The 121,896-nt window shown below is 39.4% G+C and overlaps 1 protein-coding gene across 3 annotated transcripts; it reads left to right on the forward strand.

The window, feature by feature from the left end:
- Positions 1-45,666: 45,666 nt before the first annotated feature.
- mcc (MCC regulator of WNT signaling pathway) lies at positions 45,667-119,432 on the forward strand. Of its 3 annotated transcripts, XM_080441145.1 has the most exons (19): positions 45,667-46,002; positions 47,890-48,137; positions 51,239-51,471; positions 77,660-77,773; positions 80,553-80,695; positions 82,875-83,017; positions 85,099-85,262; positions 85,673-85,879; positions 91,056-91,196; positions 91,443-91,532; positions 96,434-96,582; positions 99,591-99,731; positions 101,362-101,462; positions 104,301-104,487; positions 110,479-110,713; positions 111,848-112,060; positions 115,455-115,546; positions 115,701-115,823; positions 116,250-119,432. In XM_080441145.1, exons 1-19 carry the CDS (start codon positions 45,875-45,877, stop codon positions 116,428-116,430), a joined length of 3,033 nt encoding a protein of 1,010 aa, XP_080297271.1. In that variant the 5' UTR covers positions 45,667-45,874; the 3' UTR covers positions 116,431-119,432. The 3 variants fall into 3 exon arrangements, with proteins under 3 accessions (XP_080297271.1, XP_080297272.1, XP_080297273.1); XM_080441146.1 differs by lacking the exons at positions 45,667-46,002; positions 47,890-48,137; positions 51,239-51,471 and adding an exon at positions 60,464-61,101; XM_080441147.1 differs by lacking the exons at positions 45,667-46,002; positions 47,890-48,137; positions 51,239-51,471 and adding an exon at positions 74,227-74,482.
- The last annotated feature ends 2,464 nt before the right edge of the window (positions 119,433-121,896 follow it).

Raw genomic sequence — 121,896 nt, forward strand, 5'->3', positions numbered from 1 at the left:
GTGAACACATTAGAAAGAAAAATATTCGTCTGAAATTATCGCTGGCCTTGGGAAAATGTCAGTCCATCAGCTTTGATCTTACCTTCTCTGATGGAGTGAAATAACCTCAATGCCTTCAGATCAAACAAATACCTCATCTTCATGTTCTCTTCAACACTTCACTTCCTCCTCTCTTCTACCATGTCTCTTCCCTTTTTCTCCATCAGCTTCTAGCTGTAAAATGACACTCAAAATACAATGATTATATGACTAAGCATTAAAAACAGCAAGCACAAAACACAATCAAATATGCTCCTAAAAACAATACAGTTAAGTGGACACATTAGAAAGAAAAATATTCGTCTGAAATTATCGCTGGCCTTGGGAAAATGTCAGTCCATCAGCTTTGATCTTACCTTCTCTGATGGAGTGATATAATCTCAATGCCTTCAGATCGAACAAATACCTCATCTTCATGTTCTCTTCAACACTTCACTTCCTCCTCTCTTCTACCATGTCTCTTCCCTTCTTCTCCATCAGCTTCTAGCTGTAAAATGACACTCATAATCCAATGATTACATGAATAAGCATTAAAAACAGCAAGTACAAAACACAATCAAATATGCTCCTAAAAACAATAAAGTTAAGTGGACATTTCATACCGTACCTAGTTCGTACTTGCATAGAAAATCAAACATGTGTAGTACTGTAATGAAAGGAAACATTTTCATAATTACCAGTTAACAAGCTGGGAAGCATTATCAAAATGTTAGTTTATATATTGTTGTCCTTGGTAAAACATTAGGAAGAAAAATATTGGTCTGAAATTATCGTTGGCCTTGGGAAAATGTCAGTCCATCAGCTTTGATCTTACCTTCTCTGATGGAGTGAAATAACCTCAATGCCTTCAGATCGAACAAATACCTCATCTTCATGTTCTCTTCAACACTTCACTTCCTCCTCTCTTCTACCATGTCTCTTCCCTTCTTCTCCATCAGCTTCTAGCTGTAAAATGACACTCAAAATGCAATGATTACATGAATAAGCATTAAAAACAGCAAGCCCAAAACACAATCAAATATGCTCCTAAAACAATACAGTTAAGTGGACACATTAGAAAGAAAAATATTCGTCTGAAATTATCGCTGGCCTTGGGAAAATGTCAGTCCATCAGCTTTGATCTTACCTTCTCTGATGGAGTGAAATAATCTCAATGCCTTCAGATCGAACAAATACCTCATCTTCTCTTCATCTTCATGTTCTCTTCAACACTTCACTTCCTCCTCTCTTCTACCATGTCTCTTCCCTTCTTCTCCATCAGCTTCTAGCTGTAAAATGACACTCAAAACTCAATGATTATATGAATAAGCATTAAAAACAGCAAGCACAAAACACAATCAAATATGCTCCTAAAAACAATACAGTTAAGTGGACATTTCATACCGTACCTAGTTCGTACTTGCATAGAAAATCAAACATGTGTAGTACTGTAATGAAAGGAAACATTTTCATAATTACCAGTTAACAAGCTGGGAAGCATTATCAAAATGCTAGTTTCATAAATTGTTGTCCTTGGTAAAACATTAGGAAGAAAAATATTCGTCTGAAATTATCGTTGGCCTTGGGAAAATGTCAGTCCATCAGCTTTGATCTTACCTTCTCTGATGGAGTGAAATAACCTCAATGCCTTCAGATCAAACAAATACCTCATCTTCTCTTCATCTTCATGTTCTCTTCAACACTTCACTTCCTCCTCTCTTCTACCATGTATCTTCCCTTCTTCTCCATCAGCTTCTAGCTGTAAAATGACACTCAAAATGCAATGATTATATGAATAAGCATTAAAAACAGCAAGCACAAAACACAATCAAATATGCTCCTAAAAACAATACAGTTAAGTGGACACATTAGAAGAAAAATATTCGTCTGAAATTATCGCTGGCCTTGGGAAAATGTCAGTCCATCAGCTTTGATCTTACCTTCTCTGATGGAGTGATATAATCTCAATGCCTTCAGATCGAACAAATACCTAATCTTCATGTTCTCTTCAACACTTCACTTCCTCCTCTCTTCTACCATGTCTCTTCCCTTCTTCTCCATCAGCTTCTAGCTGTAAAATGACACTCATAATCCAATGATTATATGAATAAGCATTAAAAACAGCAAGCACAAAACACAATCAAATATGCTCCTAAAAACAATACAGTTAAGTGGACATTTCATACCGTACCTAGTTCGTACTTGCATAGAAAATCAAACATGTGTAGTACTGTATTGAAAGGAAACATTTTCATAATTACCAGTTAACAAGCTGGGAAGCATTATCAAAATGTTAGTTTCATAAATTGTTGTCCTTGGGAAAACATTAGGAAGAAAAATATTCGTCTGAAATTATCGCTGGCCTTGGGAAAATGTCAGTCCATCAGCTTTGATCTTACCTTCTCTGATGGAGTGAAATAACCTCAATGCCTTCAGATCGAACAAATACCTCATCTTCTCTTCATCTTCATGTTCTCTTCAACACTTCACTTCCTCCTCTCTTCTACCATGTATCTTCCCTTCTTCTCCATCAGCTTCTAGCTGTAAAATGACACTCAAAATGCAATGATTATATGAATAAGCATTAAAAACAGCAAGCACAAAACACAATCAAATATGCTCCTAAAAACAATACAGTTAAGTGGACACATTAGAAAGAAAAATATTCGTCTGAAATTATCGTTGGCCTTGGGAAAATGTCAGTCCATCAGCTTTGATCTTACCTTCTCTGATGGAGTGAAATAACCTCAATGCCTTCAGATCGAACAAATACCTCATCTTCATGTTCTCTTCAACACTTCACTTCCTCCTCTCTTCTACCATGTCTCTTACCTTCTTCTCCATCAGCTTCTAGCTGTAAAATGACACTCAAAATGCAATGATTATATGAATAAGCATTAAAAACAGCAAGCACAAAACACAATCAAATATGCTCCTAAAAACAATACAGTTAAGTGGACATTTCATACCGTACCTAGGTCGTACTTACATAGAAAATCAAACATGTGTAGTACTGTAATGAAGGGAAACATTTTCATAATTACCAGTTAACAAGCTGGGAAGCATTATCAAAATGTTAGTTTAATAAATTGTTGTCCTTGGTAAAACATTAGAAAGAAAAATATTCGTCTGAAATTATCGTTGGCCTTGGGGAAATGTCAGTCCATCAGCTTTGATCTTACCTTCTCTGATGGAGTGAAATAACCTCAATGCCTTCAGATCGAATAAATACCTCATCTTCTCTTCATCTTCATGTTCTCTTCAACAATTCACTTCCTCCTCTCTTCTACCATGTATCTTCCCTTCTTCTCCATCAGCTTCTAGCTGTAAAATGACACTCAAAATGACATGATTATATGAATAAGCATTAAAAACAGCAAGCACACAACACAATCAAAATGCTCCTAAAAACAATACAGTTAAGTGGACATTTCATACCGTACCTAGTTCGTACTTACCTAGAAAATCAAACATGTGTAGTACTGTAATGAAAAGAAATATTTTCATAATTACCAGTTAACAAGCTGAGAAGCGTTATCAAAATGTTAGTTTCATAAATTGTTGTCCTTGGTAAAACATTAGGAAGAAAAATATTCGTCTGAAATTATCGTTGGCCTTGAGAAAATGTCAGTCCATCAGCTTTGATCTTACCTTCTCTGATGGAGTGAAATAACCTCAATGCCTTCAGATCGAACAAATACCTCATCTTCTAGTTCTCTTCAACACTTCACTTCCTCCTCTCTTCTACCATGTATCTTCCCTTCTTCTCCATCAGCTTCTAGCTGTAAAATGACACTCAAAATGCAATGATTACATGAATAAGCATTAAAAACAGCAAGCACAAAACACAATCAAATATGCTCCTAAAAACAATACAGTTAAGTGAACACATTAGAAAGAAAAATATTCGTCTGAAATTATCGCTGGCCTTGGGAAAATGTCAGTCCATCAGCTTTGATCTTACCTTCTCTGATGGAGTGAAATAACCTCAATGCCTTCAGATCAAACAAATACCTCATCTTCATGTTCTCTTCAACACTTCACTTCCTCCTCTCTTCTACCATGTCTCTTACCTTCTTCTCCATCAGCTTCTAGCTGTAAAATGACACTCATAATCCAATGATAACATGAATAAGCATTAAAAACAGCAAGCACAAAACACAATCAAATATGCTCCTAAAAACAATACAGTTAAGTGGACACATTAGAAAGAAAAATATTCGTCTGAAATTATCGCTGGCCTTGGGAAAATGTCAGTCCATCAGCTTTGATCTTACCTTCTCTGATGGAGTGATATAATCTCAATGCCTTCAGATCGAACAAATACCTAATCTTCATGTTCTCTTCAACACTTCACTTCCTCCTCTCTTCTACCATGTCTCTTCCCTTCTTCTCCATCAGCTTCTAGCTGTAAAATGACACTCATAATCCAATGATTATATGAATAAGCATTAAAAACAGCAAGCACAAAACACAATCAAATATGCTCCTAAAAACAATACAGTTAAGTGGACATTTCATACCGTACCTAGTTCGTACTTGCATAGAAAATCAAACATGTGTAGTACTGTATTGAAAGGAAACATTTTCATAATTACCAGTTAACAAGCTGGGAAGCATTATCAAAATGTTAGTTTCATAAATTGTTGTCCTTGGGAAAACATTAGGAAGAAAAATATTCGTCTGAAATTATCGCTGGCCTTGGGAAAATGTCAGTCCATCAGCTTTGATCTTACCTTCTCTGATGGAGTGAAATAACCTCAATGCCTTCAGATCGAACAAATACCTCATCTTCATGTTCTCTTCAACACTTCACTTCCTCCTCTCTTCTACCATGTCTCTTCCCTTCTTCTCCATCAGCTTCTAGCTGTAAAATGACACTCAAAACTCAATGATTATATGAATAAGCATTAAAAACAGCAAGCACAAAACACAATCAAATATGCTCCTAAAAACAATACAGTTAAGTGGACATTTCATACCGTACCTAGTTCGTACTTGCATAGAAAATCAAACATGTGTAGTACTGTAATGAAAGGAAACATTTTCATAATTACCAGTTAACAAGCTGGGAAGCATTATCAAAATGCTAGTTTCATAAATTGTTGTCCTTGGTAAAACATTAGGAAGAAAAATATTCGTCTGAAATTATCGTTGGCCTTGGGAAAATGTCAGTCCATCAGCTTTGATCTTACCTTCTCTGATGGAGTGAAATAACCTCAATGCCTTCAGATCGAACAAATACCTCATCTTCTCTTCATCTTCATGTTCTCTTCAACACTTCACTTCCTCCTCTCTTCTACCATGTATCTTCCCTTCTTCTCCAACAGCTTCTAGCTGTAAAATGACACTCAAAATGCAATGATTATATGAATAAGCATTAAAAACAGCAAACACAATCAAATATGCTCCTAAAAACAATACAGTTAAGTGGACACATTAGAAAGAAAAATATTCGTCTGAAATTATCGTTGGCCTTGGGAAAATGTCAGTCCATCAGCTTTGATCTTACCTTCTCTGATGGAGTGAAATAACCTCAATGCCTTCAGATCGAACAAATACCTCATCTTCATGTTCTCTTCAACACTTCACTTCCTCCTCTCTTCTACCATGTCTCTTACCTTCTTCTCCATCAGCTTCTAGCTGTAAAATGACACTCATAATCCAATGATTACATGAATAAGCATTAAAAACAGCAAGCACAAAACACAATCAAATATGCTCCTAAAAACAATACAGTTAAGTGGACACATTAGAAAGAAAAATATTCGTCTGAAATTATCGCTGGCCTTGGGAAAATGTCAGTCCATCAGCTTTGATCTTACCTTCTCTGATGGAGTGATATAATCTCAATGCCTTCAGATCGAACAAATACCTAATCTTCATGTTCTCTTCAACACTTCACTTCCTCCTCTCTTCTACCATGTCTCTTCCCTTCTTCTCCATCAGCTTCTAGCTGTAAAATGACACTCATAATCCAATGATTATATGAATAAGCATTAAAAACAGCAAGCACAAAACACAATCAAATATGCTCCTAAAAACAATACAGTTAAGTGGACATTTCATACCGTACCTAGTTCGTACTTGCATAGAAAATCAAACATGTGTAGTACTGTATTGAAAGGAAACATTTTCATAATTACCAGTTAACAAGCTGGGAAGCATTATCAAAATGTTAGTTTCATAAATTGTTGTCCTTGGGAAAACATTAGGAAGAAAAATATTCGTCTGAAATTATCGCTGGCCTTGGGAAAATGTCAGTCCATCAGCTTTGATCTTACCTTCTCTGATGGAGTGAAATAACCTCAATGCCTTCAGATCGAACAAATACCTCATCTTCATGTTCTCTTCAACACTTCACTTCCTCCTCTCTTCTACCATGTCTCTTCCCTTCTTCTCCATCAGCTTCTAGCTGTAAAATGACACTCAAAACTCAATGATTATATGAATAAGCATTAAAAACAGCAAGCACAAAACACAATCAAATATGCTCCTAAAAACAATACAGTTAAGTGGACATTTCATACCGTACCTAGTTCGTACTTGCATAGAAAATCAAACATGTGTAGTACTGTAATGAAAGGAAACATTTTCATAATTACCAGTTAACAAGCTGGGAAGCATTATCAAAATGTTAGTTTCATAAATTGTTGTCCTTGGTAAAACATTAGGAAGAAAAATATTCGTCTGAAATTATCGTTGGCCTTGGGAAAATGTCAGTCCATCAGCTTTGATCTTACCTTCTCTGATGGAGTGAAATAACCTCAATGCCTTCAGATCGAACAAATACCTCATCTTCATGTTCTCTTCAACACTTCACTTCCTCCTCTCTTCTACCATGTCTCTTCCCTTCTTCTCCATAAGCTTCTAGCTGTAAAATGACACTCAAAATGCAATGATTATATGAATAAGCATTAAAAACAGCAAGCACAAAACACAATCAAATATGCTCCTAAAAACAATACAGTTAAGTGAACACATTAGAAAGAAAAATATTCGTCTGAAATTATCGTTGGCCTTGGGAAAATGTCAGTCCATCAGCTTTGATCTTACCTTCTCTGATGGAGTGAAATAACCTCAATGCCTTCAGATCGAACAAATACCTCATCTTCTCTTCATCTTCATGTTCTCTTCAACACTTCACTTCCTCCTCTCTTCTACCATGTATCTTCCCTTCTTCTCCAACAGCTTCTAGCTGTAAAATGACACTCAAAATGCAATGATTATATGAATAAGCATTAAAAACAGCAAACACAATCAAATATGCTCCTAAAAACAATACAGTTAAGTGGACACATTAGAAAGAAAAATATTCGTCTGAAATTATCGTTGGCCTTGGGAAAATGTCAGTCCATCAGCTTTGATCTTACCTTCTCTGATGGAGTGACATAACCTCAATGCCTTCAGATCGAACAAATACCTCATCTTCATGTTCTCTTCAACACTTCACTTCCTCCTCTCTTCTACCATGTCTCTTACCTTCTTCTCCATCAGCTTCTAGCTGTAAAATGACACTCATAATCCAATGATTACATGAATAAGCATTAAAAACAGCAAGCACAAAACACAATCAAATATGCTCCTAAAAACAATACAGTTAAGTGGACACATTAGAAAGAAAAATATTCGTCTGAAATTATCGCTGGCCTTGGGAAAATGTCAGTCCATCAGCTTTGATCTTACCTTCTCTGATGGAGTGATATAATCTCAATGCCTTCAGATCGAACAAATACCTAATCTTCATGTTCTCTTCAACACTTCACTTCCTCCTCTCTTCTACCATGTCTCTTCCCTTCTTCTCCATCAGCTTCTAGCTGTAAAATGACACTCATAATCCAATGATTATATGAATAAGCATTAAAAACAGCAAGCACAAAACACAATCAAATATGCTCCTAAAAACAATACAGTTAAGTGGACATTTCATACCGTACCTAGTTCGTACTTGCATAGAAAATCAAACATGTGTAGTACTGTATTGAAAGGAAACATTTTCATAATTACCAGTTAACAAGCTGGGAAGCATTATCAAAATGTTAGTTTCATAAATTGTTGTCCTTGGGAAAACATTAGGAAGAAAAATATTCGTCTGAAATTATCGCTGGCCTTGGGAAAATGTCAGTCCATCAGCTTTGATCTTACCTTCTCTGATGGAGTGAAATAACCTCAATGCCTTCAGATCGAACAAATACCTCATCTTCATGTTCTCTTCAACACTTCACTTCCTCCTCTCTTCTACCATGTCTCTTCCCTTCTTCTCCATCAGCTTCTAGCTGTAAAATGACACTCAAAACTCAATGATTATATGAATAAGCATTAAAAACAGCAAGCACAAAACACAATCAAATATGCTCCTAAAAACAATACAGTTAAGTGGACATTTCATACCGTACCTAGTTCGTACTTGCATAGAAAATCAAACATGTGTAGTACTGTAATGAAAGGAAACATTTTCATAATTACCAGTTAACAAGCTGGGAAGCATTATCAAAATGTTAGTTTCATAAATTGTTGTCCTTGGTAAAACATTAGGAAGAAAAATATTCGTCTGAAATTATCGTTGGCCTTGGGAAAATGTCAGTCCATCAGCTTTGATCTTACCTTCTCTGATGGAGTGAAATAACCTCAATGCCTTCAGATCGAACAAATACCTCATCTTCATGTTCTCTTCAACACTTCACTTCCTCCTCTCTTCTACCATGTCTCTTCCCTTCTTCTCCATAAGCTTCTAGCTGTAAAATGACACTCAAAATGCAATGATTATATGAATAAGCATTAAAAACAGCAAGCACAAAACACAATCAAATATGCTCCTAAAAACAATACAGTTAAGTGAACACATTAGAAAGAAAAATATTCGTCTGAAATTATCGTTGGCCTTGGGAAAATGTCAGTCCATCAGCTTTGATCTTACCTTCTCTGATGGAGTGAAATAACCTCAATGCCTTCAGATCGAACAAATACCTCATCTTCTCTTCATCTTCATGTTCTCTTCAACACTTCACTTCCTCCTCTCTTCTACCATGTATCTTCCCTTCTTCTCCATCAGCTTCTAGCTGTAAAATGACACTCAAAATGCAATGATTATATGAATAAGCATTAAAAACAGCAAGCACAAAACACAATCAAATATGCTCCTAAAAACAATACAGTTAAGTGGACACATTAGAAAGAAAAATATTCGTCTGAAATTATCGTTGGCCTTGGGAAAATGTCAGTCCATCAGCTTTGATCTTACCTTCTCTGATGGAGTGAAATAACCTCAATGCCTTCAGATCGAACAAATACCTCATCTTCATGTTCTCTTCAACACTTCACTTCCTCCTCTCTTCTACCATGTCTCTTACCTTCTTCTCCATCAGCTTCTAGCTGTAAAATGACACTCATAATCCAATGATTACATGAATAAGCATTAAAAACAGCAAGCACAAAACACAATCAAATATGCTCCTAAAAACAATACAGTTAAGTGGACACATTAGAAAGAAAAATATTCGTCTGAAATTATCGCTGGCCTTGGGAAAATGTCAGTCCATCAGCTTTGATCTTACCTTCTCTGATGGAGTGATATAATCTCAATGCCTTCAGATCGAACAAATACCTAATCTTCATGTTCTCTTCAACACTTCACTTCCTCCTCTCTTCTACCATGTCTCTTCCCTTCTTCTCCATCAGCTTCTAGCTGTAAAATGACACTCATAATCCAATGATTATATGAATAAGCATTAAAAACAGCAAGCACAAAACACAATCAAATATGCTCCTAAAAACAATACAGTTAAGTGGACATTTCATACCGTACCTAGTTCGTACTTGCATAGAAAATCAAACATGTGTAGTACTGTATTGAAAGGAAACATTTTCATAATTACCAGTTAACAAGCTGGGAAGCATTATCAAAATGTTAGTTTCATAAATTGTTGTCCTTGGGAAAACATTAGGAAGAAAAATATTCGTCTGAAATTATCGCTGGCCTTGGGAAAATGTCAGTCCATCAGCTTTGATCTTACCTTCTCTGATGGAGTGAAATAACCTCAATGCCTTCAGATCGAACAAATACCTCATCTTCATGTTCTCTTCAACACTTCACTTCCTCCTCTCTTCTACCATGTCTCTTCCCTTCTTCTCCATCAGCTTCTAGCTGTAAAATGACACTCAAAACTCAATGATTATATGAATAAGCATTAAAAACAGCAAGCACAAAACACAATCAAATATGCTCCTAAAAACAATACAGTTAAGTGGACATTTCATACCGTACCTAGTTCGTACTTGCATAGAAAATCAAACATGTGTAGTACTGTAATGAAAGGAAACATTTTCATAATTACCAGTTAACAAGCTGGGAAGCATTATCAAAATGTTAGTTTCATAAATTGTTGTCCTTGGTAAAACATTAGGAAGAAAAATATTCGTCTGAAATTATCGTTGGCCTTGGGAAAATGTCAGTCCATCAGCTTTGATCTTACCTTCTCTGATGGAGTGAAATAACCTCAATGCCTTCAGATCGAACAAATACCTCATCTTCATGTTCTCTTCAACACTTCACTTCCTCCTCTCTTCTACCATGTCTCTTCCCTTCTTCTCCATCAGCTTCTAGCTGTAAAATGACACTCAAAATGCAATGATTACATGAATAAGCATTAAAAACAGCAAGCCCAAAACACAATCAAATATGCTCCTAAAAACAATACAGTTAAGTGGACACATTAGAAAGAAAAATATTCGTCTGAAATTATCGCTGGCCTTGGGAAAATGTCAGTCCATCAGCTTTGATCTTACCTTCTCTGATGGAGTGAAATAATCTCAATGCCTTCAGATCGAACAAATACCTCATCTTCTCTTCATCTTCATGTTCTCTTCAACACTTCACTTCCTCCTCTCTTCTACCATGTCTCTTCCCTTCTTCTCCATCAGCTTCTAGCTGTAAAATGACACTCAAAACTCAATGATTATATGAATAAGCATTAAAAACAGCAAGCACAAAACACAATCAAATATGCTCCTAAAAACAATACAGTTAAGTGGACATTTCATACCGTACCTAGTTCGTACTTGCATAGAAAATCAAACATGTGTAGTACTGTAATGAAAGGAAACATTTTCATAATTACCAGTTAACAAGCTGGGAAGCATTATCAAAATGCTAGTTTCATAAATTGTTGTCCTTGGTAAAACATTAGGAAGAAAAATATTCGTCTGAAATTATCGTTGGCCTTGGGAAAATGTCAGTCCATCAGCTTTGATCTTACCTTCTCTGATGGAGTGAAATAACCTCAATGCCTTCAGATCGAACAAATACCTCATCTTCATGTTCTCTTCAACACTTCACTTCCTCCTCTCTTCTACCATGTCTCTTCCCTTCTTCTCCATCAGCTTCTAGCTGTAAAATGACACTCATAATCCAATGATTACATGAATAAGCATTAAAAACAGCAAGCACAAAACACAATCAAATATGCTCCTAAAAACAATACAGTTAAGTGGACACATTAGAAAGAAAAATATTCGTCTGAAATTATCGCTGGCCTTGGGAAAATGTCAGTCCATCAGCTTTGATCTTACCTTCTCTGATGGAGTGATATAATCTCAATGCCTTCAGATCGAACAAATACCTAATCTTCATGTTCTCTTCAACACTTCACTTCCTCCTCTCTTCTACCATGTCTCTTCCCTTCTTCTCCATCAGCTTCTAGCTGTAAAATGACACTCATAATCCAATGATTATATGAATAAGCATTAAAAACAGCAAGCACAAAACACAATCAAATATGCTCCTAAAAACAATACAGTTAAGTGGACATTTCATACCGTACCTAGTTCGTACTTGCATAGAAAATCAAACATGTGTAGTACTGTATTGAAAGGAAACATTTTCATAATTACCAGTTAACAAGCTGGGAAGCATTATCAAAATGTTAGTTTCATAAATTGTTGTCCTTGGGAAAACATTAGGAAGAAAAATATTCGTCTGAAATTATCGCTGGCCTTGGGAAAATGTCAGTCCATCAGCTTTGATCTTACCTTCTCTGATGGAGTGAAATAACCTCAATGCCTTCAGATCGAACAAATACCTCATCTTCATGTTCTCTTCAACACTTCACTTCCTCCTCTCTTCTACCATGTCTCTTCCCTTCTTCTCCATCAGCTTCTAGCTGTAAAATGACACTCAAAACTCAATGATTATATGAATAAGCATTAAAAACAGCAAGCACAAAACACAATCAAATATGCTCCTAAAAACAATACAGTTAAGTGGACATTTCATACCGTACCTAGTTCGTACTTGCATAGAAAATCAAACATGTGTAGTACTGTAATGAAAGGAAACATTTTCATAATTACCAGTTAACAAGCTGGGAAGCATTATCAAAATGTTAGTTTCATAAATTGTTGTCCTTGGTAAAACATTAGGAAGAAAAATATTCGTCTGAAATTATCGTTGGCCTTGGGAAAATGTCAGTCCATCAGCTTTGATCTTACCTTCTCTGATGGAGTGAAATAACCTCAATGCCTTCAGATCGAACAAATACCTCATCTTCATGTTCTCTTCAACACTTCACTTCCTCCTCTCTTCTACCATGTCTCTTCCCTTCTTCTCCATAAGCTTCTAGCTGTAAAATGACACTCAAAATGCAATGATTATATGAATAAGCATTAAAAACAGCAAGCACAAAACACAATCAAATATGCTCCTAAAAACAATACAGTTAAGTGAACACATTAGAAAGAAAAATATTCGTCTGAAATTATCGTTGGCCTTGGGAAAATGTCAGTCCATCAGCTTTGATCTTACCTTCTCTGATGGAGTGAAATAACCTCAATGCCTTCAGATCGAACAAATACCTCATCTTCTCTTCATCTTCATGTTCTCTTCAACACTTCACTTCCTCCTCTCTTCTACCATGTATCTTCCCTTCTTCTCCATCAGCTTCTAGCTGTAAAATGACACTCAAAATGCAATGATTATATGAATAAGCATTAAAAACAGCAAGCACAAAACACAATCAAATATGCTCCTAAAAACAATACAGTTAAGTGGACACATTAGAAAGAAAAATATTCGTCTGAAATTATCGTTGGCCTTGGGAAAATGTCAGTCCATCAGCTTTGATCTTACCTTCTCTGATGGAGTGAAATAACCTCAATGCCTTCAGATCGAACAAATACCTCATCTTCATGTTCTCTTCAACACTTCACTTCCTCCTCTCTTCTACCATGTCTCTTACCTTCTTCTCCATCAGCTTCTAGCTGTAAAATGACACTCATAATCCAATGATTACATGAATAAGCATTAAAAACAGCAAGCACAAAACACAATCAAATATGCTCCTAAAAACAATACAGTTAAGTGGACACATTAGAAAGAAAAATATTCGTCTGAAATTATCGCTGGCCTTGGGAAAATGTCAGTCCATCAGCTTTGATCTTACCTTCTCTGATGGAGTGATATAATCTCAATGCCTTCAGATCGAACAAATACCTAATCTTCATGTTCTCTTCAACACTTCACTTCCTCCTCTCTTCTACCATGTCTCTTCCCTTCTTCTCCATCAGCTTCTAGCTGTAAAATGACACTCATAATCCAATGATTATATGAATAAGCATTAAAAACAGCAAGCACAAAACACAATCAAATATGCTCCTAAAAACAATACAGTTAAGTGGACATTTCATACCGTACCTAGTTCGTACTTGCATAGAAAATCAAACATGTGTAGTACTGTATTGAAAGGAAACATTTTCATAATTACCAGTTAACAAGCTGGGAAGCATTATCAAAATGTTAGTTTCATAAATTGTTGTCCTTGGGAAAACATTAGGAAGAAAAATATTCGTCTGAAATTATCGCTGGCCTTGGGAAAATGTCAGTCCATCAGCTTTGATCTTACCTTCTCTGATGGAGTGAAATAACCTCAATGCCTTCAGATCGAACAAATACCTCATCTTCATGTTCTCTTCAACACTTCACTTCCTCCTCTCTTCTACCATGTCTCTTCCCTTCTTCTCCATCAGCTTCTAGCTGTAAAATGACACTCAAAACTCAATGATTATATGAATAAGCATTAAAAACAGCAAGCACAAAACACAATCAAATATGCTCCTAAAAACAATACAGTTAAGTGGACATTTCATACCGTACCTAGTTCGTACTTGCATAGAAAATCAAACATGTGTAGTACTGTAATGAAAGGAAACATTTTCATAATTACCAGTTAACAAGCTGGGAAGCATTATCAAAATGTTAGTTTCATAAATTGTTGTCCTTGGTAAAACATTAGGAAGAAAAATATTCGTCTGAAATTATCGTTGGCCTTGGGAAAATGTCAGTCCATCAGCTTTGATCTTACCTTCTCTGATGGAGTGAAATAACCTCAATGCCTTCAGATCGAACAAATACCTCATCTTCATGTTCTCTTCAACACTTCACTTCCTCCTCTCTTCTACCATGTCTCTTCCCTTCTTCTCCATCAGCTTCTAGCTGTAAAATGACACTCAAAATGCAATGATTACATGAATAAGCATTAAAAACAGCAAGCCCAAAACACAATCAAATATGCTCCTAAAAACAATACAGTTAAGTGGACATTTCATACCGTACCTAGTTCGTACTTGCATAGAAAATCAAACATGTGTAGTACTGTAATGAAAGGAAACATTTTCATAATTACCAGTTAACAAGCTGGGAAGCATTATCAAAATGCTAGTTTCATAAATTGTTGTCCTTGGTAAAACATTAGGAAGAAAAATATTCGTCTGAAATTATCGTTGGCCTTGGGAAAATGTCAGTCCATCAGCTTTGATCTTACCTTCTCTGATGGAGTGAAATAACCTCAATGCCTTCAGATCGAACAAATACCTCATCTTCTCTTCATCTTCATGTTCTCTTCAACACTTCACTTCCTCCTCTCTTCTACCATGTATCTTCCCTTCTTCTCCAACAGCTTCTAGCTGTAAAATGACACTCAAAATGCAATGATTATATGAATAAGCATTAAAAACAGCAAACACAATCAAATATGCTCCTAAAAACAATACAGTTAAGTGGACACATTAGAAAGAAAAATATTCGTCTGAAATTATCGTTGGCCTTGGGAAAATGTCAGTCCATCAGCTTTGATCTTACCTTCTCTGATGGAGTGAAATAACCTCAATGCCTTCAGATCGAACAAATACCTCATCTTCATGTTCTCTTCAACACTTCACTTCCTCCTCTCTTCTACCATGTCTCTTACCTTCTTCTCCATCAGCTTCTAGCTGTAAAATGACACTCATAATCCAATGATTACATGAATAAGCATTAAAAACAGCAAGCACAAAACACAATCAAATATGCTCCTAAAAACAATACAGTTAAGTGGACACATTAGAAAGAAAAATATTCGTCTGAAATTATCGCTGGCCTTGGGAAAATGTCAGTCCATCAGCTTTGATCTTACCTTCTCTGATGGAGTGATATAATCTCAATGCCTTCAGATCGAACAAATACCTAATCTTCATGTTCTCTTCAACACTTCACTTCCTCCTCTCTTCTACCATGTCTCTTCCCTTCTTCTCCATCAGCTTCTAGCTGTAAAATGACACTCATAATCCAATGATTATATGAATAAGCATTAAAAACAGCAAGCACAAAACACAATCAAATATGCTCCTAAAAACAATACAGTTAAGTGGACATTTCATACCGTACCTAGTTCGTACTTGCATAGAAAATCAAACATGTGTAGTACTGTATTGAAAGGAAACATTTTCATAATTACCAGTTAACAAGCTGGGAAGCATTATCAAAATGTTAGTTTCATAAATTGTTGTCCTTGGGAAAACATTAGGAAGAAAAATATTCGTCTGAAATTATCGCTGGCCTTGGGAAAATGTCAGTCCATCAGCTTTGATCTTACCTTCTCTGATGGAGTGAAATAACCTCAATGCCTTCAGATCGAACAAATACCTCATCTTCATGTTCTCTTCAACACTTCACTTCCTCCTCTCTTCTACCATGTCTCTTCCCTTCTTCTCCATCAGCTTCTAGCTGTAAAATGACACTCAAAACTCAATGATTATATGAATAAGCATTAAAAACAGCAAGCACAAAACACAATCAAATATGCTCCTAAAAACAATACAGTTAAGTGGACATTTCATACCGTACCTAGTTCGTACTTGCATAGAAAATCAAACATGTGTAGTACTGTAATGAAAGGAAACATTTTCATAATTACCAGTTAACAAGCTGGGAAGCATTATCAAAATGTTAGTTTCATAAATTGTTGTCCTTGGTAAAACATTAGGAAGAAAAATATTCGTCTGAAATTATCGTTGGCCTTGGGAAAATGTCAGTCCATCAGCTTTGATCTTACCTTCTCTGATGGAGTGAAATAACCTCAATGCCTTCAGATCGAACAAATACCTCATCTTCATGTTCTCTTCAACACTTCACTTCCTCCTCTCTTCTACCATGTCTCTTCCCTTCTTCTCCATAAGCTTCTAGCTGTAAAATGACACTCAAAATGCAATGATTATATGAATAAGCATTAAAAACAGCAAGCACAAAACACAATCAAATATGCTCCTAAAAACAATACAGTTAAGTGAACACATTAGAAAGAAAAATATTCGTCTGAAATTATCGTTGGCCTTGGGAAAATGTCAGTCCATCAGCTTTGATCTTACCTTCTCTGATGGAGTGAAATAACCTCAATGCCTTCAGATCGAACAAATACCTCATCTTCTCTTCATCTTCATGTTCTCTTCAACACTTCACTTCCTCCTCTCTTCTACCATGTATCTTCCCTTCTTCTCCAACAGCTTCTAGCTGTAAAATGACACTCAAAATGCAATGATTATATGAATAAGCATTAAAAACAGCAAACACAATCAAATATGCTCCTAAAAACAATACAGTTAAGTGGACACATTAGAAAGAAAAATATTCGTCTGAAATTATCGTTGGCCTTGGGAAAATGTCAGTCCATCAGCTTTGATCTTACCTTCTCTGATGGAGTGACATAACCTCAATGCCTTCAGATCGAACAAATACCTCATCTTCATGTTCTCTTCAACACTTCACTTCCTCCTCTCTTCTACCATGTCTCTTACCTTCTTCTCCATCAGCTTCTAGCTGTAAAATGACACTCATAATCCAATGATTACATGAATAAGCATTAAAAACAGCAAGCACAAAACACAATCAAATATGCTCCTAAAAACAATACAGTTAAGTGGACACATTAGAAAGAAAAATATTCGTCTGAAATTATCGCTGGCCTTGGGAAAATGTCAGTCCATCAGCTTTGATCTTACCTTCTCTGATGGAGTGATATAATCTCAATGCCTTCAGATCGAACAAATACCTAATCTTCATGTTCTCTTCAACACTTCACTTCCTCCTCTCTTCTACCATGTCTCTTCCCTTCTTCTCCATCAGCTTCTAGCTGTAAAATGACACTCATAATCCAATGATTATATGAATAAGCATTAAAAACAGCAAGCACAAAACACAATCAAATATGCTCCTAAAAACAATACAGTTAAGTGGACATTTCATACCGTACCTAGTTCGTACTTGCATAGAAAATCAAACATGTGTAGTACTGTATTGAAAGGAAACATTTTCATAATTACCAGTTAACAAGCTGGGAAGCATTATCAAAATGTTAGTTTCATAAATTGTTGTCCTTGGGAAAACATTAGGAAGAAAAATATTCGTCTGAAATTATCGCTGGCCTTGGGAAAATGTCAGTCCATCAGCTTTGATCTTACCTTCTCTGATGGAGTGAAATAACCTCAATGCCTTCAGATCGAACAAATACCTCATCTTCATGTTCTCTTCAACACTTCACTTCCTCCTCTCTTCTACCATGTCTCTTCCCTTCTTCTCCATCAGCTTCTAGCTGTAAAATGACACTCAAAACTCAATGATTATATGAATAAGCATTAAAAACAGCAAGCACAAAACACAATCAAATATGCTCCTAAAAACAATACAGTTAAGTGGACATTTCATACCGTACCTAGTTCGTACTTGCATAGAAAATCAAACATGTGTAGTACTGTAATGAAAGGAAACATTTTCATAATTACCAGTTAACAAGCTGGGAAGCATTATCAAAATGTTAGTTTCATAAATTGTTGTCCTTGGTAAAACATTAGGAAGAAAAATATTCGTCTGAAATTATCGTTGGCCTTGGGAAAATGTCAGTCCATCAGCTTTGATCTTACCTTCTCTGATGGAGTGAAATAACCTCAATGCCTTCAGATCGAACAAATACCTCATCTTCATGTTCTCTTCAACACTTCACTTCCTCCTCTCTTCTACCATGTCTCTTCCCTTCTTCTCCATAAGCTTCTAGCTGTAAAATGACACTCAAAATGCAATGATTATATGAATAAGCATTAAAAACAGCAAGCACAAAACACAATCAAATATGCTCCTAAAAACAATACAGTTAAGTGAACACATTAGAAAGAAAAATATTCGTCTGAAATTATCGTTGGCCTTGGGAAAATGTCAGTCCATCAGCTTTGATCTTACCTTCTCTGATGGAGTGAAATAACCTCAATGCCTTCAGATCGAACAAATACCTCATCTTCTCTTCATCTTCATGTTCTCTTCAACACTTCACTTCCTCCTCTCTTCTACCATGTATCTTCCCTTCTTCTCCATCAGCTTCTAGCTGTAAAATGACACTCAAAATGCAATGATTATATGAATAAGCATTAAAAACAGCAAGCACAAAACACAATCAAATATGCTCCTAAAAACAATACAGTTAAGTGGACACATTAGAAAGAAAAATATTCGTCTGAAATTATCGTTGGCCTTGGGAAAATGTCAGTCCATCAGCTTTGATCTTACCTTCTCTGATGGAGTGAAATAACCTCAATGCCTTCAGATCGAACAAATACCTCATCTTCATGTTCTCTTCAACACTTCACTTCCTCCTCTCTTCTACCATGTCTCTTACCTTCTTCTCCATCAGCTTCTAGCTGTAAAATGACACTCATAATCCAATGATTACATGAATAAGCATTAAAAACAGCAAGCACAAAACACAATCAAATATGCTCCTAAAAACAATACAGTTAAGTGGACACATTAGAAAGAAAAATATTCGTCTGAAATTATCGCTGGCCTTGGGAAAATGTCAGTCCATCAGCTTTGATCTTACCTTCTCTGATGGAGTGATATAATCTCAATGCCTTCAGATCGAACAAATACCTAATCTTCATGTTCTCTTCAACACTTCACTTCCTCCTCTCTTCTACCATGTCTCTTCCCTTCTTCTCCATCAGCTTCTAGCTGTAAAATGACACTCATAATCCAATGATTATATGAATAAGCATTAAAAACAGCAAGCACAAAACACAATCAAATATGCTCCTAAAAACAATACAGTTAAGTGGACATTTCATACCGTACCTAGTTCGTACTTGCATAGAAAATCAAACATGTGTAGTACTGTATTGAAAGGAAACATTTTCATAATTACCAGTTAACAAGCTGGGAAGCATTATCAAAATGTTAGTTTCATAAATTGTTGTCCTTGGGAAAACATTAGGAAGAAAAATATTCGTCTGAAATTATCGCTGGCCTTGGGAAAATGTCAGTCCATCAGCTTTGATCTTACCTTCTCTGATGGAGTGAAATAACCTCAATGCCTTCAGATCGAACAAATACCTCATCTTCATGTTCTCTTCAACACTTCACTTCCTCCTCTCTTCTACCATGTCTCTTCCCTTCTTCTCCATCAGCTTCTAGCTGTAAAATGACACTCAAAACTCAATGATTATATGAATAAGCATTAAAAACAGCAAGCACAAAACACAATCAAATATGCTCCTAAAAACAATACAGTTAAGTGGACATTTCATACCGTACCTAGTTCGTACTTGCATAGAAAATCAAACATGTGTAGTACTGTAATGAAAGGAAACATTTTCATAATTACCAGTTAACAAGCTGGGAAGCATTATCAAAATGTTAGTTTCATAAATTGTTGTCCTTGGTAAAACATTAGGAAGAAAAATATTCGTCTGAAATTATCGTTGGCCTTGGGAAAATGTCAGTCCATCAGCTTTGATCTTACCTTCTCTGATGGAGTGAAATAACCTCAATGCCTTCAGATCGAACAAATACCTCATCTTCATGTTCTCTTCAACACTTCACTTCCTCCTCTCTTCTACCATGTCTCTTCCCTTCTTCTCCATCAGCTTCTAGCTGTAAAATGACACTCAAAATGCAATGATTACATGAATAAGCATTAAAAACAGCAAGCCCAAAACACAATCAAATATGCTCCTAAAAACAATACAGTTAAGTGGACACATTAGAAAGAAAAATATTCGTCTGAAATTATCGCTGGCCTTGGGAAAATGTCAGTCCATCAGCTTTGATCTTACCTTCTCTGATGGAGTGAAATAATCTCAATGCCTTCAGATCGAACAAATACCTCATCTTCTCTTCATCTTCATGTTCTCTTCAACACTTCACTTCCTCCTCTCTTCTACCATGTCTCTTCCCTTCTTCTCCATCAGCTTCTAGCTGTAAAATGACACTCAAAACTCAATGATTATATGAATAAGCATTAAAAACAGCAAGCACAAAACACAATCAAATATGCTCCTAAAAACAATACAGTTAAGTGGACATTTCATACCGTACCTAGTTCGTACTTGCATAGAAAATCAAACATGTGTAGTACTGTAATGAAAGGAAACATTTTCATAATTACCAGTTAACAAGCTGGGAAGCATTATCAAAATGCTAGTTTCATAAATTGTTGTCCTTGGTAAAACATTAGGAAGAAAAATATTCGTCTGAAATTATCGTTGGCCTTGGGAAAATGTCAGTCCATCAGCTTTGATCTTACCTTCTCTGATGGAGTGAAATAACCTCAATGCCTTCAGATCGAACAAATACCTCATCTTCATGTTCTCTTCAACACTTCACTTCCTCCTCTCTTCTACCATGTCTCTTCCCTTCTTCTCCATCAGCTTCTAGCTGTAAAATGACACTCAAAATGCAATGATTACATGAATAAGCATTAAAAACAGCAAGCCCAAAACACAATCAAATATGCTCCTAAAAACAATACAGTTAAGTGGACACATTAGAAAGAAAAATATTCGTCTGAAATTATCGCTGGCCTTGGGAAAATGTCAGTCCATCAGCTTTGATCTTACCTTCTCTGATGGAGTGAAATAATCTCAATGCCTTCAGATCGAACAAATACCTCATCTTCTCTTCATCTTCATGTTCTCTTCAACACTTCACTTCCTCCTCTCTTCTACCATGTCTCTTCCCTTCTTCTCCATCAGCTTCTAGCTGTAAAATGACACTCAAAACTCAATGATTATATGAATAAGCATTAAAAACAGCAAGCACAAAACACAATCAAATATGCTCCTAAAAACAATACAGTTAAGTGGACATTTCATACCGTACCTAGTTCGTACTTGCATAGAAAATCAAACATGTGTAGTACTGTAATGAAAGGAAACATTTTCATAATTACCAGTTAACAAGCTGGGAAGCATTATCAAAATGCTAGTTTCATAAATTGTTGTCCTTGGTAAAACATTAGGAAGAAAAATATTCGTCTGAAATTATCGTTGGCCTTGGGAAAATGTCAGTCCATCAGCTTTGATCTTACCTTCTCTGATGGAGTGAAATAACCTCAATGCCTTCAGATCGAACAAATACCTCATCTTCTCTTCATCTTCATGTTCTCTTCAACACTTCACTTCCTCCTCTCTTCTACCATGTATCTTCCCTTCTTCTCCAACAGCTTCTAGCTGTAAAATGACACTCAAAATGCAATGATTATATGAATAAGCATTAAAAACAGCAAACACAATCAAATATGCTCCTAAAAACAATACAGTTAAGTGGACACATTAGAAAGAAAAATATTCGTCTGAAATTATCGTTGGCCTTGGGAAAATGTCAGTCCATCAGCTTTGATCTTACCTTCTCTGATGGAGTGAAATAACCTCAATGCCTTCAGATCGAACAAATACCTCATCTTCATGTTCTCTTCAACACTTCACTTCCTCCTCTCTTCTACCATGTCTCTTACCTTCTTCTCCATCAGCTTCTAGCTGTAAAATGACACTCATAATCCAATGATTACATGAATAAGCATTAAAAACAGCAAGCACAAAACACAATCAAATATGCTCCTAAAAACAATACAGTTAAGTGGACACATTAGAAAGAAAAATATTCGTCTGAAATTATCGCTGGCCTTGGGAAAATGTCAGTCCATCAGCTTTGATCTTACCTTCTCTGATGGAGTGAAATAACCTCAATGCCTTCAGATCGAACAAATACCTCATCTTCATGTTCTCTTCAACACTTCACTTCCTCCTCTCTTCTACCATGTCTCTTCCCTTCTTCTCCATCAGCTTCTAGCTGTAAAATGACACTCAAAACTCAATGATTATATGAATAAGCATTAAAAACAGCAAGCACAAAACACAATCAAATATGCTCCTAAAAACAATACAGTTAAGTGGACATTTCATACCGTACCTAGTTCGTACTTGCATAGAAAATCAAACATGTGTAGTACTGTAATGAAAGGAAACATTTTCATAATTACCAGTTAACAAGCTGGGAAGCATTATCAAAATGTTAGTTTCATAAATTGTTGTCCTTGGTAAAACATTAGGAAGAAAAATATTCGTCTGAAATTATCGTTGGCCTTGGGAAAATGTCAGTCCATCAGCTTTGATCTTACCTTCTCTGATGGAGTGAAATAACCTCAATGCCTTCAGATCGAACAAATACCTCATCTTCATGTTCTCTTCAACACTTCACTTCCTCCTCTCTTCTACCATGTCTCTTCCCTTCTTCTCCATCAGCTTCTAGCTGTAAAATGACACTCAAAATGCAATGATTACATGAATAAGCATTAAAAACAGCAAGCCCAAAACACAATCAAATATGCTCCTAAAAACAATACAGTTAAGTGGACACATTAGAAAGAAAAATATTCGTCTGAAATTATCGCTGGCCTTGGGAAAATGTCAGTCCATCAGCTTTGATCTTACCTTCTCTGATGGAGTGAAATAATCTCAATGCCTTCAGATCGAACAAATACCTCATCTTCTCTTCATCTTCATGTTCTCTTCAACACTTCACTTCCTCCTCTCTTCTACCATGTCTCTTCCCTTCTTCTCCATCAGCTTCTAGCTGTAAAATGACACTCAAAACTCAATGATTATATGAATAAGCATTAAAAACAGCAAGCACAAAACACAATCAAATATGCTCCTAAAAACAATACAGTTAAGTGGACATTTCATACCGTACCTAGTTCGTACTTGCATAGAAAATCAAACATGTGTAGTACTGTAATGAAAGGAAACATTTTCATAATTACCAGTTAACAAGCTGGGAAGCATTATCAAAATGCTAGTTTCATAAATTGTTGTCCTTGGTAAAACATTAGGAAGAAAAATATTCGTCTGAAATTATCGTTGGCCTTGGGAAAATGTCAGTCCATCAGCTTTGATCTTACCTTCTCTGATGGAGTGAAATAACCTCAATGCCTTCAGATCGAACAAATACCTCATCTTCTCTTCATCTTCATGTTCTCTTCAACACTTCACTTCCTCCTCTCTTCTACCATGTATCTTCCCTTCTTCTCCAACAGCTTCTAGCTGTAAAATGACACTCAAAATGCAATGATTATATGAATAAGCATTAAAAACAGCAAACACAATCAAATATGCTCCTAAAAACAATACAGTTAAGTGGACACATTAGAAAGAAAAATATTCGTCTGAAATTATCGTTGGCCTTGGGAAAATGTCAGTCCATCAGCTTTGATCTTACCTTCTCTGATGGAGTGAAATAACCTCAATGCCTTCAGATCGAACAAATACCTCATCTTCATGTTCTCTTCAACACTTCACTTCCTCCTCTCTTCTACCATGTCTCTTACCTTCTTCTCCATCAGCTTCTAGCTGTAAAATGACACTCATAATCCAATGATTACATGAATAAGCATTAAAAACAGCAAGCACAAAACACAATCAAATATGCTCCTAAAAACAATACAGTTAAGTGGACACATTAGAAAGAAAAATATTCGTCTGAAATTATCGCTGGCCTTGGGAAAATGTCAGTCCATCAGCTTTGATCTTACCTTCTCTGATGGAGTGATATAATCTCAATGCCTTCAGATCGAACAAATACCTAATCTTCATGTTCTCTTCAACACTTCACTTCCTCCTCTCTTCTACCATGTCTCTTCCCTTCTTCTCCATCAGCTTCTAGCTGTAAAATGACACTCATAATCCAATGATTATATGAATAAGCATTAAAAACAGCAAGCACAAAACACAATCAAATATGCTCCTAAAAACAATACAGTTAAGTGGACATTTCATACCGTACCTAGTTCGTACTTGCATAGAAAATCAAACATGTGTAGTACTGTAATGAAAGGAAACATTTTCATAATTACCAGTTAACAAGCTGGGAAGCATTATCAAAATGTTAGTTTCATAAATTGTTGTCCTTGGTAAAACATTAGGAAGAAAAATATTCGTCTGAAATTATCGTTGGCCTTGGGAAAATGTCAGTCCATCAGCTTTGATCTTACCTTCTCTGATGGAGTGAAATAACCTCAATGCCTTCAGATCGAACAAATACCTCATCTTCATGTTCTCTTCAACACTTCACTTCCTCCTCTCTTCTACCATGTCTCTTCCCTTCTTCTCCATCAGCTTCTAGCTGTAAAATGACACTCAAAATGCAATGATTACATGAATAAGCATTAAAAACAGCAAGCCCAAAACACAATCAAATATGCTCCTAAAAACAATACAGTTAAGTGGACACATTAGAAAGAAAAATATTCGTCTGAAATTATCGCTGGCCTTGGGAAAATGTCAGTCCATCAGCTTTGATCTTACCTTCTCTGATGGAGTGAAATAATCTCAATGCCTTCAGATCGAACAAATACCTCATCTTCTCTTCATCTTCATGTTCTCTTCAACACTTCACTTCCTCCTCTCTTCTACCATGTCTCTTCCCTTCTTCTCCATCAGCTTCTAGCTGTAAAATGACACTCAAAACTCAATGATTATATGAATAAGCATTAAAAACAGCAAGCACAAAACACAATCAAATATGCTCCTAAAAACAATACAGTTAAGTGGACATTTCATACCGTACCTAGTTCGTACTTGCATAGAAAATCAAACATGTGTAGTACTGTAATGAAAGGAAACATTTTCATAATTACCAGTTAACAAGCTGGGAAGCATTATCAAAATGCTAGTTTCATAAATTGTTGTCCTTGGTAAAACATTAGGAAGAAAAATATTCGTCTGAAATTATCGTTGGCCTTGGGAAAATGTCAGTCCATCAGCTTTGATCTTACCTTCTCTGATGGAGTGAAATAACCTCAATGCCTTCAGATCGAACAAATACCTCATCTTCTCTTCATCTTCATGTTCTCTTCAACACTTCACTTCCTCCTCTCTTCTACCATGTATCTTCCCTTCTTCTCCAACAGCTTCTAGCTGTAAAATGACACTCAAAATGCAATGATTATATGAATAAGCATTAAAAACAGCAAACACAATCAAATATGCTCCTAAAAACAATACAGTTAAGTGGACACATTAGAAAGAAAAATATTCGTCTGAAATTATCGTTGGCCTTGGGAAAATGTCAGTCCATCAGCTTTGATCTTACCTTCTCTGATGGAGTGAAATAACCTCAATGCCTTCAGATCGAACAAATACCTCATCTTCATGTTCTCTTCAACACTTCACTTCCTCCTCTCTTCTACCATGTCTCTTACCTTCTTCTCCATCAGCTTCTAGCTGTAAAATGACACTCATAATCCAATGATTACATGAATAAGCATTAAAAACAGCAAGCACAAAACACAATCAAATATGCTCCTAAAAACAATACAGTTAAGTGGACACATTAGAAAGAAAAATATTCGTCTGAAATTATCGCTGGCCTTGGGAAAATGTCAGTCCATCAGCTTTGATCTTACCTTCTCTGATGGAGTGATATAATCTCAATGCCTTCAGATCGAACAAATACCTAATCTTCATGTTCTCTTCAACACTTCACTTCCTCCTCTCTTCTACCATGTCTCTTCCCTTCTTCTCCATCAGCTTCTAGCTGTAAAATGACACTCATAATCCAATGATTATATGAATAAGCATTAAAAACAGCAAGCACAAAACACAATCAAATATGCTCCTAAAAACAATACAGTTAAGTGGACATTTCATACCGTACCTAGTTCGTACTTGCATAGAAAATCAAACATGTGTAGTACTGTATTGAAAGGAAACATTTTCATAATTACCAGTTAACAAGCTGGGAAGCATTATCAAAATGTTAGTTTCATAAATTGTTGTCCTTGGGAAAACATTAGGAAGAAAAATATTCGTCTGAAATTATCGCTGGCCTTGGGAAAATGTCAGTCCATCAGCTTTGATCTTACCTTCTCTGATGGAGTGAAATAACCTCAATGCCTTCAGATCGAACAAATACCTCATCTTCATGTTCTCTTCAACACTTCACTTCCTCCTCTCTTCTACCATGTCTCTTCCCTTCTTCTCCATCAGCTTCTAGCTGTAAAATGACACTCAAAACTCAATGATTATATGAATAAGCATTAAAAACAGCAAGCACAAAACACAATCAAATATGCTCCTAAAAACAATACAGTTAAGTGGACATTTCATACCGTACCTAGTTCGTACTTGCATAGAAAATCAAACATGTGTAGTACTGTAATGAAAGGAAACATTTTCATAATTACCAGTTAACAAGCTGGGAAGCATTATCAAAATGTTAGTTTCATAAATTGTTGTCCTTGGTAAAACATTAGGAAGAAAAATATTCGTCTGAAATTATCGTTGGCCTTGGGAAAATGTCAGTCCATCAGCTTTGATCTTACCTTCTCTGATGGAGTGAAATAACCTCAATGCCTTCAGATCAAACAAATACCTCATCTTCTCTTCAACACTTCACTTCCTCCTCTCTTCTACCATGTCTCTTCCCTTCTTCTCCATCAGCTTCTAGCTGTAAAATGACACTCAAAATGCAATGATTACATGAATAAGCATTAAAAACAGCAAGCACAAAACACAATCAAATATGCTCCTAAAAACAATACAGTTAAGTGGACACATTAGAAAGAAAAATATTCGTCTGAAATTATCGCTGGCCTTGGGAAAATGTCAGTCCATCAGCTTTGATATTACCTTCTCTGATGGAGTGAAATAATCTCAATGCCTTCAGATCGAACAAATACCTCATCTTCTCTTCATCTTCATGTTCTCTTCAACACTTCACTTCCTCCTCTCTTCTACCATGTATCTTCCCTTCTTCTCCATCAGCTTCTAGCTGTAAAATGACACTCAAAATGCAATGATTATATGAATAAGCATTAAAAACAGCAAGCACAAAACACAATCAAATATGCTCCTAAAAACAATACAGTTAAGTGGACACATTAGAAAGAAAAATATTCGTCTGAAATTATCGTTGGCCTTGGGAAAATGTCAGTCCATCAGCTTTGATCTTACCTTCTCTGATGGAGTGAAATAACCTCAATGCCTTCAGATCGAACAAATACCTCATCTTCATGTTCTCTTCAACACTTCACTTCCTCCTCTCTTCTACCATGTCTCTTCCCTTCTTCTCCATCAGCTTCTAGCTGTAAAATGACACTCAAAATGCAATGATTACATGAATAAGCATTAAAAACAGCAAGCACAAAACACAATCAAATATGCTCCTAAAAACAATACAGTTAAGTGAACACATTAGAAAGAAAAATATTCGTCTGAAATTATCGCTGGCCTTGGGAAAATGTCAGTCCATCAGCTTTGATCTTACCTTCTCTGATGGAGTGAAATAACCTCAATGCCTTCAGATCGAACAAATACCTCATCTTCATGTTCTCTTCAACACTTCACTTCCTCCTCTCTTCTACCATGTCTCTTCCCTTCTTCTCCATAAGCTTCTAGCTGTAAAATGACCCTCAAAATGCAATGATTATATGAATAAGCATTAAAAACAGCAAGCACAAAACACAATCAAATATGCTCCTAAAAACAATACAGTTAAGTGGACATTTCATACTGTAACTAGTTCGTACTTGCATAGAAAATCAAACATGTGTAGTACTGTAATGAAAGGAAACATTTTAATAATTACCGGTTAACAAGCTGGGAAGCATTATCAAAATGTTAGTTTCATAAATTGTTGTCCTTGGTAAAACATTAGGAAGAAAAATATTCGTCTGAAATTATCGTTGGCCTTGGGAAAATGTCAGTCCATCAGCTTTGATCTTACCTTCTCTGATGGAGTGAAATAACCTCAATGCCTTCAGATCGAACAAATACCTCATCTTCATGTTCTCTTCAACACTTCACTTCCGCCTCTCTTCTACCATGTCTCTTCCCTTCTTCTCCATCAGCTTCTAGTTGTAAAATGACACTCATAATCCAATGATTACATGAATAAGCATTAAAAACAGCAAGCACAAAACACAATCAAATATGCTCCTAAAAACAATACAGTTAAGTGGACACATTAGAAAGAAAAATATTCGTCTGAAATTATCGCTGGCCTTGGGAAAATGTCAGTCCATCAGCTTTGATCTTACCTTCTCTGATGGAGTGAAATAACCTCAATGCCTTCAGATCAAACAAATACCTCATCTTCTCTTCAACACTTCACTTCCTCCTCTCTTCTACCATGTCTCTTCCCTTCTTCTCCATCAGCTTCTAGCTGTAAAATGACACTCAAAATGCAATGATTACATGAATAAGCATTAAAAACAGCAAGCACAAAACACAATCAAATATGCTCCTAAAAACAATACAGTTAAGTGGACACATTAGAAAGAAAAATATTCGTCTGAAATTATCGCTGGCCTTGGGAAAATGTCAGTCCATCAGCTTTGATCTTACCTTCTCTGATGGAGTGAAATAATCTCAATGCCTTCAGATCGAACAAATACCTCATCTTCTCTTCATCTTCATGTTCTCTTCAACACTTCACTTCCTCCTCTCTTCTACCATGTATCTTCCCTTCTTCTCCATCAGCTTCTAGCTGTAAAATGACACTCAAAATGCAATGATTATATGAATAGGCATTAAAAACAGCAAGCACAAAACACAATCAAATATGCTCCTAAAAACAATACAGTTAAGTGAACACATTAGAAAGAAAAATATTCGTCTGAAATTATCGCTGGCCTTGGGAAAATGTCAGTCCATCAGCTTTGATCTTACCTTCTCTGATGGAGTGAAATAACCTCAATGCCTTCAGATCGAACAAATACCTCATCTTCATGTTCTCTTCAACACTTCACTTCCTCCTCTCTTCTACCATGTCTCTTCCCTTCTTCTCCATCAGCTTCTAGCTGTAAAATGACACTCAAAATGCAATGATTACATGAATAAGCATTAAAAACAGCAAGCACAAAACACAATCAAATATGCTCCTAAAAACAATACAGTTAAGTGAACACATTAGAAAGAAAAATATTCGTCTGAAATTATCGCTGGCCTTGGGAAAATGTCAGTCCATCAGCTTTGATCTTACCTTCTCTGATGGAGTGAAATAACCTCAATGCCTTCAGATCGAACAAATACCTCATCTTCATGTTCTCTTCAACACTTCACTTCCTCCTCTCTTCTACCATGTCTCTTCCCTTCTTCTCCATAAGCTTCTAGCTGTAAAATGACCCTCAAAATGCAATGATTATATGAATAAGCATTAAAAACAGCAAGCACAAAACACAATCAAATATGCTCCTAAAAACAATACAGTTAAGTGGACATTTCATACTGTAACTAGTTCGTACTTGCATAGAAAATCAAACATGTGTAGTACTGTAATGAAAGGAAACATTTTAATAATTACCGGTTAACAAGCTGGGAAGCATTATCAAAATGTTAGTTTCATAAATTGTTGTCCTTGGTAAAACATTAGGAAGAAAAATATTCGTCTGAAATTATCGTTGGCCTTGGGAAAATGTCAGTCCATCAGCTTTGATCTTACCTTCTCTGATGGAGTGAAATAACCTCAATGCCTTCAGATCGAACAAATACCTCATCTTCATGTTCTCTTCAACACTTCACTTCCGCCTCTCTTCTACCATGTCTCTTCCCTTCTTCTCCATCAGCTTCTAGTTGTAAAATGACACTCATAATCCAATGATTACATGAATAAGCATTAAAAACAGCAAGCACAAAACACAATCAAATATGCTCCTAAAAACAATACAGTTAAGTGGACACATTAGAAAGAAAAATATTCGTCTGAAATTATCGCTGGCCTTGGGAAAATGTCAGTCCATCAGCTTTGATCTTACCTTCTCTGATGGAGTGAAATAACCTCAATGCCTTCAGATCAAACAAATACCTCATCTTCTCTTCAACACTTCACTTCCTCCTCTCTTCTACCATGTCTCTTCCCTTCTTCTCCATCAGCTTCTAGCTGTAAAATGACACTCAAAATGCAATGATTACATGAATAAGCATTAAAAACAGCAAGCACAAAACACAATCAAATATGCTCCTAAAAACAATACAGTTAAGTGGACACATTAGAAAGAAAAATATTCGTCTGAAATTATCGCTGGCCTTGGGAAAATGTCAGTCCATCAGCTTTGATCTTACCTTCTCTGATGGAGTGAAATAATCTCAATGCCTTCAGATCGAACAAATACCTCATCTTCTCTTCATCTTCATGTTCTCTTCAACACTTCACTTCCTCCTCTCTTCTACCATGTATCTTCCCTTCTTCTCCATCAGCTTCTAGCTGTAAAATGACACTCAAAATGCAATGATTATATGAATAGGCATTAAAAACAGCAAGCACAAAACACAATCAAATATGCTCCTAAAAACAATACAGTTAAGTGAACACATTAGAAAGAAAAATATTCGTCTGAAATTATCGCTGGCCTTGGGAAAATGTCAGTCCATCAGCTTTGATCTTACCTTCTCTGATGGAGTGAAATAACCTCAATGCCTTCAGATCGAACAAATACCTCATCTTCAACACTTCATTTCCTCCTCTCTTCTACCATGTCTCTTCCCTTTTTCTCCATCAGCTTCTAGCTGTAAAATGACACTCAAAATGCAATGATTATATGAATAAGCATTAAAAACAGCAAGCACAAAACACAATCAAATATGCTCCTAAAAACAATACAGTTAAGTGGACACATTAGAAAGAAAAATATTCGTCTGAAATTATCGCTGGCCTTGGGAAAATGTCAGTCCATCAGCTTTGATCTCAACTTCTCTGATGGAGTGAAATAATCTCAATGCCTTCAGATCGAACAAATACCTCATCTTCTCTTCATCTTCATGTTCTCTTCAACACTTCACTTCCGCCTCTCTTCTACCATGTCTCTTCCCTTCTTCTCCATCAGCTTCTAGCTGTAAAATGACACTCAAAATGCAATGATTACATGAATAAGCATTAAAAACAGCAAGCACAAAACACAATCAAATATGCTCCTAAAAACAATACAGTTAAGTGGACACATTAGAAAGAAAAATATTCGTCTGAAATTATCGCTGGCCTTGGGAAAATGTCAGTCCATCAGCTTTGATCTTACCTTCTCTGATGGAGTGAAATAACCTCAATGCCTTCAGATCAAACAAATACCTCATCTTCTCTTCAACACTTCACTTCCTCCTCTCTTCTACCATGTCTCTTCCCTTCTTCTCCATCAGCTTCTAGCTGTAAAATGACACTCAAAATGCAATGATTACATGAATAAGCATTAAAAACAGCAAGCACAAAACACAATCAAATATGCTCCTAAAAACAATACAGTTAAGTGGACACATTAGAAAGAAAAATATTCGTCTGAAATTATCGCTGGCCTTGGGAAAATGTCAGTCCATCAGCTTTGATATTACCTTCTCTGATGGAGTGAAATAATCTCAATGCCTTCAGATCGAACAAATACCTCATCTTCTCTTCATCTTCATGTTCTCTTCAACACTTCACTTCCTCCTCTCTTCTACCATGTATCTTCCCTTCTTCTCCATCAGCTTCTAGCTGTAAAATGACACTCAAAATGCAATGATTATATGAATAAGCATTAAAAACAGCAAGCACAAAACACAATCAAATATGCTCCTAAAAACAATACAGTTAAGTGGACACATTAGAAAGAAAAATATTCGTCTGAAATTATCGTTGGCCTTGGGAAAATGTCAGTCCATCAGCTTTGATCTTACCTTCTCTGATGGAGTGAAATAACCTCAATGCCTTCAGATCGAACAAATACCTCATCTTCATGTTCTCTTCAACACTTCACTTCCTCCTCTCTTCTACCATGTCTCTTCCCTTCTTCTCCATCAGCTTCTAGCTGTAAAATGACACTCAAAATGCAATGATTACATGAATAAGCATTAAAAACAGCAAGCACAAAACACAATCAAATATGCTCCTAAAAACAATACAGTTAAGTGGACACATTAGAAAGAAAAATATTCGTCTGAAATTATCGCTGGCCTTGGGAAAATGTCAGTCCATCAGCTTTGATCTTACCTTCTCTGATGGAGTGAAATAATCTCAATGCCTTCAGATCGAACAAATACCTCATCTTCTCTTCATCTTCATGTTCTCTTCAACACTTCACTTCCTCCTCTCTTCTACCATGTATCTTCCCTTCTTCTCCATCAGCTTCTAGCTGTAAAATGACACTCAAAATGCAATGATTATATGAATAGGCATTAAAAACAGCAAGCACAAAACACAATCAAATATGCTCCTAAAAACAATACAGTTAAGTGAACACATTAGAAAGAAAAATATTCGTCTGAAATTATCGCTGGCCTTGGGAAAATGTCAGTCCATCAGCTTTGATCTTACCTTCTCTGATGGAGTGAAATAACCTCAATGCCTTCAGATCGAACAAATACCTCATCTTCATGTTCTCTTCAACACTTCACTTCCTCCTCTCTTCTACCATGTCTCTTCCCTTCTTCTCCATAAGCTTCTAGCTGTAAAATGACACTCAAAATGCAATGATTATATGAATAAGCATTAAAAACAGCAAGCACAAAACACAATCAAATATGCTCCTAAAAACAATACAGTTAAGTGGACATTTCATACTGTAACTAGTTCGTACTTGCATAGAAAATCAAACATGTGTAGTACTGTAATGAAAGGAAACATTTTCATAATTACCAGTTAACAAGCTGGGAAGCATTATCAAAATGTTAGTTTCATAAATTGTTGTCCTTGGTAAAACATTAGGAAGAAAAATATTCGTCTGAAATTATCGTTGGCCTTGGGAAAATGTCAGTCCATCAGCTTTGATCTTACCTTCTCTGATGGAGTGAAATAACCTCAATGCCTTCAGATCGAACAAATACCTCATCTTCATGTTCTCTTCAACACTTCACTTCCTCCTCTCTTCTACCATGTCTCTTACCTTCTTCTCCATCAGCTTCTAGCTGTAAAATGACACTCATAATCCAATGATTACATGAATAAGCATTAAAAACAGCAAGCACAAAACACAATCAAATATGCTCCTAAAAACAATACAGTTAAGTGGACACATTAGAAAGAAAAATATTCGTCTGAAATTATCGCTGGCCTTGGGAAAATGTCAGTCCATCAGCTTTGATCTTACCTTCTCTGATGGAGTGATATAATCTCAATGCCTTCAGATCGAACAAATACCTCATCTTCATGTTCTCTTCAACACTTCACTTCCTCCTCTCTTCTACCATGTCTCTTCCCTTCTTCTCCATCAGCTTCTAGCTGTAAAATGACACTCATAATCCAATGATTACATGAATAAGCATTAAAAACAGCAAGCACAAAACACAATCAAATATGCTCCTAAAAACAATACAGTTAAGTGGACATTTCATACCGTACCTAGTTCGTACTTGCATAGAAAATCAAACATGTGTAGTACTGTAATGAAAGGAAACATTTTCATAATTACCAGTTAACAAGCTGGGAAGCATTATCAAAATGTTAGTTTATATATTGTTGTCCTTGGTAAAACATTAGGAAGACAAATATTCGTCTGAAATTATCGTTGGCCTTGGGAAAATGTCAGTCCATCAGCTTTGATCTTACCTTCTCTGATGGAGTGAAATAACCTCAATGCCTTCAGATCGAACAAATACCTCATCTTCAACACTTCATTTCCTCCTCTCTTCTACAATGTCTCTTCCCTTTTTCTCCATCAGCTTCTAGCTGTAAAATGACACTCAAAATGCAATGATTATATGAATAAGCATTAAAAACAGCAAGCACAAAACACAATCAAATATGCTCCTAAAAACAATACAGTTAAGTGGACACATTAGAAAGAAAAATATTCGTCTGAAATTATCGCTGGCCTTGGGAAAATGTCAGTCCATCAGCTTTGATCTCACCTTCTCTGATGGAGTGAAATAATCTCAATGCCTTCAGATCGAACAAATACCTCATCTTCTCTTCATCTTCATGTTCTCTTCAACACTTCACTTCCTCCTCTCTTCTACCATGTCTCTTCCCTTCTTCTCCATCAGCTTCTAGCTGTAAAATGACACTCAAAATGCAATGATTACATGAATAAGCATTAAAAACAGCAAGCACAAAACACAATCAAATATGCTCCTAAAAACAATACATATAAGTGGATACATTAGAAAGAAAAATATTCGTCTGAAATTATCGCTGGCCTTGGGAAAATGTCAGTCCATCAGCTTTGATCTTACCTTCTCTGATGGAGTGAAATAATCTCAATGCCTTCAGATCAAACAAATACCTCATCTTCATGTTCTCTTCAACACTTCACTTCCTCCTCTCTTCTACCATGTCTCTTCCCTTCTTCTCCATCAGCTTCTAGCTGTAAAATGACACTCAAAACTCAATGATTATATGAATAAGCATTAAAAACAGCAAGCACAAAACACAATCAAATATGCTCCTAAAAACAATACAGTTAAGTGGACACATTAGAAAGAAAAATATTCGTCTGAAATTATCGCTGGCCTTGGGAAAATGTCAGTCCATCAGCTTTGATCTCACCTTCTCTGATGGAGTGAAATAATCTCAATGCCTTCAGATCGAACAAATACCTCATCTTCTCTTCATCTTCATGTTCTCTTCAACACTTCACTTCCTCCTCTCTTCTACCATGTCTCTTCCCTTCTTCTCCATCAGCTTCTAGCTGTAAAATGACACTCAAAATGCAATGATTACATGAATAATCATTAAAAACAGCAAGCACAAAACACAATCAAATATGCTCCTAAAAACAATACATATAAGTGGATACATTAGAAAGAAAAATATTCGTCTGAAATTATCGCTGGCCTTGGGAAAATGTCAGTCCATCAGCTTTGATCTTACCTTCTCTGATGGAGTGAAATAATCTCAATGCCTTCAGATCAAACAAATACCTCATCTTCATGTTCTCTTCAACACTTCACTTCCTCCTCTCTTCTACCATGTCTCTTCCCTTCTTCTCCATCAGCTTCTAGCTGTAAAATGACACTCAAAACTCAATGATTATATGAATAAGCATTAAAAACAGCAAGCACAAAACACAATCAAATATGCTCCTAAAAACAATACAGTTAAGTGGACATTTCATACCGTACCTAGTTCGTACTTGCATAGAAAATCAAACATGTGTAGTACTGTAATGAAAGGAAACATTTTCATAATTACCAGTTAACAAGCTGGGAAGCATTATCAAAATGTTAGTTTCATAAATTGTTGTCCTTGGTAAAACATTAGGAAGAAAAATATTCGTCTGAAATTATCGTTGGCCGTGGGAAAATGTCAGTCCATCAGCTTTGATCTTACCTTCTCTGATGGAGTGAAATAACCTCAATGCCTTCATATCGAACAAATACCTCATCTTAATGTTCTCTTCACTTCCTCCTCTCTTCTACCATTCTCTTCCCTTCTTCTCCATCAGCTTCTAGCTGTAAAATGACACTCAAAATGCAATGATTACATGAATAAGCATTAAAAACAGCAAGCACAAAACACAATCAAATATGCTCCTAAAAACAATACAGTTAAGTGGACACATTAGAAAGAAAAATATTCGTCTGAAATTATCGCTGGCCTTGGGAAAATGTCAGTCCATCAGCTTTGATCTTACCTTCTCTGATGGAGTGAAATAACCTCAATGCCTTCAGATCGAACAAATACCTCATCTTCATGTTCTCTTCAACACTTCACTTCCTCCTCTCTTCTACCATGTCTCTTCCCTTCTTCTCCATCAGCTTCTAGCTGTAAAATGACACTCATAATGCAATGATTACATGAATAAGCATTAAAAACAGCAAGCACAAAACACAATCAAATATGCTCCTAAAAATAATACAGTTAAGTGGACATTTCATACCGTACCTAGTTCGTACTTGCATAGAAAATCAAACATTTGTAGTACTGTAATGAAAGGAAACATTTTCATAATTACCAGTTAACAAGCTGGGAAGCATTATCAAAATGTTAGTTTCATAAATTGTTGTCCTTGGTAAAACATTAGGAAGAAAAATATTCGTCTGAAATTAGCGTTGGCCTTGGGAAAATGTCAGTCCATCAGCTTTGATCTTACCTTCTCTGATGGAGTGAAATAACCTCAATGCCTTCAGATCGAACAAATACCTCATCTTCATGTTCTCTTCAACACTTCACTTCCTCCTCTCTTCTACCATGTCTCTTCCCTTCTTCTCCATCAGCTTCTAGCTGTAAAATGACACTCAAAATGCAATGATTACATGAATAAGCATTAAAAACAGCAAGCACAAAACACAATCAAATATGCTCCTAAAAACAATACAGTTAAGTGGACACATTAGAAAGAAAAATATTCGTCTGAAATTATCGCTGGCCTTGAGAAAATGTCACTCCATCAGCTTTGATCTTACCTTCTCTGATGGAGTGAAATAATGTCAATGCCTTCAGATCGAACAAATACCTCATCTTCATGTTCTCTTCAACACTTCACTTCCTCCTCTCTTCTACCATGTCTCTTCCCTTTTTCTCCATCAGCTTCTAGCTGTAAAATGACACTCAAAATGAAATGATTACATGAATAAGCATTAAAAACAGCAAGCACAAAACACAATCAAATATGCTCCTAAAAACAATACAGTTAAGTGGACACATTAGAAAGAAAAATATTCGTCTGAAATTATCGCTGGCCTTGGGAAAATGTCAGTCCATCAGCTTTGATCTTACCTTCTCTGATGGAGTGAAATAACCTCAATGCCTTCAGATCAAACAAATACCTCATCTTCATGTTCTCTTCAACACTTCACTTCCTCCTCTCTTCTACCATGTCTCTTACCTTCTTCTCCATCAGCTTCTAGCTGTAAAATGACACTCAAAATGCAATGTTTATATGAATAAGCATTAAAAACAGCAAGCGCAAAACACAATCAAATATGCTCCTAAAAACAATACAGTTAAGTGGACACATTAGAAAGAAAAATATTTGTCTGAAATTATCGCTGGCCTTGGGAAAATGTCAGTCCATCAGCTTTGATCTTACCTTCTCTGATGGAGTGAAATAATCTCAATGCCTTCAGATCGAACAAATACCTCATCTTCTCTTCATCTTCATGTTCTCTTCAACACTTCACTTCCTCCTCTCTTCTACCATGTATCTTCCCTTCTTCTCCATCAGCTTCTAGCTGTAAAATGACACTCAAAATGCAATGATTATATGAATAAGCATTAAAAACAGCAAGCACAAAACACAATCAAATATGCTCCTAAAAACAATACAGTTAAGTGGACACATTAGAAAGAAAAATATTCGTCTGAAATTATCGTTGGCCTTGGGAAAATGTCAGTCCATCAGCTTTGATCTTACCTTCTCTGATGGAGTGAAATAACCTCAATGCCTTCAGATCGAACAAATACCTCATCTTCATGTTCTCTTCAACACTTCACTTCCTCCTCTCTTCTACCATGTCTCTTCCCTTCTTCTCCATCAGCTTCTAGCTGTAAAATGACACTCAAAATGCAATGATTACATGAATAAGCATTAAAAACAGCAAGCACAAAACACAATCAAATATGCTCCTAAAAACAATACATATAAGTGGATACATTAGAAAGAAAAATATTCGTCTGAAATTATCGCTGGCCTTGGGAAAATGTCAGTCCATCAGCTTTGATCTTACCTTCTCTGATGGAGTGAAATAACCTCAATGCCTTCAGATCAAACAAATACCTCATCTTCATGTTCTCTTCAACACTTCACTTCCTCCTCTCTTCTACCATGTCTCTTCCCTTCTTCTCCATCAGCTTCTAGCTGTAAAATGACACTCAAAACTCAATGATTATATGAATAAGCATTAAAAACAGCAAGCACAAAACACAATCAAATATGCTCCTAAAAACAATACAGTTAAGTGGACATTTCATACCGTACCTAGTTCGTACTTGCATAGAAAATCAAACATGTGTAGTACTGTAATGAAAGGAAACATTTTCATAATTACCAGTTAACAAGCTGGGAAGCATTATCAAAATGTTAGTTTCATAAATTGTTGTCCTTGGTAAAACATTAGGAAGAAAAATATTCGTCTGAAATTATCGTTGGCCTTGGGAAAATGTCAGTCCATCAGCTTTGATCTTACCTTCTCTGATGGAGTGAAATAACCTCAATGCCTTCAGATCGAACAAATACCTCATCTTCATGTTCTCTTCAACACTTCACTTCCTCCTCTCTTCTACCATGTCTCTTACCTTCTTCTCCATCAGCTTCTAGCTGTAAAATGACACTCATAATCCAATGATTACATGAATAAGCATTAAAAACAGCAAGCACAAAACACAATCAAATATGCTCCTAAAAATAATACAGTTAAGTGGACATTTCATACCGTACCTAGTTCGTACTTGCATAGAAAATCAAACATGTGTAGTACTGTAATGAAAGGAAACATTTTCATAATTACCAGTTAACAAGCTGGGAAGCATTATCAAAATGTTAGTTTCATAAATTGTTGTCCTTGGTAAAACATTAGGAAGAAAAATATTCGTCTGAAATTAGCGTTGGCCTTGGGAAAATGTCAGTCCATCAGCTTTGATCTTACCTTCTCTGATGGAGTGAAATAACCTCAATGCCTTCAGATCGAACAAATACCTCATCTTCATGTTCTCTTCAACACTTCACTTCCTCCTCTCTTCTACCATGTCTCTTCCCTTCTTCTCCATCAGCTTCTAGCTGTAAAATGACACTCAAAATGCAATGATTACATGAATAAGCATTAAAAACAGCAAGCACAAAACACAATCAAATATGCTCCTAAAAACAATACAGTTAAGTGGACACATTAGAAAGAAAAATATTCGTCTGAAATTATCGCTGGCCTTGAGAAAATGTCACTCCATCAGCTTTGATCTTACCTTCTCTGATGGAGTGAAATAATGTCAATGCCTTCAGATCGAACAAATACCTCATCTTCATGTTCTCTTCAACACTTCACTTCCTCCTCTCTTCTACCATGTCTCTTCCCTTTTTCTCCATCAGCTTCTAGCTGTAAAATGACACTCAAAATGAAATGATTACATGAATAAGCATTAAAAACAGCAAGCACAAAACACAATCAAATATGCTCCTAAAAACAATACAGTTAAGTGGACACATTAGAAAGAAAAATATTCGTCTGAAATTATCGCTGGCCTTGGGAAAATGTCAGTCCATCAGCTTTGATCTTACCTTCTCTGATGGAGTGAAATAACCTCAATGCCTTCAGATCAAACAAATACCTCATCTTCATGTTCTCTTCAACACTTCACTTCCTCCTCTCTTCTACCATGTCTCTTCCCTTCTTCTCCATCAGCTTCTAGCTGTAAAATGACACTCAAAATGCAATGATTATATGAATAAGCATTAAAAACAGCAAGCGCAAAACACAATCAAATATGCTCCTAAAAACAATACAGTTAAGTGGACACATTAGAAAGAAAGATATTCGTCTGAAATTATCGCTGGCCTTGGGAAAATGTCAGTCCATCAGCTTTGATCTTACCTTCTCTGATGGAGTGAAATAATCTCAATGCCTTCAGATCGAACAAATACCTCATCTTCTCTTCATCTTCATGTTCTCTTCAACACTTCACTTCCTCCTCTCTTGTACCATGTATCTTCCCTTCTTCTCCATCAGCTTCTAGCTGTAAAATGACACTCAAAATGCAATGATTATATGAATAAGCATTAAAAACAGCAAGCACAAAACACAATCAAATATGCTCCTAAAAACAATACAGTTAAGTGGACACATTAGAAAGAAAAATATTCGTCTGAAATTATCGTTGGCCTTGGGAAAATGTCAGTCCATCAGCTTTGATCTTACCTTCTCTGATGGAGTGAAATAACCTCAATGCCTTCAGATCGAACAAATACCTCATCTTCATGTTCTCTTCAACACTTCACTTCCTCTTCTCTTCTACCATGTATCTTCCCTTCTTCTCCATCAGTTTCTAGCTGTAAAATGACACTCAAAATGGATATTTTCACCAAAGAGGGGTTTTCTTTGGGGGGGGGGGGGGGTTAAGTGTTTAACTGTCTGAAAATACACATTAACGTGAATCCAACACAACACTACACAATGATAGTGTTGTCAAGCTAGTCTATAAAATCTATGAAAAAGTTTTATCTGCAACACAATGTTATACAATATGTACTTCTTCAGCTCCCTCTCAGCTAAGGGGTCCTTTGGCTAAAACGTTGAAGACCCCTGATCTACAGATAAAACCAGTAACAACCCTAATATAATACAAATACAATCTATAAATGATAGTATCACACTAGTACAATATAGATAAAAGTGAAACATTAATTAGGTACAGATTAAAAGACATACATAAAAAATTAACAAAAACAAAAATGTTAAATAATGCAGTAATAAAGATGAAATTATGACCCATCAATCTAGCCTCAACAACACATTAACCATGTCAAACAACCAACCGTTAATAAGATTAACCAACCAAAATATATTTAACCATGTCAACAGACAACCAAAACGTATTTTAATGATGTCAAACAACTAACTGTTACTAAGATATTAACCTACCAAAACAAACGTCTATGTAACCCTCTTCGCAGATGAGTGAGGCTGGGACCGAGGTAGCTGTAGTATACAACCCTCGTAGACGTATTTATGATTCTGACGTTTTCAATCTACGAGAGTTGTAGGGTGCACTTCCCATAGTGACCTGGACTTTCTGCACTATGCCCCGTAGACACTCCAAACATTGTACAAAATGAAAATAAAGGTGCTTACCGCCGAGCCCCAAATGTTAACTGGGTCTACGGGGTAGTAGTGTAATGTAATAATCCATATATTTCAATAAAGAAGTGTTTTAATGCCGTCTGTGGCCGATTCTGTCGGAAGTTCCCAATGGGCGGTAGTGACGGGTAGTGACGGGGCGCATCCGGTGGAACCCGGAATTACACTAAATGTAAACAGGAAGTAAACGAGGGTGAAAAAATGGCGTTCGGCCACAGACGGCATTAAAACACTTCTTCATTGAAAGATATGGATTATTACATTACACTACTACCCCGTAGACCCAGTTAACATTTGGGGCTCGGCGGTAAGCACCTTTATTTTCATTTTGTACAATGTTTGGAGTGTCTACGGGGCATAGTGCAGAAAGTCCAGGTCACTATGGGAAGTGCACCCTACAACTCTCGTAGATTGAAAACGTCAGAATCATAAATACGTCTACGAGGGTTGTATACTACAGCTAGGACCGAGGCTACTAAGTAACAGGCAACCGTTATTAGCGTTTTTCTAACGTGACAAACTAAAAAAGAATGAACTGAAAGTGATTCATTTTACATTACTTAAAGAACGTTAGCGCTCTCCACTGGTGAAAACGAGTTATTTTCCCTTCATGCCTTGGCTAGCGATGCCCTCAGTACAATAATTAGGCTAGTGTTGCCAGATTTTGCGAGAGAAATAAGCAACCAGGTCTATGAAAACAAGCCCAAAAGAAGCGACTGTAGGCCACATAAGCACTTTAAACTTATGTTTATCGGTTATTTGAAAATAGCCAATCTACAATATCACAACGCGTCGCATCGCGACTTGTTGTGAGCTTAAACAATCCCCAAAAGCAACTTTACATAAAAAACAAGCCCAAAATCGCTTATAATAAGCGGACATGGCAACCCTGGGGGCCTAATGCGCTGTGCTTTAAACCTGAACGTCAACCACTGCGTGCGTCGGGCACGCTGTGCTTAAACCTGAACGGCAGAACGTCAACCGATGTGACGTCACCACGGCGTGCGTCACTCTCATTGGTCCAAACTGACACAACTGCCAAGTTCAAAAACAAACTAACACACAGGTGCTCTTTAACGTGCCAATCTCCGCTCCGTTTAGCTACGTGCTAAGCTAACCATATTAACAACCGAGCAACGGCCGCTGTAACGTTTTGAAAGTATTACGTTTTTTATGTGAGGTATTACTAATATCCAAATAAACGTAATACTTTCAAAACGTTACAGGGGCCGTTGCTCGGTTTAACTTCCGGGTTTCAGGAAAGTCCGTTGTCTTGGTTTTAAGTAGTCCGGTCCGGATGTATAAATTAACACCAGCATCAGTTGACAACGTGATTATTTACAGTAGCTAGCCTGTCCTGAACGGACGCTAGCAACAAAACAAGGCAGCAAGCTGCCAAAAATGACACGATCAAAACCGTCTCCCAGATTGATTCAAATGATGAACTGATAGATATGGTGCTGTGTGGCCTCAGACTCACTCGGAGGCTAAATTTGCTTGTATAAAATGTAACCACTAACCCTAAAACACAAAAACACACAGAAACCACGTATAAACGAAACCTAATTAAAAAAATAACTAAAATATATTTTTACCTGCATGATGTAACCAAAAAGTTCCCAGGCCTAGTGAACGTGGATTGATTCCCAAGCTTGGAGCACCCTCTGCTGGCAAAACAAAGCCGTTGTATCGACCAGTTGAAGTGGACGGTGCGTGTCGCTGGTCTGTGCTCTGTGGCTCCTGCTGCAGGCGCGTCTGCTCCACTGCACCTCAGGCTTGGACCCGCCTTTCATACCCCCCCACACCCTAGCTCGTCATTGGTTGAGAGGCTGGCACGCGCGTCACGCTCATTGGTCCAAAACGCGCAAACTGAAAAACACACAGGTGCACTGCGCGTGTCTATGACGCGTGCCGATCCCAACTAGCGCACTGTCCATAGTAACCACCATAGCAACCAGCAACGGCTGCTGAAACACTTTGAAAGTATTACTTTTATAACAGAATATGGATATTAAACTGACATTAACATGTAGATGTAGTCTACTAATCTGTGTTGTTTAAGAGGACATTTTTTTTTTTTTTACATGGTTACGTTTGTAAGCTGAAGTAAAACAGACCTGTAGGCCTATGTTTTGATTTAATGATAGGGTAAGAATTATGAAATTAAGAAAATAATGTATGATAAATCAAACTCTCTCAGTATGTGAATAACCAGAATATATAGGCCATTGTAAAAAAAAAAAGAAGAAAAAAAAAGATCAGTCTTTTAAGTTGAAGCATTTGTTTTGAAAGATTTGTTTCATGGTTTAACCTTTTTCACATGTGAGTAGCCCTAATGCACCAATACTTTTAAGAGAGATTGTGTCATTTATGGCTCATGACAAAAAAAATGCAGGATATTTTGATAATAACTTCTAACCCAAAGTCCAAAAGGTTATTTTTTGTGGTTCACCTACATTCAGCAAAGAATGTTGTCTGAGTGGCTACTGCAAATCCACCTTTATCCACTAGATGTAGCTGTTTATTTAAGTTTATGATGGTGGGTGAAGATTAGAGAAGATTCTTTTAAATAAACACTGTCTGACAACACTTTATCATTTTCAACTGTCATAGTTGTTTTCAGAAAACCCCAGCAGCAAAATGAAGGAGAAGAGAAGAAGAAGAAGAAGAAGAAGAAGAAGAAGAAGAAGAAGAAGAAGAAGAAGAAGAAGAAGATGATGATGATGATTATACAGGAAATGTGCTTCTGACTTGACATGCTAAGTGTTTTTATAAAACTCCATGGTGTTAGCCAAGACAAAGCATCTTTGGTGTTAGTCAAGCAACTTCTTTTTGGTTGGTAACTTTTACAGGTATAATCTACAGGTTGAGCAAAAGTCCAAGGCCAGCCTGGTGACAGGTGGTGGTTAGGCTATGCATTGTTCAACAGTCTAGTAGCTGGGTGGAAGCTGTTCATAAACCTGCTGTTCTTGCCCTATAAGGCCTTAACATATTAATGTAGCTTTTTCACCTTCTCAAATAATGATTTACTTTCTCAAAATATTGAGAAGCGTTCTGAAAATAGTGATAGAACGAGTGATAGAACCTCTAAATAATGAAGCTTTCTCATAATGACTTTATCTCAAAGTAATGACTTCTCAAAATGAGCAACTTTATCAATTTTATTTTTGAACTACTGTAATTTTCATGAAGTTTCACACTATGTCTATTATGTAATTATTTTGAGATAGGCTACTAATAGTAGATAGTAAGTCATTTTGAGATTTAACAGTGGTTCTCAAAGTGGGATCCGGGACTCCCAGGGGTCCTTGAGGGGGTTCCAGGGGGTCCCCAGCTAAATGATTGATAGTAAGTAGGAACCAAATGGACATTTACAAGTCTAACTCTGAGAGTGTACAAATGGAACCTTACGGGTCTATTTGGTTCCATATCTACACTCTGACAGTTATGCGGGTACGTGGCCTTAATGCTGGGGCAAATTGAGGGTTCTTATTCTTAACACTGAAAAGGTTTAAGAACCACTGCTGTAGTAAGTCATTATTTTGAGACTGTCATTACTTTTACTGTCAGTGGTGTAAAGTAACTAAGAATATTTACTCAAGTACTGTACTTAAGTACAATTTTGAGGTATTTTTTACTTTACTGGAGTATTTTCAAATTTCAGTACTTCTACTCCACTACAGCTCAGAGGCAAATATTATACTTTTACTCCACTACATCTTTGAGGCAAATATTATACTTTTACTCCACTACAATTAGCCTATTTGAAAACTTTAGTTACTAGTATACTTTGTAGATTTTGATTATTATTACAAAACATACATTACCCACTTCAGCCCTACATATTTTGGCCATTTGAAAATAGCCGATCTACAAGCTCACAATGCGGCATTGTGAGCTTGTAGATCTGCTATTTTCAAAAGATTTGTATACATTTTATACTTGTGAAATGGGACATTATGCATAATGAGTACTTTCTACTTTTGGTACTATAAGTAAATTGTTATACCAAATAATTAATTTTGTACTTTTACTCAAATTTGGAGTATTTCTACATTGCAGTATTGATACTTTTACTTAAGTAAAAACAATGTGAGTACTTTTCCCACAACTGAATAGCCTACTGTACCATAGTAAAGTCATTAAGTAATTATTTGGAGATACTGTAATAGAAGTCATTATTTTTAGATCCATAGTCTATTTGAAGCCTGTGGTTTGTTCTAATCAAGGAGACTGTCTGGCTGTGGAACAGCCAGGGAGTCACTCCGCCCTCTGAGCCTCATCACAGGCCACCCACCCACCCACCCAGCACAGCCTCTCTGGGATCTGTAGCTTTTTCACCGTCTTGGTTCTTTTAGCTACTCAAATGTACGATACAGCCACGTTACACTCAAGTTCGTAACGAAGCTAAAGCGTTGCGATGGGGAGTAGTGGACACAGGCATGATAACAACCATTGTATTTAACCACCGAGAGGGGGAACTTTAGTGAAGTTCTTGCAGTGACTCCGGTGGGATCCATGGTGGAGTGGGAGGAGGATCATGGCGACCACAGCGGCCGATGTTAGTGTGAGCAGCGGCAGCAGCGATGCCTCCAGCACCGGCGAGGAGGAGAGGATGAGGCGGCTGTTCCAGACCTGCGACGGAGACGGAGACGGCTTCATCAACAGGTAAACACGGTGCCATAATGTGTGGGTAAACATACTCGATATGGAGAGAAAGTCGTTGGGGAAACTTTTGTAGCTGATACAAAACGTGTAGGATCCGAGAGGCAGCCCACACTACACTGTAGGTAGACTTTATGATCACGCTCTCGGCTCTTTAGACATTCCAATGTCAGCTGATCTGGACAACAATGAACAACCCGAACCCAAGTTGCCAAATATCTGCATCTGCATGAGAACACTGCATTATTCCCCCCTTCGTTTTGGGGAGTTAGTTACACCTTTGACTTGCAGCACTGCAGCAGCCAAACACCTTAAACAACAGTAACCTTGCAGCAAATGTTTGACAACATAACTGGTTTACATAGTCGTCGTATTGTGATCATAATTGGCTTTTTTGTGTGCATTATTTGTATAGCCGCCCGTTATTTGTATAGCCTTATATTTATAACTAAATACTTAAAAGGCAAAGTATGTAACTTTGCCCTGTCTTTACATAACACGATAATAATATTATTTTGTATATATATATATAATAATATATTATATTCATTGTTTTACCCATCAATTCCCTCTATACCAGTAGTTACCAGCCACTGGAGTAGTGTGGGGGTGTTTACCTGCTGAAACACATTGCCCTCTCACTGTGTTTTGGTGTTTTCACGGTTTGTTTTGGTAGCCCCAAAACATGAACATCCCTGTCTACCTAAACAAACTGTGCAAACACCAGAAAATACATATCCAAAACTGGAATTCTATTCTCTTATCTCTGCCAGGCTGCCGTCTATGATGATCTGACCTCACTCTGTCATCGTTTGGTCTCATAGATCCATAGTTAAAGTCTTACGTTTTTTCACCCATGTCCATGTCTGTTGCTCAAGTCTCACTGCATAAAATGTATGCGGTAAGGCTTTATGCCATACATGAAAAGGGTAGGTTAAATAGCATAGGGAACTGGTTAATGGCAAGAATTTGTTTTTCTTCAATTTAGGGAACGAAACAGGAATTTTGGGGAGAGAGAGAATAGGATTGGAAATGGCTAAACAAAAACATGATTGTTTGATGCTTCACTGTGTCATTGGAGTGCTGAAAAAGGTTGAAACCAGTTCAACTTTCTTTTTCATTATTGTTGCGTAACAACTGTCGTTGTTGGGCATCAGTTAAAAGATTCATGTTTCTGGCTTCCAATGAAAATGGCTTGTAATACACTGCTGTGTGTGTTTGGGTGTGTGTGTGTGTGTGTGTGTGTGTGTGTGTGTGTGTGTGTTTCTTTGTGTGTGCCTTTGTGTGTGCTGCTAATCTCGCAAACCTCTGGACCAATTGGTGCCACATGTTTTGTGCATACTGCCAGCAGAGCAAGGAAGACACTGCCCAAATATTTATCACCATGCAATGCAATTTCTAGGCTACACTGAAGGCCATTGTCTACTTTTCCCCTCAAAAACGCCCACTGATGATCAGTCAACCCAGAAATTAAAAAGTACATTATTGCAACAGAATTACATGCATGTGAACATAGGGAAAGTTAGGCTAATTATTTTCATAACCCTTTACATCCAGTTAAGATTATCTTATTGCTTTTTTATGATCATTAGATTTTGTTTCTCAATTCCTCTTCAAAGATAAACACTCCCCATCTGACAAAGGCATATGCAGATTCATTAATTTAGCCACTACTCAATGTGGAGTATCCTCTCCTCATGCAATGCTGATTTCCCTGTGGCATGTATATCATTGCCCCAAGCATAAACACATGAGTACACATGTCAATCCAAAGTCATATCCTACTACAAAGTTGTTGTTATGGATGAAAACATGATCCTTACAGTATATGTTGTGAACTTGGGTGTACTGTACACTCAACCTTTTTTTCCCCATTTGTCTTGGTATCAGGAATGACCTCCTTATGGTGTGTCGTCAGCTAAACATGGAGGAATCGGTGGCAGATATCATGAGCCAGCTAGGAGGCGATGAGCGTGGGAAGATATCCTATGAAGACTTCAGTCGCTGCCGCATGCGGCTGGTACAGGAGATCCACAAGGAGGAGGGCAAGCTCTACCGACATACCCAAGATCCGAACAGTAACCAGAAGCTCCTAGAACATATCATCTCCCTGCCAACCAGCGGTGACAACAGCCTGGGTCAGTATCAGGCTGTAAACAATGGAAATAACAATGGGGTTTTCACACCAGATGTGCAAACGCACATACAGTATAGTAGTGCAGAGCAAGGTAGAGTGTATTATACCATGGAGAAGAAAGTATATGGAAGAATTGTGAAGTTTATGGGCGGTGTAGGAGGAGAGGGACAGCAGGAAAGCTGAGAGGGGGACAATGTAGGAGGAGACGGGCAGTAGGAAAACTGAGAGGTTTGGGGCAGACAGGAGGAAAGCTAAGAGGGAGACAGCGAAGTGGAGACAGTAGAAAGTAGAAATCTGAGAAGACAGAGAGACTGGAAAGTGACCGTAGAAGAGGGAATGACATGACATGCAACACAGGTCTCTGGCCGGAGTTGAACCAGGGACATTGCAGTTATGTGGTTGACACTGTCAGGTCAGCTACTGGTGTAGTGTTTTAAAAAAAAAAAAGATTTTGAGGTGTAATACCTACTTTGCTGACTTCTTGTGGCTAACTGTACCACTAACGATTAGAGCACGTTGTTAAGTCAATGAATGCTTGCTGATGGATAATTGTCACATTGGTGTCACTGTGATCTTGGCAAACAGCATGCCTAACAACCAGGTTCTAAATGCATGTAGGTAAAGTGTTAACATGTATACGTGACATTAAAATGACAGAACACTCTTAACAGCTTTTGACCTAATGAACATTTATTACCCGTCAGCTGTGGTCCAAGTCCGACTACAGCTGCAACTACACACCTAGCAGACAACCCCCACACTCTGGACCCCTGATACTGAACTACCGTCGGCCTAATGTATTTCATCATCATAACTCCTCAATACATCTCCAGTAGTCCGCAGCTACAGCAGTGGTTCTCAAACCTTTTCATGTCAAGGAACCCCAAAATGATATGTAGTTTGGCCGGGGACCCCCATCTCAAATATCTTGTTCCAGGGACCCCCCAGAAGCAAAGATTTGAGTTACAAATGTTCGCTTAAAAATATATATATTGAAAGGTTTGCACAAATGTTCCAGATTTTTTCAAAAATAGCAGATCTACAAGCTCATAGCACGGCACTCGGTGCTCAAGCGCTATGAGCTTGTAGATCTCATATTTTTGAAAAGCCAAAGTATAAAAGTTATGCTTGTGATGCTATATTAACACATTTGGCTGGGGATCCCCTGGAACCCCCCCAAGTACTACAGTACATGACTTAAGGGACGTGACTAAAGGCATATTTAGGTCTGTGTAAATGTGGTAGACTCGGGCATTGGGCGTCATTCACCAAACCTGGGAAGAGGCCTCAGGAAAACCAACAAGGTACTCATGAAATCGAGTCCCGGCCCAAATGTTGTGTGTGTGCACCAAGTGTACCAGCTGATGCATTCCTTTTTCATGTTGATTTGCATCAGTAGACGCCCTGTCAACATGAAAAGACACGGAGATAAGCCATAACTTCTAATAGTGTAAATAGTTGAGTGACAGGAACAGATTAAACAAAAAAAAAGCATGGAAAGAAATGACTAATGCTGTCAACGCTGTGAAGGACACATGATTGATGAAGTCAAAATGAAGTGGTTTGACTTGAAATAAGAAAGTTATAAATGTTGCTTAGAACCCACACATTTATTGGTGACAGCTCAGTTTGGTTGTTTACACCCATTACAGTGACGCAAGTGACTAAGTGAGTGAGGAAAAGTGATTTGGTTAGACAGCAACAGCAGTGAACTGAGCAGCGATGTCTTTCACCCCTCGTATATCATTTTGCTGTCGGGCAAAAACCTCTTATCTCCATATTTTAAAAAAAGAAATTGGTGTAAATTTAAGCCCTACTTGATCATACTACAGCGTCTCACACAAGCTTGAGGTTTCAAAAGTATTTGAAGCTTGAGCGTTCTAGAAGCGTTTTGAGCTTGTAGATCTGCTACTTTTGCGGCAAAAGTAGAATCCTGAAAAGTAACAGTTTTGGACATACTGTATGAGGTTTCCACCCGACAGAGACAATATCATTTTGCTGTGTCTCTAGTTGGTCGAGTTGTGGTCGTGTCCCAAATCCAAACCTAAACACATTTGAGATCAGATCCACATGCTACGCTGAGTACAGCAATTATGATCATTCCAACATGGACGAGGAGAGATAAACTAATGTGGAAATGGGTCACCCTGTTCTTATGCTTTCTCCATTCCTTCTGCCATTTCAATTGCACAGTAATTCACAGTTCAACATTGCAATTCACGACTTTGCAATAGACAAAACAACTTCACTACAGCATTTTGTCTTGACGATACATATCATGTCATGTTTTATATCATGATATTTGTGGACCGATATATTTTGACACCCCTAGAAATAATACAATGTCTGGAAAGGCGTCCAAATGAACATGGGCATAGAATGCAGCCATTAACTCCTGTTTAAGAAGACCTCCTTCCATACCCAACAGTCTTTTTTTCCCCCAAGGTTTAGTCTCAAGGTCTGTGAGTGTGAGAGTTCAGTGAGGACAAAGATCCTATTCAGAAATAATTCTATTCTGCTTGTCCTCATCTGGGACTCTATCACTGTCACGAACATTTTCCATTTATAGAAGCTAACTCAATCATCCTAACTCAACTGCATTGTAGGGATTGGTCATTGGTGTCAGTGTACTAAAGCAGGGGTCTTCAACAGGGGGTCTGGGACCCCTAGGGGCCCTCGGACTTACTACAGGGGCGCCAAATCTTTGTGTGACATGATTTTAGTTTTTTTTGTTTTACATTAACCACTTGAACCCTAGCATCCCTTTTCTGAGGAGAACTTTAGCCAAAAATAGCAGATCTACAAGCTCACAACGCCGCGTAGCCAGTCTACACCTATACCTAAGAGGTATAGGTGTAGACTGTAGAGAGAAAAGAAGGGCAGACCGAGTAAAAAAAGTACAATTTTATACAATATGTAGTGGTTCAATATGTACTGCTTCATCTCTCTCTCAGCAAGGGGGTCCTTGGCCTGAAAGACCCCTGTACTAAATGCTATTTTAATAAATGAATATAATGTACAATAGTAAACAATGTTGGTGGTAATACAGCAGATTCCATTATTTTATCTTCTATTCATTATTTTACCGCCCTGTGTTTTCAGGCACCTTGTCAGGAGCCAGAGAGAGTTGGGAGTTTGACTCGGGAGCACGAGACCTCCGGAGTCCTGGGCTCCGGATTCATAGCCAGCAGCCTCAGAAGTCTATACTGCTCCACAAGTTTCTAGATCAGCCCGACTCTGTCCTGGAGCAGAAGGCTGCTCTCCACAAACTCCTGGCCCAGACCAGCGCTTGTGTCACGCCCAATGATAAGAACTACATGGAGCTGTCCAACACGGTGAGTAGGTCTCACGCCGACTGTCCAATGTGTCTTTTCACCTAATGCAATTTAACCCATTAAAGGATCTACACCATGAATTTAAAAAAAAAATTTGATATTTAATATCATATGGTGTATGTCCCTCAAACCTTTTTCAAAAGGTTTGAGCCTAAATCATCACTCAGATATACTCATCCCAAGTCAATTGTCTCTGGCTTATACAGCACTTTCAGCTGCAATACCAAAACGTCCTCTTGGGCAGGGGGGGGGCTACTAAGCAATTCTGTCTGTTAATAAAAAAAAATATTTAAAAAAAAAAAAGGAAAAATTCTGCATAGAAAGAAGCATCTAAGAAAAATACAAAATCGAAAAAAAAACACTTTGAACATTTTTTAACAATTCCACCAAGTGTTTGAGGTGCCTGTTTCACCCACTTCCGGGGGGCGGAGCCAAAATCCGAGCCCGAAGTATTTGTTCGTAGACCCCCACTTAGGGGGGGTAGAAAAAGTTTCGGAGCGAATTCGGGCACTTTTCATTTAACATTGGGTTTGCCATCATTAATGTTTGTGACATCAGAAACATTTCCATTCTGAGATCGCCTGTTCAGACACGCCCATTCTGGAAATCCATGAAATGAGAAGGAATGAGAAGGGTACAAGAGACACTGGGGACCCCAAAAAATACAAAAAAACCAAGAAAAAAGTGATTTTCATGGTGTAGACCCTTTAAGACCTGAGGCCGATTCTACAAATGCCGTCTAAATCAGTACTTTTGGAGATGTTTCAAAAATGTAAAGAAATAGCGGATGTACAAGGCGCGCTGTGAGCTTGTATATCTGCTATTTTGGAATAGCCAACGCTAAAATCTAAAATAACACAGATGCTTTCTCGGTTTTAACGGGACAAAGGGAAGGGGAGGCGACTTTAATATTAGTATTGAGCCCTGGAGACTAAATGACTCTAGGAAATAAATAACTTGTTTCAGTTCAGTTATCACATTGAGAACAAAAGATGCAGTAAAAAAGAGTTGGTTAACATACACAATCTAATAAAGTGTACATTTGTTAAAAATATTTTTTTTATTAAAAGAACACTCAGGAGAGAGACACCAAGGCCTGAATTTCAGCACAGGGTTGCAGGGATTGCAAATAATTTAATTGAATCCCCCGCACATTTACAGCAATGTTAATAACATAATCAGCCTACGGGAATGTGGGAGGATTGGCCTGGAAGCGCTTTAGACAGACCCTCTGTCTTCCGTACGCTCTCTTATCCTCTTTGCTTTCTCTGCAAGGATACAGGCACCAGCCCCCCTCCCCGTCCACTGTCTATGCTTATTTATAATCCGTTGTACGATGGTGTTGTTGCACCGAAAAAGTAATAAGCTTGGGACACATTGTGAGCATGTAGATCTGCTATTTTGGCACGCGACACAAATACTGGCACAAACCTCTCTCCCTCTTAAGACTCCATCTCTCCCTGTTCCGTCTCAAATGTTCTTCCCCCGTGCGTATGTCTGTCTGGTTCTTTAGTTCCTCTCCATCTCTGTTTCTTTGAAGTGTAAATTCACTTTTTCATATTATCATCAGTAGTGCATAGGATGTACAGTAGGAGACATGCACTGTCGGAACATACAGTAAAATGCATTGCATAGACCTCCTACCTACTGAACCTATATTCGTACATAAATTCTGCTGATCTTTCAGGAAATTCATAATAAACTGTCCGTAATGAACAGTTTCTGTCCGTCTCTCGTCCCCTGCTCTACGCATGAGCGCACAAACGCCCGTACACACCTGTGTGCTAAAAAGTCATGTGTTTTCCTTAATACTGAATGAGTCCACAGACACAAGAAACAGGAAACGACTCATTATTTAAGTTGGAAAGACATGAAGTGGAGGAGACAGAGTACAAAAATAGAGCATGGAGACAAGAGGGAGCTAGAAGAAAGACAGTGAGTGGTAGGACAATGTGTAAGACCTTTAGATAAGCTCACAAATAGTACCCCCCCCCCCCCCCCCCCTTAAGCTGTTAAGGGGGATCCCCTCAATTCAGGCCCTGGATATTGTGATTTATTGTCAATGGATAAAATGGTTTCTGAGAAATTATTATGATTGTGAAATATTCTACGGTTCTTGTATGAGCCATAGTATAATATTAGAAATAAAATGAAGACTGATGAGACAGTTGGATGCTTACTAAACTAATACTATGTTTATGTTGTCTGCAGCTACTGTTTGTTGCATCATAGTGAATAGAATAAACTTTTTGTGTTTTGGTACGCAATCTAAAGTTTTGCTTTTCATGTAGAATAAATGTTACAAGTTGTTGATCATTGATTGTTCACTCTACATGCTTATCTGCAATACCTCCCCAGTCTTACTTTTAAATCATTTTGTTCTTAGTAATGATAGTGATCAGTCGGTCCAAAACCTTGGTCCCAAACAATACATTTGACAACTAGTGACTAATATATTGTCATGGAATTTGCTGTGAACCTTCATAGTCCCCAAAGGAGGACCCCATACTTACTGGTTTTGGTAGCCAAATGGCCTTTAGTTAGTGCCACCATTAAGTCAAACTGTCTAATTGCTTACAAGTTAACACAAATCAAGTAGGCAGATTTCTACAAAAGTTGCTGAGTGCATCCCTTGAAGATGAATATTGTAATGACCCTATGGCCTTTACATCATGATCTCTAGGGGCTGCTAGCTGGACTTGTAGATTCTTAGGGCCCTATTTTACACCTGGCACTAAATGTCACTAAGGGCAGAGCAATTATCATTGCTAATTTACAAACTACAAAGTTGTCGTTTTCACAACAGTGCCCACGTTGTATAATGACCAAATGTACGTGGCTCATCTGTGTGCTGAAGGCTGTTGTTGGTCTTAGAATGAAGTGAGGTTTGGCACATTGCTATCTTATGTACAGTGAGGAAAGTCAAAAAGCGATTGCACTTAGACCAGGCCCGAGCTGGTCTTTCCAGCGGAGTGACAGCACAGATATTTCCTCACTATTTAAACTGGTTTCACATTTGATACGATTGCTTTGAACCGTGCACGAGTGCAATTGCCCCTCCCCCACCTGTCAGCTTTCACATTAGTAATGTGAGTACACTTAAAGGGGAGAGGGGGAGAGAGAGGGAGGGAGAGAGGGAGAGAGAGAGAGTTGTCAAATAGCTGTGAGCTTCTGTGTTTTGTATACGCTTGTTTTTCACACCTGATGCGTACCGTACACATGAAGACCAGTGGTTTTCCTTTTTAGGGAAACCTTTTTAGGCTGTGACCCCCCAAAATAATAATAATTATTTGAACTGGAAAGGGAATGTTAGACTACACCCTGATTGGTCCAATTTATGTTTATGTTTGGTCCAAAACACACCCAGGACTAAGAAATTAAATAGAACTTGGCTTTGAGTCAAGGAATTGTGCTGTTTAACTAACAAAATTGGTACTGGAACCCACCCCAACGCAACTGATGCTTAGTCCTGTTTATTTGGGCATTTTGATGACTCACAGTGTATTATACTGTACTTACTGCATCATTTATACTGTACGTTTATAGATGAATGACCTTTTTCATGGGGTAAAATGGATGGAGAATTGTGATAGATGTTTTACCTCCTTTTGAGGATGATTTACTCAAGACTATAATGACAATGCTAAGTAGTACTTTATTATGTATCATTAGTAAGAAGCTGTTTGACCTTACTATGGGATGAGGAGAGTGTGGAAATCTAACATGGTTGGCAGATGACCTCAAGAGGCGGCTGTTCGTGGCTACAGTTGAGTCAGTACTGCTGTACGGGCCGAGACATGAATGCTCACAGTACAGCAGGAAAAGGCCCTGGATGGCGTCTGCACAAGAATGCTACAAATAGCACTTGACTACATCAGAAACGTGAACCTATACAGAGGCCTCCCACGGGTCACAGGCAAGGTCAGGAAGAGAAGGATGAGGCTGGCAGGGCATTGTGTCAGGCACCTGGAACTGGTAGCAAGGAAACTGACTCTGTGGGAGCCAATCCAAGGTGCAACTATTAGGAGAAAGAGGCACAGAGGTGCATATCAATTAATTTGGATTACATATGAATTCATATTACATGTTAATAGTCAGGGGATATTAAAAAAATCTTGGAATAAATTCCTTACCAAAAAAAATCTTCACCAATGTGTTTGTAAAGGTGTCTAGTAACACATCTCACAAAGACTGAAATGCAGTTTCCCTAGGGGAATTTGTGACAGCTCCTGAAAGTTGGGGTACCCACCATAACCTTATGCAGGGGGAAAAAATCTAATTTTAATTCTGTTTTAAGTAGCATGTGAGGGGTCAAACGAGGGTGTTTTTATGATTCTGAATCCATTGCAAGCATTTGTTTTGCACCAAAACCACTCCTTGGGCAAAAAACGGCCATAGCCATCCTTTTCCAGGTATACTTTTTGTGTAAAAAGCCCATTGAGATTGGGCTGTTTTTAGCCCAAGGAGTGGTTTTGGTGCAAAACAAATGCTTGCAATGGATTCAGAATCATAAAAACACCCTAGTTTGACCCCTCACATGCTACTTAAAACGGAATTAAAAAAATATTTTTTTCCCCTGCATAAGGTTATGGTGGGTACCCCAACTTTCAGCAGCTGTCAAAAATTCCCCTAGGGAAACTGCATTTCAGTCTTTGTGAGATGTGTTACTAGACACCTTTACAAACACATTGGTGAAGATTTTTTTTGGTAAGGAATTTATTCCAAGATTGGACATGTTTCTGCTAATATCCCCTGACTATAAGTTGATTTGTCAGTGAAAACCATCTAGTTTGGGCGTTGACAAAGTGTTTTCCACAGCACATTTCAGTGTTGACAGGTTTCACTGGCTCTTGTTATTTTGTGCAAACATTAGCATTTCATGCACATGTTTTTCCATTTTTTTATATACAGGTGTATATATTTTGGGGCTTGTCTGCCTTTATTTCGATAGTACAGTGGAGAGAGACAGGAAACGGGGAGAGTGTCAGGGAATGACATGCAGCAAAGCCGCGGCCGGGCTCGGGAATCTAACCCGGGACACTCTGTCAGGGCATCAAAGCCCCATGCACTCGTTATATTATAAACAATTTAATTTTGTTTTCTAAGTTTAGTTTTATGCAGTTATTATTATATATATTTTTTACCGTAGTAGGTGGTACCTCACATAAGGAACTGGCTGTCATGGTAGATTTCTTAAAGTGGAGTAGACTAATGGACAGTGAATGACAACTGACAATGGTTGTCTGTATGACTGGCACAAGCTGTAAGCTGAAGCCTGATTTATGCTTCGGTGACAAAGTGTCATGCAGCTTGTGCGGCTCAACTAAAATAATGTATTTTCAGTTGAAAAACAAGTGTTGATACCAAAACATAACAGCTGTTCGAAGCCAAAAAACATCTTACTTGGTGTTAAGATCCACCTCCTTAATTATGTTCTGGAGGTCCAGGTAGATCTCGTTAAGCATGTTAAGCATTCCTCTGTATACTTTTTATTTATTTAAATTTTACCGGCTGGATTCATACCGTTTTTAAAGAGAATTTATAAAGCGCGCGTTGTCGCATCTCCACTGAACTGTCACTCTCATTAACGCGTGTCTATTTATTATTCATCAGTGGGCATCTCCCAGGCTCCCGCGAACTTCATTGGAGCTGTCATACGCACCCATATCAGGTTTCATGGGTACATACTCTATAGATTTATATAAATCATTAAGTGGTTTTGCTGTTGTCCTACTCTGTCATGACAGAGTTCCTCTGTGGAGCAGTGCACGCCCCTGGGAGTAGAGAGGTTAAGTGCTATTGGGTGTGAGTAACAGAGAGTGGTGCCAGTAGGGATAAGCTCCATTTCTCCTGACACTGGCCATTAACAGTGCAGTATGTTTCAGTGAGATATGTACGCAGTACTACGCACACATGCACAACAACCAGTGGTGGAAAGTAACATTTACTTGAGTTTTGAGGTATTTGTACTTTACTTGAGTATTTCCAATTTCCAATACTTTTACTTCTACTCCACTACATCTTAAAGGCAAATATTGTACTTTTACTCCACTACAATTATTTGAAAACTTGAGTTACTTTGTAGATTTTGATTATTATTACAAAATTGCCCACTTCTTGAAATGGGACATTCTGTATAATGAGTACTTTTATTTTGGTACTTTAAGTATATTTTGATGCCAATACTTTTGTCCCTTTTACTCAAGTAAATTTAGAATTCCGGACTTTTACTTGTAACAGAGTATTTCTACATTGCAGTATTGATACTTTTACTTAAAACATTTGAGTACTTTTACCACCACCACAGCACCAATTAAGAGCTGCTTCCCCTTAGCTGCTAATTCTGATTTCAGCGTCCAAGCTGTAGGTTACAGCCCCCTGATAGAACATGTGCTAACAGCCTCTAGAGATTATGAGCAGCTGCAACAGGGTTCCATTTGCATCCATCTCCCACTATACTGTCAGCCACCTTCCATTGGTTCAAAGTTTCTTTGTTTGCAAATACTGTATAGTGGATGTCACATGCCTGCCTGGCTCCTTGCCAGCCTCCCATAATTGCTATTTGAGTTAATAGATGCATGTAATTCATCCAGCTCGTAATATGATGTGTTTTGCCTGTCTGTCTGTCACCAGAATAAATGTAGAGTCAAACGGTGTAAGATCATATTACTTGTTGGTCATTGTTCTCAATATTAAACCCGTGGCTTTATAGAAAAGTGTTTGTTTGCTATTTTTAGTGCTTCCCGAACAGAGCAGCAATGTTTAACAATCGGCATTGGCGTTTGCAATTTGGAAAACATTCGGTTCAGTATTATCTAGTCAGCTCCTGTGTTCATGATATAAAGACCTCTTTCACTGTTGTTATCAGTAGTACTACATCATAATGTGAATATATATATATATATATACACACACATCTGAGATAACAAGCAATACATTTGTAGGAGACTGTTGTGTGTTTTCTATAGCGGCAAATAGAGTATAAAACACCAACTATTGCTCCTGGTTAGTATATCCTATGGAAACGGATGTGACGGTGTGCATGGTCAGAATGTGCTGGTGACCCTTGCAGCCGGGAATGTTCAGGGTGATGAGCAAGGTTGTGTACAGCCGTTACAGCCTTACGGTACCACAGTAACGTCCCTCTGTCAGTGATTGGCTAAAACAAAGTGATGTCAGCATTGGTGGTGTTATTTTAGTTTGGCTAGGGTGTGTGTGATTGTCATAATGCCAGCGGTTCTCAACCTTTTCTGGATAAGAACGAAAGCATTTGCGGCGCATTTTCAGAGCATGTTATTATGATCAATCAATCTATTGTGTTCCGGCTTGGATCAATGGATTCTTTAAGTTCCTATTTATCGGTATCACAATGAAAACTAATTTATTTCAAATCTGCATTTTTGGGGCATTTATTTGAGGACCACTTGCAGTATCCAGAGATTCCTCACGGCTCACCAGTGGGCCCCGGCTCATAGGTTGAGAACCACTGTGTCATAATGTAAGGCCATGGGTGTTGTTCAAATACATGGAGGTCAGGTCACATCTGCTGAGCTGTGCACAGAGCCAAAGAGAGCATGAACCAGCCTTTGCTTTCAAGTTTATTTACTGAATATAATGTCCTCTTTTCTAAGAAAAGACCACATGCAGTTATAATTAATTAGTAACAGCAGGGAGCTCTCTGTTTCTTCAGAGTTTGAGAATTGACAAATTTAGCCTTGTATGAGCTTAGCTACTATATTTAAAAAAGAATATTCTAATTTGCTGAATTATATTAATATATATCATATTATTTATAGACGTTTATTATATTTATTCGATGCTAGTGGCCAATTATTGGCTGTTGTGCAGAATGCAGCCAGAAGGAGGCAGTCTTGACTCAGTTCAACTTACAGTACTTTAATTATGTGAAATTGAAAGCTGCACCATTTTAATGTTGGTTATTGATTGATTGCCATTTATGCATCTAGTGAGGGAGATGATGGCACTTGATTTAGTGCCACTCTACTAGATGTACCGGGAGTTTTCTTTTTACTGTTTTTTTTTTTTTTTTTTTACATTCAACCTTATTCAGAGGGAAGGGATTTAATTAAATTAAGTGCAATCATTGAATCAACGTCAGTTCCTAGTTCACCAACATTTAAAAATATAACTAGTTTAAAGGGTCAGAGCCATAGCGAAAACACTATATTCCAATGTTCCTTTGATGTTTGAAAGATCACAATAATGGAAGTGTGGATTAAGTTAACAGTTAAGAATTAGTTTAAGTTAAGAACAAGGTTAAGTAGTTTGTGTTAGACCACTAAAGCCCTATTAAAAAGTAGAATAATTCATATAATGGAGCATAATACAGAAAAGTGGCTCAAAATACAGTAAGTCTGGGATTACTGTAAACAAGTTCCTTGTTTACCCAGGGATAAAGGGACCATGTTAAATAAAAGACGTGTCAAATAGAAGTGATCAAAGTGTAAAATCCTTAGAGAGCCAGAATGAACTCATCTGAATATTGCTGTCCTTCATTTGCATTTTCATGGAAGATGGTGTCCAAACTCGTACAAAGTAAAACGTTGCTGGGAACCTTGACGGCATATTGCCTCTCTGGATAACAATTGCTTGTGACATGATGCCTTTCTCATTGAGTTATATTATGCAAAACATATTCTCTCAGAAGTTTTGGTGTCAAAATCAATCACCCTAGTCTCTTGTGAAAGTGGGTACACTCTGATTTTCTGTTTCATTGAAGAGGAAGGTTGTCCTGAAGACAGAAGTGGAAAGAAATATTGTTGAAACTCAACATCTGCATTCAAGAGAGAGAGAGAGAGAGAGAGGGGGGGGGTGGTGGTGGTGGAGAAGGGACAGAGGAGAGAGAGAGAGAGGGATTGAGGGAGGGACAGAAATGAACTGTGGCAGGCTGGAATCCGACAGGCAAAAAGGCAGCAGAACGGCCGAGACACAGAGACACAAGGGACCACCTTTTCTCTCTCTCTCTCTCTCTCTCTCTCTCTCTCTGCTACACACACACACACACGCGCACACACACACACACACACACACACACACACACACACACACACACACACACACACAGTCACACACACACACACGGTTCGTGCGCACACACACACTTTGAGCCTTGTCCAAACACTCCAGCATGTGAACATGACAAGGGGAACGGCAGGCAGGCGTCGGAGCCAGCAGGGAGAGCAAAGCCTCAGACCGACTCGGGAATGTGTTGCCTGAGGGGCAGCAGGCAGCAGGATCGCTGATGCCTTTCCACACGCCGTGGAGCCCGTACCAGCATGCGTGTCTGCTTCAGGGAGACGGAACTGTGTGAACATGTGTGTGGTGTGTTCTCACCGTACGTAGCACTATAAGGGGGGATTTCTCTGAATGGAAATGGCTGGCCAGCGCAGTCGGAGGACACTGGAGGTATCAGGCAGCTGAAGAGGAGGGAGGCTTTTTTTTTAATACTTCGTTTCATCTTGTCCTTTTCCATTCCTCCTTTGTCGTCTTCCGCTTCGCTGCCCGGTGAGGGCTCTGGAATCTTAATCTATTTTGAGAGTTTGAGGAATTATGAACTCTTCTGGGGCGCCTGTGAAATTGGGGAGTGACGCACAGAACGGGGCGGGTGAGGTAAGATGGCAACATATTATACACATACTGTATGACCACAGAAGTGTCATTCACCTTTTGAAGGATTTCTGGGAAAGGCTGTTAGTTCTTGGGTTTCTGAGTGTTGCCTTCTGATTTCAGTTTGTTTGACTTCTACGGTTTCAGAATCCCATTCATTAAAAATGGGTCAATCTTGCATCTTGCTTGGAAAGCCATTTGCTTAAGGCTGCTCTAAATAACTGCTGTTGTCATTCTTGCTTGTAACAGTCAGGTAAATTGTCTTTTTGTTGTAGACACCACTGCGGTATGTTTGTGTGTGTGTGTGTGCGTGCGTGTGTCAAAGCTCATGTAACACACAAGTTTGAAGGCAGCCTGTTGTCAGAATATCTTAGTCATCTGGGCAAGTTGTCTCTCCAGCCCCCCCCTTCCATTCCCCCGGACTGCTGCATATTAAAACCAGGTGGAGGGGAAGTTAGGTTGAAGCCAGATATCTCCCACTCAACAGGGAAACACAGAGGGAAGGGGGAGGTGAGGTTAAGGTAAAATGCTTGGGGGTGTAGTCCTGCTGCTGCACACACAGAGAGAGAGGCAAAAAAAAGATTGCTGTCGATTAACAAAGAAGGAACTTTTCTTCCTAACCCTCGTGACCAGCAGCATGTCAAACTACTCAGTTGGACAGAAACGTCTTTATTCAGACAGAGAATGCAAATGCTAATGCGTATTCTTTTTCAGACATTTATGCTTTATGGCCATGTTGATTAGTGGAGCGAAACGGCACCCCGGGTCTTGGTCCAGATTTCAGTTCAGTACAACATAGTTCTGTAGACTGGCCAGCAGGCACTGATATTGATGTATTCCAGTGAGCATATTATAGATGCTATGCTGGAATAATACTAGCCTCAAAACCAGGCGAATCTTGCTCATTTTCATGTGAAAACCTGTGAGATTTGTCTAGCTTGCGATGCTAGAATCAGTGGAATGATAATATGTTTGTCGATGATATTTGTTGCATGGTAATTATTCAGGAAACCATTGATGGCTGAATGCCAAAATGGTTGATAACTTAACCTCTGTCAGATCTGAGACACACCAAATATAATGGATGTCGTTGCTGTCAGGCAGAAACCTCATATCTCCATATTTCAACTGTTTGTTTTTTGGGGTAAATGAATGCCCTACTTCATCATACAAGGGTGTCGCACAAAAGTAGTGAACATAGCCGATCTACAAGCTCACAACGCATCATAACGTTACGCTCTATGAGCTTGTAGATCGGCTATCTTCACTGTTTTAAACAATACAAATAAAATGTAAAAGGAAGGCTTTTGGACTTGACAGCGACGATATACAGTGTCCCTATGGGTTACAGATAAACTTTGACTTGTGTTGGCCTTACCTGCTTTAAAGTGGTAAAGAGGGATGTAAAAAGCAGCTGGTACCACCCTTGATTCCCACTGACAACTGAGTGGATAAAGTGACCGCCCTGGTACTGGAAAGTCACAGCTTTCATCCCTTGCCAACAGCCAATTTATTCAGTTCAAATAACCTTGAGTAAGACACTGAACCCCACCTAATCACTCATTGGGGTTTGCTCTAGTAAAATTGAAATGACATTTAGCTGTGCTCTGCAGCTGAAATCCCCAGCAGAGATGGTTCAGGCAGGACAGGGAAGAAGAGAATTATAAGAAAATTTACTGATACCTGAGGGGAAAATGGGACATTTCATCACCCTGGCATACAGTATAGATAATGCTACAACACATGGGAAGAAAGATTTTGCCACAGGAGCTAGAACTACAACCCATAGCAAAATGAAATGGAACCAGCATTTATATATACAATACACGTAAATCGTTCTAAATCATCCTGCTTTAATTAAAGAAATAAACCTGGGGGTGCAAACCCTACATACATCACATTGCAAGGCATTGCGAGTTATTTTAGCTATTTCCCCTATTTGTTGTAGATGACATATATAGCACTTAACTTACGTGGTTAAGAGATGTAGAGCATTCTAGTTAGTTGAGGACAGACACAACATCTGCATAAATAAAACAATAAAGTGTGCATGCTGCTATTTTCTCCCGCTGTTTATTACAAGATGGATCCACATTTCGATCACGTCCGGATACATGTACATGATTATCCGGACGTGATCGAAATGTTGTTTTGTTTTGTTTATTCGCACAATAAAAAAATTGTACAAAGGTAACATTATTAAAAGACAATAAAAGACACAAATATTAAGGATACAAGGTTCTCACCCCAAATAATGAACAAGTAGTAAGTTAAACATTGTAATCAAACATAAGACATGACAGACAACAAGTACCTTGTGTTGAATGTGTGGGTGACAATATTGGATACATTAAACTGTATTAAAGGGTTAAGAGGCAAGCCTGATGAACCAAGCCCCTGATTCTTCTGATGATACCAAGTGATCTTGAAACTTTCTTTCATCGAATAGGATACCAAGAAATTTGGTGGATGAAACTTGACTAATTTTGATCCCACCAATAGAAATCTTAGCTCTATGATGACAGTATTTTTAGTTTTTACTTGCAAACACAATAAAGTTGGATTTTTTAAAGTTAAAATCAAATTAGTATCATCAACATAAAGGATGAGGATACAGCAGCCAGGTCATTGATATAAATAAGAAATAATAGGGGTCCAAGTATAGACTCCTGAGGAGCTCCACATGACATCTTAACTTTGGATGAAAAACAACCATTAGCAGACACATATTGGTCACGGTTATAAACATAACTGGACAGGCATTTAAATGTTATATCTTGAAAACCATAATTATGTAAGTTATCAAGTTACTTGCATGTTGAGCCATTACTTGCAATAAACGGTGGGAGGAAATAACAGTGTAAGAGCAGCACATTTTATTGGTGTCTTAATCCACTGATCATTCCTTCCAGGTTTCCTGAACATCTGTTAAGTATCTTTCGAACAAGCAAACAAACAAGCAAACAAACTGGAAGATTACAATACCCTGCCACGCACATCTGGCAGAAGGTAATACATCTAAAATACAAAGAAAGATGGAAAGAAAGTAATATAAGCATGCAAGAAGGTAAAGGGAGTGTTAGTTAACCTGCTACTAAATTTGTCTGTCTGTTCGGTCTTCATCCAAATTTCTCCTCAGTGGGTTGTCCAATCGATCTGAAATTGCGTAATGTGTATTGACCGTTGGCAGGGAGACCCAATTTTCATCTGTTTCTGGGTCGCAGTCCCATAGCCCGTTCGGATGGTGGGTGGAAATGCCGGTATGGACTAGTATATGTTAAAGCACTTATGGGAGACTTGCGAGTAAAGAGGAAAACCATGCATAAGAGTGTTGACACGTTTATGCTTTGTATCGTTAGCCTGCAGCTCTGTTTAAGCGATGTGCCGCACTGGGTGCTTAGCAGCTTCCTCCCACAACCCCCAAACACCTCAAACACAACTCTTGGCATCTTCCAGACCAGTGATTCTCAACCTTTTCAAGGACCCCCAGTTTGAAATGTATTGGGCCATGGACCCCCATTTGACAAGATTTTTTATTTATTTCTGGGGCCCCAATCTACAATAAAGTAAAGTACAGTAAAATTGTCTGTATTCATTTAATTGTGTTAATTTAACTCCATCTGAGTTACATAACCTTTGGGACCATTTGTTTCCTAACTATCAATCATTTAGCTGGGGACCCACTGGAACTCCCCCTGGGGGTCCCTAGGCCCCACAGTGTTCCTCAGTGGGTCGGGACTGGGAGCCCCAAAAGTGGTTCCTGTGATGTTCTGACTGGCTTTTTCAGAGTAATATTTTGTTTACAGGGTTTAAACTACATTCAATCAATGCAGAAGTCTGTTGAGAACCACTGGTCTAAGAGGTGACCTCAAGCAAACTATATTCCTGTTTGCTTCATTGCTCTGTGTAAGACTCATACCCCACAAGGACGAGGAGTAGTTTTCTTGCTAATGTTTTTATGTCTGAGAAAATGTTCTGGTGGCTTTTACCTCAGATTTATGGAGAGAGAAAGTAGGTTAGGTCATAGAGACAGTTTTAAACGTGTGGGCCATATAACGTAGCGCTCACTCATCATTTACGCTGGTGATATACAACCCCCAGAGCCCCTAGAAATGTAAAGGACATTGGCTGCTCAATCAATGCTACACACACACGCACACGCACACGCACACGCACACGCACACACACACACACACACGTATTGCTATACTCATTGGGACCTTCCATTGACTTCCATTTCCAAACCCCATATGTTATATTTTATACTACATGCCTAACCTTAACATGTCTTAACTCTTTGACTGCCAGAGTATTTTCATAAAGTACTCCCCCAGTGCCAGCAATTTTCGTGTTTTTTTATTTTTATATTTTGAATTTTTCTCATGAAAATAATTTAAGGACACATAATGTAAAGACCCAGCACAAATCCGCCACCAGAGAGCAGCACATGACAGCGTGATCATGTCGTTGGGTCTCTCTCACCCTTCTTCATAGATTAGACAAGGAAAAACATGAAAACGGATGTGACGTCACCCAGATTGTTTTGATCAGCGAAAATTACGTTGTGATGCACGACGGCGATGACTGATCGTCACCCAGACCATAGATTATAGAAGAGAAGCTGTCCGTTTGTCCGTTATACCGTGTGAAAACCCGTTTATTTACCTATTTTGGACGAAAATGACTGGGGAAAAAAATCAAAAACCGGAAACGGAATCCAGGCCATGAAACCGGATGCAGATGTCCGTGAAGTAAGTGGAACTCGAGAATAACATTGAATATTAAGCAGCATAGCGCAATCAGAGATTAAACAATGAACGCGCGTCCAGCGCGTCGAGCGCGTCGACGGCCAACTGGACAAAGTAGCACTTGACGCGTTATCGCGTCGTCCGCAGTCAAAGAGTTAATTGTAACTGCCCTTAATGCAAATTAGAAAACTTAAAAAAAGCTCCTCGTAAAAGCGAGGACCAGTTAAGTGTAAAATTTTGCTCAATTGTCCACATCCTTCCATTTTTATTTTGTATTTGACCCCATCCACACACACACACACACACACGCACACACACACACACACACACACACACACACACACACACACACACACACACACACACACATACACACCCACACACTGATCTGGGACTGCCATACTCCAACTAACATGCGTCAGCAATCAGGATTAATGACCACTAAAGAGGCTGTGTAATTCATTCAACTGTAAATGGCAAAGACGTGCTTAAGAAGTATGACCTCCTCTGGAAGTGTGCCGCACAAATGTAGTCTTTCTGACACACACGCACGCACGCGCAGGAACACGCACACACAATAACAAAAGGAATTGTGACCAGCATTTAAATTTCATCCCTTCCTGTTGCTGTTTTTCTCTCATGTGTTCTCTTGACAATGATTGTGGGAGAAGGCGTGCAGGTACAGAGTGTAAGCAGTGGATGTTTAGTGTTTAGCCTTTCAGAATGAGGTTGGATGGAGAGGAGGACATAATTAATCTTTCACAGTCCATTAAGCTGGAGAAGTGAGAGTTCAGCTTTCATTTAACCCTTGCCTCTTGACAATCCCCTTTATTCTCCTCCCCAAAATGGCTATTTATTTATACCACCGTTTATAAAAAGCCACTGGATCCCAACCAGATTTTCCACATTGGACTTGGATTTAGCTTTGAACATAAAGTCAGGACACACATTCTTCTATTAGAGTTCTTTATTCATGACCCTGTCAGGACATGTTTTGACACACATTTAGTTCCTGACCCTCCGTTTGACAAACACCATATTAACCACTTAAACCCTATATACGTGGTTGACCAGGGTCCCCCAGGGCTCTATACTTGGTCCGCTCATTTTTCCCATATTCCATCAATAAGTATGGAATAATATGTGTACAGTGTGCCGAATGGATACAGAATATTTCTCAGCGCTCAGTTTTTAATATGTAAACAAGTATTACATGTGAGTCTTATGTACGATTTCACTATGGATGTCAATGAGAACTGTAAAAGAAAGAAAAGGTATTCTCTTCTCTGTCTTTGCATATAGTTAAAGGAAATGATTTACTCAAACCTAATGGATTGTTCTGTGTGTGCCAACCATACAGTACAGCTTGAGTATTCTGAGGATATTCCACCCTAAAGCCTACATTTCCATTAAGTGTAAGAAAGTAGCTTTGGGAACCAATGGTTCCCGAGGCATTTGGCCCACAGGGCAGAAGCCTATCTCCTGTTTATGTAGCGTGAGGTGGCTTGATGTACATGAACATCCCACAGCCATGATGTACAAGTACACTGAGAGTGATGCTACTAGTACAGTATGTCTCAGGGACTTGCCCCCAATCCAACCTTTGATGCTGAGTGCCAGGCAGGGAGGCATTAGCTCCCATTTTTATAGTCCCAATCTCAGGGCGGACACTCTAACCACAAGGCCACGAAGCTGGTAACTCCTATACTGAACTCAGCCAGGCAGCCATGACCACCAGTGTAGACGATACCCTAGAATATTGTTTGTAAAATAATAAATACTACTTATGATTAATAATTATCTTATGAATATTTTCCACATTTGCGCTTTTACAACCTTTGCCTCTCACCGCGTTGCTAATGCATTTACCATACAGTGCTCATAGAGTAACTGCTACTGTAGGTTATCTATGAAAATACTGGCTTCTGTGGAGATAGTGTTGCGTAGCAGACGAAGGTCTGCCTATGCGAGATTGCTAAGGAGATAACAATCTCACTGTCAACATTGCAAACGCTGCATGAATTAATTTACTTAACGTACCTGTTACATGTGCTCAACTGACATGCTCAACAGAAATGCCACGATGATGAATACTTTTTTGGACCAGGGCCTAATTGAAAATCTTGAAAGTGTTCGCAGCCTGCCCATCTGTCCACTTAACACGGCTTCCGTGTTTAGTGGTCAGATGGGTGGGGCGCCTGCATTTTCTGAGCATGTCTATTCTTGTTTATAAATATTTTGACCTTTAGACCTTTTTAATGCCAAAAAAAAGACCAAGATTACGGCATCAAAAGTAATCAACAAACTATACTATAAAAACTGGACAAACATTGACCAAATTGTAATATAAGAAAGAGGCAAACATTTTGAAAATAGCCGATCTACAAGCTCTCAACGCCTCGCTTTGTATGCTTGTAGATCTGCTATTTTCACAATATTTATCTGTGGAACCGAGTCAAACAAAAATGTAATGCCTCAACTCCTACATTCCAAGTGCTTATCAGAGTGGGGGGTCCCCCAGTTCAAATATGATTATTTTGGGGGCTCACGGCCTGAAAAGGTTGAGAACCACGGTTCTAGAGCTCTGGTACTCAACCCTTATGGGTCTGTAACTCTCAATTTTCTCAGTTTTCAATACTGTTTGCCAGTGGTGAGCAGAGTGAAGAGTTTTTCTCTGGGGTTTTACCCGTGTCCCTGATGTCGTCAGACATCACCTGGAGACATTGGTGAGAGTCTGGGGGGGGGGCAGGCCAAATTCCTGGCATGCTTGTCCTGATCGCGGTTTCCGTGTGGCGTGAGTAACCATGTTAGGTCCTCTATGATGTGTGGATACAGAGGAACTTGATACTGCTGACCCGCTCATATGGATTTTACATTTACATTACCTGCAAAATGGATTGCTATCAATCACCCACTTAAAGGCTAACGCAGTTTGCTTCTTTTTTTACAGCGAGGCTGAAGGCCAACCCATCTAGAGCAGGGTCTGTCTGTATGTATTTACTGTATACGTGTGCGTATATCTACAAAGTTGATATATGCAGACAAGGTTTCTGCCGGAGATCCACTACTGAACACTGCATTGTGACTGACAGACAGACAGACAGACAGACAGATCGACATGTATTGATCCCATGGGGGAAATGCAGGTGTCATAGCAGCACTGCAGTAAGCATGAAACACAGGACAGACGAAGAGTAGAGCGATACAGCTAAGATTCAATCGTTTGTGTGGCTTCGTTTACAAACCGCACACATGACTTACTATCGATAGCTGAAGACTGGGAGGCCATTAAAAGACAACTGCTACTGATCATTTGTATTTAACTAACTTTTTTTATGTAATGTTGTGTATGTAATCGAGAGCGGGTCACTCACAGCTTATCACACATTACTGTTATTAGCTTACACTACAGTATTGCCAGTATTGGAACCTTCTTGTGTTGCTAAATGGCTAATACTATAGTAATATTAATATTAGACTATATATATATATACAGTATAGTATAGACACCTGGGGGACCCTGGTCAACCAAGTATAGGGTTTAAGTGGTTAAGGATCCAGTTGATCCATCTGTCTATTCAGTCCACATCCATGGTGTTCTTGTCCTAATCTGAGAGAGAGGACCAGCCAGCAGCTACCTATTTGTGATGCATTTTTGTCCCACCCAGGGGCTGAGTAAGGGGTCACCTTCCCACAGTCCCAGTGGAAAAAAACTAGTGCTGTCATCTCCTTCCAAGTGTTTACTTCCTGTGCAAACGCTTCCGGCAGGGCTGGCAGCAGGATCTTATCACATAGTATGCATTAAGAACAGTCCCATGACCACCCACTCTTCATCCTGACCTAGGGCTGGGCAATTAACCCAAAATATATCAAAACCCATATTTAGAACCAGTAACCAACTTAAGTAACAAACTTAACTTGCCCATGTAGGTTAATCGAATAATCATGAGGCAGTTTTTTCCTTATATCTTATATATAAGGATATGTATATATATATATTATATATCAACACGAAAACATTCAAATATATTTTTTTATAATCGACTAAATTGATTAATCTGTATCATACTTTTTGTACAATAGCGAAAATGGCTGATCTACTAAAAGGGGAAAATATCAAATGTCCAACACTCTTGTAGATCTGTGTTTTTCACTTTTGTTTTTTACAACCGTGCTTTAATCATGATCGAGGCAAAAGTTTGAAATAATCGTGATGTATTGATTTTAAGTCATATTGCCCAGCCCTACCCTAACCTACACACACGCACGCACGCACGCACGCACGCATGCATGCACGCACGCGCGCACATGACATGTACACACACATGCACGCACACACAGAAAAGACATTAGGGCATGGACAGATTGACAGATGCATATTATCATCCCAACTAAAGCATGAATGCAACATTTACAAGCATGCTGTACTGTATTTGCAATTCAATTTGCAATACTGTTCCGTTCACAAGAAAGACATTTATTTTCTACATCTCCATCTCTATTCACCATCTCAACCACATTATCATATACAGTAGGGGCATTTAGGCATAAAGACAGCAACACAGTGAAACAGCAAGGACAATATAAGTTCTAAATAAAATAGGGTTCCTTAATACCTCTTTGAAGTTTATTCATCCGTTTATTCATCTCCCAGTATAGTGTCAAACCCTTTCAGAACAGCCTGCGAATCAATTTTTAAATCATGACGAATGTTTGTTTCTGAGAGATGTCTTCAAATAGGAAGTGACCTAAACCATCAATGCAAACCAATCAATGGCCTTCAAGATATTTCTCCATCAAACTCAATTGCATAATATAGCTATCATAATATACAGTATATTCACATTCACAGAGTCTACAGATCTAGGGTTGTTATGCCCATGTGGGAAGGTTAGGTTATACTTTAGCTGTGGGACATGTGATGGTATTATCTAAAATGTTCAAGTTTTCTTGTTGAGGAAAGGTGTCATACCTGTGTATCAGTGGTAACATAATCGCTTTGTTTTACTGATGTAATGTGTGATTGTGGGAGTAATGTGTTCTTAGGAGTATGGCCTGCCTAGACTGTTTTCAAAATGGGGTCCGCAGCACCCAGGGGGGTTATTGCCAAGATGGGCCAGGGGGCCTATATGTAATTGTCAAATAACAATCTACAAGCTATGAGCCTGTAGACCTGCTGTTTTTGAATGTTTTTTCTGTCTTTGAATAGATGTTTTTTAAAACAAACATTTGTAACTTCTGGAGGTCCCTGGAACAAAATATTTTACAAATGTTTGCTTTAAGAAATATATATTCAAAGATTTGCGCACATTTTCACGATTTTTCTAAAATAGCGGATCTACAAGCTCATAGCGCAGCACTCTGTGCTATTTTTGAATAGCCAAAGACATCTAAAATGACAGATGCGGAATCAGATGACCTCCAATTGTCAAATAAAAAACAAAATAAATATAAAACAAGTACATATCGAATTAATACATATCAAATTAATGAATTGAATTAATTAAATTAAATTCATATTCAATTCATAAAACGTAAGTTTAACTACTTCAGACCTGGCATCCCCATTTTGTGCATGTCATTATTGTCAATTTCCAGAAAATGGCAGAAACGTCTTTCTTTTTTTAAATCATTTTTTTTGTCTTTACCCATTTCCTAATCGAGGAGCCGTAACTAGAGGCTATGGCCAGTAGGGGGTCCTTGGCACGGAAACATTTGGGAACCCCTGGTCTAGCAGACGGTCTGTGTCAAGGGCCATCCTTTCACCTTGAACTGCTTGACCTGCACCGCTGAGCTAATGTATCTCTGCTGCTACAACTGACAGACACACACACACACACACACACACACACACACACACACACACACACACACACACACACACACACACACACACACACACACACACACACACACACACACACACACACACACACACACACATGCCCCCCACCGCCACCACCACCAGTTCCACATTCCAGACCCCGGCACTGGACGAGTCAAGTTTCAGTGTTAGTTGTCTTTTCCTCAGTGGGGGAGAAACGGGCTTTTCCTTTCTTACACAATTCATGCTTATTTTATTAGTTTAGTTTATTGTTACCATGGTAGTATGCACAAAGGTCTCAAAGTGACTTGAATAATGACAAATGACCCAATTACGGGGCAAAACAAATCCTTGAGAGGCTTTTCACCATAAAACAAAAGGATCCATTCACATAATCACTGTGAATGGATAGATTGTACATGTTTTATGCCAATTCTTATCAAGGTAATCTTTGAAAGGAGTGAAAGGCATATCAATGCAACTGTTCTTTAACCACTTAAACCCTCTATTCTTAGTGTGCTTTTTCCCCATCTACACCAAATGTCTTTGCCAAAAAATTGCTGATCTATAAGCTCACAACGCTTCACGTTGCGTTGTGAGCTTGTAGATCTGCTATTTTTTGGCAAAGGTTCCGCCCAGAATAGGCATGCAGGGGTTCAATGGGTTAAAGGAGAGTTCCGGACTACCTTTTTCTTACCTTTATATGATGTTATTATATCCTAGGACGAGTGGTACAGTAGAACATTTTCATACATTTTTTTCACATTTTTCATCCATTCAACTTTAGACTTGATTTTCTTACCTTAATAAACATTGTCATAAATACTATATGCGTCCAGTCGCTAGTTTAAAGTCTTCTTTCAATCACCATGATATGCGTTTTGTTAATTTATGGTCCCATTTATTTTAAAATTGATGATAAAGTAGGGTATGCTCTAGGAGGGGCGGGACAACCAATAGCATTCATTCCCCGCCCCCGCTCTTGATTGACAAGCTATACCCAACCAATAGCATTCATTTCATGACGCGATATAGACAGGTTTCCGCGCGACGTCATCACAGAGTAGAATGCGCAATCTGCGCATGCCCGGGGTAGAACGAACCCGGAAGTGCCCTTATAGCAGCATTATAGGCATAATGCTGCTATTATAGGCATAATAGGCATAATGCTGCTATTGTATACAAATAAAAGACGAACAGATCCAACTTCCGACAAATCAAATTTTTATTGAGTAAACAAGATATTACAAACTGCATAATTTAATCTTTCATTAAACCCGGTGAAGACCATTTATTTTATGAATGTAGATTTGACCAGAGCTGCTGCAGGTAATAGCGCCCTCTATAGGCTCACCCCTCCACTGCGCGCGCATATCCTCTCATGTTTACAAACAGGAAACCCGTCTATGACGTGATATAGAAAAATGGCGGATTTAAAATCGTTGACAAATAGGCTTCATTTACGGTCTGTAGAAACCAATGGCGTCACTCTGTCCATTTTTTTTTTACAGTCTATGGCTAAATCGCGTATCTATAGAGCACCGAAGTCCTGACGTCACTCGTTCATCCCCAGGTTTGCGGAAGTAATTTCTCTATGGAGAATAACATTGGGTCATCTTAGAATCGTCTCATATAAGAATTGTGGTCCAAAAAATAAACACCGCGTGTCGGCGTTATTGTCAGGGAGGAGGTTCTGTATAGTTTATGATAGTCAGTCACTTATATTTGATACAGTCTGTTTCTGGCGAAAATGTAACTAATTTGGCGGAAGTAACATTAGCGTTTTCTCACCGTCAGTTGATGCTTCATATCCATAAGAGTCAACCCGCCGTGGTCATTTGTTTATTTTTGGAACACAGTTCTTATTTGACGCGATATTAAATACGTCTATGGGATTCAGAACGGGGGTGGAAAACTGCGAACCAGGTAGACAAACAAAGGATGTGTAAATGACGTCAGACTTCGGCGGTCTATATCGCTCGGGGTTTTTTTTTTATTATACCTGACGTTCATATTGACAGAAAACTGTCCACAGTGTTTGTGTTACATGCGCCTCTCCGGAAGTATTTGTGCAAATCCATATATTTTTAAAGCAACATTTTTTAACTCAAATCTTTGCTTCTGGGGGGTCCCTGGAACTAAATATTTTGAGATTAGGGTCCTCGACCAAATACATATAATTTTGGGGGTCCTCGACATGAAAAAGTTTGAGCACCACTGATGTAGCAACATACTTTTTTCAGAAAACTGTTAGGATTTAGAAGACATTTGTAGACGCGTTCCCGAATTTGAATGGGTTAAATATAGTAACCCTTACTGAACAATAAGTAGATTATTGATTATTATTAGTCCCACACACTACTCTTAGTGGTTCAGGGGGACCGTTATCTCACTCTGACCAGGCCCAGCCCACATAGCTGAGCCGGAGTCCTGACACAAACAGGGAAAAAACCTCCAGTCAACAACCCCCACTGTTGCGACAGGAAGGAAAAGGGCGATGCTCCCAACAAAAGAAAAGGCTAACACAGAGCCACACTCAAACAGTCACGCCATCACAACTCACAGAGGATATGGGCTAAAAAAGTCTACAAACAAAAAAAGAGTCGGGTTTTCTTTTTGTTCAACAATTTAGCTGTATTATTTAGTGTATAACAGTTGTGGCCCTTTGTGGAGAAGGCATTTGGCTCCATTTGTACAAACATAATGGCCAGCTGGTTGGAGCATGTGCACAGTCTGTGAGGCTTTGAATGAAGACACATGGAGAGGAATGGACACAGGTTAGCCCTGACCTGACAGGACTGAGGGAGCCAAGGTAAGAAGGCAGGTTAGGTCAACTGCTACAGGAGGGGAGAGAAACCCCTCAATCCGGGAACGCATCTCTGTCATTTTAGATTTCTTTGGCTATTCAAAAATAGCAGATCTACACGCTCATAGCGCGGCACCGAGTGCCTACGCTATGAGCTTGTAGATCTGCTATTTTTGAAAAATCACATTTGTAAAATATTTTGTTCCAGGGATCCCAGAAGCAAAGATTTGAGTTAGAAATGTTCGCTTTAATTCAAAGATTTGCACAAATGTTCCCGAAAAAAAGAAAATAAATAGTAGATCTACAAGCTCGTTGCGTGGCACTCGGTGCCGCGCCACAAGCTTGTAGATCTGCTATTTTTGAATAGCCATAGAAATCTAAAATGTGTTCCCGGATTGAATGGACAGGACAGGAATAATAGAGACGATGTGAAGTATCAGAAAAAGTGAGGGAGTGAACAAATGTGCCAGAGTCAGCGTCGCAGAGGCCAGGATAGGGGGATAAGAGACGAGAGAACTGATTTTGAAAACACGAGTGAAATGACGGTTGGGGAGTCTCTCACTCTGTGTGTGTGTGTGTGTGTGTGTGTGCGCGTGTGTTGCCTCCTGATGAAAGGGGAGTTTGTTCATGCTGGCAGCTACACATGAGGGTAATCATGGTTAAGGAGTCTGCAGACATATGACCATCATTGTGAGTTGCTTTGCAGATACGCCATTGAAGTCCATTCCAAGTCTAATCCAAATATCAATTATATGTGCTTTAAACGTGCTTTCATTTATTTTTATTTTTATGTGCAAACATTTAAGTAACTAGGAACATGGACTCAGATTTAACATAGGGAGATTAAGACATACAATCAAATTGCTTTTTTTAAAATCATAGTTTAAATGGAGAGTTTTTTTGCCTGTAAATGTAGTGGTTGAGTTCAGTTACGAATGCAAAAGACAGGACTGTCGGCCTTGACTTTGACATTTCTTTGTGTGTGCTTTCTAAGATGATGTTGACAACAAAACCAAACTCGAGTCAATATTTACCTGAATTCCTGAATCTCACGCAAAGCACTGGAATGTGACACCCCCGCTCCATTTTATCAATTATGAAACAAACTCCATGCTATAAGAGCTACTGGCAGCTCGGAAGGGAAGGCAAGGGAAGTGGAGCACTCGTTTTGGTTCACTCAATGTCCAGTTTTGGTCGCACCAAAGCAATTATTTGCACTCACACAAATGCTCCCAATTATATTTTGAGGTTGCATACTATGCATAGATACAATTTCAGGCGCATATGCGACCAAAACGGTCGTAATTTTGAGCCCTGCACTGTGGAAATTGCCAGTCCGCCAGTTGGCAGTGGAAAACACCACCTTCAACACGGCCACTGACATTTTCAGCCTCACTACACCCATGGGTACTACCAGTACCAAAGGTCCATTCCCACACCATGCCCTTGACTGCACTTCACACTGTTGCACCTCTTTCCCCTAAATCCCCAAATAGGGCCCTAAAGAGTTCCCAGGTTGAAGTGCAGTGCGTTGTTGAAGTGTCCTTGAGCAAGCACTGACTCCCTAACAAGCCCCAATGGGACTGACTTGTACGAATGACCCTGCATAGTAAAATCCTCAGTGTTCATTTATCCATTCGTAACTTTGTGTACAAATGTAACAAAAATTGGTTACATTCATTGTACTGTGTGCTTGGACAACACTGGGACCAGTGCCAATAAAGAAAAAAACTAAACAAAGGAATGGTTAACAGCGGCAGCGGTACGTCACTGAAGGAGAGTCCAAGTTTTTTTACAGGATGTGTCAGGAATGTCTGTTGAGACATTGTGTGTGCCAGGCCCCCCCACCCCCCCCCATCCAGCCCAGTGCACTTTCCTAAAATAGATAATGTAGACATGCTGCATCATGCACGCGTCATATCAGCTTTCATTTTGAGATAAATCCTCTCACTGGGTCGGAGAGTGTAAGTGAAAACTGAGTGATGTCATTTTGCGTGTCCTCACTTTTCATGGGATCATGTTGTGTCCTGATGAAGACCTTTGGTTGAAATGTGTTGGCTCATGTTTGTCATTCATTATTACTTTTCAATGAAATGAAGTATTTTAACACAATGTTTGACCTCCTCCTTTGTCTTGGTCATTGTGCATAACTCAGGGTCCCCACGGTCATGAAATTCCTGGAAATATTTTGAAATAAAAATTTAAAAAATCCAGTACTGGAAAAGGTTTGGAATTGATCAAAGGTCCTGGAATGTATCAAGGGTCCTGGAAAGATATTTGGCTATGCATTGTTTTTGGCTATTGACTTTTTTTAATACAAAACATTTTCATAAACATATGTAACATAAGTAGTTTTTCGCCGAACGGGCTGTGTAACACCCCATCCGCACTGCCAGCGATGCGACGTGATGCGACGTGACGCGAAGCGAGCGGGCGATGAAATCTCATTAAAATACATGTTTTTGAATGAGACCGTCCTGACCTACCGCGAGCGACAACGAACCGTGCAACGACGTCGTCCACCCCTCCTATTTTCGCTCGCAGGGTCACTATGCCCTAATTTTTCACGAAATTGTACTATTTTATATTCTATGCTTTATTTTTGCTACACTGCCTATCTTTGGGCATTGTACATAGGAGTAAGAGACACATTATTGCGCTGAATGATTGTTTTATAGGCCTGGAAATTGGGCTAAATATTCTGGAAAAGTTTTGGAAAAGTTTTGGAAATTCATTGCTAAAAATGTGTGGGGACCCTGATAACTCCAGAATTCCAGTTGTACCCTCACTGGATGTTTTTGTCTTAGAGCATCTCCTCATAAGCACTAATTACAGTAGGTTCTACAGGAATTTATTATTTCCTGTTATCCACAAGAGCACCAGATTTTGTCATTCTTTGTTAGGCTTAGGTTTTTTGCTTTACAATTAGGGAAATTCTTAAATGATAGCATTTAAGATACCTTCTCCTTGGAATAATTGAATTGTAACTTATTTATTGTACTGTACATAAAGAAAGTTATGTTTGTTTCTATTTTTTCTGTATTGAAATGAAAACTTTATACAAGTGATAAAAAAGGAAGTATATAAGGAAGGTCTGTCCATGGGTATTTGTGTGCATGTGCATGAAGGAAATAAAATGCATACTCACCAAAGATCAATTCCTCTTCTCTCCTCTCCACGTAGCTTCACCTAGCCAACCTGGTCTCATTAAATGGGGATGCGGTGGAGCTCAACAAGCGGCTGGTGCAAACAGAGAAAGACAGAGAACAGCTGGAAAAGAGATTGGCCAAATCACAGGTAGGCATACCTTACTGCCAAGTATGCAGTGCAATCCAAATGTTTACTTCACTGTGTCCACTTGCAACAAAATTAGACACCATACACAGTCAAATCTGGAGAATTGTCACCTGTAAAGCTGTGATAACAAATTAATCTCATTCGGATTCTGGAGCGTTCATTTAACTCTGAAAGTATGACATACAAAAGGGACTTATTCGTAAAAGGAACTAAACACATAAGGAAGGCTATATTGTATATTACTGTGTTGTACTGTCACACAACAGTCATTGCACTAAATACTGCAAAACATTTATATTACATCAGATGATAGATGTCTGGTTGGACACTACTTATTGTACATTGTGTCCAGAAGCAGAGTAGAAGACTGCTGTGAGAACAGTTTGTTGTTTGATGCTTCACATTTTCATACATTCAGTAAATCACTGTCAGGTGGCAGAGCAGGTTTGATAATGATGTTTTGTAGTACTGTTGTGACTATAGTGACAAACTATCAAATACAACAGTATACATTATTTTGAAAGATCATTTATGTGTACTTGCACCGAAATGCCTCTTGAGAATGCCTTTAAGCAATGTCGGATAAACAAACAATTGTTGTGTGTTCTCAAAAGTGTAGCGAGTCATTTGTGACTGATAAACCTACCGTTAAATTACTTTACGGTGAATTGAGCTTCCTTAGATGGAATTCTTCCAAGGACGTTACCAGAATGGCTGACGCAGGCACAGAATTTCACAGATCAGCTAACGGGATATATCCAGACCACCCATATGCTCCCCTCCATATGTTCCGAATACAGCAACATCGCTGGAAGTCAATATTGAAATCACCTTATAAAGCATTTACACTGCATCTATTCTACAATCTTGAGTACAGTTGAACCAATGTATTATAAACTATGGCCCAGGTAACCGCTCTAAGAGGTAACCTGAACTCTAGAACATATCCAGTATAGCATTTGGCATTCTATTTAAAACCTAAGCCTAGCCCAGCCACAAAAAGATAATACGTGTGTATGTGTGTGCGAGTGTGTGTGTATGTGCGCGCACATGTGCATGTGCAAGTGGGCGTGCGTGTTTGTATGCACCATTGCACCATGCAACTGGTTATTATACAAAAAAATGCATTATACTGTTATCTATCATGTACACACACATCAAGCAAGTAATTATGAAACTTCTGGTGTTCAATGTGGCTAGAGTGCACACACGTACACACACACACACACACACACACACACGCACACGCACACACACATAGAGGGACAATAGAGGTTAATTACTAAATTCACCAGCAGGGTTGATGTCCTATAGTGATATGTGTTTATTGCCAAGGACATTCATCAAAAGCATGGTACAGAATATGTTCCACTTCTTCCAGTTAACATTGGATGGAATATATATATATCGGTAGTAATATCAAAATAATGCCATATCATAACGTTAGAATATTTATGTTTTTCTTTTAAATATAATATTAAATATTTCAGCAAATTATGTTGTATGATGTGTCATCATACTGTAATTACTTCCCCCCCCCCCCCCCCCACATCACTCAAATGAAAAGTAAAAAAGAAGGTACCGGAACATAGAAATGTAACAATGAATGTTAAACAATGTAATATACAATGAAACGTTCTATAATTTCATGCATTTGAAATTGAAAAGAATAACATATCAATATGAGTACGTACAATGAAATACGTACTGTGTGTGTATATAGCTTTGGTCAATGGAACCTTTCAGAGGTGGCATAACCTAACAGGATAAGCTGTAGCTAATAAAGTAAAATAGGTGTACCAGTTAGCAAGCATTGTCAGCACTATTGACTCTAGATTAATTTAATTAGCTGAAGCTGTCTTTACCCTGACACATCTGTGAAAAGGGCTCCATCAGTGTTTCTAATTAGTGCCCTTTGTTCCAGTGAATAGAAATCTTAATGCTACAGCTACAATGACATTCTAGACAATTGTGTGCTTCCAATTATGTGGCAACAGCGTGGGGAAGGCAGTTTCAGAATTACAATCCTCACCATGATCCCCCATACAGAAATGGATTGTTGAGATGAGGGAGGAATAACTTGACTAGAGCCTGACCGATATATCGGTATGATCGATATCAACCATTTTTAGATTTTTGGGCGGTGAAACCGCCCCTATAAGTGAGATTTGGAAAAATGTACAAATATCTTGCGCTGTGATCTGGGCCCAGGAAATTTGTACAATTATCCTGCGCTGTGATTGGCCAATCACAGTCTATTCAGGACTGTGATTGGCCAGTGTCACATGACACATGTGCGTAGCCCTATATAAGAAACCATAACTTGAAAAAAAACATACATTTTTTATTAGTTATGGTTCCGTCCATCATAAAGAGTGTTTCAATAAATGTATTTATTTTTTGTACATGATTGGTTGACTCCATTCAGTATTGTGATTAGCTAGCAAGACACCGCCCACTTCACACAGGGTGTGATTTTTTTAAATGATATCAGTATTGGCAGTTTTGCAGGAAAACATTTTTGTGAATAAACAAGTAGCAGCAGGTACAATCAAAATTCCTTTATTTATTTAAATACTGTCTATGTAAACTAGGTATAGAGATAACAGTCAAACTGATCAATATAGCCTTTCCTGTGCATTCTTTAGTTGTATTAACTTCTACATGTAATAATGGTGAAGGGGGGGGGGGACCACGGCTCATTGCTCAACATCCACAATCAAGCAATACTTGTGTGTTCTTCACGGATGTGTGTTTGTGCTTTTGCTTGTACACGCAGTGTGAGCAGTCCCACCTCATGCGCGAGCACGAGGATGTACAGGAGCGGACCACTCTACGCTATGAGGAACGCATCACTGAGCTCCACGGAGTCATCGCCGAGCTCAACAAGAAGATAGAGCTGCTGCAGAACCACTCCATCAGGTATAGACACACTTACTCGCATTAGTCATGTTATTAACCACCACTAAATCCATAATGAATACATGTTGATACACAAACTATGTGCAGTTCTACTCAACGATGTCACGGCTTCAATGTGTTGAGATTAGGGCTGGCACGCGCATACCATAAATTCTTATGGGCTTCCAATACTCTGTTTCTGAACCAGTTTCTGAATACTCCTGCTCAAAAACACTGTTAACCACTTGAATCCTGCCGTTCCTATTCTGGGCATGTCATAATAGGTGAACATTTGACAAAAACCATTGCAGATAGACATGCTTGTAGATGGGCTGTTTTCGGCGAAGAGATTTGGTGTAGACTGAGGGAAAAAAATGTATTAGATATATAGTGTTTAAGTTGTTAAAAACAACAGCAATAACATGATACTACTAGTAAACGTTTCATAATTAACCATAATGTTAAGACAGTGAGGCAAACATTTTCAAAGCAGATGATGTTGGTTGGTTATGGTGGAATCACTGTGTGTGTGATGATGTGCTGTGTTGGTGTACTAGGCATGCGATAGGCTACTCGGGCTACTCATTTATCATTCTATTATATTACATGCACTGGCTGGATCAGATGCTGAAAAGGCATGCATGTTACTGCCCTTGACCAAGACACTGGCCTTAGCTGGAGCTGTATGGTCCCCCACTCCCCACTGTTCAGCGGCTGCTGTTCAGAGGACACATTTACCCACGAGGATCAAAAAAAGTGACACGACTCGACATAAAGCAGCTAGTTATGTATTTGTTTTGGTGAAATCTATTGTATTGTATACTATGAATACTGCTGTCAACCGTTAAGCCTACCGGTAATTCATAGTCCATTTTAACGATGGTGTCGCTCACCGAAAAGAACTGATTTTCAAGTTTTGAGCTCCACAGCTGCAGTTAAGCTAATCAAATTATTAATGGGTGTGCTAGATTTAGATGTGCCCAGAGCCATGGGTGTGTCACCGTACAAGCATAGACAGTATTCGACAGTATTGTCCATGCATAATGGCACACCTCAATCTAATACACCCATTATTAATTTGATTAGCTGCAGGTGCGTTGCTTACATCACAGTGCACTATAAGGTGTACTGCTGCTGCCAAGAGTCAACTCCACTTTTCCAGGGGAGGTATTGCGCTTATGAGCTTCAGCCAGTGCTAATTGTCGGCAGAAGTAGGTGCCCTACCTGACACGAAGATCTAAAGTTCTCAATTTAAGGAGTAGTTCACCCAAAACATGACTTATTTCCCATCCAGTACACACCCCATGAAGCATTGAATTAATGGAGATGTTTTTGTCGCATTCCTAATTTGATTACCGGCGGTCTCTCCGGTAGGATTAAAGATTCTCCTTTGTGTCTCCTACCGGATACATTAGCATCTTTATTATTATCATCAAATGATTGGCTTAGGAATGCGACAAAAAACAAAAAATCTCCATGAATTCAAGGCTTCAGGGGGTGTGTAATTGATAGAAAATATCTGGGAAGACTGAGAATGCATCTGTGTCATTTTTAGATTTCTTTGGCTATTAAAAAATAGCAGATATACAAGCTCATAGCGCCGCGCTATAAACTTGTAGATCTGCTATCTTTTGTAAAATAGTGATTTTTTTTTAAAAAACGAACATTTTCGGTCCCTGGAACAAAATATTTTGAAATGGGGGTCCGCAGCCAAATACATATAATTTTGGGGGTCCTTCACATGAAAAGGTTTTGAACACACCACTGTACCAACATATGTTTTTTCAAGAAAACTGTTAGGATTTTAAAGATATTTTTTTATCACTGCCACAATTATTGCTGGCCGCGTTTGCCCACTGCCAGAGATTTTTAATCGGGAAAAAAAAGTACTCAGGAGCCGAGATACAGAATTTTTAAGTTTTAAGTTAACAAGGAAGTTGATGGGAGTCTAGATCTTCGAAAAATCATATCTCCTTGGTCTTTGGGTCAAATTTGAAAAAAATAATAAAAATAAATAAATACGTTTTTTACGTCAGTGGCAGTATTGGTAAACGGGAATAATTACGTTATTTACGTCAGTGGCAGTGAATAAGTTTGGGTTAAGAGTAGGGAGACCGTTGCACTAACATTTGTCAAAATGAGTCCCAGATTACAGCTTTAATGTATGATCCTTTCCCCCTTCTTGGCTGTAACACATCAGGGAGGAGGATGAGTTTTCAGAGCTGCACTCAGAGCTCAGCCAAAGCCAGCAGGAGGCCACTGAAGACGGACGGAGCCTGGACCAAGACAGGGCATCACTCTCTCTGCCTGAAAACACCTCCATAGTGGTCACTGCCGACATGGGTACATTCTCATTTTTCTGTACAATGTTCTATACAAATCGACAAGTAAGATAATGCATAATGCACAAAGAAAGGGGGAAGCAGTGTGCAAAAAAAGCACATAAATGGCATCAAATTTGAAATAAATACAGAACACATCACACACACACACTGTAGTGTGTGTAAGTGTCGATGTGGTGTGTTGTAAGACTTGTCTACTACAGATCCGTAAGGGTCCAACAATGGACTGCACTGTGCAGTGTTATTGTGCAAAAGGACATCATAAAACATGTTATTTGATTGCCGATGAATGATTGCACATTAAAATGTCTTTAGCCATAGCTGAATTCAGTTTGCAGGCTTTTCCTGGGCATTACATGTTATGTAACGGTTGCTGTAAATGACACAGGGCCATTGAACACAGACAATGAACACTGAGTTTATGGGTACCCTGCTCTGTTCTGAAGGCAGCCACAGACAGCCTGCAGCACGGAGGAGGGTTATCTTGCTCTGCAGGATGATAATCATAAAATAAAATAAAAAACAATGGCTGCACATAAGTCATTCTAAATGGCCAGAGTACTGAAGGAATATGGAGTTCAGTTATTGCACAGCGAAATGACTTCTGCAAAGTAATGACTTCAAGCACTCCTCAAGTTGGCTCTCTCTTTTCTTTTGCTCATGACTCAGCTGAAGTGGCAGTGTGAGACTAGCACTCCCACTGCAGTCATACCAGTGTGCGTGTGCACAGTGAGTGTGCACAGTGCACACATGGTTATGCTTACACTGGACAACACTGATTCAGAGCAGTATGCCAGCTGCTTGTTCCCCCACTTCCAGCATGGTTTATAAACCCTCTTATTACCCTGCAGGGCTGCCTGCCACCCCTGTGAGCTAGCCCTACGGTCACTATGTGTCACTCCAAACACTGCTCACAAATGCACACACACACACACACACACACACACACACACACACACACACACACACATACACGCATGAGCGCGCACGCACACAGGCATATACACAGCCGCACGCACACATTCACAACCACAGCCTTTCAAAAGGAGAGATTGATCTTCCGTCAGTTGTCACACTGTACTTCCTCTGCAGTAATTATGTACTTCTGCATTGTTGGCAAAAGCTGCCACTTTTCCCCCCAGCTCCGTTGTGGCAAAGAGGGAGACTCGTGGGAGACTTGTTTTGCACCAATTTCGATTTTTGCTGAAACTATGACATGTAGCACAAAATGTAGCTGCATGACAAGTGGCGACACAGGTTAATTTAGTTAATTTATTTCAATGTTTGGATACTTTTTTCTTGATAGGCTTGAGCAGTTTAATACTGACTAGCAGCTTGTTTAGCTACAGTACTAGTAAACTGATTTATATCTACACATCACAAATGAAATATTCCAGTCTGTTTCATTCTCTGTGCTATGCATTTTTGGGTTAGAATAAACCTCTTTGTGAATAATAAGGTGGGTACTGGTATATTAATAAGTGCCATATCATTGGATGACTACGACTAAAACCCACTCCACACCAATGATACGCCATGCAACTCCTTGCAACATGCAACTACTTGCAACCATGTTCCGCAATGGCAGTTGCAAGCAGTTGCATTGGTGTGACATGGCCTTAAAACTGTTTTGTTGCATGGCGAATCATTGGTGTGGAGTGGGCTTAATAATCACTCATCCCTGTCCTAAAATATAGGTCAGAGAGAGGTGATAAAGAAAACAACCTTTTGTAGACTGTCCCTCATGTATTCATTGTGGAGACTGTACATACTGATAGACATTACATACTGTATATTCATTTATATATTCACTGTTGCTACATTGTACTTGGTTAGGGTTAGTAATGACGTAAGGACGGTTTATCTGATCTATCTTGTTTTCCCAGATTCCATCTCCTGCTAATGTCTATTAAGTTACACCATTAACAGTATCTTCCTCTTTTGACCTAACTAATCTGCTTACTATATTCACATTGCAATCATATGCAGGCTCATCCTTGGTATGAGTTGGAAGATTCAGTTGGGACAACAGTCCTAGAAGGTTCTCACTCATCCCCTGATCTTCCCACACATACTGTACAGACACCTGCAGTGATCTGAACTCGGAGCTCCAGCGGGTGCTGACGGGCCTGGAGAGCGTGTTATGTGGAAGGAAGAAGAGCGCGTGCAGTCTGTCTGTGGCCGAGGTGGACCGCCACATCGAGCAGTTGACCACGGCCAGCGAGCACTGTGACCTGGCCATCAAGGTAGGCCCATGCCTCTCGGACAACACATCACTACTACAGTATGTCACGATTTTGGTTCATATTGGTGGCCCAAATCAGATTTTTGGCCTATCCAGACTGGAATCAGACTGTTTTTTATCAAGTCACACACAAACACAAAAAATAAAAAGACATGGAAAATGAATTTTTGCAATCAGATTTTAATCACATTCCTTAGCCTTGCTCCGAGTGCATAAAACCAATCCGACTCCAATCTGGATATGAAACCAGATTTGTGCTGCCACAGTCTGAACAAGGCCTTTGTGGCCCAAGATAAGGCATTATTAGTGGGGTGTATAGTGATGGCCATTCAATAAGTGACACAAGTTCACTTTAGCTCTGGACTGGAAACCCTTAGTGCTTGTTCCCTTATTTCCATCTTGTTGGTCCAGACCGTGGAGGAGATCGAGGGGGCTCTGGGTCGGGACTTCTACCCCAGCCTGTCGGAGGAAAGGTTCCGATGGGAGAAGGAGTTGGCCAGCCTCAAGGAGGAGAACGAGAGTCTGACGGCCATGCTGTGCAACAAGGAGGAGGACCTGAACCGCACCAAAGCCTCGATGAACGGCGTCAGGGAGGAACGGGATCGACTACGACGACGGGTGCGTGAACTCAAGGGTGTGTTTGTGCCATATGCCCATTAATGTCCCGTGATTGGATTGGAATCGATGTTGCCACAGCTTTAACTGAATCATGAGTTTCACTAGACAGATTCTAGACAGAGTCTAGATTTTGTACCTTGTGGTAAATTACCTTCTCAGGCGATCAAAAATGTGTTACTTTCTGATCAAGGGAGGGGCTCAGAAGGCACTGTGCTTCGCCTACATATATGGCATATAGTATGGCATACTTCGGGGAAACACAGATCATGTTTCCACCCTATAATGGAGTGATATACCGGTTGCACAGCTTGAATATTGTGTTGCAATCCCAGTTTTCAGGGACCCTGACCTCATTTGACAGGATTAACCCATTAAGACCTGAGGCGATTCTTAAAAAAAATCTAAATCCTAACCGATTTAAAAAATATATATAAAAAATATTTTTTCACGATTTTTCAAAAATAGCAGATCTACAAGCTCGTTGCGCGGCACTCGGTGCCGCGCTATGAGCTTGTAGATCTGCTATTTTTGAATAGCCAAAGAAATCTAAAGTGACACAGATGCGTTCCAGGCTGAGAGGTTCCACCTGTGTCACTCTGTTCCAACTCTGATCCCAATTTCGTCAGGAGCGAGGCTCTGCACTGCTAGCATTCTGACGGACAAACACAGAATTTCTGATTCTATTCACGTACTCTTCCACAGTTTGCAACAGACAAATCCATATATCTACACGGCTAAGAATGAAGCCATTGAATTGAACATTGGTAATCAGTTTCTATTGTTGGAACCCAGACAAGTGGGCCCGGCTAAATCAATACGTTGAGAGCGCTGTTAGGCACATAATCAAATCTTCCCATCTCCCAGGGTCCACGGAAGCCTGTTAGGGCTCTAATGTGATTAGGTCCCTAGATGCATTGGGTCAAATAGTTGGGAGTGTCCCTGAAGCCAGCCCAGCTCTGAATGAGAGGTTAACATGAAATGTGGGTTTTATGAGACAATTTAATTTGGGGTATTTTAGAGTTTCATATGATTTCATTAAAAACTAGTCTTGGCTTTTCACTCTGGAACTCTGACAGTATAGAAATGGACCCTTGCAACTCTGTACATTCAGAGTTAAATTACACGATTTTACTGTAGACTTATTAACTTAAATAGATTTTTAGTCAACAGTGTAAATGTTGAGGCTTCCTAGAACACTTTGGGGACAGTCAAAATCCTTTAATGAAACCATTCTCTTAATTGAGACAACACATACAATCCCATCTCGAGGCTCCTCAATGGGAGGATTTGCTTTGATCTGTGACTCGACACCTCGTTAATCTTCTTAATCCCTAGAAATGCAGAGATTCTCTGTTAACAATAAAGATTTGGTCTATTTTACCGTAGTTGCACAGTTGGTGGTTTCTCCTGCACAATCAGCAGTTTGTTAACAGCACAAACGGGACCAACCGTAGGGTGATTAAAGGCTACAATTCTTATGTCCTGACACAAACTGCCTTCATATTGTCCAATCATCCTCAGGGCTACCGATACATGTACAGTATAGTGCATGTGTTAACAACACCTACAGTAGGCTGGCGTAGCGGTCCTGACACCTAGGCTCAATGTAGCCTGACAGCATGTCGCGGGTTAGAGTCCCGATCCCGACGGACTTTGCTGCATGTCACTCCCCATCTCTCTCCCCATTTCCTGCCAGCCTACTGTCCTATTCATAAAGGCATAAAAGCACCCCCCCAAAAAAAGTCTGAGACTGGGTCATCATTTTTTTCCCCTTCACATTGACATATTGGCATAAAAGAATCCCACATTTGGCTCTATTTTTTCTATTTCTATCTATTTTTGTCTCCGGCATGGCGAGAGAGTATGTTTTACCCCTTGTCCGTCCGTCCGTGTGTGTGTCCGTGTGTCCGTCTGTCACCAGCTAATCTCCGGCACCGTTGGCCCGGTCGCTCCGAAACTGTGCACACACACTCCCTGGATGCCAATTCAGAACCTCTGCCCAAAATCTTTCACATGGGCCTGTTATAGCGCCACCAGGAGGCCAATTTGTGCAAAACCCATTTATTTATATTACTCCTACAAATTTTATCCAAACGTCATGCAAATCGGTACACAGTATTACTATAGTCATGTGATCAACACGGATCTGTCTGATTTCCCATATTCCATCCTCATTGCCTAAGGTTGGCTTCCAAAGTTTGCAGGATTGGTCCGGTTTGAACAAAAAGCCTCAAAGTATACACACAGCTTGGGATTTCCGTGAAATTTCACACGCACATTCCCACTAGGCCGAGGAAGAAATGCCACCCTTCTCACATTGGCCTATTATAGCGCCACCAGGAGGCCAGAATAACGTACCTGACCTGGCGGAGACCTGTGCTCCTAGGAGCACTTTTTCTAGTTTGTCTATGATATTGTATGGGCTTTATATCTTATATGGCACCAGAGGCAGTCACACCACAACCCTTTGTGTTGGTGAATGTCCAGGACTGTCAACATAAACGCCACGCTAAGAGCGAAGACGGTGTCATGAAAAGCGAGAGTGGATCTATGCGCTTGGCAAAGAGTGTTAATCTCCCTCCATAAAGCAGGTGCACAAGCAAGTCAAAACACACCTCATCCATATTTTCAGTAACACTGGCACAGTCCCAGTTTTTGTCTTTGAAATCGGGGGAAATTACAAGGAAGTCCCAGGTTACATAATTACTGAGCCTATATATCCCACGCCTAAGCACAAACCTATCATTTTCATTTCTCCGGCTGTTTTTCCGAAGGCGTTTGGTGAGCTTTGGGCACAGGACAGGCCAGTACACAGGCCAGCAGCAGTTTTTTTTTCAGAGGTTGGGCTCTGCATACATTTGGCAGGAGAGCACAGGGAAATCAGTGCCTCCTTCAAAGGACCTCTTCATGGCCGCATTCGCTCCCTCTCTTTTACACAGTGGTGGAAAGTAACTAAGTACATGTACTCAAGTACTGTGCACAAGTACAATTTTGAGGTATTTGTACTTTACTGGAGTATTTCCAATTTCCAATACTTTTACTTCTACTCCACTACATCAGTTACTAGTTACTGTAGATTTTCATTATTATTATAAAACATACATTAACCACTTCAGCCCTATATACATTTCGGCCATTTGAAAATGGCCGATCTACAATCTCACAATGCGTCGCGATGCGACACATTGTGAGCTTGTAGATCTGCTATTTTCAAAAGATTTTAATACATTTGAAAACTTGAAATGGGACATTCTGCATAATGAGTACTTCAAGTACATTTTGATGCCAGTACTTTTACTCAAGTACATTTTGAATTCCTGACTTTTACTTATATTATAATACTTAGTATTTTTATATTGCAGTATTGATATTTTTACTTAAGTAAAAAATGTGAGTACTTTTTCCACCACTGCTTTATTTTTTTTTGGATCAGTGTCCATCAGACTAAATCGTTTCCCCCTGTGCCCATGTCCTCTCATCGCCGTTACCTCTCATCTCCTCTCCTTCTTTTTCCCAATAACACGCTCCTTCTCTTCTTTCCACTCTTGAAACTAAATGCAGTTGGTAGGAGTAGGGAGGTGCATGCACAGACTGTCCTCTGTCAGGCTGCCAATGGTAGACACAGTCTTGGCTCCATCTAAGGACAGGATTTAACACACAGTAAAACAGGACCACAGGATCTAAATGTCTCAATAGAAGTGCAGGGAGAGACCACCTCCAAACACTGAATTGTTTTAGTTATATTGTATTAACATACGCTACCATACAGATTGGTTAAAATGAGAATTATGGATTACTGCTTAAACTCTGAAAATGTACCAAAGTAACCAAAAGGAACCGCTAGTTACAAATGGATAAATTAACACTGAGGATTTTACTGTGTATGAGTCCGTATGAGTTATGTTGAAATGTATTGGCATTATGCAGTCCCCCCCATACATCTATGGAGGAGCTCTTAGTTTGAACCACTCATGTGTACCCAGTCTATGCATATGTTTTATTTTTTCCCCCACTGAGAAGGTATGTGGTCTTCACTCGGTGATGCCCAGACTGGCTTTGCTAAAGTTAAGAAAAACATGTATATTTACAAGAGCATTAGCACATGCTGCCTACAGCGCTGCTGGAAAATGTTCTCCTCCTTCTCTAGCAAATCATTAGCATATATAGCATTCACATTCAGAAGTTATGGATGATTAGTTTAAGACGCGATCACTATGTTAATACTCCTCCCTTTATCTCATCTTCCTCCTCCAGGCCTCCTCTCACTCCAGTGTACTCTTTTCTCTTCAGTTTACCCCTGAAGTAAACCAACTACTTTATATCCCTATATAGCTGGAGAGAAAACACAGACAATCTATTTACTTGTGGGCACATAGAAATGAAGATATTGGAAAGTGGGTTATTTAGGTGCATATATAAATAGAAGCATATACAGAAAGCACAGACCTCTACGAAGGCAAATAGCTTTGCTGTTTGCACTCCTACTACAGTAGCTAGAGATGTATTTAGTTAGTTTACTTATTTTTATTCTTCAAGAAAAGTAGTTTCTTGCAGTATCACTTGAAGAGAGTTTTGAAAGTGAATTATTAACCCATTAATCCTTCTACGTTAACCAGGCTTGTGAGCTTATAGATTGTCTATTTTCCGGGAATGTTCACCTATTATGACATGCCCAGAATAGGGATGCTAGGGTTCACGTGGTTGAAAGGTTAATATCAGTGGAGAACAGACCTATGCCAAGGAAGCACACATGTTTACTGACTGCAATCAGTTCAATTATGGTCCTGTAGGTTTCATTTTACAGAGACAGTCATACAAAATGACAGTTAAATGATTACACGTAGGTTTTTGTCTGCCTTTGCAGCTGGGGTCTTTTGTTTTGAATAAGCCACCACAGTCCTGTGCTTCAACAAAACGAACAAAATCCTACACGTAATGATTCATGAGTATCTGAGTAGTCTGACAGGTGGGTCGTATAGAACTGTCTCAGCCCATGTACATTCTGTACATACAGCCCCGTCTCAGGCTGTATGTACGCCGGACGCATAGCCGAAGTTCTGCCAGTCACAGCGGAACTTTTTACACCAGAAGACTTAAGAGTCAGTATTCCTAGTACTGTCTGCATGTAAACGTCAAACCAGAAATTCAGTGTGTGTGTGTGTCTTGTTGGCTATAGGTGCGGGAGCTGCAGACTCGCCTCCAGACGTCTGGAGGACCGTCCAGCCCAGGTCGTTTGACAGGTGTCTCCCGCCCCATCAACCCAAGCACTGGAGAGCTAAGTACCAGCAGTAGCAGCAATGACGTCCCTGTAGCCAAGGTAAAGACTAGCACATTAGCTTAATGTGCAACATTGTTTACTCACTCAACAGTAAAACCGGTGACTGCATTGGGATAAAAATGTCAGGATGAAATTCTTAGTCGTGTTCTCACTGCTTGCTGTCTTCACCCTGCTCTTTCTTTCTCTCTCTCTCTCTCCCCTTTCTATGTCCCTCGCTATATTTGTCACAGTGTTGTTTTGGAGAGATGTGTTACAGTATGTGATTGGTTGTGTTGTGCTCACCAGGTGGCAGAGAGGGTTAAGCTGTCTAAGACGCGTAGCGAGTCTTCATCCACAGAGAGGCCTGTGCTGGGCTCGGAGATCAGCAGTATAGGGGTAAGACGTCAGTTTGTGTGTGTGTGTTTGTTTGTGTTTGCATGTGTCCTTGCATGACATAATCCGGAAAGATCATTTGAACAATTAAGTTTCGTGATCAATCAGTGTATGTAGGCAAATAACCTGCACTGAGCATGTGTGCAAAAAGGATCTTACTCTCATTAAGTTAATGTCTCTCGGTGACGTTGGGGTGGCGTAGTGGTTCCTGGCTGCCCACCACCACAGAGACTAGGGGTTTAAAAATCCTCCATGGTGCATCCAGCTTGGCTGGGCTTCCATACACATTTAGCCATGTTCACAGGCGGGATGCTGGGCAGGGAGGCCGATCTCTGTCGCTGCACTAGTGACTCCTACAGGCTGTTCAGGGCGCCAGCGAGGTGTGGTATAGTGGAATAGTGTGTACCCCCGCATGCGTTATGTCCTCCCGGTGAAACTCCTCACTGTCAGGTGAAAAAGAAGTGGCTCTGATGACTTGTGTATTGGAGGAGACACCGTATTTTTTGTGCTCTCCCCAGGACCAACTGTAGGAGTTAGCAGTGAGAAGAGCTGGGAATGCACAGAATCGGGAATTGGCATAACGACTTAATAGGGAGAAAAAAGATCCGCCTATGGTGCTTTCATGGCGAGCGCTATTATCAATGCACTGCCTTAACCCATTAAAACCCGGAAAGCATCTGTGTCATTTTAGATTTTGGCGTTGGCTATTCAAAAACAGCAGATCATATACTATGCTGCTATTTTTTTTATTTATTTTTTAATAACTCTAAAGTGTGAGAACTACTGATACAGAAAGCATTTGTAGAATCGGCCTCGGATCTTAATGGGTTAATTGGGATAAGACTGGAGAATTAACGTGCAGGTAAATGGCACATGTTTGCATTAGTCGTGGAAGCCAGAGTGATTGACACACTTCCTGTGACAGTTGGTGGTGCTGACAGTTGCTGCAGCACTCCTGCAGAGAATCACTCATCCAGTCACACATACTGTACTGAGAGGGCTCCCTTAACCCGTGAACGCATTTCTGTCATTTTAGATGTCTTTGGCTATTCAAAAATAGCAGATATACAAGCTCATTGCGCGGCACCGAGTGCCGCGCTATGAGCTTGTCGATCTGCCATTTTTGAAAATTTTTTGTGCAAATCATTGAATATACATATTTTTTTAAAGCTAACATTTGTAAAATATTTTGTTCCAGGGACCTCCCAGAAGCAAAGATTTGAGTTACAAATGTTCGCTTTAAAAAATATGTATTCAAAGATTTGCTAGATTCAAAGATCTACAAGCTCATAGTGCGGCACTCGGTGCCGTGCTATGAGCTTGTATATCTGCTATTTTTTAATAGCCAAAGAAATCTTAAATCGACACGTTGGTCTTATTGGGTTAACATGTGGAACAATGCAGGTGGGAGTAGAACTCTCACAGAGTGCAGGGTCTACAGTAAATGCAATCGCACTGAAGGAAAGCAGCATTCGCAGATACCATAGGTAAGCCACTCTTATTGCATCAGGCAGCCAAACGCTAGCACAGTCTACACAGGCGCGTAGTGTAAGCACACAGACAACAGCCACATCATCAGTGTTTGGTTGCCTCCTTCCTGTATATGGTTGCCCTTCACGTGTCCCCTGTAAGGCGAGGAGCTACATGAGCGTCAAAGTTGTAATATCACTGTTCACAAGCCATTCCTCGAAACTCTCGGTGACTCAGCTGACAAACACTGTGTGTACGTTGTCTAAGTGTGTGTGTGTGTGTGTGTGTGTGTGTGTGTGCCACATTGAACACTTGGAAGTCTCAGAGTGACACAATTGTGAAAGAATATGACAACACAAATCGTATTTGTATTTTCAAACAGGGGTCCGTGGCCACACACATGACATGAAAATGTTTGAGAGCCACCGATAGACAGCATATTCTGTTGAAATACCCTGAAATAGCTTTTCTTTGAAGAACTTTTTGATGTGTGTGTATGTGTGCGTGCATGCATGCATGCATGCATGCGTGCGTGCGCGACCGTCCGTTTGCACATGTGTGTTTGTGATGGAAAATCAATCCTAATGTTTTCCGGAGGCTCTTATTTCTTGCCTGTTCCGGGAAGCTCCATCCAACAAAACTATGTGTCAGTCCTTCAGTAGAAACCACGGTTCCTAAAATAGATTACAGAAACGAGAGGGGAGAGAGAGAGAGAGAGAGAGCGCAGAGGAGACGAGAGGAGAAGAAGGAAGACAAGAGGAGGAAAGGTAAAGAGGAGAGCTATGTGAGGAGGCCAGGGGACAGTGACAGAGGAGGTGCCAGAGAAGGAAAGAGGAGCGATTGAAGGAGAAAGGAGGATTCCTGTGAGAGGACAGGGGAGGCTTAAGCCTAACTTATGAGCCGTCGCTCGACGCCAAGAACGTCAGAGAATAACAGACCTACAAGCTCACACGGCATCGCCTTGTGTGAGCTTGTAGGTCGGCTGTTCTTGCCGTGCGACACCGTCGCTCGACGAAGTATGAATGGCGCTTCAGGCGTGTTATCTGATGGAATGCAGCAGCAGCAGATAAGCTTCTCGTCTCGCCGTGCACCGTTCCACTTCCCTCTCTAGATGAAGTCCTTGCTAAGTCACTGCGTTGTGAAGCAGTGGTGTAAAGTAACTAAGTACATTTACTCAAGTACTGTACTTAAGTACAATTTTGAGGTATTTTTACTTTACTGGAGTGTTTCCAATTTTCAGTACTTTTACTTCTACTCCACTACATCTCGGAGGCAAATATTGTACTTTTTACTCCACTACCATTATTTGAAAACCTAAGTTACTAGTTACTGCAATTATTATATTATAAAACATACATTAACCACTTTAGCCCTATTTTATACATAGGCTATTTGAAAATAGCCGATCTACAAGCTCGCAACGCGTCGCATCGAAATGCATTGTGTGCTTGTAGATCTGCTATTTTCAAACATTTTTGTACTTTTACTTTTGGTACTTTAAGTACATTTTGATACCAATAGTTTTGTACCACCACTGTGTTGTAAGGCAGTGCACTGCTGCTTTATGGCACAGCACAATGAAGACAGACAGGACAGAGCCCCAGCCAATGACATGCCACACACACACGATAAGACCCAACTTGATTTATTATCCCAGAGGGAAATTTCAGACAGCATCAGAATAATTGTACATTATGATAATATTACGTAGATATAAGAGGCACAACACAAGGATTAACACGAAGTAAAACTCGATATGAAATAACTTTAACCACTTTAAAAAGGCATCCCTATTTTGGGGCGTGTTATTATAGGCGATAATTAAGACACTGAGAGCTTGTAGATCGGCTATTTTCGCACAACTCTGTTGTATGTCTATTTAATAAGTATTAAATTGGGCTTAAGTGGTTAAAAAAATACATAAACACACACACACACACACACACACACACCCCCACACACACACACACACACACACACACACACACACACACACACACACAATGTTTGGACGGGTGACCACTGTTGCATGCATAGCAGCCTTCTCTCTCTCTCTCTCTCTCTCTCTCTCTCTCTCAACCCTCTCTTTTCTGTCTCTGCGCTGTACCGTATCCCACCCTATCCCTTCCCCCACTTACATACTCACTCACATAACTACATACACACATGCTCACCCATTGCCCCCCCCTTACCCCAACCAGGATAATCCGCTTGCATACATCCACACAATTGTCCAGTTAATGCTGTTCAACACGAAGCATGTAGGCTACTGTAAAACTGAAAAGCAGCTGCTCGTACTAATGTACAGTATTTGTTAGCCTGCTGCATCAGTATGTGTTATAAAAAAACTCCTGCATACTGTCTTCAAATGTAAATACAACGTTTATTGGAAATTACAACATTTTGGTCCACCGAGAGAGGCCATCTTAAATATGCTGTCCAACCTATGTGGAACAATCAGGCCACATTACAAAATAACCTCACTCATTAAGTAAAATATCAAGTATAATCTCATAATGGCAGTCATATATAAATAGGCAGCACATTTCAAATACAGATGTGCACAGTATACATAGCTCATAATAGTAATAATAATAATCAGGACAAACTGCCATACCAAAATAACTATTTCACCCATTCAATCCTGGAAAAAATCTGTGTCATTTTAGATGTTGCTATATACTGTACATTATATATAGCAACATAAGTGTTTCTAAAAATTGTTAGGTTTTTAGAATTGGCCTCAGGTCTAAATGGGTTAACATATCTGGTTCACAGCTGGCTCCTAGAATAGTAGAAAAAAATACTTTTTTGTTTGCTTATACATTGCTTAGGTTTTCTGGTGGTTTTGCCAACGTACGAGCTAAGTAAAGTCTAACTTGTAAGCTAAACCTCATGGGAAACGTAACATGTACACGAGTAATGACACTTTCTATGGGGAATACTTTGGGTGAGGATAGCAAAAGGTAGTAGTAGTGTTGCATTGTGCGCAGCTGCCACTATGGTAGTTACCATTAGGTTGGTGTTGGCATATGACATGTATGATCAGCATGGACCAGTTGGTCTCTTATGGGTTTTTTTCCGTGTTTATTAACGAAAAGAGGATTGTATTTTAAAACATGGGGCTAGTTCAAGGTACAATGTTAACCCATTAAGACCTGAGGCCGATTCTACGAATGCCTTCTAAATCAGTTGTTCTCACACTTTCAAGATTTTTGAAAAAAAAGCAGATGATTTGCTCTCAGCGTGGCACAAAGTGAAGCGATGTGAGCTTGTATCTCTGCTATTTTTGAATAGCCAACGCAAAAATCTAAAATGACACAGATGCTCTCCCGGTTTTAATGTTTTTTTTTTAAATGGATTAAAATGTTTTCCTATGAAAATCAATAAATAAGTGAAACTAGGTGTAATTATTGTGCTGTGGCTGTGTGCAGGTGTCCAGTAACGTAGCGGAGCACCTGGCCCATTCACTGCAGGACTGCTCCAACATCCAGGAGATCTTCCAGACCCTGTACTCCCACGGCTCGGCCATCTCCGAGAGCAAAATCCGCGAGTTTGAGGTGGAGACGGAGAGGCTCAACAGGTGACCAACTATACCAAGTTTTTGCTCACACACTAACTTTTGTAACATTTCTATTTATTTGACATGACCCACGTGATGAAAAAGTTGGCCATGTTTACAGGCACTTCCAAACAAAACAAAGGCACAAAATCCTGTTATTCACGCGCCACGATAAAAGTGCATGTTAACACCATATCATGTTTAAAATGCATACTCGTTTGCCATTTTACTGGCTACGAAAGATTTATTGTAAATTTTCTAAATGATCAATAGGGGGGGGCAGTATTTTTCTGGTCTCCAGGGGAGGGGAAATGTTTTTTACAGCTTGATCCAGATGATGGCTACTCAGGTGGCTTTGATTAGTGGTTAGTCTTGCCTTCAGGGAAGGCAGCCGGTGATCGAACCGGCTGCCTTCCGATTCCCAGATGGCCTCTATCCACTCAGCTATGGCCGCCCAATAAAATCACTACTTACCACTGGAACCAACATTTTGTTGTTGATGCAACTACCTTAGTGCTCTAGCAAGCCTTACAAAGTTCGCTAGAAAAAATGTCAATTCATAGAGGCTCATAGGAACGGGGATATCGGAAGGAAAGCAGGTTATTATAGGTAACTCAGTTCAGAGCAAGACCATAGCTGGGATAAGAGTCTGTATTCTGGGTATACTGTGTGCATGTGAACATGGCCATTGTCATTGATCTTGGACAACTTACCGTATCTAGGATTTGGGGGTGAAGAAGGTGAAATTTGGGTTCTGTGGATCATGATTGGCTATGAATTACTGTAAGCTTCAATACAGTTTTAAAGTGTGTTAGTGGGTAGCTACAATGACAAATGCAGCTGGCAAGCAGCAGCTGATATACTGGCATTAGTTTGTTTAACACATTGACTGCCAATCACGTAGATCTACGCGAACCGCTTAAAAGCCGCCACGTGCCAATCGCGTAGATCTACGTGAAGTGAAAAAAGTTTTTTTTTTTCCAATTTCACCCAAAGACCAAGGAGATATGATTAGTTGAAGATCTAGACTCCTATCCACTTCCTTGTTAACTTAAAACTTAAAAATACTGTATTTCGGCTCCTGAGTATTTTTTTTTTTCCAATGAAAAACTCTGGCACTGGCTAAAAAAATATGAAATAATTCTGGCAGTCAATGTGTTAAAGTCCCAATCAGTGATGTAAATAAAAGGGCATTGAAGCCATGTTTTTATCATCTGGGACCTAGATGATAAACAAATCCCTTAGATTCTAGGTGATTGCCTCTGATCTAGATGTTCTGTCTTTTATTTAAGGAGGTTTATTTCTGTTGGTAATGTACTGTAAACATTGGAATAAAACAGACCTATATTTTGCAGTACAAAAGTTCTAAATATCAAATATCATATTTTCCATCTACGATTAAAACCCTTTAAGAATGTGAATATATCCCTATTTATATGTTCAAAACAAACGATCAACTTAAACCCTATATATATATATATACACAGTACTTAGTTAACCAGTTTCCCCAGGGCTCTGTACCTTTTTCCCTCTGCACTAAATAGCTGATCTACTCAAGTAGATCTGCTATTTTATTTCCGCCAAGCGTTCATGTGGTTCAAGTGTTGGCATCAAAATATACTTAAAATACCAAAAGTAAAAGTACTCGTTACGCAGAATGTCCCGTTTCACAACGTACTGTATCCTATGTAAATAGCAGATCTACAAGCTCACAGCGTTGTGAGCTTGTAGATCGGCTATTTTCAAATAGCCAAAGTTTAAATAGCATAGGGCTGAAGAGGTTAATGTATGTTTTGTAATAATAATTCAACAAAGTAACTACAAAGTAACTATGTAGTAACTAAAGTTTTCAAATAATTGTAGTGGAGTGAAAGTACAATATTTCCCCTCGGAGATGTAGTGGAGTAGAAGTAAAAGTATTGGAAATACGCCAGTAAAGTACCTCAAAAGTGTACTCAGGTACAAGTACAGTACTTGAGTACATGTACTTAGTTACTTTCCACCACTGGTGGTTACCACCACTGACAACAAGTGCCAGCTTTCCACCACTCAACTCCATGAATGGGTCTTTTTTTTTGAGGGTGCAGTCTCTGCCGAGCACCATGAATACCTTCATTCAGTCAGGGCAGTGTTTGCGTTAGTAATGCACAGGTTTAAGGTTATCAGCGCTATCATCAGTGCTAAAACAGAAAACCCGATGAGTCTACACAAAATGCTTCACACTTTTTTTTTTATCAGTGCAAAGAAACTGAATTAGGTTCTTATATTCATGGAGAGGAGAAGAGTTATTCTGTCTGACTGCAGCAAGCATGGGGAGGTCTGAAGTCTCTAAATGATAACGGTGAGAGGCATTAAAACCCTGGAACGCATCTCTTGTCATTTTAGATCTCTTTGGCTATTCAAAAATAGCCAAAGATTCGTGAACATTTGAATGGGTGAATATATTGTTTTAAAGCGAACATTTGTAAAATATTTTGTTCCAGGGATCCCCAGAAGCAAAGATTTGAGTTACAAATGCTCGCTTTAAAAAATATGTATTCAAAGATTTGCAGAAATGTTCACTATTTTAAAAGAAAATTGCAGATCTACAAGCTCATAGCGTGGCACTGCGCTATGAGCTTGTAGATCTGCTATTTTTGAATAGCCAAAGTATAAAATAATGGTTTAACTGGTTACACAGATGTGTTCCCGGTCTTAATGGGTTAAATGAACTATACATCATTGCTGTTGAGTGGAAACCTCGAATGTCCAAAAACGGTACTTCATTGGTTCAATATTTATAAAACCCACCACAGACACACCTGACCACTTTCACTATAATTTATTTATATATTAAATAAGTTAGAGGATCTACAAGCTCACCACGTAGTGCGATGCAGCGCGTTGTGAGCTTGTAGATTTGCTATTTTCGCTACTTTTGTGGGACGCTGTTAGTATGACGAAGTAGAGCATTAATTTACAAGGTTTCTGCCCGACAACAACGATATGTAATATTTTGTGAAATGTGTGTGTGTTTGTGTGTCCTCTAGCCGAATTGAACACCTGAAGTCTCAGAATGACCTGCTGACCATCACTCTGGAGGAGTGTAAGGGCAACGCTGAGAGGATGAGCATGCTGGTGGGAAAATATGAGTCTAACGCTACTGCTCTCAGACTGGCACTGCAGTACAGGTACACACACACACACACACACACACACACACACACACACACACACACACACACACACACACACACACACGAAGGATGTCAGGGAAGAAGTTACATGAATTGCATAACGTCGCTGTCAGGCAGAAACCTTGTACTATATGTCCATATCTTTTTCTTTTTTTTAATGTCATATATCAGTGCTATTGGTCGCCCTTTATTTCAGTCTGCAGGTTTAAATGTTAAATGTTTAACCAATGAACCAATGAAAAGTATTACGAGCTTGTGACTAAATCTCATAATTCCATTGGATCAATTGGAACCCGGTTTCTTTGGGACATACAGGGTTTCTCCCTGACAGCAGCAGGGGGATACATTCTGCAAGGAGCAGCAAGAAAGGGAAAAAAGATGCAGTGCAGTTGAAGGAGGCGACCGCTAGAGATTGGGACAGGGAATTTGTTTTTGTGTTTTCAGTCTTGTCATGCTTTTTTCAGTCTTGTCATGTTTAGCTGATTACAAATACAACATCTGGTCATATGAAAATTATACTCTACAGTGTGTCCTTTCAATTTGCAAGCATGGACATGATGTTTTTGACAGAATATTAATGAGGTTATTTATGTTGGAGTTAATTACATCAAAGTTAGGCATACACCTACAGTATAACATTCAATATATCACAACATGATATATTGTTATACTGTAGGTTTAAGCCAACGTGGTTAAGTGAGGTGCTTTGTCCAATTATAATGATGGAAATGTCTGGCCAGAACCATTGAGTGTTTGAACAATGAAAAGATAAATGATAGGTTCACTTGCCAACATTCCCACAACAATACAGGATTCTGACTCGATTTAAAATACTCTACGTTCCAACCCATAAATCATGGATGTGTCACCTACTATATATTTTTTCAACTGAGTTGGCTAATGGGCAGAAATATCTTTAAAGCCCATATACAGTTAAACCCATATCCCCTATTCAAATTCTTTCTCTTAGCTTGTATAGATGAACCCTTATTAGCATATCATTAGCATTTTATCTAAGCAGTGTGCTTGCCACGGGCCTCTGCTTTTTTATGTGATGGTGGTACCTGATGAGGTATGTCCCTAACCAAGCCTACAGTCAGGAATTTAATTAGATGAACAGATCCAGTCTGCATAAAGTATAGGACTCTGCCTGTCTGTCTAACATTTAGGTGCATTTAAAATACATGTTTGTGTGGGTTATTATTTTATCCTTACTGTGTGTGTGTGTGTGTGTGTGTGTGTGTGTGTGTGTGTGTGTGTGTGTGTGTGTGTGTGTGTGTGTGTGTGTGTGTGTGTGTGTGTGTGTGTGTGTGTGTGTGTGTGTGTGTGTGTGTGTGTGTGTGTGTGTGTGTGTGTGTGTGTGTACATGGTATGCATATATATGTAAATGTATATACGCGTATGTATATAAATACATTTATTATCCCTTTCAGGAATTGGTATGGATGAGTTTAGTGCTGCCATGGGAGAGTGCATGCAGCTTTACTTGTAGGCATGAGAATCTGCAAAGCACTGCAAATACTGTCTGAAGGATGCTGTCTGAACCATTTCTGTTCTGCAACCCTATTTCCTGTGTATATGTGTTTTTTTATCTGACGTGTGTGTGTGTATGTGTGTCTTCCAGTGAGCAGTGCATCGAGGCTTATGAACTGCTGTTGGCTTTGGCAGAGAGTGAGCAGAATCTGGTCCTGGGACAGTTCAGAGCAGCTGGAGTAGGCTCCGTAGGTAAAGAAACACTTTGTTCTTACGTATCCTATATTAACATTGCCTAGAGGGAGGGTTGGTGGACCGATGCTGGACGTCACAAACGTAACATCTGGACTTGCGAGGCGCCCCGTTGCTCCGATCTGTACCAAACTTGGCACAAACGATGTCCAGGGGTCTGCCATGCGCATAGGCACACCGGCTCTGCCAGGGCCCCACAGGGGGCCATAGCAGGCACACTGTTGCCCCGATCCGCACCAAACTTGGCACCAAACTGTTCAGGGGTCTGACATGAGAATAGTCACACCAAAAAACACTAAACAAATTGCAAACATCCAGTATGGGGCACTGCAGCAGCGTTACAGCAGTGTTTAACACTTCAAATGGCCATAACTCGGTGACCATTGCTCTGATCAGCACAATATAGGACTAGATTTGAAGGCCGCCTGAAAATGTAGGCGGCCTTCAAACTAGGGATGGGTATTGGCAACAATCTCACGATACGATACGTATCACGATACTTGGGTCACGATACGATTATATTGCGATACGCATCACGATACTTGGGTCGTATCACGATATTGGGATATATTGCGATATATTGCGATATATTGCGATATATTGTGATATATTGCGATATATTGCGATATATACATATATCACAACTACATATTGTTTATATATACACTACATATTGAGTAGCTGCAGATCTGTGATAGGTTCTTTGAATGTTTTTCATAAAGCCTGTATCTGAAAAAGCAAAAAAATAAAATAAAAAAAATAATCTTTTTTTTTTTTAAATCGCTATACAGTATCGCGATACAGTATCGCGAAATAAAATATCGCGATATATCGATAATATTGCCCATCCCTACTTCAAACGGTTTTAGTTAAGTTATACTTCATTGATTCCAGTGGAAATGTTTGTCCTCTACATTTGCCCCATTCTAACTAGTGCACTAGGTGCAGTGGGCAGCCATGGAGCAGTGCCCGGGGACCACGCAGCTCTAGCCCTGAGGCAGGAGTATGTCCTTAATTTATCTTTGTGTGGTAGGAAACCCACATTAACAGGGAACATGTAAAGACCACACAGAAATACCCTAATTGGGTGCAATCCCAGTAGCCTGGAAACCAGACGAATCTGCCAGTGCAAAAACAAAAAAGCCCATGGCAGATTAGTCTAGACTCGGTTGTGATTGGATTTGGGGGGCCCAATCAGGGCTCAGTATGCAAATATGGGGCAGGTTTATCACCAGAGGCATTTTTTTTATCCGCCCCTTGGAAATGCAGGTTCTACACAGAGATTCCAGACTAATATCTACGCATTGATATTAGTCTGGCCATGCCAGGCTACAAACCCAGGGCCTTCTTCTGTGGGCAACAGTGCTAACTAGGGCTGAGATATATGGACAAAATCTAATATCCCAATATCTTTGGTTATATACCTCAGTATCGATATTTATTGGGACAATAACATTGCGTTGTGACGATAATACATTATAATAAAAGCGAAAAGTTTAATTCATATTATATATTATTACCAGCGTTATGTTGGCTGTGTGGAGACTAAGGTGGATAAATATAGTTCTATACAGTGGCACAGACGAGGTGGATAAGCACATCAACAGAGACACAAAAATGCTATGAAACATACAGTAGGAGAGCCGGTGGAAAAGTGATTCAAATATGCAGTAAGGTGGCTTTCCTTGTCTCGGGGACAAGGTCACAGCTACCACTGATCCAGAGGATCATCTTTGATGATCTATCTCTCTTCAGAGACACTCACTTGGCCATGCGTTTATCATGGGATCTCTCTAAATTGGCTGTTCACTGTTTGTTAGCTAACCACAATATCTTTTTTGTCGTTAATTGAATCAATGAAATGAGTCTCTGTGAGATGTTTCAATAATGGAAAAAAAGGACAGACATTTTACAAATGGTGCTATAGACCTCCTTGTAAGTGAATGGAGTGTGTTCACAACAACATTCTTGCTTGAGCTAGGCATGAATGGATAAGCTCAATACTACAGCTAATGAGAACAATTCTGAACACAGCTGTCAGCTAGGTGATTGTGTGGCAGGGGAAGCAGCTATTCTTTAGACTACTACAGGCTGTGGGGGTTATTCATAAAACACAATGGCAACTGCATTCCACTGAGCAAAAATCTTTTCTGGTAATGAGAACTGACTGAGTCTCGTTGTCACTGCCCTGTGCTCTGCAGATAGGTGCAAATAATGATATCGTTGCTGTCAGGCACAATCCTCGTATCTCCATATTTCTGCTATTTATATTTTCAGAAATCAATGCCCTACAGTACTTCATCATCCTGCAGCGTCACAAAAGTTGCCGGAAATAGCCGATCTACAAGCACACAATGCATTGCGATGCGACGCGTTGAGAGCTTACAGGTCTGCTATTTTTGGAAGAAAAAATGTATAAGTGAAAGCGAAAGTGTGCCTGTGGGTTCGAGGATTAAAGTTCTCGGTCGGTATGACTTTTTTCAGTCATTTGGCTTCCTTAGAGGCCAGCATGTCTTTCTCATGGCTTGTAACCATACACCGTAAAAAAAAATATGGACAGCGTCACGCCATTGGTTTCTACAGACCGTGAATGAAGCCTATTTTGCAGCGATTTCAAATCCACCGTCTTTCTATATCCGGTTGATATCCGGTCCGAACTGTCACACTTCCTATATAGCCTAATTTACAAGCCAATGCTAGCCCCTTGCTTGTAACTTTAACGCTGCTCTGCACCATTGAAAATGACGAGCCCAAAATTAGGGACACCAGATTGAAAGTAGTTAAATGTGTGTGTGTGTGTGTGTGTGTGTGTGTGTGTGTGTGTGTGTGCGCGCACAGGAGATCAGTGCGGTGAGGAGAGCACCAGCCAGATACTCAAGAGGGCCCAGGACAGCAGGAAGACGGCAGAGAACGCAGCCAAGGACCTGCTGACACGTCTGGACGGGAGCTGCGGAGGAGCGGCCTTCACTGTCAGCGGCTGCACTGTCCAGCCCTGGGAGAGTCTGTCCTCCAACAGCCACACCAGGTGAGAGAGAGAGAGAAGGGGATTCACAGATGGAATAGACCTCTGTAGGGTTACATTCTGGGCTTTCGGAGCACAGTCTGACAGCCCTTCGTTTTCTATCGTTAATGCCAATAATGAATGGGATTTTCGGGTTCTGTCTGTCAATCTTTTGGTCCTCTAAATACACAGTGGTGGAAAGTAACTAAGTACATTAACTCAAGTACTGTACTTTACTGTAAGGTATTTTTTACTTGAGTATTTACAATTTTCGAAACCTTTACTTCTACTCCATTACATCTCAGAGGCAACTATTGTACTTTTACTCCACTACAATTATTTGAAAACTTTAGTTACTAGTTACTTTTTAGATTTAGATTTTTATTACTTAACATACATTAACCACTTATCTATATTTTATAGATAAGTGTATATATTTGAAAAATATATATAGCAACAAATAGCAGATCTACAAGCTCACAAGCTTGTAGATCTGCTATTTTCAAAAGATTTGAATACATTTTATGCATATGATACCTTGTGAAATGGGACATTCTGCATAATGAGTACTTTTACTTTTGGTACTTTAAGTATATTTTGATGCCAATACTTTTGTACTTTTACTCAAGTAAATTTTGAATTCCGGACTTTCACTTGTAATGGAGTATTTCTACATTGTGGTATTGATACTTTTAGTTAAGTACTTTTTACACCACTGAAAATATGTGATATTATGATGTTGGAGAAATTGTTACCACAGTGCTTTTGGAAAACAGTTCTCTGAGGTTTCACTATCTCCCATATGGTTGGAAATGTACATAGTGCAAAACTGGCCCTTTTTATTGAATTTTTTATCACACAGACGTGCATAACAGCCCAAGGCATACTGTGCCTCAGTGTAAATGGATCGATATCGGCATCTCTTCTTTCATGTGCTCAGCAACACCTCCTGATGAGCTCAGTTTGACTCACTGTATGATGGGCAAAATACCAGGAAAAAGAAATGTAGAATAATCCAAATAATTCATCACTAAAATTCAGTGGTGGAAAAAGTACTCAAATGTTTTACTTAAGTAAAAGTATCAATACTGCAATGTAGACGTACTCTATTACAGGTAAAAGTCCGTAATTAAAAATGTACTTGTACAGAAGTATTGGTATCAAAATGTACTTAAAGTACCAAAAGTAAAAGTACAAAAATGTTTGAAAATAGCAGATCTACAAGCTCACAACGCGTCGAATCGCGACGCGTTGTGAGCTTGTAGATCGGCTATTTACAAATAGCCTACTGTAGGTATAGAATAGGGCTAAAGTGGTTCATGTATGTTTTATAATGTAATAATTTATACTTTAACTAGTAACTAAAGTTTTCAAATAATTGTAGTGGAGTAAAAGTACAATATTTGCCTCTGAGATGTAGTGGAGTAGAAGTAAAAGTATTGAAAATTGGAAATACTCCAGTAACGTAAAAGTACCTCAAAATTGTACTGAAGTACAGTACTTGAGTAAATGTACTTCGTGACTTTACACCAATGCTAAAATTAAACTTTTTATGTATTTTTTATTTATTTATTTTTACTCGTTACTTTATTATTACTTTCCACCATGAACATCTTTTTGGACTTTTTCTATTTCCCTTATGCAGCTCATTGTGCAGGTTGTATTTTTCATGTTGGTATCCTCGCCGAAGAGCGAGGATACCAACATGAAAAATACAACCTGCACAATGAGCTGCATCTTCGCTGAACATTATGTAGTTGATTTTCGGCAATGCAAACACAGCACATCCTTCCTCAATTATTTGATCAGATATAACCCTAAGTGGTGCAGCAATGGTCCCCACGACGATACATGTCAGATATTGAGTTTGAGATCCAATATTTGATGTTTCATGGCCTTGTGTTGTGATTTGATAATAAGTACAGTGTATTGAGTCATTGAGGACAGAGTGGCATACACACACACACACACACATTTCAATTTCTTTATTTGAGTCCACATTTATAAAATACATTACAGGAGCACAAATATTTTTCAGTTGCTTTTGATGTCCCGCACACTCAAAACAACATGTGTCCCAGTGCTTAAGTCCAAACAAGTTCAGAATATAAACAACAAATGCACATGAACTTATTCACAGTTAACATTGGTGATACACTTCAGTCTGCCATATTACCAACGCCGGAGAAAATATTATGGGTACAGGAAGCACCTTCTCCTCCAAATAGATCGACTGCCTATAATGGAGGAGATTGAGCAATATGTTGCAAGCTGCTTTGCCTTACACTTGGACAACCCCATAATCCTCAAGCCCCTGACCACCAGCCTGTGGACATGGCCCAAGCTGCCAAATATAAAAACAATGAGCTGGCACTTGTAGCCTAGATGTATAATGGCTTGTACTAATGGCTGGTATTTTACTTGCTTAGTAAGGAAAGCTTCCTCTAAACTTGAATCAAAAGTACAGCCAACTTCCAATAGGAAAACCTCTCTGCTGTTCTCATCAATCACAATGACATCCGGTGTGTCTGCAGTTATATTTGCAAATACATGGGGGTCATTGCATTGAAACATTTCTGGTTTCACACAAGAATGTTTGTAAAACACAACAGAGGAATCAAACGTGGGTGACACATCTTTTGTAATAATGTCAACAATTCTGTCATGCCTGGCTATGTACAGTCCTTTGTAAACATTACAACCGTTTAATATATGGGACATGGACTCTATGGTCTGATACTGTCCATGATGTAGGCAGTAAGAGTCATGTTTATTGGGATACCAGATGGACAGATTCAGTTTGGTTGGCAGCACTTGGAGGCGTGCCTTTACCGTGAATCGCTGCGTTTTTAAGAATTGAGTGGGACACGGAGTGATCAGCTGACTGCAGGCAAGCGAGCTTCCCTTGCAGCCGTAGTCCTGTCCATCGCTGTTTCCTCTGTTGCGCTCTCAGCGCTAGAAGGTGCGTGCGCGCCGATGGTAGGGAGCGTGCTTGATGTTCCGTCGCAGCTCACTGTTGCGCGCGCGTTGATTGACAGGTCAGTGATCACAGACTGAGAGACGCTCACCGTCTCGTCGTCCGCTCCTTTCCACTCCAGAGTGACATCAGTCCAGTTACACAGATCGTTCAGATCGGGCCAGTCAGAGTTTACGCCAAAACCAGCTGCGTTGGTGTCCAATTTCCCACTGGGCTTCTTTAAAAACCCAAGGAAGCTGGGGGGGTCGCTAGTTTTTGGGACCTTGCGTCGCTCCAGATCGAGAATAAGCGAGGCTCTGGCAAGCTCTCTGACTGTCTGATCGTCACTGTTAAGCATGTTTAATAGATGGGAAAGGCGCGTGGATATATATGTCCATTCGATATCTGCTACCCCCAGCCCTCCTTCTCGCTTACTGTGGAATATGAGGTCACGGGTTGTGTGTGTGCTCAGGCCAAACCATTCTCTCACTCGCTGTACAGTTTTGTTGTAAATGTCATACAGTACTTTTTTTGGTAAATGAATGTTAGAGAAGAGATGGTGTATTTTGGATAGGGCGACCTGCCCAATCGCCTCTAGCTTCATAACCAGTGGGAGAGGAGAGGAGTTTATTAGGTCTAGCCTGGCCGTGTAATCTTTGACAATCTCGTCCACTTGCGCTGTCCACTCCCCAGCAATATTAAATTTATGGCCGAGGTAGCTGTATGTTTCGTGGCGTGCAAGGACTCTGATTGGTACATTGTTTATTGTAAATGTTGGGATTTTGTCTGATTTGGCGTGATACCATCGATTGCCCCCGCTCCTCCTCTCATAAAAGACAGCACATTTAGATGGTTTTACCTGTAGTCCAGACCACTCCAAAAAAGAGTCAGTCCTGGAAAGCATGTCTTTTATGACTCCTTCGTGTCGGGAACATACGACCACGTCGTCTGCGTACCCCTGCACAGGGTTGGGGGAGTAGATGTTGAGAGGCGCACACTGGCACATCCACTGTATCCACCCGTTGATTGCCAGCACAAAGTTCACTGCGCTCCAGGGGCAGCCTGTTTTTATTCCCAGTTGTAAGGGGATTGGGTCCGTGAGCTGTTTGCCACATATCACCTGGATGAAAGAGTCCTTATAGACGTCCTTGACAATGTCTATGTACACCTGGGGCAGATGGATTTCCTCCAGGGATCTAAACATGATGTCATGCGCCAGGGTTCCAAATGCGTCACGAAAATCTAAAAACACTGCGTAGAAGCGGGATGACTCGTGCTTAAAATCATCGATGCCGGTCTTGAGGCAAAAGGCATGTTCATTCATTCCTTGCCTCTCTATATAGGCTTTTTGTTTTGTGGATAGAATGTTATTTTCCACTAGCCACGGCAGGATGCGAGAGAGGAGGCATTTCATGAACACCTTATACACAGTTGGGAGGAGGGATATGTCTCTCCATGTAGTTGGGTCGTCTCGGATATTATCTTTTTTAGGTATTCTGTGAACGAGGGCTCCTTTCCATGAGTCGGGTACTCTCTTGTTCTCCAGACATACATTAAAGATATAAGTTAAAGTCCTATATGAGTTTGTGCTTTTGATCGTTTCATACGTTACCCCATCTACACCACTTGCTTTATAATTTGGTAACTTGTCAATTACCTTTTTCACCTCTTCCTCTGTGAAATGCGCAGTGTTTGGTAGATGCTCTGGTTCCGATGATGGTATCAGATCAGACCAGGGTGGGGGCGACAGGGGGGCTGCTGATGACGTATGGCCGTTCCCTTGGCATTTCTCCTCATAGTAGGACTGTACGTGCGTAATGTTACTGGAGCAGGGGGGCGGGGCGGGATACTCGCTATTATTCAGGATGATTTCGATTGCTTTTGTCCTTCTGTTTTGCCACAGGTATGAAAGTTTATTGCGTGTTACTTTCCTGGAGTGTTGGCTTTGTGTGGACCCAAGAGAGGGCTGGATTATATCCCTAACAAAGCGGAGTTGTTTCTCAATCCAGGAAGCGAGTGAAGTTGATGTTAGATCCGCAGGGAAAGATTGGCCCACTGGAAGTTTTTTCAGGATACGTGCTGTGTATTTCAAAAAGGGCAATCCATATGATTGTCCACTGAATATGCCATTTCTGTAGTACACCCCGTTGAGAAGTGATACTAATCCCATCCACTTTCCCGGGTCTGCAGACGAAAAGAAATGCTGTTTTTGTTGCAATTTCTTTGTGTCCAATGTTTCCCTAAATGCTCTCTCTGCCGTTTGGAAATCATTCCACTGGAGTTCATTCATAGGCCCAGAGAGTGTTGAGAAGTCTGTGTAGGGAGTTGGTCTACCCATAGCGTCCAAGGTGGGGTCGTAGACAGTCCATGTTTGTTGGTAGATCCTGCCACTTCTCAGTGCTTGTTTGTAGGCGCATCTTATCGCCGACACAGCACACATGATTAAAGCAAGTTTGCAGAACATCTCTGCAACTGACTACCGTACATTAACGGCGGCAGTTACGACGGGTGTGATTGTTTAAGATGTTATAAAAACACACACACACACACACACACACACACACACACACACACACACACACACACACACACACACACACACACACACACACACACACACACACACACACACACACACACACACACAGCTCTGCTAAACACCACAATGACTTTGTAAACCAACTTGTCTTCTCTTCTCGTAGGGTTGTCTTTATATTTAATGCTGCGTGAAGCACTTTGTAACTCTGTTTTAATAAGTGCTGTACGAATATTATTGTTTTTCAGCATCACTGCCATCATCTGTGTAAATAAAATAAGAAAGAGGCAAAACATTTTAAAATAGCCGATCTACAAGCTCACACGAGGCGCTGTGAGCTTGTAGATCGGCTATTTTCACAATATTTATCTGTGGAACCGAGTCAAACAAAATTGAATGCCTACAATTCCAAGTGCTTGTCAGGGTGGGGGGCTCCCCATTTCAAATATGATAATTTGGGGGGGGTGAAGGTTGAGAAGCACTGATCTATATTTGACAACATGGTTCTTCTCTTCCTCTCCAGCACCACCAGCTCCACGGCCAGCTCGTGCGACACAGACTTCTCCAAGGAGGACGAGCAGCGGCTGAAGGACTACGTCCAGCAGCTGAAGAACGACCGCGCGGCCGTGAAGCTCACCATGCTGGATCTGGAGAGCGTGCACGTGGACCCGCTCAGCCTGGAGGTCAAGCCCCGCGGAGAGACACACCGCCTGGACCTGGAGAATGCCGTCCTCATGCAGGAGCTGATGGCCATGAAGGTACTGTTGGAGGAATATAGGGGGAAAAAGGTACTAATTGATGCAGCAGTTCTCAACCTTTTCTGGATCAGGGCCATCTTGGAAATCTCGAAAATGCTCCACGGCCCAACCATCGGACCACTTAACACGGCAGCCGGTCAGATGGGTGGGCCGCGTGCATTTTTATTTTAATGATCAACCAATCGACTGGGTTCCGGCTTGGATCAATGGAACTAACGTAGTATACTTTGAGTTCCTATTTATCGGCATCACAACGAAAACAATATTATACTTATTATATTTTTATTCATGTTTTTTTACCATTAAACTATTTTTGCCACTTATATGTTCCATCAGTGGGCCCCGGCCCACAGGTTGAGAACCACTGCCCTAAATACTTAATTAATCGCAATGTCCTTCTGACGACCTTGAACGGTCAAAACGTTGTACTACTCCCATTAATAAAGTATTTAGGGAGCTCTTAAGACTGTGTGCGGATTTTGTTCTTTTATGAAGGTAGGAGGAACATAGGAATAAAACAAATTGGTACTAATTAATATACTGTACATACAGAAACATGGGTACTGTACTTATTCCTATCATGATAGATATGATGATCACCATTGGTTGTTGTGTGAGGTTATCCAACTGAGGGCCAGCAGTGTGTCAGGGGCCTGATACTGAGGACCAGTGGTGGAAGAAGTACTGACCACAACACCACAATGTAGAAATACTCTGTTAAAAGTAAAAGTCCGGTTTTCAAAATGTACTTGAGTAAGAGTACAAAAGTATTGGCATAAAAATATATTAAAGTACCAAAAGTTAAAGTACCGTAGTCATTATGCAGTATGTCCCATTTCACAAGTTCGTCGTGTATAAAAAACCTTTTGAAAATAGCAGATCTACAAGCTCACAACGCGTCGCAAAGTGAATGTATGTTTTGTAAAAATCTTCAAAGTAACTAGTAACTAAACTTTTCAAATAATTCTAGTGGAGTAAAAAGTACAATATTTGTCTCAGAAAAAGTATAGAAAATTGGAAATACTCCAGTAAAGTAAAAAATACCTCAAACTTTTACTTAAGAACAGTACTTGAGTACATGTACTTACCCTGCCTCACCCTATCCTCTCCTCTCATTCTCCTCTCCTTCTCCAGGAGGAGATGGCGGAGCTGAAGGCTCAACTGTACCTCCTGGAGAAGGAGAAGAAGGCGGTGGAGTTGCGTCTGAGCACGAGGGAGGCGCAGGAGCAGGCCTACCTGGTGCATATTGAGCACCTGAAGTCAGAGGTGGAGGAGCAGCAGGAGCAGCGGAGGCGTTCGCTGGGCTCCACGGGGAGCGGCAGCAAGGACAAGTCCTCTGGAGCCAAGGTGAGCGTTCTGTCTACACTCAAAACAGTCTAGTTTAAAATGTATGTAACTAGTGCTGGGTAATTAACTCATTCCCTGCCTAGAACGTAAAAAACGTAATTATTTCCAATTACCAATTCTGCCAAGAACGTAAAAAAACTTTTTTTTTTTTTTTTCACAATTTGACCCAAAGACCAAGGAGATATGATTTTTCGAAGATCTAGACTCCTATCCACTTCCTTGTTAACTTAAAACTTTAAAATTCTGTATCTCGGCTCCTGAGTACTTTTTTTTCAATGAAAAATCTCTGGCAGTGGGCATACGCGGCCAGAAATAATTCAGGCAGTGAATGAGTTAACCAAAAATATCAAAACCGATGTTAACTCTTAAACTGCCAGAGCATATACAACTAAATAAGGCCCAGACTGCCAGCGATTTTTCGATTTTCTTACCTTTTCAAGTAGTCACAGAATATTTATTTTAAAAAAAAATCATCGAGACCTCCCACTCGCCTGTTATACGCCGTTAAAAATAGCATGTTTCGGCAAAAATACATAAAAAAAAAAAAAGAAAACTACACAGGAGCCGAGATAGAGGAACTATTTTGTTTTTTGAGCCCTCGCAGAATTCGACAAGTTAACTCGTCCATGGCAGTCAATGAGAGAGAACCAATAACTGAGTTATAACCGATTAATAGTCAATGCGTTTTTGTTTTAAGAAGAAAGATATATTACAAATATTTTATTTTATAATTTTAATAATCGATTAGTGTGATTAACCACTTAGCCCTGCATTATATTTTGTTGTACAATGGTGGTGTACAAAAATAGTGAAAATAGCCGATCTACAAGCTTTTAGATCGGCTATTTTCACCACATATATATATTTAAATAATCGTTCATTAATCGTAATCAAGGCAAACGTTTTAAATAATGGTGATATTGATTTGAAGTCATATCGCCCCCAGCCCTTTATGTAACCTCACCATCTAATAGGAGCCTGGGGCATGCAGATGTCATAACTTTACATTTTGAAATAAATACAATCTTTATTTAGAGCAGCTTTCAAAAACAAACGTACACATTTCTTCACGGTTGCCAGAACAGTGGTACAGAACATCTCACAGCAGATGATCAACAAACTGAAAAACAATAAAACAACAGGGGTGTAAAAAAGCCTGAAGGAAGTTTATAAAAGTGTGTTTTTTTCGAAGACGTATAAAAGAACAGAAGACAGAGCTCTGGCTAGTATATAATCTCCTCAGGCAGGTCGTTCCAAACCCTTGAGACCAGTGGTGGAAAAAGTACTCAAATGTTTTACTTAAGTAAAAGTGCCAATACTGCAATGTAGAAGTACTCTGTTACAAGTAAAAGTCCAGAATTCAAAAATGTACTTGAGTAAAAGTACAAAAGTATTGGTATCAAAATGTACTTGTACTACAAAATGTACTACAAAAAGTACAAAGAAATTTGAAAATAGCAGATCTACAAGCTTACAACGCGTTGCGATGCGACGCGTTGTAAGCTTGTAGATTGGCTATTTTCAAATAGCCTAGGTATAAAATAGGGATAAAGTGGTTAATGTATGTTTTATAATGTACTATATTTATATCTGCAAAGTAACTAGTAACTAAAGTTTTCAAATAATTGTAGTGGAGTAAAAGTACAATATTTGCCTCTGAGATGTAGTGGAGTAGAAGTAAAAGTACGGAAAATTGGAAATACTCCAGTAAAATAAAAAATACCTTTACTTGGGTAAATGTACCTAGTTACTTTACACCACTGAAGTTTATAAAAGTGTGTTTTTCGAAGACATAAAAGAACAGAAGACAGTGATCCGGCTAGCATATATAATCTCCTCAGGCAGGTTGTTCCAAACCCCTGAGACCCTAATGGCAAAGGTGAGGTCACGTTTACTCTTAAGTCTAGACTGCCAGATGGGCCCTGCCTGAGGATTTAACGTTGCGGTCTGCCGCATTGGAGAGCTGCCTTCTGGAACAAAGACACGCATTCACGTTGTTGATGTTGGTGAAGTTCTAATAGCCCATATTAGAATGTTGCAGATGATACGTCACTAAACCAATTATTTGATTACTAAAAATGTCTGATTAATCTTCTGTCATTCAATTATTTGATTACTAAAAATGTCTTTTTAATCTGCCTTCATTCAATTATTTAATTAATTGAATTCTTATCGCATTGCTTCAGTGAGGCTATATTATGTCATTGCAATTTGATGAGATATCCAGTAAATGGTCTAGCTGGTTGTCAGAGATCAATTCCAAATTAAATTAAAATGTGTAGTCTATCTTATACACAGTGCACAGTGAACCAAAAATATTTTCACTTCAACACAACATATTGACAGGAGGAATGTAGAACATTCTAACAGGTATTGAATTGATCAAGAAAGTAAAATTCAACTACTATCATAATTGGTAGCACAGTATATAAAGTGTGTAACACCTCCACCCCTGCAAATGGCTTCATTTTGTATAATGCACCAGTCAATTTATACTAAAATGTTTTTAGTATACATTTTGCAGGGTTTGGCTTATCTTCCTATCCTTGTGGGGACATTCGGTCCTCTTGAGGACATACGTGTGTCAACGCACAGGCACACACAGGCCACGCAGCGGTACATGTGACATCATTCCATTCTGTCACATCCTGTGATCAGAGCAATTCATCACAGGAGCCATGCACACATATACGCACAGACGCAAACACATATTAGACACATAACCTTAATGCCATCGTCCACGCCCTGCAAAGGCACTTAGCCAAAGTGTCACTGTCACTATAAAATCAACCATCATCAGCAACCCACCCCCTTTACCTCATTCCATCCATTCTCCTTTTCCCCTCATATCCCCCATTTGGCATATACCAAGCCATCCATCAACATCCCACAGATGGGACATCCTTTAGTCTCAGTCACATTAATGTGACCTAGTCACCATCCATGGAATGGCTTCAAATTGTTCCTTGTCCTTCTGTCTCTCTGCCGAGATAGGCCTCAGAAATCATCTTTAGAAGGACAAGAAAACAGGGCGAGTCAATCACACTTAGCTATATGAATAGTGAAAACCAATCACATGTTATTTACAGTATGTTGCTGTGTGACTAAGTGTTAAGTTTATGGGTATGCCTGCTAGCAGTAACATTTTTACATACACTGCTGCCCTCTTGTGGACAAAGTGGGTTTGTGAACGTTTCTTCAGATGGTGGAAACGACTGAATGTGATTTTGTCCATTACATAGCTGCTGCTCAGGCAAAACCAGTCACCTGTTAGTGTCTGTCAACACATTTGCTCCGTAAGACGATAGAAGGTCCATGTGGCAATGTAGGAATCAACAAGTAACATAACATTTTTCACCTCACAGCCATATTTTGATTTTTTTGTCTCTTCTAGGATGGAGGAGATTCTCCAGCCATCAGCTTGTCAGAGTTCAGAACCATGAATGACAGCGACCTGGCTGCAGAATTGACCAATGCACTCAAGCGGTAAGGCTCATTTATTAGTTGCCTAAAATGATTGGCTTTAAAGGAAAACATTTCAGGCATCAGGGTTTCATTGGTATCATTGGTATTTATTAGTAATATATTAGGTATGAAATGATTGCTTTATGTTGTTGTAATGTGTGTTTGCGTTTGTCAGGGAGAAGAAACTTAAGTGTCGTGTGCAGGAACTGGTGGCAGCGCTGGAGAGGCTGACCAAAAGCAGTGAAGTCCGACATCAGCAGAGCGCAGAGTTTGTCAACGACCTCAAGCGGGCCAACAGGTAACCATGGAAAGGTTTATTCTGCATCCATTCTGCATTTGTTTCTGTTGATTGAAATGATCAGTCTGTCACACATTTTAACTTAGTTTGTAATGTATTAGATAGCATAACCTAGGTGACTAAGCACGGTGTATTTCATGCTAATAAGCCTCTTATACATAAGATGTATTTTATTTTGAAATAACCTGATGTAAGATTCGCTGGCCTCACCACACAGAATTATAGGATAGTAACTAAAGAACCACTTGACGTTTCCTTGTCATTTCACCAAATCAAGAAGCCAAACGAGGATGATTCCGATCCTACTGTAATCATATTTCCAAAACTGCTACCTAGCTAGGAAGCTTCCTTGCAAATGAGACAATGTCCGTGCAAATGTTGAACGATGTTTTCTTTTTTTCCTGTCTGGGTTTGATGGTTCTGCAGCAACCTGGTCGCAGCCTACGAGAAGGCCAAGAAGAAACACCAGAGCAAGCTTAAGAAGATGGAGGGCCAGATGATGGGCATGGTGGAGCGCCACGACACCCAGGTGCGAATGCTCAAACAGCGCATCGCCCTGTTGGAGGAGGAGAACACACGACCTCACACCAACGAGACGTCGCTATGAGGACACACACAGGGGTAGACAGACACACGTCGTCGAGGCCCCGTGGAGAGGACGTAAACAGAGTCTGTCCGCAAGAACAGCAAAATGGAACTCGTGATGGACCTGCGGTTGTTTGACATCCTCGAGGTGTTGAGAGGTTGTTGATGTCGGGATGGTGCTGGGCCAAGACTGTATGTTAACACGTTTATGAATAATATCCCAGCGCTTTAGATGGGGCGAGAGAACACAAAGAGAGGCTTTTCCAAGTGCATTCGCTCCCCCAGTGGGTTCACCGAGCCTCTTTGTGCCGAAAAGTCTTGCAGAAAGCACGAAAGAAACAAAACTGTCCCCTTCATTTCTGTCCTCATGTTCTTACCTCTGGTAGGGTTTTGCGACTCCAGAGCCATTCCCATGGGTCATACTCTTGAGTAAAGATAGCGATGTTCCCTTGTGTGCACAGACTGGCAGACAGAGGGATGCCAGTGTGTTATGGTTTTCTGTCTAGTACAGAGGTCTTCAACAGGGGGTCCGGGGACCCCTAGGGGATCCTCAGAGCTACTATAGGGGGTCGGGCCAAATCTTTGTGTGATAGGATTTCTTTTTTACATTAACCACTTGAACCCTAGAATCCCTATTCTGAGGGGAACATTAGCCGAAAATAGCAGATCTACAAGCTCACAACGCCTCGCGCTGCGAGGCGTTGTGAGCTTGTAGATCGGCTATTTTCGGCAAAGAGGTTTGGCGTAGGGGGGGAAGAGGAGCGAATCGAGTACTAGTAATTGAAGGTTTAAGTGGTTAAATGTCTGAAATGAACAAAAAAACTAAATTTACACAACTCTGATGATAGTCAATGAAGCTATCTATGAAATCTATGAAAAAGTTAAATCTGCAACACAATTGTAAACAATGTAGTGGGGGGGGGGAAACGTTGAAGACCCCTGGTCTAGTAGAACATCCAGGGACTACTTTAGACCCCGTGACACATGGAGAATGCCATGAACTGTGAGAGATCACACACCTCTCCGTGTGCAGTACGGAGGAATCCCACAGTGAGGCTGTCTTGTCTTGTCTGTGTGATTGAATACAAGGTCTTTCCCTCCTTCCTGTGGTCCTACTGCGTGGATGATGGACACAGTTTGCATTCACTGTACAACGACGCAAGCTGAAGTGAAGACAAGAGAAGGATGGCATTTCAACAGACTATACTATACAATACTGAACCACAAATACAAATTGTGTCATTTTTATATTTCTTAAGAGCACTATTATACGATTTGTATTCTCTTCTACGGGCTATTTTACCAGAGTCTAACACACAGTTTACGCTACAGTGTCACTAATTTAGCTTTGATATGCCTTTTATTGTCTTAAGGTTGGACAACTTATTATTTTATATCGGTGTAATTTTTCTGCCTGTTGAAGTTAAATTCACTCTTAAGGCTGACCATCATGATTGCCAGTCCCTGAACAGTCCTGCATAAATGGAACACGTTAAGTTTAGTGGGCAGTGTCCCTTATATTTGAGAACGTCACAACAGCTTGGTCATGTTCTGGACCATTTTGTAGGGTTGCACAATTCATTAAAAATATATATAGTTGCTGTTGGGTGGAAACCAAAACTGTTAATTTTCAGGATTCAAATAAAAGAAATCGATCTACAAGCTCAGCTTTGAGCTTGTAGATCGGCTATTTTTGCTACTTGTTTGTGACACTGTAGTATGAGGCATTCATTTACCAAAAAAATAATAAAACATGAAAAGTTAAAATATGGAGATAAGAGGTTTCTCCCCAACAGCAACGTACTGAATTGAAAAAAGAGAAAAAAGTTCCTAAGCAAAGTAATTTGGCATCACAAAATCTCAGGCTTTACCAAATCAAGCTCCATGCATAAAAGAAGAGTTTCATTTCAAATGATATCTGAGATTGCAACATTTTTGCACACAGAGAGAACTTTTGTTAAAAAGGTTTTGTTCACATTTTACCATTCATGTACACACTCTGAACTAAAGCTCATCAAAAGAAACGGATTTGTTACATATTAAGATCTCAAGCTAAATCTAAGTTATGTCATACCTTGTTTTGACTAAGATTTGCCTGTACCTATACTGTACCTCACGATTCCCGGTAAGGGTCCATTTGTTTCCATTTGTACTTTCTCATAGTTCTATACCTGTAAGGGTCCATTTGGTTCCTAACTATCAATCATTCAGCTGGGGACCCTGGAAGCCTCTCAAGGACCCCTGGGAGTCCTCGAACCCCATGTTGAGAACCAGTGACATAGACTCTAGACTCTCTCATGCTTCACAGTGCACCTGCTGGACATTAACACAATACCACCCAATATACAGTATATTTACCACACACACACACACACACACACACACAATCAGGAGGCTTTACAACCATTTTTCAGGGAATATTGACCTGATCTGAGCGTCAGGTCTCCTCAACCAATGGAGGCGCTGATTGTCTCTCTCTCTCTCTCTCTCTCACACACACACACACACACAATTTCACTACAGTGTACGTACATTGCCTGGATTGTATCTTAACGTTTTACTGGAAAATAAATGCCAGCAGTAGTCTCCTGTCCTAGGGATGGGGAAATGGTGCCAGACTGTATTTACCTGTAAGATCCGGATAATTATCCTGTTAATTTAACCCCAGCACCGTATTCTGGGGAAAACATTAGCAGAAAATAGCAGATCTACAAGCTCACAACACAAACAGAAACATCATAGAGCCCTGAGGGACTCTGGTCAACCAAATATGGGGTTTAAGTGGTTAACTCTATGTACAAATGTAACCATCCATTTGGTTACATTTATTCACTCTCAGATTTACACATGCATACATGAGAGGATTTTACTGTGTAATACGCAGTGTTAGGTGTGAGGATATTAACCTTGTTTTCTTTTAACCAAAGACAGTTTTCATTTGTATTATTGAATGACTTGCATATATGTACATTGTGTTTTTTATATAAATATAAATGTGAACATTGAATGATTACAGCAACAAAATGTCCTGGTCCAGTCAAATTCCTGAGTGGTGGTTTTACTCTTGAGAGTGTAAACATAATACCATAATAACATAATAAGAGTCCATGTTAACACTAAGGATTTTACAGTGAGTTAGGAAAGATATAAATTGGATATGCCTTTTGTCATAACCTCAAAGTGTGGCATACTGCCTTACACACACACACACACACACACACGCACAGTCACCGACTGATGAAGTGACACTGGTGGTTCCTTTTAGTTTTAAAGACCCCCGAGAATTAGGCCACGGACCCCCATAACTCTGAGAGTGTACAAGTGGAACCAAATGGACCCATTTGGTTCCATTTGTACACTGAGTTACAGACTAGATTGACTATCTATCAATCATTTAGTTGACTGATGAAGTTACAGAATTGTTCAGCCGGTTGGCCTAACAACGATTAGCCAATCACAGAGCAAATCATCCCTCCAGGCTACAGGATGTAGTCTATTGCAGTAACAACCTTTTCTTATCATTTGCAGGGCTCGACAGTGTGTGAGTATTTGCCCCTAAAACAAGAACAGTGTGTGAGTAAAGATTTCACTTGCACGTGCACTTAAAAAAAAGAAAGAAATACAAATCTTAAAAAAGTGCGTTGCCAATCCATGGCAAGGCACAGCCGGCCTGTGAACCAGAATGTTATAGGTTTGATTCCTATCCATTGTGTGAAAGTATCGACACATTTGGAAAAAATATATATATATTCTTTTTAAGTATTAAATATAAATCTTTCTCATGGGGGGCCCTGACACTACATCTTTTCACATGGGGGCCTTGACCTCAAAATGTTTTAGGTCCACAGATATCATAGATAGCACTAGCGATTTGTTTACATTCGACCGCATGGCTCATTTGCATAAGATGTTTACCGTATTGATTTGATCCCACTGTTGAGGGTTAGGGTTATGTTTTATATATTTTGTTTAAGACTTACAGTAGGCTGCCTTGCCCCACTGGAATACAGTGACTGATATGAATTAATAATATACTGGACCATACGTAAAATGAAGAATACCTTGTGATGTCGGTGACATTTTATTACAAATGAAAATAAAAATAAGAAACGGCGCAGTAACAATACATTTTCGTATAGCAGCAATTTTGCATGTAGGCCTACAATATAAATATATATTGTCTGGCGGAAACCTCATTATGGCCAAAACTGTTACTTTTCAGCATAAACATTCTGCGTTCGGAAATTACGCACCTGAGCACACTAAAAAAACTGCAGATTCAGCAAAAATAGCAAAAAAAAACAAGACTCGCGCAACATCATTTGGCAAGACACCATCTCCCGTTTACTTCCTGTATCTGCATAGTCTCGCGTAGCTTTCTGCGTGAAGTGGGCGGACGCCAACCTGCTTCCGGTCTCCGAAAAAGGCGTCCGCCCACTTCACGCAGCTAGCTACTGTACGCGAGACGCGAGACTATGCAGATACGGGAAGTAAACCGGAGATAGTGTGTCTTGCCGATTTTTGTTGCGAGAGTCTTGTTTTTTTTGCTATTTTTGCCAAATCTGCTGTTTTTTTAGTGTGCTCCGGTGCGTAATTTCCGAACGCAGAATGTTAATGCTAAAAAGTAACAGTTTTGGCCATAATGAGGTTTCCGCCAGACAATATATATTTATATTTATATTGTACATGCAAAATTGCTGTTATACGAAAATGTATTGTATTGTTTGTATTGTTGTAAAATGTATTGTTTTTAAGGACTTTCAAAAAGCGTTAAGCAGAATGGGGTCCGGGGACCCCCAGGGGTCCTTGGGGGGGTTCCAGGGGGTTCCCAGCTAAATATTATTAAATATGGCTCTTTTATAGCTACTTTTAACTTTTTAATGGATCCTATCTATGTAAGTAAAACCTGATAAAAGTGTCAAACTCCCAAAATCCACCAGAATACTGGAAATTACAACTACTCTGTTAAACATTTCCTGGGGGGTACCCCCAACGTGGTCAAGAGCAAAATCTCCTGTTATCGGACGGTCTGAGGTTGGCAGGTATGCTGCATAGTGAGCCGAAGGTTACAGGTTCAAGACCCGATTGCTGCAGTATGATCCTGAGCAAGACATACTCTACTGCAATTATTTGGTAATAATATTGGTACTTTTACTTGTAACAAAGTATTTCTACATTGTGTGCTACTATTTTCTTAAGTACACAATGTGACTACCTTTTCCACCACCGCTGGTAATAACAGAGAAACAGAGCATTATAAATCTCTGAACTTTTAAAGGAGTACAATTCTAAAACTATGAAACATTTCAAAGATTCCTTTTCAAGCAAACATGTCCACATTAAGATGAACATTTTAAAGTTTGAATGGGGGTTCTAGGTGTAAGCATGTAGGACTAGTAGCCTGCCAAAGTTTGTACTTTTTTCCCTTTAAATGTCCATTGCCACATTGACAATGCATTGGGCGCTTAAAGTTAAATATTTCAAAAAC

The sequence above is a fragment of the Gymnoscopelus braueri genome (genome assembly GCF_963280865.1).
Source record: "Gymnoscopelus braueri genome assembly, chromosome: 10".
Taxonomy (NCBI): domain Eukaryota; kingdom Metazoa; phylum Chordata; class Actinopteri; order Myctophiformes; family Myctophidae; genus Gymnoscopelus; species Gymnoscopelus braueri.

Bases quoted from the DNA above. Each gene is read 5' to 3' on its own strand.
- mcc (XM_080441145.1), top strand. From the start codon at position 45,875: ATGGCGACCACAGCGGCCGATGTTAGTGTGAGCAGCGGCAGCAGCGAT. The intron at 80,696-82,874 runs GTATAGACACAC...GTAACACATCAG, and splicing joins CTGCAGAACCACTCCATCAG to GGAGGAGGATGAGTTTTCAG. The intron at 104,488-110,478 runs GTGAGAGAGAGA...CTTCCTCTCCAG, and splicing joins TCCTCCAACAGCCACACCAG to CACCACCAGCTCCACGGCCA.